Genomic DNA, 115,000 nt, shown 5'->3' with positions numbered 1-115,000 from the left:
CATTGGTAACCCCCACCCCCCATTATGTATACTGGGAGGCACATATAATGGGGGTGAGGGGTAAGCTTGAAGTGGGCTGCGACGCCTCTCTCTGTTCCGACATGTGAACAAGTAGATATGGAGCAAGTCTGTTTATGACTCTTCTTTAGCAGAGATGAAGAAAGATCAAATATGTGCATCGAAGGACCAGCTCACATCTTACACCTGCTCCTAACCAAGCAGATTTAGACTGCAACTAAATTACGATCGAGATTGGACGTTGATGATATGCTGCTCACCCCATGTACGTGCCTCATGTTAATCACCCCACGTACGTGCTTCATGTTGATCACCCCACGTACGTGCCTCATGTTGATCACCCCACATACATGTCTCATGTTGATCACCCCACATACGTGCCTCATGTTGCTCACCCACATTCATACCTCATGTTATGCACAGACCAAGCAACATGTACACACCACAGACTCTCTTCTCTGGCAAGGAAGCTGTGAAATGTTTCTCTCAAACGTTTTATTCCTAAGATCATTTAAATTACGTAGTAATAAGCCTCTAACCTAATAACATAGATACTGGCATTATACTCTACTATTAACAGCTTTGGGGTCAAGGAGTCTTCATGTTTGATCCAGCTAAGTCATCAGAGCTAGCAACTTTGCCTTTAGTCATTGTCTCAGCAGACAACTGACTACACACAGATGTACTGGAGCTCCAAGTTGACTCCGTGTAGAAAAATTTGTTGTCGTACCCGTGTGCACCTCGAAAACCTCAAGTCGTGCTCGGACAATCTCCAGGATCAACTGTGGAAGAGATACCACAAATACCTAACTCTCCTATTCGGACAAGCACCAGAAACTCTCTCTGGTTTGAATAATCTCAGACATATTAGTGAGTGAGGAAGTAAATTATGGCAGAACATTACCGACGGTCCACAACGTAGAAACGTAAATTCATCGTTAAGCCGAATATTTTCTGTGTCTCTTATTTGTGCTCGAACGAATATTAAGGAGAACCAAACTGAAGATACAGTGTTGAGCAACCAAGTGTTGAGCTGCTAAGTGAGGTATCGCCAGTAATTTTCCCTACCATGAACATTAGGCACACACGCACTACCGTTCATTATTGAAACTGGTAAATAAATGTGGAGTTTATCTTTCTCCATAATATCTGTATCACTTTTTTGTTCAACTATGTGTGGAATATAAACAGTTCTGTAACAAAAACTGAGGGAATATTGTAGGAGGAGTCAGTAGAGGTTGTTGAGCGTTCTGTTCACTGATATCTCACATACCAATCTTGAGAACATGAAAGAAAATGCTTGTCCAACATGTCGCAAGAGAGCGTTACTGATACTATGGTCAGAAACAGTGAAGATTTTTGACCATGAACTACCTTGAAAAACAGATAGGAAGGGAAGACGTTTATGAGTAAGTTGTTTATGAGAATATGAGAGAAGAGTAGCAGTAACAGGAGAAGCTTCTTTGTTACAGGTAGAGGCTATTTGGACATGGGGGTTTGGAGCTTTGAACTGAAAACTATTCTAAAAAAACAAATTTCGCTCCAAGGACCCAAAAATGGATGCACCGTAGGTGAAAAAGTTGAAATCATGGTCAAGTTAGAGTGAAGATTCCTCGTGGCCCGGTGAAGGTCCGGGACCGATTCCCGGAGATATTGAAGAATCGGACGTGTTTCCTTACACCTGTTGTCTGTGTTCACCCATCAGCAAAATGGGTACCTGGGTGTTAGTTGACTGGTGTGGGTCACATTCCGAGACAAAACTGACCTAATTTGCCCGAAATGTTCTGCTAACAAGCGGTTTTCTGTATAGTAGTATGTCATTGATGTCAGCTATGGACTGTATACCTTGTACATGTACTTGTAGTAAATAAAGATATTATTACATTATTATTGTACTATTAAGGTCTGACATATCAAACGGATCAGTTGGAACTCCGGCAGTCAGGCAACGAGATGTTCCCCGAGAACAGTACTGGCTTCGTAGAAATTTGTTTAAAACTCTGTGGATATCCCGGGGGTCATTTTGGGATGCCACTGAGAAGTGGTCCAGGAGGAGACAGATAAGTAAAATCAGTGTCCATGATGAAGTTTTCCTTTCCTTTTCATTATCTTTAAAAAACTGAAGGGAATGGAAAGGCTAATGGTAGCTCCAAGGAGAATCAAAATGAGACCATGTATGCAGCTCCGCGTTCAATAGGTCCCTCAACATGGCAGGTGTTGCTGATACTTCATGGTACCCTCTCCCTAAGCTATCCTTAATACCAGTAAACCAACAATCCAAGATAGGACCTTACATACACTGAGCTACCTTAGCAAACAACAGATAGGCTGGCCAGACACCTGCTGAAAGGCTGGTTTCTGGCTGGTTTCTGGCTGGTTTCTGGCTGGTTTCTGGCTGGTTTCTGGCTGGTTTCTGGCTGGTTTCTAGCTGGTTTCTGGCGTGTTTCTGGGTGATTTCATCGAGTCCCGGAAAACAGTATACAAAAATACACATGTCACCCTGAAGAGAACCAAGGCTCCCTTCTGAAGCTTTGATAACAGATCAACACATCCCTTGATGATCCATAGTCTACATCAAACAACACTTCCAACAAGAGCCTCAACGTAATAAGACTGACATGATCCCATATCAATCAAACTAAGAGCAGTAATTTCAAAGGGAAAATCCTCTGATGCCGAATGGATAGGAAAGGAGAGGGAAGAGTAGGAGAGGTGGAAGTAGAGGATAGAGTAGGGGATGAGATGAGGGAAGAGGGGAGGAAAGGGGCGGGGCTACGAGTTTAGGTGGGAAAGAGAGGAATGTTAGGCAGTTAGATTTGGTCTGAGGAGGTAGACTGAAGGTCCAACACCATATATCAAGAGCCTCTTCACCACTTCAAGGAACCATCCTTGAAGAGGAATGTACGAGAACAAAGTGAAATATAGTGTATTATTTAATAAATTAATATTGAAGAAGTTAAAGAGGTAATATTTTATACAAAGCTTTCACAAGAAACTTATTTTACCAGACCAGAGAGACGTGTATGATAGCTACCCATACTCTTAACATGTTTATGATAGCTACCCATACTCTTAACATGTTTATGATAGCTACCCATACTCTTAAGATGTTTATGATAGCTACCCATACTCTTAAGATGTTTATGATAGCTACCTATACTCTTAAGATGTTTATGATAGCTACCCATACTCTTAACATGTTTGTGATAGCAACCCATACTCTTAAGATGTTTATGATAGCTACCCATACTCTTAAGATGTTTATGATAGCTACCCATACTCTTAACATGTTTATGATAGCTACCCATACTCTTAACATGTTTATGATAGCTACCCATACCCTTAAGATGTTTATGATAGCTACCCATACTCTTAACATGTTTATGATAGCAACCCATACTCTTAACATGTTTATGATAGCTACCCATACTCTTAACATGTTTATGATAGCTACCCATACTCTTAAGATGTTTATGATAGCTACCCATACTCTTAACATGTTTATGATAGCTACCCATACTCTTAAGATGTTTATGATAGCTACCCATACTCTTAACATGTTTATGATAGCTACCCATACTCTTAACATGTTTATGATAGCTACCCATACCCTTAAGATGTTTATGATAGCTACCCATACTCTTAACATGTTTATGATAGCAACCCATACTCTTAACATGTTTATGATAGCTACCCATACTCTTAACATGTTTATGATAGCTACCCATACTCTTAACATGTTTATGATAGCTACCCATACTCTTAACATGTTTATGATAGCAACCCATACTCTTAACATGTTTATGATAGCTACCCATACTCTTAACATGTTTATGATAGCTACCCATACTCTTAACATGTTTATGATAGCTACCCATACTCTTAACATGTTTATGATAGCAACCCATACTCTTAACATGTTTATGATAGCTACCCATACTCTTAACATGTTTATGATAGCTACCCATACTCTTAAGATGTTTATGATAGCTACCCATACTCTTAACATGTTTATGATAGCTACCCATACTCTTAAGATGTTTATGATAGCTACCCATACTCTTAACATGTTTATGATAGCTACCCATACTCTTAACATGTTTATGATAGCTACCCATACCCTTAACATGTTTATGATAGCTACCCATACTCTTAACATGTTTATGATAGCAACCCATACTCTTAACATGTTTATGATAGCTACCAATACTCTTAACATGTTTATGATAGCTACCCATACTCTTAACATGTTTATGATAGCTACCCATACTCTTAACATGTTTATGATAGCAACCCATACTCTTAACATGTTTATGATAGCTACCCATACTCTTAACATGTTTATGATAGCTACCCATACTCTTAACATGTTTATGATAGCTACCCATACTCTTAACATGTTTATGATAGCAACCCATACTCTTAACATGTTTATGATAGCTACCCATACTCTTAACATGTTTATGATAGCTACCCATACTCTTAACATGTTTATGATAGCTACCCATACTCTTAACATGTTTATGATAGCTACCCATACTCTTAACATGTTTATGATAGCTACCCATACTCTTAACATGTTTATGATAGCTACCCATACTCTTAACATGTTTATGATAGCTACCCATACACTTAACATGTTTATGATAGCTACCCATACTCTTAACATGTTTATGATAGCTACCCATACTCTTAACATGTTTATGATAGCTACCCATACTCTTAACATGTTTATGATAGCTACCCATACTCTTAACATGTTTATGATAGCTACCCATACTCTTAACATGTTTATGATAGCTACCCATACTCTTAACATGTTTATGATAGCTACCCATACTCTTAACATGTTTATGATAGCTACCCATACTCTTAACATGTTTATGATAGCTACCCATACTCTTAACATGTTTATGATAGCTACCCATACTCTTAACATGTTTATGATAGCTACCCATACTCTTAACATGTTTATGATAGCTACCCATACTCTTAACATGTTTATGATAGCTACCCATACTCTTAACATGTTTATGATAGCTACCCATACTCTTAACATGTTTATGATAGCTACCCATACTCTTAACATGTTTATGATAGCTACCCATACTCTTAACATGTTTATGATAGCTACCCATACTCTTAACATGTTTATGATAGCTACCCATACTCTTAAGATGTTTATGATAGCTACCCATACTCTTAAGATGTTTATGATAGCTACCCATACTCTTAACATGTTTATGATAGCTACCCATACTCTTAACATGTTTATGATAGCTACCCATACTCTTAACATGTTTATGATAGCTACCCATACTCTTAAGATGTTTATGATAGCTACCCATACTCTTAACATGTTTATGATAGCTACCCATACTCTTAACATGTTTATGATAGCTACCCATACTCTTAACATGTTTATGATAGCTACCCATACTCTTAACATGTTTATGATAGCTACCCATACTCTTAACATGTTTATGATAGCTACCCATACTCTTAACATGTTTATGATAGCTACCCATACTCTTAACATGTTTATGATAGCTACCCATACTCTTAACATGTTTATGATAGCTACCCATACTCTTAACATGTTTAAGATAGCTACCCATACTCTTAACATGTTTATGATAGCTACCCATACTCTTAACATGTTTAAGATAGCTACCCATACTCTTAACATGTTTATGATAGCTACCCATACTCTTAACATGTTTATGATAGCTACCCATACTCTTAACATGTTTATGATAGCTACCCATACTCTTAACATGTTTATGATAGCTACCCATACTCTTAACATGTTTATGATAGCTACCCATACTCTTAACATGTTTATGATAGCTACCCATACTCTTAACATGTTTATGATAGCTACCCATACTCTTAACATGTTTATGATAGCTACCCATACTCTTAAGATGTTTATGATAGCTACCCATACTCTTAACATGTTTATGATAGCTACCCATACTCTTAACATGTTTATGATAGCTACCCATACTCTTAACATGTTTATGATAGCTACCCATACTCTTAACATGTTTATGATAGCTACCCATACTCTTAACATGTTTATGATAGCTACCCATACTCTTAACATGTTTATGATAGCTACCCATACTCTTAACATGTTTATGATAGCTACCCATACTCTTAACATGTTTATGATAGCTACCCATACTCTTAACATGTTTATGATAGCTACCCATACTCTTAAGATGTTTATGATAGCTACCCATACTCTTAACATGTTTATGATAGCTACCCATACTCTTAACATGTTTATGATAGCTACCCATACTCTTAACATGTTTATGATAGCTACCCATACTCTTAAGATGTTTATGATAGCTACCCATACTCTTAACATGTTTATGATAGCTACCCATACTCTTAACATGTTTATGATAGCTACCCATACTCTTAAGATGTTTATGATAGCTACCCATACTCTTAAGATGTTTATAGATACTCTTAAGATGCTACCCATACTCTTAACATGTTTATGATAGCTACCCATACTCTTAAGATGTTTATGATAGCTACCCATACTCTTAAGATGTTTATGATAGCTACCCATACTCTTAAGATGTTTATGATAGCTATACTCTTAAGTGTTATGATAGCTACCCATACTCTTAAGATGTTTATGATAGCTACCCATACTCTTAAGATGTTTATGATAGCTACCCATACTCTTAAGATGTTTATGATAGCTACCCATACTCTTAAGATGTTTATGATAGCTACCCATACTCTTAAGATGTTTATGATAGCTACCCATACTCTTAAGATGTTTATGATAGCTACCCATACTCTTAACATGTTTATGATAGCTACCCATACTCTTAAGATGTTTATGATAGCTACCCATACTCTTAAGATGTTTATGATAGCTACCCATACTCTTAAGATGTTTATGATAGCTACCCATACTCTTAACATGTTTATGATAGCTACCCATACTCTTAAGATGTTTATGATAGCTACCCATACTCTTAAGATGTTTATGATAGCTACCCATACTCTTAAGATGTTTATGATAGCTACCCATACTCTTAACATGTTTATGATAGCTACCCATACTCTTAAGATGTTTATGATAGCTACCCATACTCTTAAGATGTTTATGATAGCTACCCATACTCTTAAGATGTTTATGATAGCTACCCATACTCTTAACATGTTTATGATAGCTACCCATACTCTTAAGATGTTTATGATAGCTACCCATACTCTTAAGATGTTTATGATAGCTACCCATACTCTTAAGATGTTTATGATAGCTACCCATACTCTTAAGATGTTTATGATAGCTACCCATACTCTTAACATGTTTATGATAGCTACCCATACCCTTAAGATGTTTATGATAGCTACCCATACTCTTAAGATGTTTATGATAGCTACCCATACTCTTAAGATGTTTATGATAGCTACCCATACTCTTAAGATGTTTATGATAGCTACCCATACTCTTAAGATGTTTATGATAGCTACCCATACTCTTAAGATGTTTATGATAGCTACCCATACTCTTAAGATGTTTATGATAGCTACCCATACTCTTAACATGTTTATGATAGCTACCCATACTCTTAAGATGTTTATGATAGCTACCCATACTCTTAAGATGTTTATGATAGCTACCCATACTCTTAAGATGTTTATGATAGCTACCCATACTCTTAAGATGTTTATGATAGCTACCCATACTCTTAAGATGTTTATGATAGCTACCCATACTCCTTAACATGTTTATGATAGCTACCCATACTCCTTAAGATGTTTATGATAGCTACCCATACTCTTAAGATGTTTATGATAGCTACCCATACTCTTAAGATGTTTATGATAGCTACCCATACTCATGTATGATAGCTATGATGTTTATGATAGCTACCCATACTCTTAAGATGTTTATGATAGCTACCCATACTCTTAAGATGTTTATGATAGCTACCCATACTCTTAAGATGTTTATGATAGCTACCCATACTCTTAAGATGTTTATGATAGCTACCCATACTCTTAAGATGTTTATGATAGCTACCCATACCCTTAACATGTTTATGATAGCTACCCATACCCTTAAGATGTTTATGATAGCTACCCATACTCTTAAGATGTTTATGATAGCTACCCATACTCTTAAGATGTTTATGATAGCTACCCATACTCTTAAGATGTTTATGATAGCTACCCATACTCTTAAGATGTTTATGATAGCAACCCATACTCTTAAGATGTTTATGATAGCTACCCATACCCTTAACATGTTTATGATAGCTACCCATACCCTTAAGATGTTTATGATAGCTACCCATACTCTTAAGATGTTTATGATAGCTACCCATACTCTTAAGATGTTTATGATAGCTACCCATACTCTTAAGATGTTTATGATAGCTACCCATACTCTTAAGATGTTTATGATAGCTACCCATACCCTTAAGATGTTTATGATAGCTACCCATACCCTTAAGATGTTTATGATATCTACCCATACTCTTAAGATGTTTATGATAGCTACCCATACCCTTAAGATGTTTATGATAGCTACCCATAATCTTAAGATGTTTATGATAGCTACCCATACCCTTAAGATGTTTATGATAGCTACCCATACCCTTAAGATGTTTATGATAGCTACCCATACCCTTAAGATGTTTATGATAGCTACCCATACTCTTAACATGTTTATGATAGCTACCCATACCCTTAAGATGTTTATGATAGCTACCAATACCCTTAAGATGTTTATGATAGCTACCCATACCCTTAAGATGTGTATGATAGCTACCCATATTCTTAAGATGTTTATGATAGCTACCCACACCCTTAAGATGTGTATGATAGCTACCCATACTCTTAAGATGTTTATGATAGCTACCCACACCCTTAAGATGTGTATGATAGCTACCCATACCCTTAAGATGTGTATGATAGCTACCCATACCCTTAAGATGTTTATGATAGCAACCCATACCCTTAAGATGTTTATGATAGCTACCCATACCCTTAAGATGTTTATGATAGCAACCCATACCCTTAAGATGTTTATGATAGCTACCCATACCCTTAACATGTTTATGATAGCTACCCATACTCTTAAGATGTTTATGATAGCTACCCATACCCTTCAGATGTTTATGATAGCTACCCATACCCTTAAGATGTTTATGATAGCTACCCATACTCTTAAGATGTTTATGAGAGCTACCCATACTCTTAAGATGTTTATGATAGCTACCCATACTCTTAAGATGTTTATGATAGCTACCCATACTCTTAAGATGTTTATGATAGCTACCCATACTCTTAAGATGTTTATGATAGCTACCCATACCCTTAAGATGTTTATGATAGCTACCCATACTCTTAAGATGTTTATGATAGCTACCCATACCCTTAAGATGTTTATGATAGCTACCAATACCCTTAACATGTTTATGATAGCTACCAATACCCTTAACATGTTTATGATAGCTACCCATACCCTTAAGATGTTTATGATAGCTACCCATACCCTTAAGATGTTTATGATAGCTACCCATACCCTTAAGATGTTTATGATAGCTACCAATACCCTTAACATGTTTATGATAGCTACCCATACCCTTAAGATGTTTATGATAGCTACCCATACCCTTAAGATGTTTATGATAGCTACCAATACCCTTAAGATGTTTATGATAGCTACCCATACTCTTAACATGTTTATGATAGCTACCCATACCCTTAAGATGTTTATGATAGCTACCAATACCCTTAAGATGTTTATGATAGCTACCCATACCCTTAAGATGTTTATGATAGCTACCCATACCCTTAAGATGTTTATGATAGCTACCCATACTCTTAAGATGTTTATGATAGCTACCCATACTCTTAAGATGTTTATGATAGCTACCCATACCCTTAAGATGTTTATGATAGCTACCAATACCCTTAACATGTTTATGATAGCTACCCATACCCTTAAGATGTTTATGATAGCTACCCATACCCTTAAGATGTTTATGATAGCTACCCATACCCTTAAGATGTTTATGATAGCTACCAATACCCTTAACATGTTTATGATAGCTACCCATACCCTTAAGATGTTTATGATAGCTACCCATACCCTTAAGATGTTTATGATAGCTACCAATACCCTTAACATGTTTATGATAGCTACCCATACTCTTAACATGTTTATGATAGCTACCCATACCCTTAAGATGTTTATGATAGCTACCAATACCCTTAAGATGTTTATGATAGCTACCCATACCCTTAAGATGTTTATGATAGCTACCCATACCCTTAAGATGTTTATGATAGCTACCCATACCCTTAAGATGTTTATGATAGCTACCCATACCCTTAAGATGTTTATGATAGCTACCCATACCCTTAAGATGTTTATGATAGCTACCCATACTCTTAAGATGTTTATGATAGCTACCCATACTCTTAAGATGTTTATGATAGCTACCCATACCCTTAAGATGTTTATGATAGCTACCAATACCCTTAACATGTTTATGATAGCTACCAATACCCTTAACATGTTTATGATAGCTACCCATACCCTTAAGATGTTTATGATAGCTACCCATACCCTTAAGATGTTTATGATAGCTACCCATACTCTTAAGATGTTTATGATAGCTACCAATACCCTTAACATGTTTATGATAGCTACCCATACCCTTAAGATGTTTATGATAGCTACCCATACCCTTAAGATGTTTATGATAGCTACCAATACCCTTAAGATGTTTATGATAGCTACCCATACTCTTAACATGTTTATGATAGCTACCCATACCCTTAAGATGTTTATGATAGCTACCAATACCCTTAAGATGTTTATGATAGCTACCCATACCCTTAAGATTTTTATGATAGCTACCCATACCCTTAAGATGTTTATGATAGCTACCCATACCCTTAAGATGTTTATGATAGCTACCCATACCCTTAAGATGTTTATGATAGCTACCAATACCCTTAAGATGTTTATGATAGCTACCCATACTCTTAACATGTTTATGATAGCTACCCATACTCTTAACATGTTTATGATAGCTACCCATACCCTTAAGATGTTTATGATAGCTACCCATACCCTTAAGATGTTTATGATAGCAACCCATACCCTTAAGATGTTTATGATAGCTACCCATACCCTTAAGATGTTTATGATAGCTACCCATACTCTTAAGATGTTTATGATAGCTACCCATACCCTTAAGATGTTTATGATAGCTACCCATACCCTTAAGATGTTTATGATAGCTACCCATACTCTTAAGATGTTTATGATAGCTACCCATACTCTTAAGATGTTTATGATAGCTACCCATACCCTTAAGATGTTTATGATAGCTACCAATACCCTTAACATGTTTATGATAGCTACCAATACCCTAACATGTTTATGATAGCTACCCATACTCTTAAGATGTTTATGATAGCTACCCATACCCTTAAGATGTTTATGATAGCTACCCATACCCTTAAGATGTTTATGATAGCTACCCATACTCTTAAGATGTTTATGATAGCTACCCATACTCTTAAGATGTTTATGATAGCTACCCATACCCTTAAGATGTTTATGATAGCTACCAATACTCTTAACATGTTTATGATAGCTACCAATACCCTTAACATGTTTATGATAGCTACCCATACCCTTAAGATGTTTATGATAGCTACCCATACCCTTAAGATGTTTATGATAGCTACCCATACCCTTAAGATGTTTATGATAGCTACCAATACCCTTAACATGTTTATGATAGCTACCCATACCCTTAAGATGTTTATGATAGCTACCCACACCCTTAAGATGTTTATGATAGCTACCAATACCCTTAAGATGTTTATGATAGCTACCCATACTCTTAACATGTTTATGATAGCTACCCATACCCTTAAGATGTTTATGATAGCTACCAATACCCTTAAGATGTTTATGATAGCTACCCATACCCTTAAGATGTTTATGATAGCTACCCATACCCTTAAGATGTTTATGATAGCTACCCATACCCTTAAGATGTTTATGATAGCTACCCATACCCTTAAGATGTTTATGATAGCTACCAATACCCTTAAGATGTTTATGATAGCTACCCATACTCTTAACATGTTTATGATAGCTACCCATACTCTTAACATGTTTATGATAGCTACCCATACCCTTAAGATGTTTATGATAGCTACCCATACCCTTAAGATGTTTATGATAGCAACCCATACCCTTAAGATGTTTATGATAGCTACCCATACCCTTAAGATGTTTATGATAGCAACCCATACCCTTAAGATGTTTATGATAGCTACCCATACCCTTAAGATGTTTATGATAGCTACCAATACCCTTAAGATGTTTATGATAGCTACCAATACCCTTAAGATGTTTATGATAGCTACCCATACCCTTAAGATGTTTATGATAGCTACCCATACTCTTAAGATGTTTATGATAGCTACCCATACCCTTAAGATGTGTATGATAGCTACCCATACCCTTATTATTATTATTATTATTATTATTATTATTATTATTATTATTATTATTATTATTATTATTATTATTATTATTATTATTATTATTATTATTATTTTTATTTTTATTATTATTATCACTATTGTCATAATTATCATTATAATAATAATAATTTATTATTATTGTTTATGTTATTGTGATGGATATTCTTTGTCTCTTCGTAAGTGTGATCATAACCAACTCCGGCATCGACACCATGCCCAGCCCTTCTAGGGTAGGGTAGGTGCCTGAGCCCTAGCTTGCAGCTCACAAGCCTGTCATTCCCATTAGCTCCCTTGGGGCGGGGATGGCAGACCTGATAGGCCTAGCTTGTGGCTAGGCCTGGGGACAGTTGGTCCCAAAGATGAGGAGGTACTTGTGCCTCCTCCCATGGCAGACTTAGGTCTCAGACACTCCCTAAAGAGGGAGTCAAGGCCGGGCCACCACTTGGAAAAGGCCCGGGCCGGGAGAATACCGGCGAATATTTAATAATAATGATAATAACCAACTCTGGCAGTGTGAATATACTAACATAGTGAATATACTAACATAGTGAATATACTAACATAGTGAATATACTAACATAGTGAATATACTAACATAGTGAATATACTAACATAGTGAATATACTAACATAGTGAACATACTAACATAGTGAATATACTAATATAGTGATTGTTTTTATTGCTTCCCAAAAATTTAAATTAACAATAATTAACCATTAATATTAATACAATTAAATAATAATAATGAAACAATAATAGTAATATTAGTTTTCTGTTACTATGTAATCGTAAAAATTTGCTTTTGAAAATGATCTTGAATTCTGCAGTAATTTTTATCTGAAAATATTCTTACTGAGATAACCATTATTTTTTGTCTCTCATGAAATTAATTTAATAAGTATAGCAGATGATGGTGATTTACCTTATTAAGGAAACCCTTTCAGAATCCCTGGTATCCGTCTTTTGTTTTACAGGATTACTGAATTTTCTTCTCCATATGCCTAACAATTTCCGGAGCTCCTTCACCGATCTTGGGTTTTTCACAGTCTCCACCAAAGTAAGCATTAACTTTGGCTGGAACAAGACTATGAGCACCAGTTGTTGGATCAACCATTTCCTGACACATTTCTTGGAAAACACACTTCACCAATGTCATTAAGTTTTTTCCTTGATACTCTTCCTCGTTATTTCGCTTCTTCTCTAGAAACCTTAAGAATGAATTTTTAAGGCAAAATCCAGCTGGAATCGGTATTTTCCAATAACGGGAGTCCCACCAGCAATATTTAATCTTTATGTCACTGGGCATCCAAGGTTTTGCCTTCATGCAAGAAAGGAGACTCTTGGCAGCGAGAAACACTTTGCGTTCCAGACGATCCAGGTGTTGTAACACCTCCATCTCAGTGGCTGCGAAGCTACATCTCCAGGATCCATCTTCAGTGTTGCTAAGGTAGATCACTGTTGATGTGTCTGGTGTTAGGAAAGGTCTGCTTATCTTCTCGAGCCAAGGCACAGCCACCACTGGCACTAAGTCAATGCCAATAAGCAACAGTGGGTATTCATGTCCCTGCCAAGCCAGTGACAGTGCCACACCCACCTGTGTCCTGGTCAGACCAGGTGGCGCCAGACTTAATCTTTTGTTAACTAAAGTATAACTTTTGAGACAGTCCTTTACACGCTCATAAAACTTGTTTACAAAATTGCTACCCCCGAAATAACTGTGTTTTGGTTCCACTCTTAATTTGTGTCCACTGGCAAAGGCCTCTTCCTCTGTTTGTTCTATAATGTTAAATTCGATTCTTGAAAAATTGTTGAGAACAATATTTACATCGTACTCATCAGGGCAATACAACCTTGTGGAATCTGCAGAACTTCCAAGCAATATGAGATCTCCTTTGTAAGTTTTATCTGGAATATTTTTTATAATATTCTGAAGTTCTTTCATTACTGCATCTTTAACTTCTAGTGCTTCACCTGTGGCATAATCAACAGTCACTTCTTCTACGTCTTCTACTATTTGGTTTAAATCATTTTGTTTCAGAAGATTCATAGTAACTTCCCGTGAGTTATTCTGATGTTCAATTTTAATGTTTGTAGACTGATTGTTTTTCTTGTACATTTTCAGGTACTTAAGGAAAGAACTGCAAACATCTTGTGGTGAAGTACCAGCCCTGCAAGAAGGTTCATTGTCAGTATGATATCTTTCTAAAAGTTTATAAACATTGTCATGGCCGAACATTGCAGACAAGTGGGAAGGTGTTTGATTATATCTGTCAGTCTTCAAGGGTTGGGCGCCAAGGTTTAAAAGAAGAAGAACACAGGTAGACTTTCCATGAGAGGCAGCCTCGTGGAGAGCAGTGGTGTCACTAATATTATCCACTAGTGTGTCTACAGCAAGTCCACCTATCTCTACCAGGAGGTAAATAAGTTGTTGTAGCCCCTTTCTTGAGGCCACCATGAGTGTTTGGTCTCCTATATTTAACACCAGTGTTTCCTCATATTGGGTAAAAGGTTTCGTCTTGTTGAACAGAAGCTCCTGAACCTTCAAAAACTCCAGCACCAGTTGTTTATAACTGGGGGATTTCATCTTCTCCAATAAGTCTTCTAGTTGGTGTCTTTCCTTGAAATAAATGGTCTGAAAAGTGTCAGTTTGTTAAAAATACATTAACATATATACATTTTAATTTAGTAAAACAGAAGAACAATGAATATGTTTATCAATATTTTAAAATATGTATTATAGATTCAACAAGTTTTAAAATTCATGTTTATTTTAAATCATCCGAGAGTTTTATTTCACTATAGTAGATTTGACTCACAAAACTCCTAAAGCAAAAAATAATTTTCTCTTACAATCTTTAAATATTTGTATTAAATTTTAATATTTTATATGTACATATTTTGATATAATGATATTATAGTTAAATCTTTTTACCAAACTAATGTCATTAATGCTGTGCACAACTTAATTATGACCAATCAAGAAAAACTTTATCATCACAGTATTTGTGAAGAATAAAGACTTGTGCAACACTGACCTCCTCAAGTGTCTGGCAGAGCTTTGTATTCATCACACTTGTGGGTAGTTGACCACTGTTGTCCGGGATATACAGAGAACCTCCCATGTCCTTGATTATGTGCTCAGCAAGGTCCCAGTGTCCAGCTTCCAGTGCAGCGTGCACAGGAGTCATGCCACACTTGGTACATAAGGAGGACTGAGCTCCAGCCTGGTAGAGGAAGCTGCATGTCAAGGTACACTTGGCACCAGCAGCCTGAACCATGAGCTCAGTTAGCATCTCCACAGACATACCAGGTGACCAGCAGACCATCCAGGGAGTGTCACCTTGTAAGGTCACTATGAGACCTTTAACACCACCTCTTAAGGTGGATACAATATTATTATCTACACCTTTGCTAGTTGTTGGGAGATTATTAATTTGACCAAGTTCATACTGCAGTACATGAAGGAACACCTGTAAATATTTGTATAAATTAAAGTCACTGGTAATAAGGACTTCTAATATATTTTTTTAATCAACCTATTGATAAACTGCTGATAATCTACACAATGATCAGTGTCGCTCACATGAATGAACAAAATACTGGATTATTGTTCAGTAGTTATTCCGTATTTATGTTTAAAATGAAAAAAAAAAAGGTTGTGATTTATATTATTGCAAAGTATCGCTGTGTAGGAACGTTATCAAATATGATGAGAATCTTCAGAGCAAACCCACACCATAAAAAATGTATTATTAATTATTTTTAAGTCATTTTACCTAACATAGTGTTTATCTAACAACGTTTTCTCACACCAGTGATGAGAAATATTCTCTCACGACTGGTGAGAAACATTCTTACATCACTGATGAGAAACATTCTTACACCACTGATGAGACACATTCTTACACCACTGATGAGACACATTCTTACACCACTGATGAGACACATTCTTACACCACTGATGAGAAACATTCTTACATCACTGATGAGAAACATTCTTACATCACTGATGAGAAACATTCTTACATCACTGATGAGAAACATTCTTACACCACTGATGAGACACATTCTTACTCCACTGATGAGACACATTCTTACACAACTGATGAGAAACATTCTTACACCACTGATGAGAAACATTCTTACATCACTGATGAGAAACATTCTTACATCACTGATGAGAAACATTCTTACACAACTGATGAGAAACATTCTTACACCACTGATGAGACACATTCTTACACCACTGATGAGACACATTCTTACACCACTGATGAGAAACATTCTTACACCACTGATGAGACACATTCTTACACCACTGATGAGACACATTCTTACACCACTGATGAGAAACATTCTTACATCACTGATGAGAAACATTCTTACATCACTGATGAGAAACATTCTTACACCACTGATGAGAAACATTCTTACACCACTGATGAGAAACATTCTTACACCACTGATGAGACACATTCTTACACCACTGATGAGAAACATTCTTACATCACTGATGAGAAACATTCTTACATCACTGATGAGAAACATTCTTACATCACTGATGAGAAACATTCTTACACCACTGATGAGACACATTCTTACACCACTGATGAGACACACTCTTACACCACTGATGAGAAACATTCTTACACCACTGATGAGAAACATTCTTACATCACTGATGAGAAACATTCTTACATCACTGATGAGAAACATTCTTACACCACTGATGAGAAACATTCTTACACCACTGATGAGACACATTCTTACACCACTGATGAGACACATTCTTACACCACTGATGAGACACATTCTTACACCACTGATGAGACACATTCTTACACCACTGATGAGACACATTCTTACACCACTGATGAGAAACATTCTTACATCACTGATGAGAAACATTCTTACATCACTGATGAGAAACATTCTTACACCACTGATGAGAAACATTCTTACACCACTGATGAGAAACATTCTTACACCACTGATGAGACACATTCTTACACCACTGATGAGAAACATTCTTACACCACTGATGAGAAACATTCTTACATCACTGATGAGAAACATTCTTACACCACTGATGAGAAACATTCTTACATCACTGATGAGAAACATTCTTACACCACTGATGAGAAACATTCTCACACCACTAAATACATATTGAAACTCATGAATTAGATATATCAACACGTTGTCATTTAATATGTACAACAATCTTCAGATACTCCAGAAGAAACTGATGAAAATTATAATAGAACAGAATCGTTGAGGAATAAATGTGTTAAATAAGGTAATTAATCATTGGTCTTAAGTTTACGTAAAGAATATTTTATGTTGCGTCAGAAACTGTCCAGACAGGACCTTCAACCCTGTGATATTGTATTAGTTGATTCACAGCAACATGGAACATTGTGGTCACTGTCCAAGGTGTTAACATTATACCCTGTCTCACAAGGTGTTAACATTATACCCAGACTCACAAGGTGTTAACATTATACCCAGACTCACAAGGTGTTAACATTATACCCAGACTCACAAGGTGTTAACATTATACCCAGACTCACAAGGTGTTAACATTATACCCAGACTCACAAGGTGTTAACATTATACCCAGACTCACAAGGTGTTAACATTATACCCAGACTCACAAAGTGTTAGCTTTATACCCAGACTCACAAGGTGTTAACATTATACCCAGACTCACAAGCTGTTAACATTATACCCAGACTCACAAGGTGTTAACATTATACCCAGACTCACAAGGTGTTAACATTATACCCAGTCTCACAAAGTTTTTATTTTTTATTATCACACCGGCCGATTCCCACCAAGGCAGGGTGGCCCGAAAAAGAAAGACTTTCACCATCATTCACTCCATCACTGTCTTGCCAGAAGGGTGCTTTACACTACAGTTTTTAAACTGCAACATTAACACCCCTCCTTCAGAGTGCAGGCACTGTACTTCCCATCTCCAGGACTCAAGTCCGGCCTGCCGGTTTCCCTGAATCCCTTCATAAATGTTACTTTGCTCACACTCCAACAGCACGTCAAGTATTAAAAACCATTTGTCTCCATTCACTCCTATCAAACACGCTCACGCATGCCTGCTGGAAGTCCAAGCCCCTCGCACACAAAACCTCCTTTACCCCCTCCCTCCAACCCTTCCTAGGCCGACCCCTACCCCGCCTTCCTTCCACTACAGACTGATACACTCTTGAAGTCATTCTGTTTCGCTCCATTCTCTCTACATGTCCGAACCACCTCAACAACCCTTCCTCAGCCCTCTGGACAACAGTTTTGGTAATCCCGCACCTCCTCCTAACTTCCAAACTACGAATTCTCTGCATTATATTCACACCACACATTGCCCTCAGACATGACATCTCCACTGCCTCCAGCCTTCTCCTCGCTGCAACATTCATCACCCATGCTTCACACCCATATAAGAGCGTTGGTAAAACTATACTCTCATACATTCCCCTCTTTGCCTCCAAGGACAAAGTTCTTTGTCTCCACAGACTCCTAAGTGCACCACTCACTCTTTTTCCCTCATCAATTCTATGATTCACCTCATCTTTCATAGACCCATCCGCTGACACGTCCACTCCCAAATATCTGAATACGTTCACCTCCTCCATACTCTCTCCCTCCAATCTGATATTCAATCTTTCATCACAATCTTTCTCACAAAGTGTTAACATTATACCCAGGGTCACAAGGTGTTAGCATTATACCCAGTCTCACAAGGTGTTAACATTATACCCAGTCTCACAAAGTGTTAACATTATACCCAGGGTCACAAGGTGTTAGCATTATACCCAGTCTCACAAGGTGTTAACATTATACCCAGTCTCACAAGGTGTTAGCATTATACCCAGTCTCACAAGGTGTTAATCTCAGTAGTAGTAACCAGTTACCAGTAACCAGTGTACCAGTAGTTGACTGCTACCAACCGTCTCTGCCTGAGTCACTGTCTGAACTCATATTGTGCTGACCTAGCACTATTCAAAGACCCCCTCACATATGGGTACTGTGGGCGGCCAGTCAGTTGACGAGAGTGAGCAAGAGAGATAGGTTACGGCTGTAAGGGCGCTCTCCACATTATCTGTAATTATACGTACTACCAGCCTACGTGAGTATTACTTTACCCAATCCACGTGTTCGAACTCCCACATGATAAATGGTGGCAGCGGTGGGATTCGAACCCACGCCTCCGAAGAGACTGGTGATGATGTTGCTTCACATGTCTCTGACATAGATGATTTTGGGGATGAAGTAGAACAAGTCTTTTCTGATGACAATCCACCTTTTTGTTTGCACATAACTTCCAATGCAACCATAGGCCCTATAGTGCAAGCATCTGTTCATAATGCGCCCGTTCATTTGTTCATGGACTCTGGTGTGCAAGTCAATATTATTAGGTCTAGTTTGTTTAAGGATAAGCAGTTACGACATGTCCTTCTCGTAGAACCGACTCATGTGTCCTCCCTTAGTGGAGTAGCTGGTTCTCACCTGCGTGTCCGAGGTCGGACTTCCCTAACCTTTTCTATCCAAGGTAGAGACTTCACTGCTTCCTTCCTTGTTGTCGACCAGATTACTTTCCCTGGTGACCTTCTACTGGGATTTGCTTCCATGCATTGTGCTCGATCCTTATCGATGGCATGCCCAAATTGACGACTTGATCGTTCCATTCTGGGGTTACCAGCTTGGATCAGAAATCTGTTATACTGCTGCAGAGTATGATGTACGGATTAAGTCCTTACATGCTAATGCATTCTCCAGTAGCGTACCCAAGCGGTCAGGCACTGGTAATTCTGTCACTCCCATCAGTGTTCCACCTATACCTTCAGACTTGCAGGATAGTCCGATGCCTCAAGTGTCCGAGGACACTCAGATTGCCTTGAGTGCACAACCTATCCCTGCAATGACTGCTAGTTCGAGTAGTAGTTTCTCCACAGGGGATGCCTTGTCAGAAAACGATTACTTGAAACTAGTAATGCCATCTCTTGTTGATGTCACATGCCGTCTGCAGAAAGACGTCTCTGTTGTGGCTAGTGCTCTCACTAGAGTGTCTGTAGTTGTTCCTAGTGTTCCAGATGGTGATAACGTCCTAGTTGACAGTGATTCCTGCAAAGTAAAAGGTCTATTTGTTGAACCATCCTTACATGTTGTAAGAGATAGTAAGATCCATTTCTTCCTGGCCAACACTTCTGGTCACAGTGTTCGCCTCAGAGCAAATACCAATCTTGTTGACCTTGTTCACTATCCTTACCCTGTTCAGGTAGAGGATGAGTTGTCACCTGACCAGTGGGTCGGTGCTATTTCTGCCGGGGAGACCTCATCCACTTCACTGGATCAATCTGTTCCACCAGTTGAGGAGAAAGACTTAGCTCCCACTGACTTCCCAGATGAAGTCAAGCGTTTGTTGACTCTGTTGAACAAACGTCGTAAAGCCATTGCTTTACCAGGTGAGAAGATGGGTATAACGAACTTATTGTCCCATTGTATTCCACTTGAACCTGGTACTAGACCTATCTACATACCTGCGTACAGAATGCCTCATTCACAAGTTGCTGTCGCAGAAGAATTGATCAATCAAATGCTTGATGATGGAGTTATTGCACCTAGCAATTCACCTTGGAATGCACCCTTGATACTAGTACCTGAGAAGGATGGTACTTGGCGCCCAGTGATTGACTTTAGGAAGTTAAACGCGAAAACCATTCCAGATCGCTTTCCACTCCCTGTACTGGGTGATCTTTTACGTAACATCGGAGATAACAAAGTCTTTTCAACCCTGGATTTGTTACAAGGGTTTTGGCAAGTCCCTCTTCACGAGGACAGCCAAGAGCTAACTGCATTCTCCACTCCTACAGGTCATTATCACTTCCTCCGTATGGCGTTTGGATTACGATCTTCCCCTATCACGTTCTCAAGGCTCATGACTAACATCTTTAGAGGTCTCATAGGTAATGCACTTATGGTGTACTTAGATGACGTAATCGTCATGTCTAAAGACGTGGATACACACTTGAAAAGACTTGATGTAGTACTTGGTAAGCTTGAAGAAGCCAATTTAAAGATCAAACTGTCTAAATGTCAATTTTTCAGATCAGAAATTAAGTTTCTTGGTCACATAGTCACTCCTAGAGGGGTTACGACTGACCAAAGTAAAGTAACTGCAGTACTAAATTTTCCAACTCCCAAAACTGCTGATGCCGTAAGATCCTTTGTGGGCTTAGCAGGTTTTTATAGATCTTTCATTGCCAATTTTTCTTCCATAGCTGCTCCTCTAACTGAGTTGCTTAAGAAAGATGCTCCTTTTGTTTGGACCTTCCGTCAAGAAAGAGCATTCCAAACTCTAAAAGAAAAGCTAACATCTGCTCCAATTTTGAAATTTCCAGATTTTTCTAAGCCCTTCTATCTGACAACTGATGCTAGTTCAATTGGCATAGGTGCCGTACTAGCTCAGAAGACCGATGGCAAGTACAACGCAGTTGCATTTGCTAGCCGAGTCCTTACGAAGGCTGAACGTAATTATACAGTAACTGAGCAAGAAGCTTTAGCAATAGTATGGTCTTTAAAGCACTTCCGAGACATTATTTATCAGTACTCTGTTCATGTCTTGACAGACCATGCTCCACTGATACCCTTATTCCAGAACAAACAACCTACTGGAAGGTTAGCCAGATGGACCTTGACTATCCAAGAGTTCAATCCCACCTTTGAGCATTTACCTGGCAAGTCAAATGTAGTCGCAGATGCCTTATCACGACATGTTAGTATAGTAACTGCAGACCCTCCATTTAGTGCTGAAGATGTAAAGAATGCTCAACGAACAGATCCCATGTGGTTTGGTGTGATTCGATTCCTGCTCCAGGAAGATCTTATTCTGACTGTGAAGCCACCAGCACCCATCAGTGACTTTGTCATGAACCAAGAATTACTGTATCGAACAGCCGAGTTGGGTACTCCTAGCAGAAGAGTATACCAGTTAGTAATTCCACAGTCACTAGTGAATGTAGCCTTACAGCTAGTTCACGATGTACCAGGTGTTGCACACCCTGGTATGGATCGTTCAGTAAAACAAGCCAGATTGAAATACTTTTGGCCTCGTATGGCAACTGATATTTCTGAGTATGTTAAGAAATGTTGTGTCTGCATGCAACATAAAGGTAATGCTAATGGTCCTAATCCAATCCAAGTATATCCAACTACTAGCGAACCGTGGGAAAGAGTTGCGCTAGATTTGTTAACTAATTTCCAATGTTCCCTCCAAGGCAACAAACATCTGTGTGTTATGGTAGACCATTTCACCAGATATTGTGAGTTAGTTCCTATTGCAGATAAGACTGCCGAGACAGTAGCTAAAGCGTTTAAAGAACGCATTATCTGCAGGCATACCACCCCTAAGTCCCTAGTAACAGATAATGGAGGTGAATTCTGTAATGAAATTCTTGAAAATTTGTGCACCTTGTACAAGATCTCTAAATCCACCATTGTTCCTCATCATCCTGCCAGCAATGGGTTAGCGGAACGAACCAATAAGAAAGTACTTGATGTCTTGAGAGCCACTATCAATCCCAACAGTGAAACTTGGGATGAAGTTATACCTGATGTGCAGTGTGCTATAAATTCTGCTTACAATGTTTCTATAGGTGACACTCCACATTATGCATTGTACGGTGTAGATAAACGTTTGCCTTATGAGTTGTTATATTCTAATCCGAAACCAAATTACAACCCTGATGATTTCATAGCAACTCGTACCAGCTTAGCTCAAAGTGTTTTTAGAAGAATCCGTGAAACACTTCATAAATCAACAGCTGAATTTACAAGAGTCGCAAACACTCGAGCAAAGCCATCCAAAATCAAAGTAGGTTCGAGAGTTATGCTGATTAACTTTAACAAAACGTCTGCAGTGCCAAAGCTTGATCAAAAGTTTGTTGGTCCTTATCGAGTAGTTGAACATATCACTGGTAATAAGTATAAGGTTAGAGAGATTAGTACTGGTCAGTATAAAGAATCGCATTTAGATCATATGAAGTTAGTATGTGATGATAATGATGTTCCAACGCAGACTAATGTGACAGACTCTAACAATCCTCCTGATCCTGTACTCTCTTCCTCTGATACTCAGTCAGACGATCAACCTGAATGTCGTTATTCCCTACGTACACGACAGGTATTGAGAAATCCTCAAATATCATTTGTAACATCCAATTCAGATTTGCCTCAAATACAGCATGAGTTAGCCAATGCTACAGAGTTTGATCCTCCCAGAGATGACACCCATTCTGCATATGTCAATCTCACCCTAGCAGAGTTGGGGTTAAATGTAAATAACCTGTATAGATGAATAATTTCAGTATCAACTTATCAGTATTCAAGAATTTTTTTTTGTGTTCATGTTCTCTCCGCATTCTGAGAGTTAACAGTCTAGATTTGAGTGCACCGAATCTGCCTTTCTGTTAAACACTCTTTCTTTGTATATATTCCTCCCTCAGAATCCGTAGATCACATGAATACAGATCGATCGATCAATTTTTTTTTTATCACTTCTATTGTGTAATCTCAATGTTGAGTTTTAAGTTGTGCTATATTATACCTTGTATTGCATTACAGTTTCAGTTACGTAAGCTTCCATTCCAATGTTCTACTTATGTATGTTATATTGTTTAATTGTTGTGTACTTTGACATTGTATAGAATCAGCCCAAGCCGTACACCTGCCATCTCTAGTTTGTATTAGTTGTATGTCGGGACGACATACGTTAGCATCGCCGAGCTCTCAGTAGTAGTAACCAGTTACCAGTAACCAGTGTACCAGTAGTTGACTGCTACCAACTGTCTCTGCCTGAGTCACTGTCTGAACTCATATTGTGCTGACCTAGCACTATTCAAAGACCCCCTCACATATGGGTACTGTGGGCGGCCAGTCAGTTGACGAGAGTGAGCAAGAGAGATAGGTTACGGCTGTAAGGGCGCTCTCCACATTATCTGTAATTATACGTACTACCAGCCTACGTGAGTATTACTTTACCCAATCCACGTGTTCGAACTCCCACATGATATTAACATTATACCCAGTCTCACAAGGTGTTAACATTATACCCAGTCTCACAAGGTGTTATCATTATAACCAGTCTCACAATGTGTTAGCATTATACCCACTCTCACAAGGTGTTAGCATTATACCCAGCCTAACAAGGTGTTAACATTATACCCATCTCACAAGGTGTTAACATATACCCAGGGTCACAAGATGTTAACATTATACCAAGACTCACAAGGTGTTAACATTAGCAGCAAATAGGTACCTGGGTGTTAGTCGACTGGTGTGGGTCGCATCCTGGGGGACAAGATTAAGGACCCCAATGGAAATAAGTTAGACAGTCCTCGATGACGCACTGACTTTCTTGGGTTATCCTGGGTGGCTAACCCTCCGGGGTTAAAAATCCGAACGAAATCTTATCTTATCTTATCTTACCCAGACTCACAAGGTGTTAACATTATACCCAGATTCACAAGGTGTTAACATTATACCCAGTCTCACAAGGTGTTAGCATTATACCCAGTCTCACAAGGTGTTAACATTATCCTCAGACTCACAAGGTGTTAACATTATACCCAGTCTCACAAGGTGTTAACAATATTCCCAGACTCACAAGGTGTTAACATTATACCCAGACTCACAAGGTGTTAACATTATACCCAGACTCACAAGGTGTTAACATTGTACCCAGACTCACAAGGTGTTAACATTATACCCAGTCTCACAAGGTGTTAACATTATACCCAGACTCACAAGGTGTTAACATTATACCCAGTCTCACATGGTGTTAACATTATACCCAGACACACAAGGTGTTAACACTATACCCAGACTCACAAGGTGTTAACATTATACCCAGACTCACAAGGTGTTAACATTATACCCAGACTCACAAGGTGTTAACATTATACCCAGTCTCACAAGGTGTTAACATTATACCCAGTTTCACAAGGTGTTAACATTACACCCAGTCTCACAAAGTGTTAACATTACACCCAGACTCACAAGGTGTTAACATTATACCCAGTCTCACAAAGTGTTAACATTATACCCAGACTCACAAGGTGCTAACATTATACCCAGACTCCCAAGGTGTTAACATTATATCCAGACTCAAAAGGTGTTAACATTATACCCAGCCTCACAAGGTGTTAACATTATACCCAGACTCACAAAGTGTTAACATCATATTCAGACTCACAAGGTGTTAACATTATACACAGTCTCACAAGGTGTTAACATTATACCCAGTCTCACAAGATGCTAACATTATAGCCAGACTCACAAGGTGTTAACAATGTACCCAGTCTCACACCACTGTTAACACCAAGTCTCACAAGGTGTTAACATTATACCCAGACTCACAAGGTGTTAACATTATACCCAGACTCACAAGGTGCTAACATTATACCCAGTCTCACAAGTTGTTAACATTATACCCAGTCTCACATGGTGTTAACATTATACCCAGACTCACAAGGTGTTAACACTATACCCAGACTCACAATGTGTTAAAATTATACCCAGACTCACAAGGTGTTAACATTATACCCAGACTCACAAGGTGTTAACATTATACCCAGTCTCACAATGTGTTAACATTATACCCAGTTTCACAAGGTGTTAACATTATACCCAGTCTCACAAAGTGTTAACATTATACCCACTCACAAGGTGTTAACATTATACCCAGTCTCACAAGGTGTTAACATTATACCCAGCCTCACAAGGTGTTAACATTATACCCAGACTCCCAAAGTGTTAACATTATACCCAGACTCACAAGATGTTAACACTGTACCCAGTTTCACAAGGTGTTAACATTATACCCAGACTCACTAGGTTTTAACATTATACTCAGACTCACAAGGTGTTAACATTATACACAGTCTCACAAGGTGTTAACATTATACCCAGTCTCACAAGATGTTAACATTATAGCCAGACTCACAAGGTGTTAACATTATACCCAGTCTCGCACCACTGTTAACACCCAGTCTCACAAGGTGTTAACATTATACCCAGACTCACAAGGTGTTAACAATATACTCAGACTCACATGGTGTTAACATTATACACAGTCAAACAAGGTGTTAACATTATACCCAGTCTAACAAAGTGTTAACATTATACCCAGACTCCCAAGGTGTTAACATTATTCTCAGACTCACAAGATGTTAACATTATACCCAGACTCACAAGGTGTTAACATTATACCCAGACTCACAAGGTGTTAACATTATACCCAGACTCACAAGGTGTTAACATTATACCCAGTCTCACAAGGTGTTAACATTATACCCAGTTTCACAAGGTGTTAACATTATACCCAGTCTCACAAAGTGTTTACATTATACCCAGACTCACAAGGTGTTAGCATTATACCCAGTCTCACAAGTTGTTAACATTATACGCAGACTCACAAGGTGTTAACATTATACCCAGACTCCCAAGGTGTTAACATTATACCCAGACTCACAAGGTGTTAACATTATACGCAGTCTCACAAGGTGGCAACATTATACCCAGACTCACAAAGTGTTAACATTATACTCAGACTCACAAGGTGTTAGCATTATACACAGTCTCACAAGGTGTTAACACTGTACCCAGTCTCACAAGATGTTAACATTATAGCCAGACTCACAAGGTGCTAACATTAAACCCAATCTCACACCACTGTTAACACCCAGTCTCATAATGTGTTAACATTATACCCACACTCACAAGGTGTTAACAATATACTCAGACTCACAAGGTGTTAACATTATACCCAGTCACACAAGGTGTTAACATTATACCCAGTCTCACAAAGTGTTAACATTATACCAGACTCCCAAGGTGTTAACATTATGTCCAGACTCACAAGTTGTTAACATTATACCCATACTCAAAAGGTGTTAATATTATACCCAGGCACACAAGGTGTTAACATTATACTTAGAAACAAAAGGTGTTGTTAGCACTGTCTGTGTGTTGTGTCGTGGCCACGAGACTCTACATAATATTACTATCTACGGGAAAGTGATCTGATAGTATAACTGAAGACAACGTTGACCATGAAGTTCAAGATAAGAAGTTTTAATAAGGTCAACTAGAAGAACAGGGAATCAAGCTCCAGTTGGCTGGAATCGACTCATTGAAGAAGGAGCGATTTAAGTCGTTAAAGTAGTATCATTACTAAATGGTTATATTTATGACCATAATTTTTAAAGGGGATGACCAGTAAGCCAGCGGAAGACCTCGGTCAGATGGCCAAAAGCTACGACAGCGAGTCATCATCTAAGAACCGCATCAGGAAACACTAGTACTGTTTCCTGACGAACCTTACCTAACCTAAGTGATTTAAGGCGTCTACAATGATCTCCGTCTGGCCGCAGAATGGAAAATATTTTATAGTGTCCTGTAATTATTATGTAAAAATTGAAAGATATAATAATGTTTATGTATTGAAGTGTAAATGTGCAGCATTAATGTGACTTTTAGAAAATGTCAAGTCACAGAAGCACCAACACACCAGTGAGTGTTTAAAAAATGGCATCAAGGGTACATGGAAGGGGCAGTGCAGCCCAGGTGGTCTTCCAGTCAGGTGTTGAGTGTTAACTTTCTCTCTGAAAAATTAAAATTGTTGGCCGAATCTTCTAATGAACTGAAGACCTAATGTGTAATGTGTCTGGAAAGATCCAGATCCGTGAATTAACTGTCAGACTGCTGCTGATAACAATAATTAACTGTCAGACTGCTGCTGATAATAAAAAAGTCGAGGCCGGGCATGGTGTGGAATGAAGAAGTGGCACTATAATGTACGCCTCCCAGTGTATTAATTTTCACTATACATAATGTAACAATTTGTTGGCCAATATTAGTTGCCTACTGACAGGGAGGCATTAGGATATATGAGCAAGATCATAATTTGGTGAGTAATATTTAAATATCCTTCATATTTTCTTTATAATTATGTAATTAGTAAATATATATATATATATATATATATATATATATATATATATATATATATATATATATATATATATATATATATATATAAATATATATATATATATATATATATATATATATATATATATATATATATATATATATATATATATATATATATATATATATATATATATATATATATATATATATATATATATATATATATATATATATATATATATATATATATATATATATATATATATATATATATATATATATATTATTAACACACTGGCCGATTTCCACAAAGGCAGGGTGGCCCGAAAAAGAAAAACTTTCACGATCATTCACTCCATCACTGTCTTGCCAGAAGGGTGCTTTACACTACAGTTTTTAAAATGCAACATTAACACCCCTCTTTCAGAGTGCAGACACTGTACTTCCAATCTCCAGGACTCAAGTCCTGCGAGCCGGTTTCCTTGAATCCCTTCATAAATATTGCTTTGCTCACACTCCAACAGCACGTCAAGTATTAAAAACTACTTGTCTCCATTCACTCCTATCAAACACGCTCACGCATGCCTGTTGGAAGTCCAAGCCCATCGCACACAAAACCTCTTTTACCCCCTCCCTCCAACCTTTCCTAGGCCGACCCCTACCCCGCCTTCCTTCAACTACAGACTGATACACCCTTGAAGTCATTCTGTTTCTTTCCATTCTCTATACATGTCCAAACCACCTCCACAACCCTTCATCAGCTCTCTGGACAACAGTTTTGGCAATCCCACATCTCCTAACTTCCAAACTACGAATTCTCTGCATTACATTCACTCCACACATTGCCCTCAGACATGACAGCTCCACTGCCTCCAGCCTTCTCCTCACTGCAACATTCATCACCCATGCTTCACACCCATATAAGAGCGTTGGTAAAACTATGCTCTCATACATTCCCCTCTTTGCCTCCAAGGACAAAGTTCTTTGTCTCCACAGACTCCTAAGTGCACCACTCACCCTTTTCCCCTCATCAATTCTATGATTCACCTCATCTTTCATAGACCCATCCGCTGACACGTCCACTCCCAAATATCTGAATACATTCACCTCCTCCATACTCTCTCCCTCCAATCTGATATCCAATCTTTCATCACCTAATCTTTTTGTTATCCTCATAACCTTACACTTTCCTGTATCCACTTTCAATTTTCTTCTTTTGCACACCCTACCAAATTCATCCACCAATCTCTGCAACTTCTCTTCAGAATCTCCCAAGAGCACAGTGTCATCAGCAAAGAGCAACTGTGACAACTCCCACTTTATGTGTGATTCTTTATCTTTTAACTCCACGCCTCTTGCCAAGACCCTCGCATTTACTTCTCTTACAACCCCATCTATAAATATATTAAACAACCACGGTGACATCACACATCCTTGTCTAAGGCCTACTTTTACTGGGAAATAATTTCCCTCTTTCCTACATACTCTAACTTGAGCATCACTATCCTCGTAAAAACTCTTCACTGCTTTCAGTAACCTACCTGCTACACCATACACCTGCAACATCTGCCACATTGCTCCCCTATCCACGATGTCATACGCCTTTTCAAAATCCATAAATGCCACAAAAACCTCTTTAGCCTTATCTAAATACTGTTTACTTATATGTTTCACTGTAAACACCTGATCCACACATCCCCTACCTTTCCTAAAGCCTCCTTGTTCATCTGCTATCCTATTCTCCGTCTTACTCTTAATTCTTTCAATAATAACTCTACCATACATTTTACCAGGTATACTCAACAGACTTATCCTCCTATAATTTTTGTACTCTCTTTTGTCCCCTTTGCCTTTATACAAAGAAACTATGCATGCTCTCTGCCAATCCCTAGGTACCTTACCCTCTTCCATACATTTATTAAACAATAGCACCAACCACTCCAAAACTATATCCCCACCTGTTTTTAACATTTCTATCTTTATGCCATCAATCCCGGCTGCCTTACCCCCTCTCATTTTACCTACTGCCTTCCGAACTTCCCCCACACTCACAACTGGCTCTTCCTCACTCCTACAAGATGTTATTCCTCCTTGCCCTATACACGAAATCACAGCATCCCTGTCATCATCATCATTTAACAGTTCCTCAAAATATTCGTTCCATCTTTCCAATACCTCTAACTCTCGATTTAATAACTCTCCTCTCCTAATTTTATCTGACAAATACATTTGTTCTCTAGGCTTCCTTAACTTGTTAATCTCACTCCAAAAGTTTTTCTTATTTTCAACAAAATTTGTTGATAACATCTCACCCACTCTCTCATTTGCTCTCTTTTTACATTGCTTCACCACTCTCTTAACCTCTTTCTTTTTCTCTATATACTCTTCTCTCCTTGCATCACTTCTACTTTGTAAAAACTTTTTTTTTATTATCACACTGGCCGATTCCCACCAAGGCAGGGTGGCCCGAAAAAGAAAAACTTTCACCATCATTCACTCCATCACTGTCTTGCCAGAAGGGTGCTTTACACTACAGTTTTTAAACTGCAACATTAACACCCCTCCTTCAGAGTTCAGGCACTGTACTTCCCATCTCCAGGACTCAAGTCTGGCCTGCCGGTTTCCCTGAACCCCTTCATAAATGTTACTTTGCTCACACTCCAACAGCACGTCAAGTATTAAAAAACATTTGTCTCCATTCACTCCTATTAAACACGCTCACGCATGCCTGCTGGAAGTCCAAGCCCCTCGCACACAAAACCTCTTTTACCCCCTCCCTCCAACCTTTCCTAGGCCGACCCCTACCGCGCCTTCCTTCCACTACAGACTGATACACTCTTGAAGTTATTCTGTTTCGCTCCATTCTCTCCACATGTCCGAACCACCTCAACAACCCTTCCTCAGCCCTCTGGACAACAGTTTTGGTAATCTCGCACCTCCTCCTAACTTCCAAACTACGAATTCTCTGCATTATATTCACACCACACATTGCTCTCAGACATGACATCTCCACTGCCTCCAGCCTTCTCCTCGCTGCAACATTCATCACCCATGCTTCACACCCATATAAGAGCGTTGGTAAAACTATACTCTAATACATTCCCCTCTTTGCCTCCAAGGACAAAGTTCTTTGTCTCCACAGACTCCTAAGTGCACCACTCACCCTTTTCCCCTCATCAATTCTATGATTCACCTCATCTTTCATAGACCCATCCGCTGACACGTCCACTCTAAAATATCTGAATACATTCACCTCCTCCATACTCTCTCCCTCCAATCTGATATCCAATCTTTCATCACCTTGACATCACACATCCTTGTCTAAGGCCTACTTTTACTGGGAAATAATTTCCCTCTTTCCTACATACTCTAACAGGAGCCTCACTATCCTCGTAAAAACTCTTCACTGCTTTCAGTAACCTACCTCCTACACCATACACCTGCAACATCTGCCACATTGCCCCCCTATCCACCCTCATATACTAATTTTTTCTCCCTTACTATTCTCTTTACATAATCATTCCAAAAATAGCTCCTCTTCCCTCCCGCACCCACTTTCCTGTAACCACAAACTTCTGCTGAACACTCTAACACTACATTCTTAAACCTACCCCATACATCTTCGACCCCACTGCCTAAATCTGAGAATCTTTGTAACAAACTAGGTAGAAGGAGCAGCTAGGTGATGAGAATATTTGTAACAAACTAGGTAGAGGGAGCAGCTAGGTGATGACAATCTTTGTAACAAACTAGGTAGAAGGAGCAGCTAGGTGATGAGTATCTTTGTAACAAACTAAGCAGCTAGGTGATGAGAATCTTTGTAACAAACTAGGTAGAAGGAGCAGCTAGGTGATGAGAATCTTTGTAACAAACTAGGTAGAAAGAGCAGCTAGGTGATGAGAATCTTTGTAACAAACTAGGTAGAAGGAGCAGCTAGGTGATGAGAATCTTTGGTAGAAGGAGCAGCTAGGTGATGAGAATCTTTGTAACAAACTAGGTAGAAGGAGCAGCTAGGTGATGAGAATCTTTGTAACAAACTAGGTAGAAGGAGCAGCTAGGTGATGAGAATCTTTGTAACAAACTAGGTAGAAGGAGCAGCTAGGTGATGAGAATCTTTGTAACAAACTAGGTAGAAGGAGCAGCTAGGTGATGAGAATCTTTGTAACAAACTAGGTAGAAGGAGCAGGTGATGAGAATCTTTGTAACAAACTAGGTAGATAGGTGATGAGAATCTTTGTAACAAACTAGGTAGAAGGAGCAGCTAGGTGATGAGAATCTTTAACAAGCTAGGTAGAAGCAGCAAGGTGATGAGAATCTTTGTAACAAACTAGGTAGAAGGAGCAGCTAGGTGATGAGAATCTTTGTAACAAACTAGGTAGAAGGAGCAGCTAGGTGATGAGAATCTTTGTAACAAACTAGGTAGAAGGAGCAGCTAGGTGATGAGAATCTTTGTAACAAACTAGGTAGAAGGAGCAGCTAGGTGATGAGAATCTTTGTAACAAACTAGGTAGAAGGAGCAGCTAGGTGATGAGAATCTTTGTAACAAACTAGGTAGAAGGAGCAGCTAGGTGATGAGAATCTTTGTAACAAACTAGGTAGAAGGAGCAGCTAGATGATGAGAATCTTTGTAACAAACTAGGTAGAAGGAGCAGCTAGGTGATGAGAATCTTTGTAACAAACTAGGTAGAAGGAGCAGCTAGGTGATGAGAATCTTTGTAACAAACTAGGTAGAAGGAGCAGCTAGGTGATGAGAATCTTTGTAACAAACTAGGTAGAAGGAGCAGCTAGGTGATGAGAATCTTTGTAACAAACTAGGTAGAAGGAGCAGCTAGGTGATGAGAATCTTTGTAACAAACTAGGTAGAAGGAGCAGCTAGGTGATGAGAATCTTTGAAACAATCTTGGTAGAAGGAGCAGCTAGGTGATGAGAATCTTTGTAACAAAGTAGGTAGAAGGAGCAGCTAGGTGATGAGAATCTTTGTAACAAACTAGGTAGAAGGAGCAGCTAGGTGATGAGAATCTTTGTAACAAACTAGGTAGAAGGAGCAGCTAGGTGATGAGAATCTTTGTAACAAACTAGGTAGAAGGAGCAGCTAGGTGATGAGAATCTTTGTAACAAACTAGGTAGAAGGAGCAGCTAGGTGATGAGAATCTTTGTAACAAACTAGGTAGAAGGAGCAGCTAGGTGATGAGAATCTTTGTAACAAACTAGGTAGAAGGAGCAGCTAGGTGATGAGAGTCTATGTAACAAACTAGGTAGAAGGAGCAGCTAGGTGATGAGAATCTTTGTAACAAACTAGGTAGAAGGAGCAGCTAGGTGATGAGAATCTTTGTAACAAACTAGGTAGAAGGAGCAGCTAGGTGATGAGAATCTTTGTAACAAACTAGGTAGAAGGAGCAGCTAGGTGATGAAAATCTTTGTAACAAACTAGGTAGAAGGAGCAGCTAGGTGATGAGAATCTTTGTAACAAATTATGTAGAAATAGCAGCTAGGTGATGAGAGTCTTTTTAACAAACTAGGTAGAAGGAGCAGCTAGGAGATGAGAATCTTTGTAACAAACTAGGTAGAAGGAGCAGCTAGGTGATGAGAATCAAACTAGGTAGAAGGAGCAGCTAGGTGATGAGAATCTTTGTAACAAACTAGGTAGAAGGAGCAGCTAGGTGATGAGAATCTTTGTAACAAACTAGGTAGAAGGAGCAGCTAGGTGATGAGAATCTTTGTAACAAACTAGGTAGAAGGAGCAGCTAGGTGATGAGAATCTTTGTAACAAACTAGGTAGAAGGAGCAGCTAGGTGATGAGAATCTTTGTAACAAACTAGGTAGAAGGAGCAGCTAGGTGATGAGAATCTTTGTAACAAACTAGGTAGAAGGAGCAGCTAGGTGATGAGAATCTTTGTAACAAACTAGGTAGAAGGAGCAGCTAGGTGATGAGAATCTTTGTAACAAACTAGGTAGAAGGAGCAGCTAGGTGATGAGAATCTTTGTAACAAACTAGGTAGAAGGAGCAGCTAGGTGATGAGAATCTTTGTAACAAACTAGGTAGAAGGAGCAGCTAGGTGATGAGAATCTTTGTAACAAACTAGGTAGAAGGAGCAGCTAGGTGATGAGAATCTTTGTAACAAACTAGGTAGAAGGAGCAGCTAGGTGATGAGAATCTTTGTAACAAACTAGGTAGAAGGAGCAGCTAGGAGATGAGAATCTTTGTAACAAACTAGGTAGAAAGAGCAGCTAGGTGATGAGAATCTTTGTAACAAACTAGGTAGAAGGAGCAGCTAGGTGATGAGAATCTTTGTAACAAACTAGGTAGAAGGAGCAGCTAGGTGATGAGAATCTTTGTAACAAACTAGGTAGAAGGAGCAGCTAGGTGATGAGAATCTTTGTAACAAACTAGGTAGAAGGAGCAGCTAGGTGATGAGAATCTTTGTAACAAACTAGGTAGAAGGAGCAGCTAGGTGATGAGAATCTTTGTAACAAACTAGGTAGAAGGAGCAGCTAGGTGATGAGAATCTTTGTAACAAACTAGGTAGAAGGAGCAGCTAGGTGATGAGAATCTTTGTAACAAACTAGGTAGAAGGAGCAGCTAGGTGATGAGAATCTTTGTAACAAACTAGGTAGAAGGAGCAGCTAGGTGATGAGAATCTTTGTAACAAACTAGGTAGAAGGAGCAGCTAGGTGATGAGAATCTTTGTAACAAACTAGGTAGAAGGAGCAGCTAGGTGATGAGAATCTTTGTAACAAACTAGGTAGAAGGAGCAGCTAGGTGATGAGAATCTTTGTAGAAGGAGCAGCAAACAAACTAGGTAGAAGGAGCAGCTAGGTGATGAGAATCTTTGTAACAAACTAGGTAGAAGGAGCAGCTAGGTGATGAGAATCTTTGTAACAAACTAGGTAGAAGGAGCAGCTAGGTGATGAGAATCTTTGTAACAAACTAGGTAGAAGGAGCAGCTAGGTGATGAGAATCTTTGTAACAAACTAGGTAGAAGGAGCAGCTAGGTGATGAGAATCTTTGTAACAAACTAGGTAGAAGGAGCAGCTAGGTGATGAGAATCTTTGTAACAAACTAGGTAGAAGGAGCAGCTAGGTGATGAGAATCTTTGTAACAAACTAGGTAGAAGGAGCAGCTAGGTGATGAGAATCTTTGAGAATCTTTGTAACAAACTAGGTAGAAGGAGCAGCTAGGTGATGAGAATCTTTGTAACAAACTAGGTAGAAGGAGCAGCTAGGTGATGAGAATCTTTGTAACAAACTAGGTAGAAGGAGCAGCTAGGTGATGAGAATCTTTGTAACAAACTAGGTAGAAGGAGCAGCTAGGTGATGAGAATCTTTGTAACAAACTAGGTAGAAGGAGCAGCTAGGTGATGAGAATCTTTGTAACAAACTAGGTAGAAGGAGCAGCTAGGTGATGAGAATCTTTGTAACAAACTAGGTAGAAGGAGCAGCTAGGTGATGAGAATCTTTGTAACAAACTAGGTAGAAGGAGCAGCTAGGTGATGAGAATCTTTGTAACAAACTAGGTAGAAGGAGCAGCTAGGTGATGAGAATCTTTGTAACAAACTAGGTAGAAGGAGCAGCTAGGTGATGAGAATCTTTGTAACAAACTAGGTAGAAGGAGCAGCTAGGTGATGAGAATCTTTGTAACAAACTAGGTAGAAGGAGCAGCTAGGTGATGAGAATCTTTGTAACAAACTAGGTAGAAGGAGCAGCTAGGTGATGAGAATCTTTGTAACAAACTAGGTAGAAGGAGCAGCTAGGTGATGAGAATCTTTGTAACAAACTAGGTAGAAGGAGCAGCTAGGTGATGAGAATCTTTGTAACAAACTAGGTAGAAGGAGCAGCTAGGTGATGAGAATCTTTGTAACAAACTAGGTAGAAGGAGCAGCTAGGTGATCTTTGTAACAAACTAGGTAGAAGGAGCAGCTAGGTGATGAGAATCTTTGTAACAAACTAGGTAGAAGGAGCAGCTAGGTGATGAGAATCTTTGTAACAAACTAGGTAGAAGGAGCAGCTAGGTGATGAGAATCTTTGTAACAAACTAAGTAGAAGGAGCAGCTAGGTGATGAGAATCTTTGTAACAAACTAGGTAGAAGGAGCAGCTAGGTGATGAGAATCTTTGTAACAAACTAGGTAGAAGGAGCAGCTAGGTGATGAGAATCTTTGTAACAAACTAGGTAGAAGGAGCAGCTAGGTGATGAGAATCTTTGTAACAAACTAGGTAGAAGGAGCAGCTAGGTGATGAGAATCTTTGTAACAAACTAGGTAGAAGGAGCAGCTAACAAACTAGGTAGAAGGAGCAGCTAGGTGATGAGAATCTTTGTAACAAACTAGGTAGAAGGAGCAGCTAGGTGATGAGAATCTTTGTAACAAACTAGGTAGAAGGAGCAGCTAGGTGATGAGAATCTTTGTAACAAACTAGGTAGAAGGAGCAGCTAGGTGATGAGAATCAGCTAGGTGATGAGAATCTTTGTAACAAACTAGGTAGAAGGAGCAGCTAGGTGATGAGAATCTTTGTAACAAACTAGGTAGAAGGAGCAGCTAGGTGATGAGAATCTTTGTAACAAACTAGGTAGAAGGAGCAGCTAGGTGATGAGAATCTTTGTAACAAACTAGGTAGAAGGAGCAGCTAGGTGATGAGAATCTTTGTAACAAACTAGGTAGAAGGAGCAGCTAGGTGATGAGAATCTTTGTAACAAACTAGGTAGAAGGAGCAGCTAGGTGATGAGAATCTTTGTAACAAACTAGGTAGAAGGAGCAGCTAGGTGATGAGAATCTTTGTAACAAACTAGGTAGAAGGAGCAGCTAGGTGATGAGAATCTTTGTAACAAACTAGGTAGAAGGAGCAGCTAGGTGATGAGAATCTTTGTAACAAACTAGGTAGAAGGAGCAGCAAGTTGATGAGAATCTTTGTAACAAACTAGGTAGAAGGAGCAGCTAGGTGATGAGAATCTTTGTAACAAACTAGGTAGAAGGAGCAGCTAGGTGATGAGAAACAAACTAGGTAGAAGGAGCAGCTAGGTGATGAGAATCTTTGTAACAAACTAGGTAGAAGGAGCAGCTAGGTGATGAGAATCTTTGTAACAAACTAGGTAGAAGGAGCAGCTAGGTGATGAGAATCTTTGTAACAAACTAGGTAGAAGGAGCAGCAGCTAGGTGATGAGAATCTTTGTAACAAACTAGGTAGAAGGAGCAGCTAGGTGATGAGAATCTTTGTAACAAACTAGGTAGAAGGAGCAGCTAGGTGATGAGAATCTTTGTAACAAACTAGGTAGAAGGAGCAGCTAGGTGATGAGAATCTTTGTAACAAACTAGGTAGAAGGAGCAGCTAGGTGATGAGAATCTTTGTAACAAACTAGGTAGAAGGAGCAGCTAGGTGATGAGAATCTTTGTAACAAACTAGGTAGAAGGAGCAGCTAGGTGATGAGAATCTTTGTAACAAACTAGGTAGAAGGAGCAGCTAGGTGATGATGAACAAACTAGGTTAACGGAGCAGCTAGGTGATGAGAATCTTTGTAACAAACTAGGTAGAAGGAGCAGCTAGGTGATGAGAATCTTTGTAACAAACTAGGTAGAAGGAGCAGCTAGGTGATGAGAATCTTTGTAACAAACTAGGTAGAAGGAGCAGCTAGGTGATGAGAATCTTTGTAACAAACTAGGTAGAAGGAGCAGCTAGGTGATGAGAATCTTTGTAACAAACTAGGTAGAAGGAGCAGGTGATGAGAATCTTTGTAACAAACTAGGTAGATAGAGAGAATCTTTGTAACAAACTAGGTAGAAAGAGCAGCTAGGTGATTAGAATCTTTGTTACAAACTAGGTAGAAGGAGCAGCTAGGTGATGAGAATCTTTGTAACAAACTAGGTAGAAGGAGCAGCTAGGTGATGAGAATCTTTGTAACAAACTAGGTAGAAGTAACAAACTAGAGAAGGAGCAGCTAGGTGATGAGAATCTTTGTAACAAACTAGGTAGAAGGAGCAGCTAGGTGATGAGAATCTTTGTAACAAACTAGGTAGAAGGAGCAGCTAGAGTGATGAGAAGGAGCAGCTCTTTGTAACAAACTAGGTAGAAGGAGCAGCTAGGTGATGAGAATCTTTGTAACAAACTAGGTAGAAGGAGCAGCTAGGTGATGAGAATCTTTGTAACAAACTAGGTAGAAGGAGCAGCTAGGTGATGAGAATCTTTGTAACAAACTAGGTAGAAGGAGCAGCTAGGTGATGAGAATCTTTGTAACAAACTAGGTAGAAGGAGCAGCTAGGTGATGAGAATCTTTGTAACAAACTAGGTAGAAGGAGCAGCTAGGTGATGAGAATCTTTGTAACAAACTAGGTAGAAGGAGCAGCTAGGTGATGAGAATCTTTGTAACAAACTAGGTAGAAGGAGCAGCTAGGTGATGAGAATCTTTGTAACAAACTAGGTGATGAGAATCTTTGTAACAAACTAAGGAGCAGCTAGGTGATGAGAATCTTTGTAACAAACTAGGTAGAAGGAGCAGCTAGGTGATGAGAATCTTTGTAACAAACTAGGTAGAAGGAGCAGCTAGGTGATGAGAATCTTTGTAACAAACTAGGTAGAAGGAGCAGCTAGGTGATGAGAATCTTTGTAACAAACTAGGTAGAAGGAGCAGCTAGGTGATGAGAATCAGCTAGGTGATGAGAATCTTTGTAACAAACTAGGTAGAAGGAGCAGCTAGGTGATGAGAATCTTTGTAACAAACTAGGTAGAAGGAGCAGCTAGGTGATGAGAATCTTTGTAACAAACTAGGTAGAAGGAGCAGCTAGGTGATGAGAATCTTTGTAACAAACAGCTAGGTAGAGAATCTTTGTAACAAACTAGCAGCTAGGTGATGAGAATCTTTGTAACAAACTAGGTAGAAGGAGCAGCTAGGTGATGAGAATCTTTGTAACAAACTAGGTAGAAGGAGCAGCTAGGTGATGAGAATCTTTGTAACAAACTAGGTAGAAGGAGCAGCTAGGTGATGAGAATCTTTGTAACAAACTAGGTAGAAGGAGCAGCTAGGTGATGAGAATCTTTGTAACAAACTAGGTAGAAGGAGCAGCTAGGTGATGAGAATGTAACAAACTAGGTAGAATAGGTGATGAGAATCTTTGTAACAAACTAGGTAGAAGGAGCAGCTAGGTGATGAGAATCTTTGTAACAAACTAGGTAGAAGGAGCAGCTAGGTGATGAGAATCTTTGTAACAAACTAGGTAGAAGGAGCAGCTAGGTGATGAGAATCTTTGTAACAAACTAGGTAGAAGGAGCAGCTAGGTGATGAGAATCTTTGTAACAAACTAGGTAGAAGGAGCAGCTAGGTGATGAGAATCTTTGTAACAAACTAGGTAGAAGGAGCAGCTAGGTGATGAGAATCTTTGTAACAAACTAGGTAGAAGGAGCAGCTAGGTGATGAGAATCTTTGTAACAAACTAGGTAGAAGGAGCAGCTAGGTGATGAGAATCTTTGTAACAAACTAGGTAGAAGGAGCAGCTAGGTGATGAGAATCTTTGTAACAAACTAGGTAGAAGGAGCAGCTAGGTGATGAGAATCTTTGTAACAAACTAGGTAGAAGGAGCAGCTAGGTGATGAGAATCTTTGTAACAAACTAGGTAGAAGGAGCAGCTAGGTGATGAGAATCTTTGTAACAAACTAGGTAGAAGGAGCAGCTAGGTGATGAGAATCTTTGTAACAAACTAGGTAGAAGGAGCAGCTAGGTGATGAGAATCTTTGTAACAAACTAGGTAGAAGGAGCAGCTAGGTGATGAGAATCTTTGTAACAAACTAGGTAGAAGGAGCAGCTAGGTGATGAGAATCTTTGTAACAAACTAGGTAGAAGGAGCAGCAAGGTGATGAGAATCTTTGTAACAAACTAGGTAGAAGGAGCAGCTAGGTGATGAGAATCTTTGTAACAAACTAGGTAGAAGGAGCAGCTAGATGATGAGAATCTTTGTAACAAACTAGGTAGAAGGAGCAGCTAGGTGATGAGAATCTTTGTAACAAACTAGGTAGAAGGAGCAGCTAGGTGATGAGAATCTTTGTAACAAACTAGGTAGAAGGAGCAGCTAGGTGATGAGAATCTTTGTAACAAACTAGGTAGAAGGAGCAGCTAGGTGATGAGAATCTTTGTAACAAACTAGGTAGAAGGAGCAGCTAGGTGATGAGAATCTTTGTAACAAACTAGGTAGAAGGAGCAGCTAGGTGATGAGAATCTTTGTAACAAACTAGGTAGAAGGAGCAGCTAGGTGATGAGCAGATAGGTGATGAGAATCTTTGTAACAAACTAGGTAGAAGGAGCAGCTAGGTGATGAGAATCTTTGTAACAAACTAGGTAGAAGGAGCAGCTAGGTGATGAGAATCTTTGTAACAAACTAGGTAGAAGGAGCAGCTAGGTGATGAGAATCTTTGTAACAAACTAGGTAGAAGGAGCAGCTAGGTGATGAGAATCTTTGTAACAAACTAGGTAGAAGGAGCAGCTAGGTGATGAGAATCTTTGTAACAAACTAGGTAGAGGGAGCAGCTAGGTGATGAGAATCTTTGTAACAAACTAGGTAGAAGGAGCAGCTAGGTGATGAGAATCTTTGTAACAAACTAGGTAGAAGGAGCAGCTAGGTGATGAGAATCTTTGTAACAAACTAGGTAGAAGGAGCAGCTAGGTGATGAGAATCTTTGTAACAAACTAGGTAGAAGGAGCTAGGTGATGAGAATCTTTGTAACAAACTAGGTAGATGATGAGAATCTTTGTAACAAACTAGGTAGAAGGAGCAGCTAGGTGATGAGAATCTTTGTAACAAACTAGGTAGAAGGAGCAGCTAGGTGATGAGAATCTTTGTAACAAACTAGGTAGAAGGAGCAGCTAGGTGATGAGAATCTTTGTAACAAACTAGGTAGAAGGAGCAGCTAGGTGATGAGAATCTTTGTAACAAACTAGGTAGAAGGAGCAGCTAGGTGATGAGAATCTTTGTAACAAACTAGGTAGAAGGAGCAGCTAGGTGATGAGAATCTTTGTAACAAACTAGGTAGAAGGAGCAGCTAGGTGATGAGAATCTTTGTAACAAACTAGGTAGAAGGAGCAGCTAGGTGATGAGAATCTTTGTAACAAACTAGGTAGAAGGAGCAGCTAGGTGATGAGAATCTTTGTAACAAACTAGGTAGAAGGAGCAGCTAGGTGATGAGAATCTTTGTAACAAACTAGGTAGAAGGAGCAGCTAGGTGATGAGAATCTTTGTAACAAACTAGGTAGAAGGAGCAGCTAGGTGATGAGAATCTTTGTAACAAACTAGGTAGAAGGAGCAGCTAGGTGATGAGAATCTTTGTAACAAACTAGGTAGAAGGAGCAGCTAGGTGATGAGAATCTTTGTAACAAACTAGGTAGAAGGAGCAGCTAGGTGATGAGAATCTTTGTAACAAACTAGGTAGAAGGAGCAGCTAGGTGATGAGAATCTTTGTAACAAACTAGGTAGAAGGAGCAGCTAGGTGATGAGAATCTTTGTAACAAACTAGGTAGAAGGAGCAGCTAGGTGATGAGAATCTTTGTAACAAACTAGGTAGAAGGAGCAGCTAGGTGATGAGAATCTTTGTAACAAACTAGGTAGAAGGAGCAGCTAGGTGATGAGAATCTTTGTAACAAACTAGGTAGAAGGAGCAGCTAGGTGATGAGAATCTTTGTAACAAACTAGGTAGAAGGAGCAGCTAGGTGATGAGAATCTTTGTAACAAACTAGGTAGAAGGAGCAGCTAGGTGATGAGAATCTTTGTAACAAACTAGGTAGAAGGAGCAGCTAGGTGATGAGAATCTTTGTAACAAACTAGGTAGAAGGAGCAGCTAGGTGATGAGAATCTTTGTAACAAACTAGGTAGAAGGAGCAGCTAGGTGATGAGAATCTTTGTAACAAACTAGGTAGAAGGAGCAGCTAGGTGATGAGAATCTTTGTAACAAACTAGGTAGAAGGAGCAGCTAGGTGATGAGAATCTTTGTAACAAACTAGGTAGAAGGAGCAGCTAGGTGATGAGAATCTTTGTAACAAACTAGGTAGAAGGAGCAGCTAGGTGATGAGAATCTTTGTAACAAACTAGGTAGAAGGAGCAGCTAGGTGATGAGAATCTTTGTAACAAACTAGGTAGAAGGAGCAGCTAGGTGATGAGAATCTTTGTAACAAACTAGGTAGAAGGAGCAGCTAGGTGATGAGAATCTTTGTAACAAACTAGGTAGAAGGAGCAGCTAGGTGATGAGAATCTTTGTAACAAACTAGGTAGAAGGAGCAGCTAGGTGATGAGAATCTTTGTAACAAACTAGGTAGAAGGAGCAGCTAGGTGATGAGAATCTTTGTAACAAACTAGGTAGAAGGAGCAGCTAGGTGATGAGAATCTTTGTAACAAACTAGGTAGAAGGAGCAGCTAGGTGATGAGAATCTTTGTAACAAACTAGGTAGAAGGAGCAGCTAGGTGATGAGAATCTTTGTAACAAACTAGGTAGAAGGAGCAGCTAGGTGATGAGAATCTTTGTAACAAACTAGGTAGAAGGAGCAGCTAGGTGATGAGAATCTTTGTAACAAACTAGGTAGAAGGAGCAGCTAGGTGATGAGAATCTTTGTAACAAACTAGGTAGAAGGAGCAGCTAGGTGATGAGAATCTTTGTAACAAACTAGGTAGAAGGAGCAGCTAGGTGATGAGAATCTTTGTAACAAACTAGGTAGAAGGAGCAGCTAGGTGATGAGAATCTTTGTAACAAACTAGGTAGAAGGAGCAGCTAGGTGATGAGAATCTTTGTAACAAACTAGGTAGAAGGAGCAGCTAGGTGATGAGAATCTTTGTAACAAACTAGGTAGAAGGAGCAGCTAGGTGATGAGAATCTTTGTAACAAACTAGGTAGAAGGAGCAGCTAGGTGATGAGAATCTTTGTAACAAACTAGGTAGAAGGAGCAGCTAGGTGATGAGAATCTTTGTAACAAACTAGGTAGAAGGAGCAGCTAGGTGATGAGAATCTTTGTAACAAACTAGGTAGAAGGAGCAGCTAGGTGATGAGAATCTTTGTAACAAACTAGGTAGAAGGAGCAGCTAGGTGATGAGAATCTTTGTAACAAACTAGGTAGAAGGAGCAGCTAGGTGATGAGAATCTTTGTAACAAACTAGGTAGAAGGAGCAGCTAGGTGATGAGAATCTTTGTAACAAACTAGGTAGAAGGAGCAGCTAGGTGATGAGAATCTTTGTAACAAACTAGGTAGAAGGAGCAGCTAGGTGATGAGAATCTTTGTAACAAACTAGGTAGAAGGAGCAGCTAGGTGATGAGAATCTTTGTAACAAACTAGGTAGAAGGAGCAGCTAGGTGATGAGAATCTTTGTAACAAACTAGGTAGAAGGAGCAGCTAGGTGATGAGAATCTTTGTAACAAACTAGGTAGAAGGAGCAGCTAGGTGATGAGAATCTTTGTAACAAACTAGGTAGAAGGAGCAGCTAGGTGATGAGAATCTTTGTAACAAACTAGGTAGAAGGAGCAGCTAGGTGATGAGAATCTTTGTAACAAACTAGGTAGAAGGAGCAGCTAGGTGATGAGAATCTTTGTAACAAACTAGGTAGAAGGAGCAGCTAGGTGATGAGAATCTTTGTAACAAACTAGGTAGAAGGAGCAGCTAGGTGATGAGAGTCTTTGTAACAAACTAGGTAGAAGGAGCAGCTAGGTGATGAGAATCTTTGTAACAAACTAGGTAGAAGGAGCAGCTAGGTGATGAGAATCTTTGTAACAAACTAGGTAGAAGGAGCAGCTAGAAGGAGCAGCTGAGAGTGATGAGAATAGGTGATGAGAATTTGTAACAAACTAGGTAGAGGGAGCAGCTAGGTGATGAGAATCTTTGTAACAAACTAGGTAGAAGGAGCAGCTAGGTGATGAGAATCTTTGTAACAAACTAGGTAGAAGGAGCAGCTAGGTGATGAGAATCTTTGTAACAAACTAGGTAGAAGGAGCAGCTAGGTGATGAGAATCTTTGTAACAAACTAGGTAGAAGGAGCAGCTAGGTGATGAGAATCTTTGTAACAAACTAGGTAGAAGGAGCAGCTAGGTGATGAGAATCTTTGTAACAAACTAGGTAGAAGGAGCAGCTAGGTGATGAGAATCTTTGTAACAAACTAGGTAGAAGGAGCAGCTAGGTGATGAGAATCTTTGTAACAAACTAGGTAGAAGGAGCAGCTAGGTGATGAGAATCTTTGTAACAAACTAGGTAGAATGAACAGCTTTGTGACAAACTAGGTAGAAGGAGCAGCTAGGTGATGAGAATCTTTGTAACAAACTAGGTAGAAGGAGCAGCTAGGTGATGAGAATCTTTGTAACAAACTAGGTAGAAGGAGCAGCTAGGTGATGAGAATCTTTGTAACAAACTAGGTAGAAGGAGCAGCTAGGTGATGAGAATCTTTGTAACAAACTAGGTAGAAGGAGCAGCTAGGTGATGAGAATCTTTGTAACAAACTAGGTAGAAGGAGCAGCTAGGTGATGAGAATCTTTGTAACAAACTAGGTAGAAGGAGCAGCTAGGTGATGAGAATCTTTGTAACAAACTAGGTAGAAGGAGCAGCTAGGTGATGAGAATCTTTGTAACAAACTAGGTAGAAGGAGCAGCTAGGTGATGAGAATCTTTGTAACAAACTAGGTAGAAGGAGCAGCTAGGTGATGAGAATCTTTGTAACAAATTAGGTAGAAGGAGCAGCTAGGTGATGAGAGTCTTTGTAACAAACTAGGTAGAAGGATCAGCTAGGTGATGAGAATCTTTGTAACAAACTAGGTAGAAGGAGCAGCTAGGTGATGAGAATCTTTGTAACAAACTAGGTAGAAGGAGCAGCTAGGTGATGAGAATCTTTGTAACAAACTAGGTAGAAGGAGCAGCTAGGTGATGAGAATCTTTGTAACAAACTAGGTAGAAGGAGCAGCTAGGTGATGAGAATCTTTGTAACAAACTAGGTAGAAGGAGCAGCTAGGTGATGAGAATCTTTGTAACAAACTAGGTAGAAGGAGCAGCTAGGTGATGAGAATCTTTGTAACAAACTAGGTAGAAGGAGCAGCTAGGTGATGAGAATCTTTGTAACAAACTAGGTAGAAGGAGCAGCTAGGTGATGAGAATCTTTGTAACAAACTAGGTAGAAGGAGCAGCTAGGTGATGAGAATCTTTGTAACAAACTAGGTAGAAGGAGCAGCTAGGTGATGAGAATCTTTGTAACAAACTAGGTAGAAGGAGCAGCTAGGTGATGAGAATCTTTGTAACAAACTAGGTAGAAGGAGCAGCTAGGTGATGAGAATCTTTGTAACAAACTAGGTAGAAGGAGCAGCTAGGTGATGAGAATCTTTGTAACAAACTAGGTAGAAGGAGCAGCTAGGTGATGAGAATCTTTGTAACAAACTAGGTAGAAGGAGCAGCTAGGTGATGAGAATCTTTGTAACAAACTAGGTAGAAGGAGCAGCTAGGTGATGAGAATCTTTGTAGCAAACTAGGTAGAAGGAGCAGCTAGGTGATGAGAATCTTTGTAACAAACTAGGTAGAAGGAGCAGCTAGGTGATGAGAATCAACAAACTAGGTAGAAGGAGCAGCTAGGTGATGAGAATCTTTGTAACAAACTAGGTAGAAGGAGCAGCTAGGTGATGAGAATCTTTGTAACAAACTAGGTAGAAGGAGCAGCTAGGTGATGAGAATCTTTGTAACAAACTAGGTAGAAGGAGCAGCTAGGTGATGAGAATCTTTGTAACAAACTAGGTAGAAGGAGCAGCTAGGTGATGAGAATCTTTGTAACAAACTAGGTAGAAGGAGCAGCTAGGTGATGAGAATCTTTGTAACAAACTAGGTAGAAGGAGCAGCTAGGTGATGAGAATCTTTGTAACAAACTAGGTAGAAGGAGCAGCTAGGTGATGAGAATCTTTGTAACAAACTAGGTAGAAGGAGCAGCTAGGTGAAGAGAATCTTTGTAACAAACTAGGTAGAAGGAGCAGCTAGGTGATGAGAATCTTTGTAACAAACTAGGTAGAAGGAGCAGCTAGGTGATGAGAATCTTTGTAACAAACTAGGTAGAAGGAGCAGCTAGGTGATGAGAATCTTTGTAACAAACTAGGTAGAAGGAGCAGCTAGGTGATGAAAATCTTTGTAACAAACTAGGTAGAAGGAGCAGCTAGGTGATGAGAATCTTTGTAACAAATTAGGTAGAAGGAGCAGCTAGGTGATGAGAATCTTTGTAACAAACTAGGTAGAAGGAGCAGCTAGGTGATGAGAATCTTTGTAACAAACTAGGTAGAAGGAGCAGCTAGGTGATGAGAATCTTTGTAACAAACTAGGTAGAAGGAGCAGCTAGGTGATGAGAATCTTTGTAACAAACTAGGTAGAAGGAGCAGCTAGGTGATGAGAATCTTTGTAACAAACTAGGTAGAAGGAGCAGCTAGGTGATGAGAATCTTTGTAACAAACTAGGTAGAAGGAGCAGCTAGGTGATGAGAATCTTTGTAACAAACTAGGTAGAAGGAGCAGCTAGGTGATGAGAATCTTTGTAACAAACTAGGTAGAAGGAGCAGCTAGGTGATGAGAATCTTTGTAACAAACTAGGTAGAAGGAGCAGCTAGGTGATGAGAATCTTTGTAACAAACTAGGTAGAAGGAGCAGCTAGGTGATGAGAATCTTTGTAACAAACTAGGTAGAAGGAGCAGCTAGGTGATGAGAATCTTTGTAACAAACTAGGTAGAAGGAGCAGCTAGGTGATGAGAATCTTTGTAACAAACTAGGTAGAAGGAGCAGCTAGGTGATGAGAATCTTTGTAACAAACTAGGTAGAAGGAGCAGCTAGGTGATGAGAATCTTTGTAACAAACTAGGTAGAAGGAGCAGCTAGGTGATGAGAATCTTTGTAACAAACTAGGTAGAAGGAGCAGCTAGGTGATGAGAATCTTTGTAACAAACTAGGTAGAAGGAGCAGCTAGGTGATGAGAATCTTTGTAACAAACTAGGTAGAAGGAGCAGCTAGGTGATGAGAATCTTTGTAACAAACTAGGTAGAAGGAGCAGCTAGGTGATGAGAATCTTTGTAACAAACTAGGTAGAAGGAGCAGCTAGGTGATGAGAATCTTTGTAACAAACTAGGTAGAAGGAGGAGCAGCTAGGTGATGAGAATCTTTGTAACAAACTAGGTAGAAGGAGCAGCTAGGTGATGAGAATCTTTGTAACAAACTAGGTAGAAGGAGCAGCTAGGTGATGAGAATCTTTGTAACAAACTAGGTAGAAGGAGCAGCTAGGTGATGAGAATCTTTGTAACAAACTAGGTAGAAGGAGCAGCTAGGTGATGAGAATCTTTGTAACAAACTAGGTAGAAGGAGCAGCTAGGTGATGAGAATCTTTGTAACAAACTAGGTAGAAGGAGCAGCTAGGTGATGAGAATCTTTGTAACAAACTAGGTAGAAGGAGCAGCTAGGTGATGAGAATCTTTGTAACAAACTAGGTAGAAGGAGCAGCTAGGTGATGAGAATCTTTGTAACAAACTAGGTAGAAGGAGCAGCTAGGTGATGAGAATCTTTGTAACAAACTAGGTAGAAGGAGCAGCTAGGTGATGAGAATCTTTGTAACAAACTAGGTAGAAGGAGCAGCTAGGTGATGAGAATCTTTGTAACAAACTAGGTAGAAGGAGCAGCTAGGTGATGAGAATCTTTGTAACAAACTAGGTAGAAGGAGCAGCTAGGTGATGAGAATCTTTGTAACAAACTAGGTAGAAGGAGCAGCTAGGTGATGAGAATCTTTGTAACAAACTAGGTAGATGGAGCAGATAGGTGATGAGAATCTTTGTAACAAACTAGGTAGAAGGAGCAGCTAGGTGATGAGAATCTTTGTAACAAACTAGGTAGAAGGAGCAGCTAGGTGATGAGAATCTTTGTAACAAACTAGGTAGAAGGAGCAGCTAGGTGATGAGAATCTTTGTAACAAACTAGGTAGAAGGAGCAGCTAGGTGATGAGAATCTTTGTAACAAACTAGGTAGAAGGAGCAGCTAGGTGATGAGAATCTTTGTAACAAACTAGGTAGAAGGAGCAGCTAGGTGATGAGAATCTTTGTAACAAACTAGGTAGAAGGAGCAGCTAGGTGATGAGAATCTTTGTAACAAACTAGGTAGAAGGAGCAGCTAGGTGATGAGAATCTTTGTAACAAACTAGGTAGAAGGAGCAGCTAGGTGATGAGAATCTTTGTAACAAACTAGGTAGAAGGAGCAGCTAGGTGATGAGAATCTTTGTAACAAACTAGGTAGAAGGAGCAGCTAGGTGATGAGAATCTTTGTAACAAACTAGGTAGAAGGAGCAGCTAGGTGATGAGAATCTTTGTAACAAACTAGGTAGAAGGAGCAGCTAGGTGATGAGAATCTTTGTAACAAACTAGGTAGAAGGAGCAGCTAGGTGATGAGAATCTTTGTAACAAACTAGGTAGAAGGAGCAGCTAGGTGATGAGAATCTTTGTAACAAACTAGGTAGAAGGAGCAGCTAGGTGATGAGAATCTTTGTAACAAACTAGGTAGAAGGAGCAGCTAGGTGATGAGAATCTTTGTAACAAACTAGGTAGAAGGAGCAGCTAGGTGATGAGAATCTTTGTAACAAACTAGGTAGAAGGAGCAGCTAGGTGATGAGAATCTTTGTAACAAACTAGGTAGAAGGAGCAGCTAGGTGATGAGAATCTTTGTAACAAACTAGGTAGAAGGAGCAGCTAGGTGATGAGAATCTTTGTAACAAACTAGGTAGAAGGAGCAGCTAGGTGATGAGAATCTTTGTAACAAACTAGGTAGAAGGAGCAGCTAGGTGATGAGAATCTTTGTAACAAACTAGGTAGAAGGAGCAGCTAGGTGATGAGAATCTTTGTAACAAACTAGGTAGAAGGAGCAGCTAGGTGATGAGAATCTTTGTAACAAACTAGGTAGAAGGAGCAGCTAGGTGATGAGAATCTTTGTAACAAACTAGGTAGAAGGAGCAGCTAGGTGATGAGAATCTTTGTAACAAACTAGGTAGAAGGAGCAGCTAGGTGATGAGAATCTTTGTAACAAACTAGGTAGAAGGAGCAGCTAGGTGATGAGAATCTTTGTAACAAACTAGGTAGAAGGAGCAGCTAGGTGATGAGAATCTTTGTAACAAACTAGGTAGAAGGAGCAGCTAGGTGATGAGAATCTTTGTAACAAACTAGGTAGAAGGAGCAGCTAGGTGATGAGAATCTTTGTAACAAACTAGGTAGAAGGAGCAGCTAGGTGATGAGAATCTTTGTAACAAACTAGGTAGAAGGAGCAGCTAGGTGATGAGAATCTTTGTAACAAACTAGGTAGAAGGAGCAGCTAGGTGATGAGAATCTTTGTAACAAACTAGGTAGAAGGAGCAGCTAGGTGATGAGAATCTTTGTAACAAACTAGGTAGAAGGAGCAGCTAGGTGATGAGAATCTTTGTAACAAACTAGGTAGAAGGAGCAGCTAGGTGATGAGAATCTTTGTAACAAACTAGGTAGAAGGAGCAGCTAGGTGATGAGAATCTTTGTAACAAACTAGGTAGAAGGAGCAGCTAGGTGATGAGAATCTTTGTAACAAACTAGGTAGAAGGAGCAGCTAGGTGATGAGAATCTTTGTAACAAACTAGGTAGAAGGAGCAGCTAGGTGATGAGAGTCTTTGTAACAAATTAGGTAGAAGGAGCAGCTAGGTGATGAGAATCTTTGTAACAAACTAGGTAGAAGGAGCAGCTAGGTGATGAGAATCTTTGTAACAAACTAGGTAGAAGGAGCAGCTTTGTAACAAACTAGGTAGATGGAGCAGCTAGGTGATGAGAATCTTTGTAACAAACTAGGTAGAAGGAGCAGCTAGGTGATGAGAATCTTTGTAACAAACTAGGTAGAAGGAGCAGCTAGGTGATGAGAATCTTTGTAACAAACTAGGTAGAAGGAGCAGCTAGGTGATGAGAATCTTTGTAACAAACTAGGTAGAAGGAGCAGCTAGGTGATGAGAATCTTTGTAACAAACTAGGTAGAAGGAGCAGCTAGGTGATGAGAATCTTTGTAACAAACTAGGTAGAAGGAGCAGCTAGGTGATGAGAATCTTTGTAACAAACTAGGTAGAAGGAGCAGCTAGGTGATGAGAATCTTTGTAACAAACTAGGTAGAAGGAGCAGCTAGGTGATGAGAATCTTTGTAACAAACTAGGTAGAAGGAGCAGCTAGGTGATGAGAATCTTTGTAACAAACTAGGTAGAAGGAGCAGCTAGGTGATGAGAATCTTTGTAACAAACTAGGTAGAAGGAGCAGCTAGGTGATGAGAATCTTTGTAACAAACTAGGTAGAAGGAGCAGCTAGGTGATGAGAATCTTTGTAACAAACTAGGTAGAAGGAGCAGCTAGGTGATGAGAATCTTTGTAACAAACTAGGTAGAAGGAGCAGCTAGGTGATGAGAATCTTTGTAACAAACTAGGTAGAAGGAGCAGCTAGGTGATGAGAATCTTTGTAACAAACTAGGTAGAAGGAGCAGCTAGGTGATGAGAATCTTTGTAACAAACTAGGTAGAAGGAGCAGCTAGGTGATGAGAATCTTTGTAACAAACTAGGTAGAAGGAGCAGCTAGGTGATGAGAATCTTTGTAACAAACTAGGTAGAAGGAGCAGCTAGGTGATGAGAATCTTTGTAACAAACTAGATAGATGAGAATCTTTGTAACAAACTAGCAGCTAGGTGATGAGAATCTTTGTAACAAACTAGGTAGAAGGAGCAGCTAGGTGATGAGAATCTTTGTAACAAACTAGGTAGAAGGAGCAGCTAGGTGATGAGAATCTTTGTAACAAACTAGGTAGAAGGAGCAGCTAGGTGATGAGAATCTTTGTAACAAACTAGGTAGAAGGAGCAGCTAGGTGATGAGAATCTTTGTAACAAACTAGGTAGAAGGAGCAGCTAGGTGATGAGAATCTTTGTAACAAACTAGGTAGAAGGAGCAGCTAGGTGATGAGAATCTTTGTAACAAACTAGGTAGAAGGAGCAGCTAGGTGATGAGAATCTTTGTAACAAACTAGGTAGAAGGAGCAGCTAGGTGATGAGAATCTTTGTAACAAACTAGGTAGAAGGAGCAGCTAGGTGATGAGAATCTTTGTAACAAACTAGGTAGAAGGAGCAGCTAGGTGATGAGAATCTTTGTAACAAACTAGGTAGAAGGAGCAGCTAGGTGATGAGAATCTTTGTAACAAACTAGGTAGAAGGAGCAGCTAGGTGATGAGAATCTTTGTAACAAACTAGGTAGAAGGAGCAGCTAGGTGATGAGAATCTTTGTAACAAACTAGGTAGAAGGAGCAGCTAGGTGATGAGAATCTTTGTAACAAACTAGGTAGAAGGAGCAGCTAGGTGATGAGAATCTTTGTAACAAACTAGGTAGAAGGAGCAGCTAGGTGATGAGAATCTTTGTAACAAACTAGGTAGAAAGAGCAGCTAGGTGATGAGAATCTTTGTAACAAACTAGGTAGAAAGAGCAGCTAGGTGATTAGAATCTTTGTTACAAACTAGGTAGAAGGAGCAGCTAGGTGATGAGAATCTTTGTAACAAACTAGGTAGAAGGAGCAGCTAGCAACAAACTAGGTAGAAGGAGCAGCTAGGTGATGAGAATCTTTGTAACAAACTAGGTAGAAGGAGCAGCTAGGTGATGAGAATCTTTGTAACAAACTAGGTAGAAGGAGCAGCTAGGTGATGAGAATCTTTGTAACAAACTAGGTAGAAGGAGCAGCTAGGTGATGAGAATCTTTGTAACAAACTAGGTAGAAGGAGCAGCTAGGTGATGAGAATCTTTGTAACAAACTAGGTAGAAGGAGCAGCTAGGTGATGAGAATCTTTGTAACAAACTAGGTAGAAGGAGCAGCTAGGTGATGAGAATCTTTGTAACAAACTAGGTAGAAGGAGCAGCAGCTATGTGATGAGAATCTTTGTAACAAACTAGGTAGAAGGAGCAGCTAGGTGATGAGAATCTTTGTAACAAACTAGGTAGAAGGAGCAGCTAGGTGATGAGAATCTTTGTAACAAACTAGGTAGAAGGAGCAGCTAGGTGATGAGAATCTTTGTAACAAACTAGGTAGAAGGAGCAGCTAGGTGATGAGAATCTTTGTAACAAACTAGGTAGAAGGAGCAGCTAGGTGATGAGAATCTTTGTAACAAACTAGGTAGAAGGAGCAGCTAGGTGATGAGAATCTTTGTAACAAACTAGGTAGAAGGAGCAGCTAGGTGATGAGAATCTTTGTAACAAACTAGGTAGAAGGAGCAGCTAGGTGATGAGAATCTTTGTAACAAACTAGGTAGAAGGAGCAGCTAGGTGATGAGAATCTTTGTAACAAACTAGGTAGAAGGAGCAGCTAGGTGATGAGAATCTTTGTAACAAACTAGGTAGAAGGAGCAGCTAGGTGATGAGAATCTTTGTAACAAACTAGGTAGAAGGAGCAGCTAGGTGATGAGAATCTTTGTAACAAACTAGGTAGAAGGAGCAGCTAGGTGATGAGAATCTTTGAAACAAACTAGGTAGAAGGAGCAGCTCTTTGTAACAAACTAGGTAGAAGGAGCAGCTAGGTGATGAGAATCTTTGTAACAAACTAGGTAGAAGGAGCAGCTAGGTGATGAGAATCTTTGTAACAAACTAGGTAGAAGGAGCAGCTAGGTGATGAGAATCTTTGTAACAAACTAGGTAGAAGGAGCAGCTAGGTGATGAGAATCTTTGTAACAAACTAGGTAGAAGGAGCAGCTAGGTGATGAGAATCTTTGTAACAAACTAGGTAGAAGGAGCAGCTAGGTGATGAGAATCTTTGTAACAAACTAGGTAGAAGGAGCAGCTAGGTGATGAGAATCTTTGTAACAAACTAGGTAGAAGGAGCAGCTAGGTGATGAGAATCTTTGTAACAAACTAGGTAGAAGGAGCAGCTAGGTGATGAGAATCTTTGTAACAAACTAGGTAGAAGGAGCAGCTAGGTGATGAGAATCTTTGTAACAAACTAGGTAGAAGGAGCAGCTAGGTGATGAGAATCTTTGTAACAAACTAGGTAGAAGGAGCAGCTAGGTGATGAGAATCTTTGTAACAAACTAGGTAGAAGGAGCAGCTAGGTGATGAGAATCTTTGTAACAAACTAGGTAGAAGGAGCAGCTAGGTGATGAGAATCTTTGTAACAAACTAGGTAGAAGGAGCAGCTAGGTGATGAGAATCTTTGTAACAAACTAGGTAGATGGAGCAGCTAGGTGATGAGAATCTTTGTAACAAACTAGGTAGAAGGAGCAGCTAGGTGATGAGAATCTTTGTATAAAACTAGGTAGAAGGAGCAGCTAGGTGATGAGAATATTTGTAACAAACTAGGTAGAAGGAGCAGCAAGGTGATGAGAATCTTTGTAACAAACTAGGTAGAAGGAGCAGCTAGGTGATGAGAATCTTTGTAACAAACTAGGTAGAAGGAGCAGCTAGGTGATGAGAATCTTTGTAACAAACTAGGTAGAAGGAGCAGCTAGGTGATGAGAATCTTTGTAACAAACTAGGTAGAAGGAGCAGCTAGGTGATGAGAATCTTTGTAACAAACTAGGTAGAAGGAGCAGCTAGGTGATGAGAATCTTTGTAACAAACTAGGTAGGTAGAAGGAAGGAGCAGCTAGGAGATGAGAATCTTTGTAACAAACTAGGTAGAAGGAGCAGCTAGGTGATGAGAATCTTTGTAACAAACTAGAAGTAGGTGATGAGAATCTTTGTAACAAACTAGGTAGAAGGAGCAGCTAGGTGATGAGAATCTTTGTAACAAACTAGGTAGAAGGAGCAGCTAGGTGATGAGAATCTTTGTAACAAACTAGGTAGAAGGAGCAGCTAGGTGATGAGAATCTTTGTAACAAACTAGGTAGAAGGAGCAGCTAGGTGATGAGAATCTTTGTAACAAACTAGGTAGAAGGAGCAGCTAGGTGATGAGAATCTTTGTAACAAACTAGGTAGAAGGAGCAGCTAGGTGATGAGAATCTTTGTAACAAACTAGGTAGAAGGAGCAGCTAGGTGATGAGAATCTTTGTAACAAACTAGGTAGAAGGAGCAGCTAGGTGATGAGAATCTTTGTAACAAACTAGGTAGAAGGAGCAGCTAGGTGATGAGAATCTTTGTAACAAACTAGGTAGAAGGAGCAGCTAGGTGATGAGAATCTTTGTAACAAACTAGGTAGAAGGAGCAGCTAGGTGATGAGAATCTTTGTAACAAACTAGGTAGAAGGAGCAGCTAGGTGATGAGAATCTTTGTAACAAACTAGGTAGAAGGAGCAGCTAGGTGATGAGAATCTTTGTAACAAACTAGGTAGAAGGAGCAGCTAGGTGATGAGAATCTTTGTAACAAACTAGGTAGAAGGAGCAGCTAGGTGATGAGAATCTTTGTAACAAACTAGGTAGAAGGAGCAGCTAGGTGATGAGAATCTTTGTAACAAACTAGGTAGAAGGAGCAGCTAGGTGATGAGAATCTTTGTAACAAACTAGGTAGAAGGAGCAGCTAGGTGATGAGAATCTTTGTAACAAACTAGGTAGAAGGAGCAGCTAGGTGATGAGAATCTTTGTAACAAACTAGGTAGAAGGAGCAGCTAGGTGATGAGAATCTTTGTAACAAACTAGGTAGAAGGAGCAGCTAGGTGATGAGAATCTTTGTAACAAACTAGGTAGAAGGAGCAGCTAGGTGATGAGAATCTTTGTAACAAACTAGGTAGAAGGAGCAGCTAGGTGATGAGAATCTTTGTAGGTAGAAGGAGCAGCTAGGTGATGAGAATCTTTGTAACAAACTAGGTAGAAGGAGCAGCTAGGTGATGAGAATCTTTGTAACAAACTAGGTAGAAGTAGCAGCTAGGTGATGAGAATCTTTGTAACAAACTAGGTAGAAGGAGCAGCTAGGTGATGAGAATCTTTGTAACAAACTAGGTAGAAGGAGCAGCTAGGTGATGAGAATCTTTGTAACAAACTAGGTAGAAGGAGCAGCTAGGTGATGAGAATCTTTGTAACAAACTAGGTAGAAGGAGCAGCTAGGTGATGAGAATCTTTGTAACAAACTAGGTAGAAGGAGCAGCTAGGTGATGAGAATCTTTGTAACAAACTAGGTAGAAGGAGCAGCTAGGTGATGAGAATCTTTGTAACAAACTAGGTAGAAGGAGCAGCTAGGTGATGAGAATCTTTGTAACAAACTAGGTAGAAGGAGCAGAGCTTTGTAGCTTTGTAGGTAGAAGGAGCAGCTAGGTGATGAGATCTTTGTAACAAACTAGGTAGAAGGAGCAGCTAGGTGATTAGAGTCTCTGTAACAAACTAGGTAGAAGCAGCTAGGTGATGAGAATCTTTGTAACAAACTAGGTAGAAGGAGCAGCTAGGTGATGAGAATCTTTGTAACAAACAGCTAGGTGATGAGAATCTTTGTAACAAACTAGGTAGAAGGAGCAGCTAGGTGATGAGAATCTTTGTAACAAACTAGGTAGAAGGAGCAGCTAGGTGATGAGAATCTTTGTAACAAACTAGGTAGAAGGAGCAGCTAGGTGATGAGAATCTTTGTAACAAACTAGGTAGAAGGAGCAGCTAGGTGATGAGAATCTTTGTAACAAACTAGGTAGAAGGAGCAGCTAGGTGATGAGAATCTTTGTAACAAACTAGGTAGAAGGAGCAGCTAGGTGATGAGAATCTTTGTAACAAACTAAATAGCAGGTAGAAAGGCGCAGCTAGGTGATGAGAATCTTTGTAACAAACTAGGTAGAAGGAGCAGCTAGGTGATGAGAATCTTTGTAACAAACTAGGTAGAAGGAGCAGCTAGGTGATGAGAATCTTTGTAACAAACTAGGTAGAAGGAGCAGCTAGGTGATGAGAATCTTTAACAAACTAGGTAACAAATGAGAATCTTTGTAGGTAGAAGGAGCAGCTAGGTGATGAGAATCTTTGTAACAAACTAGGTAGAAGGAGCAGCTAGGTGATGAGAATCTTTGTAACAAACTAGGTAGAAGGAGCAGCTAGGTGATGAGAATCTTTGTAACAAACTAGGTAGAAGGAGCAGCTAGGTGATGAGAATCTTTGTAACAAACTAGGTAGAAGGAGCAGCTAGGTGATGAGAATCTTTGTAACAAACTAGGTAGAAGGAGCAGCTAGGTGATGAGAATCTTTGTAACAAACTAGGTAGAAGGAGCAGCTAGGTGATGAGAATCTTTGTAACAAACTAGGTAGAAGGAGCAGCTAGGTGATGAGAATCTTTGTAACAAACTAGGTAGAAGGAGCAGCTAGGTGATGAGAATCTTTGTAACAAACTAGGTAGAAGGAGCAGCTAGGTGATGAGAATCTTTGTAACAAACTAGGTAGAAGGAGCAGCTAGGTGATGAGAATCTTTGTAACAAACTAGGTAGAAGGAGCAGCTAGGTGATGAGAATCTTTGTAACAAACTAGGTAGAAGGAGCAGCTAGGTGATGAGAATCTTTGTAACAAACTAGGTAGAAGGAGCAGCTAGGTGATGAGAATCTTTGTAACAAACTAGGTACCAAACTAGGTAGAAGGAGCAGCTAGGTGATGAGAATCTTTGTAACAAACTAGGTAGAAGGAGCAGCTAGGTGATGAGAATCTTTGTAACAAACTAGGTAGAAGGAGCAGCTAGGTGATGAGAATCTTTGTAACAAACTAGGTAGAAGGAGCAGCTAGGTGATGAGAATCTTTGTAACAAACTAGGTAGAAGGAGCAGCTAGGTGATGAGAATCTTTGTAACAAACTAGGTAGAAGGAGCAGCTAGGTGATGAGAATCTTTGTAACAAACTAGGTAGAAGGAGCAGCTAGGTGATGAGAATCTTTGTAACAAACTAGGTAGAAGGAGCAGCTAGGTGATGAGAATCTTTGTAACAAACTAGGTAGAAGGAGCAGCTAGGTGATGAGAATCTTTGTAACAAACTAGGTAGAAGGAGCAGCTAGGTGATGAGAATCTTTGTAACAAACTAGGTAGAAGGAGCAGCTAGGTGATGAGAATCTTTGTAACAAACTAGGTAGAAGGAGCAGCTAGGTGATGAGAATCTTTGTAACAAACTAGGTAGAAGGAGCAGCTAGGTGATGAGAATCTTTGTAACAAACTAGGTAGAAGGAGCAGCTAGGTGATGAGAATCTTTGTAACAAACTAGGTAGAAGGAGCAGCTAGGTGATGAGAATCTTTGTAACAAACTAGGTAGAAGGAGCAGGTGATGAGAATCTAACAAACTAGGTGAAGGAGCAGCTAGAGAATCTTTGTAACAAACTAGGTAGAAGGAGCAGCTAGGTGATGAGAATCTTTGTAACAAACTAGGTAGAAGGAGCAGCTAGGTGATGAGAATCTTTGTAACAAACTAGGTAGAAGGAGCAGCTAGGTGATGAGAATCTTTGTAACAAACTAGGTAGAAGGAGCAGCTAGGTGATGAGAATCTTTGTAACAAACTAGGTAGAAGGAGCAGCTAGGTGATGAGAATCTTTGTAACAAACTAGGTAGAAGGAGCAGCTAGGTGATGAGAATCTTTGTAACAAACTAGGTAGAAGGAGCAGCTAGGTGATGAGAATCTTTGTAACAAACTAGGTAGAAGGAGCAGCTAGGTGATGAGAATCTTTGTAACAAACTAGGTAGAAGGAGCAGCTAGGTGATGAGAATCTTTGTAACAAACTAGGTAGAAGGAGCAGCTAGGTGATGAGAATCTTTGTAACAAACTAGGTAGAAGGAGCAGCTAGGTGATGAGAATCTTTGTAACAAACTAGGTAGAAGGAGCAGCTAGGTGATGAGAATCTTTGTAACAAACTAGGTAGAAGGAGCAGCTAGGTGATGAGAATCTTTGTAACAAACTAGGTAGAAGGAGCAGCTAGGTGATGAGAATCTTTGTAACAAACTAGGTAGAAGGAGCAGCTAGGTGATGAGAATCTTTGTAACAAACTAGGTAGAAGGAGCAGCTAGGTGATGAGAATCTTTGTAACAAACTAGGTAGAAGGAGCAGCTAGGTGATGAGAATCTTTGTAACAAACTAGGTAGAAGGAGCAGCTAGGTGATGAGAATCTTTGTAACAAACTAGGTAGAAGGAGCAGCTAGGTGATGAGAATCTTTGTAACAAACTAGGTAGAAGGAGCAGCTAGGTGATGAGAATCTTTGTAACAAACTAGGTAGAAGGAGCAGCTAGGTGATGAGAATCGTTGTAACAAACTAGGTAGAAGGAGCAGATAGGTGATGAGAATCTTTGTAACAATCTAGGTAGAAGGAGCAGCTAGGTGATGAGAATCTTTGTAACAAAGTAGGTAGAAGGAACAGCTAGGTGACGAGAATCTTTGTAACAAACTAGGTAGAAGGAGCAGCTAGGTGATGAGAATCTTTGTAACAAACTAGGTAGAAGGAGCAGCTAGGTGATGAGAATCTTTGTAACAAACTAGGTAGAAGGAGCAGCTAGGTGATGAGAATCTTTGTAACAAACTAGGTAGAAGGAGCAGCTAGGTGATGAGAATCTTTGTAACAAACTAGGTAGAAGGAGCAGCTAGGTGATGAGAATCTTTGTAACAAACTAGGTAGAAGGAGCAGCTAGGTGATGAGAATCTTTGTAACAAACTAGGTAGAAGGAGCAGCTAGGTGATGAGAATCTTTGTAACAAACTAGGTAGAAGGAGCAGCTAGGTGATGAGAATCTTTGTAACAAACTAGGTAGAAGGAGCAGCTAGGTGATGAGAATCTTTGTAACAAACTAGGTAGAAGGAGCAGCTAGGTGATGAGAATCTTTGTAACAAACTAGGTAGAAGGAGCAGCTAGGTGATGAGAATCTTTGTAACAAACTAGGTAGAAGGAGCAGCTAGGTGATGAGAATCTTTGTAACAAACTAGGTAGAAGGAGCAGCTAGGTGATGAGAATCTTTGTAACAAACTAGGTAGAAGGAGCAGCTAGGTGATGAGAATCTTTGTAACAAACTAGGTAGAAGGAGCAGCTAGGTGATGAGAATCTTTGTAACAAACTAGGTAGAAGGAGCAGCTAGGTGATGAGAATCTTTGTAACAAACTAGGTAGAAGGAGCAGCTAGGTGATGAGAATCTTTGTAACAAACTAGGTAAAAGGAGCAGCTAGGTAGGTGAAGGTAGAAGGAGCAGCTAGGTGATTAGAGGTGATGAGAATCTTTGTAGGTAGAAGGAGCAGCTAGGTGATGAGAATCTTTGTAACAAAGTATGTAGAATGAACTACGAGTAGAGATGGAGCAGCTAGGTGATGAGAATCTTTGTAACAAACTAGGTAGAAGGAGCAGCTAGGTGATGAGAATCTTTGTAACAAACTAGGTAGAAGGAGCAGCTAGGTGATGAGAATCTTTGTAACAAACTAGGTAGAAGGAGCAGCTAGGTGATGAGAATCTTTGTAACAAACTAGGTAGAAGGAGCAGCTAGGTGATGAGAATCTTTGTAACAAACTAGGTAGAAGGAGCAGCTAGGTGATGAGAGAAGGAGCAGCTAGGTGATGAGAATCTTTGTAACAAACTAGGTAGAAGGAGCAGCTAGGTGATGAGAATCTTTGTAACAAACTAGGTAGAAGGAGCAGCTAGGTGATGAGAATCTTTGTAACAAACTAGGTAGAAGGAGCAGCTAGGTGATGAGAATCTTTGTAACAAACTAGGTAGAAGGAGCAGCTAGGTGATGAGAATCTTTGTAACAAACTAGGTAGAAGGAGCAGCTAGGTGATGAGAATCTTTGTAACAAACTAGGTAGAAGGAGCAGCTAGGTGATGAGAATCTTTGTAACAAACTAGGTAGAAGGAGCAGCTAGGTGATGAGAATCTTTGTAACAAACTAGGTAGAAGGAGCAGCTAGGTGATGAGAATCTTTGTAACAAACTAGGTAGAAGGAGCAGCTAGGTGATGAGAATCTTTGTAACAAACTAGGTAGAAGGAGCAGCTAGGTGATGAGAATCTTTGTAACAAACTAGGTAGAAGGAGCAGCTAGGTGATGAGAATCTTTGTAACAAACTAGGTAGAAGGAGCAGCTAGGTGATGAGAATCTTTGTAACAAACTAGGTAGAAGGAGCAGCTAGGTGATGAGAATCTTTGTAACAAACTAGGTAGAAGGAGCAGCTAGGTGATGAGAATCTTTGTAACAAACTAGGTAGAAGGAGCAGCTAGGTGATGAGAATCTTTGTAACAAACTAGGTAGAAGGAGCAGCTAGGTGATGAGAATCTTTGTAACAAACTAGGTAGAAGGAGCAGCTAGGTGATGAGAATCTTTGTAACAAACTAGGTAGAAGGAGCAGCTAGGTGATGAGAATCTTTGTAACAAACTAGGTAGAAGGAGCAGCTAGGTGATGAGAATCTTTGTAACAAACTAGGTAGAAGGAGCAGCTAGGTGATGAGAATCTTTGTAACAAACTAGGTAGAAGGAGCAGCTAGGTGATGAGAATCTTTAACAAACTAGTAGAAGGAACAAACTAACAAACTAGGTAGAAGGAGCAGCTAGGTGATGAGAATCTTTGTAACAAACAGCTATGTGAAGAGAATCTTTGTAACAAACTAGGTAGAAGGAGCAGCTAGGTGATGAGAATCTTTGTAACAAACTAGGTAGAAGGAGCAGCTAGGTGATGAGAATCTTTGTAACAAACTAGGTAGAAGGAGCAGCTAGGTGATGAGAATCTTTGTAACAAACTAGGTAGAAGGAGCAGCTAGGTGATGAGAATCTTTGTAACAAACTAGGTAGAAGGAGCAGCTAGGTGATGAGAATCTTTGTAACAAACTAGGTAGAAGGAGCAGCTAGGTGATGAGAATCTTTGTAACAAACTAGGTAGAAGGAGCAGCTAGGTGATGAGAATCTTTGTAACAAACTAGGTAGAAGGAGCAGCTAGGTGATGAGAATCTTTGTAACAAACTAGGTAGAAGGAGCAGCTAGGTGATGAGAATCTTTGTAACAAACTAGGTAGAAGGAGCAGCTAGGTGATGAGAATCTTTGTAACAAACTAGGTAGAAGGAGCAGCTAGGTGATGAGAATCTTTGTAACAAACTAGGTAGAAGGAGCAGCTAGGTGATGAGAATCTTTGTAACAAACTAGGTAGAAGGAGCAGCTAGGTGATGAGAATCTTTGTAACAAACTAGGTAGAAGGAGCAGCTAGGTGATGAGAATCTTTGTAACAAACTAGGTAGAAGGAGCAGCTAGGTGATGAGAATCTTTGTAACAAACTAGGTAGAAGGAGCAGCTAGGTGATGAGAATCTTTGTAACAAACTAGGTAGAAGGAGCAGCTAGGTGATGAGAATCTTTGTAACAAACTAGGTAGAAGGAGCAGCTAGGTGATGAGAATCTTTGTAACAAACTAGGTAGAAGGAGCAGCTAGGTGATGAGAATCTTTGTAACAAACTAGGTAGAAGGAGCAGCTAGGTGATGAGAATCTTTGTAACAAACTAGGTAGAAGGAGCAGCTAGGTGATGAGAATCTTTGTAACAAACTAGGTAGAAGGAGCAGCTAGGTGATGAGAATCTTTGTAACAAACTAGGTAGAAGGAGCAGCTAGGTGATGAGAATCTTTGTAACAAACTAGGTAGAAGGAGCAGCTAGGTGATGAGAATCTTTGTAACAAACTAGGTAGAAGGAGCAGCTAGGTGATGAGAATCTTTGTAACAAACTAGGTAGAAGGAGCAGCTAGGTGATGAGAATCTTTGTAACAAACTAGGTAGAAGGAGCAGCTAGGTGATGAGAATCTTTGTAACAAACTAGGTAGAAGGAGCAGCTAGGTGATGAGAATCTTTGTAACAAACTAGGTAGAAGGAGCAGCTAGGTGATGAGAATCTTTGTAACAAACTAGGTAGAAGGAGCAGCTAGGTGATGAGAATCTTTGTAACAAACTAGGTAGAAGGAGCAGCTAGGTGATGAGAATCTTTGTAACAAACTAGGTAGAAGGAGCAGCTAGGTGATGAGAATCTTTGTAACAAACTAGGTAGAAGGAGCAGCTAGGTGATGAGAATCTTTGTAACAAACTAGGTAGAAGGAGCAGCTAGGTGATCTTTGTAACAAACTAGGTAGAAGGAGCAGCTAGGTGATGAGAATCTTTGTAACAAACTAGGTAGAAGGAGCAGCTAGGTGATGAGAATCTTTGTAACAAACTAGGTAGAAGGAGCAGCTAGGTGATGAGAATCTTTGTATCAAACTAGGTAGAAGGAGCAGCTAGGTGATGAGAATATTTGTAACAAACTAGGTAGAGGGAGCAGCTAGGTGATGAAAATCTTTGTAACAAACTAGGTAGAAGGAGCAGCTAGGTGATGAGAATCTTTGTAACAAACTAGGTAGAAGGAGCAGCTAGGTGATGAGAATCTTTGTAACAAACTAGGTAGAAGGAGCAGCTAGGTGATGAGAATCTTTGTAACAAACTAGGTAGAAGGAGCAGCTAGGTGATGAGAATCTTTGTAACAAACTAGGTAGAAGGAGCAGCTAGGGGATGAGAATCTTTGTAACAAACTAGGTAGAAGGAGCAGCTAGGTGATGAGAATCTTTGTAACAAACTAGGTAGAAGGAGCAGCTATGTGATGAGATTCTTTGTAACAAACTAGGTAGAAGGAGCAGCTAGGTGATGAGAATCTTTGTAACAAACTAGGTAGATGGAGCAGATAGGTGATGAGAATCTTTGTAACAAACTAGGTAGAAGGAGCAGCTAGGTGATGAGAATCTTTGTAACAAACTAGGTAGAAGGAGCAGCTAGGTGATGAGAATCTTTGTAACAAACTAGTTAGAAGGAGCAGCTAGGTGATGAGAATCTTTGTAACAAACTAGGTAGAAGGAGCAGCTAGGTGATGAGAATCTTTGTAACAAACTAGGTAGAAGGAGCAGCTAGGTGATGAGAATCTTTGTAACAAACTAGGTAGAGGGAGCAGCTAGGTGATGAGAATCTTTGTAACAAACTAGGTAGAAGGAGCAGCTAGGTGATGAGAATCTTTGTAACAAACTAGGTAGAAGGAGCAGCTAGGTGATGAGTCTTTGTAACAAACTAGGTAGAAGGAGCAGCTAGGTGATGAGAATCTTTGTAACAAACTAGGTAGAAGGAGCAGCTAGGTGATGAGAATCTTTGTAACAAACTAGGTAGAAGGAGCAGCTAGGTGAAGAGAATCTTTGTAACAATCTAGGTAGAAGGAGCAGCTAGGTGATGAGAATCTTTGTAACAATCTAGGTAGAAGGAGCAGCTAGGTGATGAGAATCTTTGTAACAAACTAGGTAGAAGGAGCAGCTAGGTGATGAGAATCTTTGTAACAATCTAGGTAGAAGGAGCAGCTAGGTGATGAGAATCTTTGTAACAAAGTAGGTAGAATGAACAGCTTGGTGACGAGAATCTTTGTAACAAACTAGGTAGAAGGAGCAGCTAGGTGATGAGAATCTTTGTAACAAACTAGGTAGAAGGAGCAGCTAGGTGATGAGAATCTTTGTAACAAACTAGGTAGAAGGAGCAGCTAGGTGATGAGAATCTTTGTAACAAACTAGGTAGAAGGAGCAGCTAGGTGATGAGAATCTTTGTAACAAACTAGGTAGAAGGAGCAGCTAGGTGATGAGAATCTTTGTAACAAACTAGGTAGAAGGAGCAGCTAGGTGATGAGAATCTTTGTAACAAACTAGGTAGAAGGAGCAGCTAGGTGATGAGAATCTTTGTGGATCAGAGCCTGATCAACCAGGCTGTTATTGCTGGCTGCACGCAATCCAACGTACGAGCCACAGTCCGGCTGGTCAGGTATCGACTTCAGGTGCTTGTCCAGTGCCAGCTTGAAGACAGCCAGGGGTCTATTGATAATCCCCCTTATATGTACTGGGAGGCATTTGAACAGTCTCGGGCCCCTGACACTTATTGTATGGTCTCTTAACGTGCTAGTGACACCCCTGCTTTTCATTGGGGGGATGTTGCATCGTCTGCCAAGTCTTTTGCTTTCGTAGTGAGTGATTTTCGTGTGCAAGTTCGGTACTAGTCCCTCTAGGATTTTCCAGGTGTATATAATCATGTGTCTCTCGCGCCTGCGTTCCAGGGAATACAGGAACTTCAAGTGTGCATAATATTTTATTCTTTGTGTGTCATTTCATTTTTTTTTTTATAGAATTGCTTTCCCAGTCTATTTTAATTTTGCACAAGATTTATTGATCCCATTTTAACATTTTTGATTGATTTATTATTTATTGTTGAATTTCTGTTCTGAATTGAGAGTAAAGACAACTCACTGTGCCATTAATTTAAAAAAAAGTAAATTTGCTAAAATTTGATCTGAGTAAAGTATAATTTCTCTTGATTTTCAAAGTGTTGCTTATCCAGTTGAGTATTTTTCTTTTTATGTGAATTGTCGTTGCTTTATAGTGTGACTTGTTATTTTTCTTTACTTATGCAGAATAGTTAAGCATTTTCTCCCATTTCAGCTTCTTTGTGCCTTATATTCTCTTTATTATTCTTGCTTTATGTCTTTGAGTAAGTTTTCTGAGAAGATGTCTCAGTCACTTTTGAATGCTCACTTAGTGTATCATGCTAGTCTAAGTAAACATGAATCTGTCCACAGTCCCAATATCCCGTTACTGACTGAAAGACAATACCTAGCTCTTAGACAATGTTTGTTCTCGCAGCTTGTATCTGAGATTTGTTAAAGTGCTGCAGAATGTTAAGTCCAGATTGAGTTCCTATAGATCTGTGAATTACTTATTAACGTAGTCGAGCGGTCAGGCACTAGTAATACTGTCACTCCTGTCTGGACTCCAGCCACAATATCGTGCACGCAGGATAGTGTACAGTTACCTTGGGTTTCAGAGTAACCTCAGACAACCTTGGGTGCTAAAACTACTATCCCTGCGATGGCGACTTGTTCAAGTAGTAGTTCCTTCCCAGGGGACGCTTTGAAAAGAACGTTACTTGCAACGAGTTATGCCATCTCTTGCTGATGCCACAAGCCATTGCAGAAAGACGTTTCTGTGGCTAGTGTGCTCACTTGAGTGTTGTTGTTGTTCCGTGTTCCATATGGTGATACTGTCCTCGTTGACAGTAATCCGTGCATTGTAAAAAGTTGTTTATCGAGTAATCTTCATGTGTTGTTAACGTTTATAAGAGCAGTCTCTTTATAGCTGATACCTCGTGTCACTCTGTGCGACTCAAAATGAATTCCAGTATTGTTGACCGTGTTCATTTTTTCCCCCTGTGCGTGCAGTGAGAGATAGTAGACCCGTTCTCCCTTGCTCATATTTTGTGTTATAGCATTACTTTTCTCAACCAGAGAGAGTCATCCACTCCACCGAGTTTGTTCATTCCTCTAGTAAGAAAGAACAGATCCCATGTGGTCTGGTGTGATTCGATTCCTGCTCCAGGAAGATTTTATTCTGACTGTGAAGCCACCAGCACCCATCAGTGACTTTGTAATGAACGAACCAATAAGAAAGTACTTGATGTCTTGAGAGCCACTATCAATCCCAATAGTGAAACTTGGGATAAAGTTATACAAGATGTTCAATGTGCTATAAATTCTGCTTACAATGTTTCCATAGGTGACACTTCACATTATGCATTTTACGGTGTAGACAAGCGTTTATCTTATGAATTGTTATATTCCACACCGATACCCAATTATAACCCTGATGATTTTATAGCAACTCATACCAGCTTAGCTCAAAGTGTTTTTAAGAGAATCCGTGAGACACTTCGTAAGTCAACAGCAGAATTCACAAGAGTAACTAATAGCCATGCTAAGCCGACCAAAGTTAAAGTGGGTTCGAGAGTAATGCTAACTTCAAGAAAACAATGCCTAAGCTCGATCAAAAGTTTGTTGGTCCTTATCGAGTAGTTGAACTTATAAATGGCAATAAGTATAAGGTTAGAGAAATTAGTACCGGTCAGTATAAAGAATCGCATTTAGATCATATGAAATTAGTATCCGATGTCGAGGATGATATTTCTGCCCAGACTAATGTAAAAGACACTGACAATCCTCCTGACTCTGTACCCTCTACCTCTAATACTAAGTCAAACGATCAACCTGATTGTCATTATTCTTTGCATACATGACAAGTAATGAGAAACCTCCAAGTATCTTCTGTAGATACTTGTTAAGATCTCCCTTAGTCAAGGCATGTGTTAGCCATTTCAAATGAATTCGATCCTTCCAAAGACAATAACCATTCTGCATATGTAAATCTTACCCTTGCAGAGGTGGGTTTAAATATACATAGTCTGTATAATTAGAGGTTCAAGATAAATGAAGTTGTCCACTGTGTGTTTGCTATTAGCTGATCAGTTTTTAGAAAAAAAAAGTTTGTGTTCACGTTCCCTATGAATTCTGAGATTTAGCAGTAATGATCTGTGCGTGCCAGATCTGCCTTTGCTGTTAATTACTTTCACCTTTGTAAATATATATATTCTTCCTCAGAATCCGTAGAGTGCATGAATACAGATAGATCGATCAATTCCATTCTTTATTATACTATGATTTGTACTTATAATTAGTAATGCATTACGTTAACACCCATTACATTAACAACCATTACAATACCATCCATTAGTTGTAAGTTACATATGTCTTTGCAATTGTATAGAATCAGCTCAGAGCTACCTCACTGTTCAGTCTATAGTATAGTATTGTATGTCGAGACGACATACATAACATGACTGTACTGTCAGTATATTAGCTGAATTCCTCTATACTTATACTTGTGTACTTTATTGTAGATCTTATCATCCTTGTATATATTTAGACTTCCTTTCAGTAGGCTCATTGAATAGCTTGTGTGACGTCACGTGATGCAGGATGTGAGCGCTGCGCTCCCGGCCTCCTTCTCAGTTCTCCATGCTTAGGTCTACAGGCAACACAGGCAGGCTGGGCCTTTCCTTCTCACACTCTGCTAATATAAGTGTTGCTATCCAACGACTGTGTTTAACTCCAACCATCACATCACGAATCCTCCCAACAAATGAGTTCCAAGTAATTGAGGCATTTTATCTCCATTATGCACACCGTGAAGGTTCTCTGTACATTTTCTGTTAGCAATTTCACCTGCCTTGAAAGGAGCTGTTAGTGTGCAGCAATATTCAAGCCTAGATAGAATAAGCGACCTGAAGAGTGTCATCAAGGGCTTGGCATCCCTAGTTTTGAAGGTTCTCATTATCCATTCAATCATTTTTCTAGCAGATGCAATTGATACAATGTTATGGTCCTTGAAGGTGAGATCCTCCGACATGATCACTCCCAGGTCTTTGATGTTGGTTTTTCGCTCTATTTTGTGGCTGGAATTTGTTTTACATAAGAACATAAGAAAGGAGGAACACTGCAGGAGGCCTGCTGGCCCATACTAGGCAGGTCCTTTACAATTCATCCCACTAACAAAACATTTGCCCAATTTTCAATGCCACCCAAGAAATAAGCTCTGATGTGAAAGTCCCACTCAAATCCAACCCCTCCCACTCATGTACTTATCCAACCTAGATTTGAAACTACCCAAAGTCCCAGCCTCAATAATCCAACTAGGTAGACTGTTCCACTCATCAACTACCCTATTTCCAAACCAATACTTTCCTATGTCCTTTCTAAATCTAAACTTATCTAATTTAAATCCATTACTGCGGGTTCTCTCTTGGAGAGACATCCTCAAGACCTTATTAATATCCCCTTTATTAATACCTATCTTCCACTTATACACTTCGATCAGGTCTCCCCTCATTCTTCGTCTAACAAGTGAATGTAACTTAAGAGTCTTCAATCTTTCTTCATAAGGAAGATTTCTAATGCTATGTTTTAATGGAGTTTTATGGAGTTTTAATTTCCTCATGTTTACCATATCGGAGTAATTGACATTTCTCATCATTGAACTTCATATTGTTTTCTGCAGCCCATTGAAAGATTTGGTTGTTGTCCACCTGGAGCCTTGAAGTGTCTATAATGGAAGACACTGTCATGCAGATTCAGGTGTCATCTGCAAAAGAAGACACGGTGCTGTGGGTGACATCTTTGTCTATGTCAGAAACGAGGATGAGAAACAAGATGGGAGCGAGTACTGTGCCTTACGGAACAGAGCTTTCCACAGTAGCCGCCTCAGACGTTCTCTGCTGACCATTACTCTTTGTGTTCTGTTTGTGAGGAAATTATAGATAAAGTTTTACAGAAACCAGATAGCTGGGGTAGATAACATAAGAACATAAGAAATAAGGAACACTGCAACAGGCCTACTGACCCATGCAGAGCAGGTCCATGTCCCCCCCTGGATTAGTCCACTGACCCACCCCACAGATTAGTCCAATGACCCACCCAGTCTAGTCACCCCCACTCAAGGAAGGAGCACGGCACCAGACCCAGCAGCACAAGCTAGTCAGGTCCAACTCACACCCACCCACACCCACTCATGTATTTATCTAACCTATTTTTAAAACTACACAACGTTTTAGCCTGAATAACTGTACTCGGGAGTTTGTTCCACTCATCCACAACTCTATTATCAAACCAGTGCTTTCCTATATCCTTCCTGAATCTGAATTTTTCCAACTTGAAACCATTGCTGCGAGTCCTGTCTTGGCTGGAAATTTTCAGCACACTGTTTACATCCCCTTTACTTATTCCTGTTTTCCATTTATACACCTCAATCATATCCCCCCTAATTCTACGCCTTTCGAGAGAGTGCAGATTCAGGGCCTCAGTCTATCCTCATAGGGAAGATTTCTGATACATGGGATCATCCTCGTCATCCTCCTCTGTACGTTTTCCAGAGCATTTATATCCACTCTGTAACACGGTGACCACAACTGAGCAGCATAGTCTAAATGAGGCCTAACCAAGGATATATAGAGTTGAAGAACAACCTGAGGACTTCTATTATTTATACTTCTAGATATGAAGAAAAGAATAAATAACAAAAAGGCACAATACAGTGACTGGAACAATACACAAATAACCCGCACATAAAAGAGAGAAGCTTACGACGACGTTTCGGTCCGACTTGGACCATTGACATTGAGACATTGAGACCATTGGACATTGAGTGTGACTTTGTCAATGGTCCAAGTCGGACCGAAACGTCGTCGTAAGCTTCTCTCTTTTATGTGCGGGTTATTTGTGTATGAAGAAAAGAATTCTGTTAGCTTTATTGTGAACGCTAATGCACTGTTGTCTTGGTTTTAGATTACTGTTAACCAGAACTCCTAAATAATTTTTGCAATCAGTAGTTTTAAGATCTACATTATTTAGTTTATATGTGACAAGGTTATTTAACTGTCCAACATTTAGAACTTTGCATTTGCCAATATTAAACTTCATCTGCCACTTCTCCGATCATTGCATCAGTCTATTCAAATCATCCTGGAGTGCTCTAGTGTCCTCATTAGAATGAATTGGACGGCCTATTTTGGTGTCATCAGCAAATTTGCTTATGTCGCTATTTATTCCCTCATCTATGTCGTTTATGTAAATTGTGAACAACAACGGGCCCAACACTGACCCCTGAGGAACACCATTTGTGACGTGTCCCCATTCTGATTTCTCCCCATTTATGCAAACTCTCTGCTGTCTATTTGTCAGCCATGCCTCTAACCAGGAAAAAATTTCTCCTCCTATTCCGTGTGCCTTAAGTTTCCTCAATAGCCTCTGGTGTGGAACTCTATCGAAAGCCTTTCTGAAGTCCATATACACAATATCATATTCATTACCATGATCTACCTCCTCAGACACCTTAGTGAAAAAAGTTGGTAAATTCGTAAGACAGGAACACCCCTTTGTAAAACCATGTTGAGATTCATTAATCAATCTGTGCCTGTTAAGATGGCTACGAATTGCTCCGCCAATTATTGATTCCATAAATTTTCCCACTATGGAGGTAAGGCTTATTGGTCTATAGTTCGAAACCAAGTACCTGTCACCTGCCTTGTAAATAGGTATTACATTTGCCATTTTCCTCTTGTCAGGCACTATGCCAGTTTGTAGTGATATGTTAAAAAGATTAGCCAAATGTATGCTAAGTTCCTGTTTATTTTCCTTTAACACCCTTGCAAACAGTTCATCAGGACTTGGGGATTTGTTAGGTTTTAGTTTCTCTATTTGTCTGAGGACCATGTCACTAGTTACTGCAATCGTACATAGTTTATTATCCTGTTCTACATAATCAATTATTTCAGAAATATCGCTAGTATTTTCCTGTGTGAAAGCTGAGAGGAAGTAGGTATTTAGAATTTCACAAATATCCTTATTACTGTCAGTGATCTGACCAGAGTTACTCTTAAGTTGGCCAATCTTGTCCATACTCTTACTTCTGTATACCTGAAAGAACCCTTTTGGGTTAGTCTTTGAGTCCCTTGCGACCTTAGCCTCATAATCCCTTTTTGCTTTTCTTATTTCTTTCTTTATTTCTCTCTTTAATTAATTATATTGATTTCTTAACTGCCCATTCCATCTTTTAATACGCATATTTATGCCTCTCTTTTGACCAATGAGATGTTTTAATCTATTGTTCATCCATTTGGGATCATTTTTGTTAGATCTAATTTCCCTACTCAGAACAAGAGTCGTCTGGGCAGCTAGAACTATGCTCTGAAAAACGTCACATTGGCAACCAAGATCACCTACCTGACCCATAGTCAGGACATCCCAATTTAACCCACCCAGGTAATTTTTCAGTCCCATGAAGTCGACCAAGCGAAAATCTGGGACAGAGATTTGATTGCAGTTATCTGAGTAATTCCATGATATATTGAAACTAAGCAATTTGTGATCACTTTCCCCAAGCTCATCATTAACCTCAAGATTATTAATTAGTGAATCTTTGTTAGCAAGAACCAAGTCAAGCAGATTGTTTCCTCTAGTTGGTTCTGTCACAACCTGTTCTAAAAAACAATCCTGAACCGCTTCAAGAAAGTCACTAGACTCAAGATTTCCTGCAATATTGTTCCAATCAATTTGTCTAAAGTTAAAATCTCCCATTACCACAACATTTTCATATCTAGATGGCTTATGAATTTCGTCCCATAACAGCTTACTGCCCTCCCTATCAAGGTTTGGGGGCCTATAAATTACACCCAAAATTAATTTGTCACATCCCTCGAGAAAGTGTAGCCAAACAGATTCTGTGTTCGATGTTTCTAATCTTATATAATGTCTAAGACAACAATTTAAATTTTCTCTGACCTACATCGCCACTCCACAACCCTTCCTGTTGACCCTATCAGTGTGGAATAGTTTATAGCCCTGTATGTTGCATTCAGAAGGCATTTCTCTATCATTCAGGTTCAGCCAGGTCTCTGTTATACCAATAATATCTACATTACCTAAACTTGCAAGTAATCTTAGCTCATCTATCTTATTTCTTAGACTCCTACTGTTTGTATAGTAAACCTTAAGGGAGCTAGTCAGTCATTGCCCTCTACTATCTCTCTTTGTTTGTTGATCAATTGATTTGCCATTACTATCAACTTTATTTTGAATATTGTCTTTTATACATATCCCAGAGGTATCCCGGTAATAACTTCTGTTTTTAACCCTAATGCTGCAGCCTGATTGTTTCCCACAAACACCATACCTCTATAATCTATCATTTTAAATTCCTAGAGAATAGGTCCCAGTTATCAATGATTGGGATTGCAAGTTCCTTGCAGTACCTGTCTAGCCAGCATTTTATACCAATTTCCCTAGACATCCATTCATTGCCCACTCCCTTTCTAGGCAAGATGCTACATATGACTGGGATTCCTCCCTTAGACCTAACTACTTCTATGGCTGACCTGTATTTATCCAGCAGCTCCTCTCTCCTGCCCTTCCCATTGTCATTACCCCCAGCACAAAGACAGATAATGGGCTTGTTCCCATTACCTGCCATAATATTATCCAACCTGCTGACTATGTCACCAACACCAGCTCCAGGAAGACACACTCTCTGTCTGACCTTTCTGTCTCTGTTACAAAATGCACGGTCCATATATCTTACCTGAGAATCGCCTACTATTAAAATATTCTTACCATGATTAGCAGGGAAATCAGTGGTACCTTCAACCTCACTAACCACTGAAGTACACTTGTCTTGGAAAACAGAGAATCGATTTCCTACCTTCACATCTTCTCTATTAACTCTCCTCATCTTCCTTCTTCCTGAACTGTGAACCACTTGCCACTTAAAGCGGCTGCCACTATCACTGCTGGTGACCATTCCTTCCTTACCAGCTAAATCCTTCTCACACTCACTTCCAAACTCATCTATGGGAAGCTTCAGCCTCCTATTTTCCCCCTGAAGAAGTAGAATCTCCTTCTTCAAGACTTGAACCTGAGATTCTAAAACACTACAACAAGCCATGGTGTTTGGTAACACCCCGCGCTAACTCTCAAGAGCTTAGGCAGGTATGACCACTGACCTCAGCGTAATGGACCACTGACCTCAGCATACTGACCACTGACCTCAGCGTACTGGGGTAATTAAGTTATAATAGGGTAATCCCTTTTTGCAGAAACCAAGAAGCTGTTACACAGAAACCAATTAGCCGGGGTAGGTAAGTAATACAGAAGCCAGACAGTTGGGGTAGGTAAGTTATACAGAAACCAGGCGGCTGAGGTAGGTAAGTAATACAGAAGCCAGACAGTTGGGGTAGGTAAGTTATACAGAAACCAGGCGGCTGAGGTAGGTAAGTTATACAGAAACCAGATAGTTGAGGTAGGAAAGTTATCAAGAAACCAGGTAGTTGAGGTAGGTAAGTTATACAGAAACTAGATAGTTGGGGTTGGTAAGTTATACAGAAACCAGATAGTTGAGGTAGGTAAGTTATGCAGAAACTAGATACTTGGGGTTGGTAAGTTATACAGAAACCAGATAGCTGGGGTAATTAAGTTATACAGAAACCAAGTATCTGGGGAAGGTAAGCTATACAGAAACCAGGTAGCTGGGGTAGGTAAGTTATACAGAAACCAGATAGCTGTGGTAATTAAGTTATACAGAAACCAAGTATCCGGGGAAGATAAGTTATACAGAAACCAGATATCTCGGGGTAGGTCAGTTATACATAAACCAGATAGTAGGGGTAGGTAAGTTATACATAAACCAGATAGCTGGGGTAGGTAAGTTATACAGAAACCAGTTGGCTGGGGTAGATAAGTTATACAGAAACCAAACCGTTGGGGTAGGTAAGTTTTTCAGAAACCAGATAGCTGGGAGTGGTGATAAAGGAACTAGATATTTGGGGTTAGTAAGTAATAAAAAAGCCGGATAGCTTAGGTGAATAAGTGATAAAGATATCAGTTATGTGGGGGGACAGGTGATAGCAAAAACATTATTCGGGCGGGTAAGAAGAAAAGAAACCACTTAGTTATGATTTGTAAGTAATAAAAACCAGTTACTTGGAGTCGGAAAGTGCCGAAAACAACAAGTTTTCTGGTGTAGACAGGAAGTGATGAATCCTGTTAACTAGGATGGCGATGTAATGAGGAAAACAGTTTATTTTGTTTTATTAACACATCGGTCGAGTCCCACCAAGGCAGGGTGGCCCGATAAAGAAAAATTTTCACCATCATTCATTCCATCACTGTCTTGCCAGAAGGGTGCTTTACACTACACTTATAAAACTTCGACATTAACACCCCTCCTTCAGAGTGTAGACACTGCACTTCCCATCTCCAGGACTCAAGTCCATCCTGCCGGTTTCCCTGAATCCCTTCATAAATGTTATTTTGCTCACACTCCAACAGCACGTCAAGTATTAAACACTATTTGTCTCCATTCACTCTTATCAAACACGCTCACGCTGGAAGTACAAGCCCCTCGCACACAAACCCTCTTTTACCCCCTCCCTCCAACCCATCCTAAGCCGACCCCTACCCCGCCTCCCCTACACTACAGATTTATACACTCTCGAAGTCATTCTGTTTTGTTCCATTCTCTCTACATGCCCAAACCACATCAACAACCCCTCCTCAGCCCTCTGGATAATAGTTTAGGTAATCCCAAACCTTCTCCTAATTTCCAAACAACGAATTCTCTGCATTATATTCACACCACACATTGCCCTTAGACACGTAACTACACTGCCTCCAGCCTTCTCCTCGCTGCAACATTCATCACCCATGCTTCACACCCATACAAATGTATTGGCACAACTATACACTCATACATTCCCCTCTTTGCTTCCACGGAATCCTAAGTGCACCACTCACCCTTTTCACCTCATCCTTCATAGACCCATCTGCTGACACGTCCACTCCTAAATATCTGAACACATTCACCTCCTCCATACTCTCTCCCTCCAATCTGATGTCCAATCTTTCGTCAACTAATCTTTTTGTTATCCTCATAACCTTACTCTTTTCTATATTCACTTTTAATTTTCTTTTTATACAAACCCTACCAAATTCATCCACCAACCTCTGCAACTTCTCTTCAGAATCTCCAGAAAATACAGTGTCATCAGCAAAGAGCAACTGTGATAACTCCCGCTGTGTTTGATTCTTTATCTTTTAACTCCACACCTCTTGCCAAGACCCTCGCATTCAACCCTTACAACACCATCTATAAATATACTGAGCAACCATGTTGACGTCACACATTCTTGTCTAAGGCCTACTTTTACTGAGAAATTAACTCCCCCTCTCCTACATACTCTAACTTGAGCCTCACTATCCTCGTAAAACTCTTCACTGCTTTCAGTAGCCTACCTCCTATACCATACACCTGCAACATTTGCCGCATTGCCCCCTTATCCACCCTGTCATACGCCTTTTCCAAATCCAAGAATGCCTCAAAAAGTCTTTACCCTTATCTAAATACTGTTCACCTGCATGTTTCACTGTAAACACTTGGTCTACATACCCCCTACCTTTCCTGAAGCCTCCTTGTTCATCTGCTATCCTTACTCTCCGTCTTACTCTAACTCTACCATACGCTCTACCAGGTATACTCAACCACCTGGGGCCAGAAGATGATAAAAACAGTTAACTGAGGCAATTATGTGATACAATGTCTGTCAGCTGATAAAAGTAAGACTTAATACAAATGAGAAGACGATATAACTAAGAAACAGTAAACTGAAGGGAATGAGTGACATGGAAACAGGAGTGGCATGGAATGAGTGACATGGAAACAGGAGTGACATGGAATGAGTGACATGGAAACAGGAGTGGCATGGAATGAGTGGCATGGAAACAGGAGTGACATGGAATGAGTGACATGGAAACAGGAGTGACATGGAATGAGTGACATGGAAACAGGAGTGACATGGAATGAGTGACATGGAAACAGTTAGAAAGGGATAATTTTATGAAAAAAGTTTTAGCCAGGTCAAAAATGTGATGAAGAAGTCGGTTAACAGGTCAAGAATTGTGGTGAAGAAACTAGAGACCAAGGTCAAAAATGTGGCTAAGAAACCAGATAGCAGAGTAAAAAATCTGGTAATGAAACCAGACAGCCAGATCAAAAGTGTAATGGAGAAACTAGATAGTGAGGCCAAAAATAAAATTAAGAAACCAGACATCCAAGTCAAGAATATAATGAAGAAACTAAATATCAGGTCAAAAAAATAATGAAGAAACCAGACAGCCAGGTTAAAAATGTGATTAAGAATTCATTTAGCTTGTCGACTGTAAGATGATTAAACTAGTTAACTAGGTAAGAAACTTTAAGAAATGTGATAACTTAAGGTGTTAACAGAGAAGAAAAAGTAATGAGCACATGACTGAGCCAGTTACTGGCAAGTTATAAGTCAAGGCAGGTCAGTAGTGAGGAAGCAAGTTGTACAAGAACGGTATACAATACCGACAAGATGAAATTGAGACACATGTGCAACATCTGGGAATCTTTATTGTAGACGTTTCGATATCCAGTGGCTTTATCAATACAAATTCCAGGACATAACTTGAAGACAGGAGAACTATGTACATAAGATGAGGTAATCAGTCCCTCAACCTAGCAGTAGGTGCGAAGAGCACCGTAGTCGTGAAGATTCGCACCTACTGCTAGGTTGAGGGACTGATTACCTCATCTTCTGTACATAGTTCTCCTGTCTTCAATTTATGTCCTGGAATTTGTATTGATAAAGCCACTGGATGGCGAAACGTCTACAATAAAGATACCCAGATGTTGCACATGTGTCTCAATTTCAGGAAGCAAGTTATAAGTCAAGGCAGGTCAGTGGTAAGGAAGCAAGTTATAAGTCAAGGCAGGTCAGTGGTGAGGAAGCAAGTTATAAGTCAAGGCAGGTCAGTAGTGAGGAACCAAGCTAACCTAAGCAAAACCACTTAAGATGGTGACTGAAATATTCGCTTTTCTGTTGATGACCTAAATGTTCACTTGTGATTACCTAAACACTCACTCTTGTGATGACCTAAACACCTCACTCTTGTGATGACCTAAACACTCACTCTTGTGATGACCTAAACACTCACCCTTGTGATGACCTAAACACTCACCCTTGTGATGACCTAAACACTCACCCTTGTGATGGCAACCTGGACAGGAATAGTGACGTCTGGGGTGAGCCAGGCCAGAGTCAGCAGGTTGACGCCATGGATGGTGGTGGTGAGCGGCGCTCCAGCTGCCACCAGTAGGTTGATGATCTTGAGACGGTTGCTGGTAATGGCCAGGGAGAGTGGGTAGACGGACCACTGTCCCACTGGCTCCATGGGTGCCCCTGACCTGAGTAAGCGGGTCGCCTCACTGACATCATCACTCTTGCTGATGACATTAAGCAGCTTCTCGTACAGTTCTATTTCTTTCTCATAACTCTGCAAAATTAAATAATGATGTGCTGCTGTACCATAACTTCTGTGCTTGAGATTCTAAATTTTTTTGTTTAATTACTGAAGATACTAAACTGTATGTTGACTTGAAAACTGAAAGTTAAAATGTTCATCCAGTTCACTGGTTCAGATAACTAGCTGTTTCCAATAGTATCATAATAACTGTCTAATAGAACAGCACGAGGAAGATGGTCGAGTTATAAGTTGGTGAAGAAAAAGACAGGTCGAGGAGAGAACATGTGAAGGAGAATATAAGTCCAACACAAAGTAAGTCAATGAGAAAGTTATTTGAGGAAAAATAGAGCAAAGAGAAATTAAGTAGAGGAAAGAAGTCAGAGAAAGTAAAGTCAATGGCAAGAAAAGTAGAGTAGAAAAGAAGGCATAAAGATTATATATGGTTGAATAAATAGGTCATTTATAAAGTAAGAAGATCAAATTGAAAGTAGGTAAAAGATATATTATCTTGCCTTGTACATGATAAGGAAAGTAGATAAAAAGGTAGATAATGGAGAAAGTAGGTTGAAGAGAAAGTAAATTAAGGAGGAGAAATTTCATTAATTTAATTGTGCGTAAAAGAGAAAGATGATGGAGGAATTAAATAGGATAATTTAGGTGGTAAAGAAAGTAGATCAGAGGAAAAGAAGTAACAGGAAAAGTTAGTGAATATGCATATAATTAACACCTGCTGCAACTTAAGTTAATTTACTGTTATTTATTAAAAAATAATTAAATTGTTTTATACAGTAGAGGAACCAGAGGAACGTGTTCTGACAGACTGTTGCTGGTGACCTCGTGTCATTACCCAATTTTCATTAATCAACACATCATTTTAAGGCGCTTGTTGACATTACTTGGAAGAGAGATAATTTATGTGAGAGTTTCATGGTCAGTTGGAGCATAAATTTAGTTAACTTTAATATCTCACAATTAAGAGTGTTATCTATAATTCTCTTATTTTCTACAGAATTTAAAGATTTTGAAAAAGTTATCATCCGCTAGAAAAAAGTTGTATAAATTCCGCAGTACTAACGACCAGCAGTGTAGTAGAAATACAAAAAAAGTTTAATTGGTTGTTTAGTTCATCAGTTGAGATCTACAACAACTGCTGACTTAAATATATTGTGAGGAAGTGATCCAGAAGTAAATTATTAACAGTCTACTTTATGTAAAAGTAATGTGAGGTAGTACATAACTCTGTAGAGACAGATAATGTCTTGAACTGTAGTAATGTGAGGTAGTACATAACTCTGTAGAGACAGATAATGTGTTGAACTGTAGTAATGTGAGGTAGTACATAACTCTGTAGAGACAGATAATGTCTTGAACTGTAGTAATGTGAGGTAGTACATAACTCTGTAGAGACAGATAATGTCTTGAACTGTAGTAATGTGAGGTAGTACATAACTCTGTAGTGACAGATAATGTGTTGAACTGTAGTAATGTGAGGTAGTACATAACTCTGTAGTGACAGATAATGTCTTGAACTGTAGTAATGTGAGGTAGTACATAACTCTGTAGAGACAGATAAGATCTTGAACTGTAGTAATGTGAGGTAGTACATAACTCTGTAGTGACAGATAATGTGTTGAACTGTAGTAATGTGAGGTAGTACATAACTCTGTAGTGACAGATAATGTCTTGAACTGTAGTAATGTGAGGTAGTACATTCTGAACTGATAATGTAATGTGAGGTAGTACATAACTCTGTAGTGACAGATAATGTCTTGAACTGTAGTAATGTGAGGTAGTACATAACTCTGTAGAGACAGATAATGTCTTGAACTGTAGTAATGTGAGGTAGTACATAACTCTGTAGAGACAGATAATGTGTTGAACTGTAGTAATGTGAGGTAGTACATAACTCTGTAGTGACAGATAATGTCTTGAACTGTAGTAATGTGAGGTAGTACATAACTCTGTAGAGACAGATAAGATCTTGAACTGTAGTAATGTGAGGTAGTACATAACTCTGTAGAGACAGATAATGTCTTGAACTGTAGTAATGTGAGGTAGTACATAACTCTGTAGAGACAGATAATGTCTTGAACTGTAGTAATGTGAGGTAGTACATAACTCTGTAGTGACAGATAATGTGTTGAACTGTAGTAATGTGAGGTAGTACATAACTCTGTAGAGACAGATAATGTCTTGAACTGTAGTAATGTGAGGTAGTACATAACTCTGTAGAGACAGATAATGTCTTGAACTGTAGTAATGTGAGGTAGTACATAACTCTGTAGAGACAGATAATGTCTTGAACTGTAGTAATGTGAGGTAGTACATAACTCTGTAGAGACAGATAATGTCTTGAACTGTAGTAATGTGAGGTAGTACATAACTCTGTAGAGACAGATAATGTCTTGAACTGTAGTAATGTGAGGTAGTACATAACTCTGTAGAGACAGATAATGTCTTGAACTGTAGTAATGTGAGGTAGTACATAACTCTGTAGAGACAGATAATGTCTTGAACTGTAGTAATGTGAGGTAGTACATAACTCTGTAGAGACAGATAATGTCTTGAACTGTAGTAATGTGAGGTAGTACATAACTCTGTAGAGACAGATAATGTCTTGAACTGTAGTAATGTGAGGTAGTACATAACTCTGTAGTGACAGATAATGTCTTGAACTGTAGTAATGTGAGGTAGTACATAACTCTGTAGAGACAGATAATGTCTTGAACTGTAGTAATGTGAGGTAGTACATAACTCTGTAGAGACAGATAATGTGAGGTAGTACATTCTGTAACTAATGTAGTAGTAATGTGAGGTAGTACATAACTCTGTAGAGACAGATAATGTAGTAATGTGAGGTAGTACATTGAACTGTAGTAATGTGAGGTAGTACATAACTCTGTAGAGACAGATAAGATCTTGAACTGTAGTAATGTGAGGTAGTACATAACTCTGTAGTGACAGATAATGTCTTGAACTGTAGTAATGTGAGGTAGTACATAACTCTGTAGAGACAGATAAGATCTTGAACTGTAGTAATGTGAGGTAGTACATAACTCTGTAGAGACAGATAATGTCTTGAACTGTAGTAATGTGAGGTAGTACATAACTCTGTAGAGACAGATAATGTCTTGAACTATAGTAATGTGAAGTAGAACATAACTCTGTAGTGACAGATAATGTCTTGAACTGTAGTAATGTGAGGTAGTACATAACTCTGTAGAGACAGATAATGTCTTGAACTGTAGTAATGTGAGGTAGTACATAACTCTGTAGAGACAGATAATGTCTTGAACTGTAGTAATGTGAGGTAGTACATAACTCTGTAGAGACAGATAATGTCTTGAACTGTAGTAATGTGAGGTAGTACATAACTCTGTAGTGACAGATAATGTCTTGAACTGTAGTAATGTGAGGTAGTACATAACTCTGTAGAGACAGATAATGTCTTGAACTGTAGTAATGTGAGGTAGTACATAACTCTGTAGAGACAGATAATGTCTTGAACTGTAGTAATGTGAGGTAGTACATAACTCTGTAGAGACAGATAATGTCTTGAACTGTAGTAATGTGAGGTAGTACATAACTCTGTAGTGACAGATAATGTCTTGAACTGTAGTAATGTGAGGTAGTACATAACTCTGTAGAGACAGATAAGATCTTGAACTGTAGTAATGTGAGGTAGTACATAACTCTGTAGTGACAGATAATGTCTTGAACTGTAGTAATGTGAGGTAGTACATAACTCTGTAGAGACAGATAAGATCTTGAACTGTAGTAATGTGAGGTAGTACATAACTCTGTAGTGACAGATAATGTCTTGAACTGTAGTAATGTGAGGTAGTACATAACTCTGTAGAGACAGATAAGATCTTGAACTGTAGTAATGTGAGGTAGTACATAACTCTGTAGTGACAGATAATGTCTTGAACTGTAGTAATGTGAGGTAGTACATAACTCTGTAGTGACAGATAATGTCTTGAACTGTAGTAATGTGAGGTAGTACATAACTCTGTAGAGACAGATAAGATCTTGAACTGTAGTAATGTGAGGTAGTACATAACTCTGTAGTAATACATAACTCTGTAGAGACAGATAATGTCTTGAACTGTAGTAATGTGAGGTAGTACATAACTCTGTAGAGACAGATAATGTCTTGAACTGTAGTAATGTGAGGTAGTACATAACTCTGTAGTGACAGATAATGTCTTGAACTGTAGTAATGTGAGGTAGTACATAACTCTGTAGAGACAGATAATGTCTTGAACTGTAGTAATGTGAGGTAGTACATAACTCTGTAGAGACAGATAATGTCTTGAACTGTAGTAATGTGAGGTAGTACATAACTCTGTAGTGACAGATAATGTCTTGAACTGTAGTAATGTGAGGTAGTACATAACTCTGTAGAGACAGATAAGATCTTGAACTGTAGTAATGTGAGGTAGTACATAACTCTGTAGTGACAGATAATGTGTTGAACTGTAGTAATGTGAGGTAGTACATAACTCTGTAGTGACAGATAATGTCTTGAACTATAGTAATGTGAGGTAGTACATAACTCTGTAGTGACTGATAATGTGTTGAACTGTAGTAATGTGAGGTAGTACATAACTCTGTAGTGACAGATAATGTCTTGAACTGTAGTAATGTGAGGTAGTACATAACTCTGTAGAGACAGATAATGTCTTGAACTGTAGTAATGTGAGGTAGTACATAACTCTGTAGAGACAGATAATGTCTTGAACTGTAGTAATGTGAGGTAGTACATAACTCTGTAGTGACAGATAATGTCTTGAACTGTAGTAATGTGAGGTAGTACATAACTCTGTAGAGACAGATAATGTCTTGAACTGTAGTAATGTGAGGTAGTACATAACTCTGTAGAGACAGATAATGTCTTGAACTGTAGTAATGTGAGGTAGTACATAACTCTGTAGAGACAGATAATGTCTTGAACTGTAGTAATGTGAGGTAGTACATAACTCTGTAGAGACAGATAAGATCTTGAACTGTAGTAATGTGAGGTAGTACATAACTCTGTAGTGACAGATAATGTCTTGAACTGTAGTAATGTGAGGTAGTACATAACTCTGTAGTGACAGATAATGTCTTGAACTGTAGTAATGTGAGGTAGTACATAACTCTGTAGAGACAGATAATGTCTTGAACTGTAGTAATGTGAGGTAGTACATAACTCTGTAGAGACAGATAATGTCTTGAACTGTAGTAATGTGAGGTAGTACATAACTCTGTAGAGACAGATAATGTCTTGAACTGTAGTAATGTGAGGTAGTACATAACTCTGTAGAGACAGATAATGTCTTGAACTGTAGTAATGTGAGGTAGTACATAACTCTGTAGAGACAGATAATGTCTTGAACTGTAGTAATGTGAGGTAGTACATAACTCTGTAGAGACAGATAATGTCTTGAACTGTAGTAATGTGAGGTAGTACATAACTCTGTAGAGACAGATAATGTCTTGAACTGTAGTAATGTGAGGTAGTACATAACTCTGTAGTGACAGATAATGTCTTGAACTGTAGTAATGTGAGGTAGTACATAACTCTGTAGTGACAGATAATGTCTTGAACTGTAGTAATGTGAGGTAGTACATAACTCTGTAGTGACAGATAATGTCTTGAACTGTAGTAATGTGAGGTAGTACATAACTCTGTAGAGACAGATAATGTCTTGAACTGTAGTAATGTGAGGTAGTACATAACTCTGTAGAGACAGATAATGTCTTGAACTGTAGTAATGTGAGGTAGTACATAACTCTGTAGAGACAGATAATGTCTTGAACTGTAGTAATGTGAGGTAGTACATAACTCTGTAGAGACAGATAATGTCTTGAACTGTAGTAATGTGAGGTAGTACATAACTCTGTAGAGACAGATAATGTCTTGAACTGTAGTAATGTGAGGTAGTACATAACTCTGTAGAGACAGATAATGTGTCTTGAACTGTAGTAATGTGAGGTAGTACATAACTCTGTAGTGACAGATAATGTCTTGAACTGTAGTAATGTGAGGTAGTACATAACTCTGTAGAGACAGATAATGTCTTGAACTGTAGTAATGTGAGGTAGTACATAACTCTGTAGAGACAGATAATGTCTTGAACTGTAGTAATGTGAGGTAGTACATAACTCTGTAGAGACAGATAATGTCTTGAACTGTAGTAATGTGAGGTAGTACATAACTCTGTAGTGACAGATAATGTCTTGAACTGTAGTAATGTGAGGTAGTACATAACTCTGTAGTAATGTGAGGTAGTACATAACTCTGTAGAGACAGATAATGTCTTGAACAGTAGTAATGTGAGGTAGTACATAACTCTGTAGAGACAGATAATGTCTTGAACTGTAGTAATGTGAGGTAGTACATAACTCTGTAGTGACAGATAATGTCTTGAACTGTAGTAATGTGAGGTAGTACATAACTCTGTAGAGACAGATAATGTCTTGAACTGTAGTAATGTGAGGTAGTACATAACTCTGTAGAGACAGATAATGTCTTGAACTGTAGTAATGTGAGGTAGTACATAACTCTGTAGAGACAGATAATGTCTTGAACTGTAGTAATGTGAGGTAGTACATAACTCTGTAGTGACAGATAATGTCTTGAACTGTAGTAATGTGAGGTAGTACATAACTCTGTAGAGACAGATAATGTCTTGAACTGTAGTAATGTGAGGTAGTACATAACTCTGTAGAGACAGATAATGTCTTGAACTGTAGTAATGTGAGGTAGTACATAACTCTGTAGAGACAGATAATGTCTTGAACTGTAGTAATGTGAGGTAGTACATAACTCTGTAGTGACAGATAATGTCTTGAACTGTAGTAATGTGAGGTAGTACATAACTCTGTAGAGACAGATAAGATCTTGAACTGTAGTAATGTGAGGTAGTACATAACTCTGTAGTGACAGATAATGTGTTGAACTGTAGTAATGTGAGGTAGTACATAACTCTGTAGAGACAGATAATGTCTTGAACTGTAGTAATGTGAGGTAGTACATAACTCTGTAGAGACAGATAATGTCTTGAACTGTAGTAATGTGAGGTAGTACATAACTCTGTAGAGACAGATAATGTCTTGAACTGTAGTAATGTGAGGTAGTACATAACTCTGTAGAGACAGATAATGTCTTGAACTGTAGTAATGTGAGGTAGTACATAACTCTGTAGAGACAGATAATGTCTTGAACTGTAGTAATGTGAGGTAGTACATAACTCTGTAGAGACAGATAATGTCTTGAACTGTAGTAATGTGAGGTAGTACATAACTCTGTAGAGACAGATAATGTCTTGAACTGTAGTAATGTGAGGTAGTACATAACTCTGTAGAGACAGATAATGTCTTGAACTGTAGTAATGTGAGGTAGTACATAACTCTGTAGTGACAGATAATGTCTTGAACTGTAGTAATGTGAGGTAGTACATAACTCTGTAGAGACAGATAATGTCTTGAACTGTAGTAATGTGAGGTAGTACATAACTCTGTAGAGACAGATAATGTCTTGAACTGTAGTAATGTGAGGTAGTACATAACTCTGTAGAGACAGATAATGTCTTGAACTGTAGTAATGTGAGGTAGTACATAACTCTGTAGAGACAGATAATGTCTTGAACTGTAGTAATGTGAGGTAGTACATAACTCTGTAGAGACAGATAATGTCTTGAACTGTAGTAATGTGAGGTAGTACATAACTCTGTAGAGACAGATAATGTGTTGAACTGTAGTAATGTGAGGTAGTACATAACTCTGTAGTGACAGATAATGTCTTGAACTGTAGTAATGTGAGGTAGTACATAACTCTGTAGAGACAGATAAGATCTTGAACTGTAGTAATGTGAGGTAGTACATAACTCTGTAGTGACAGATAATGTCTTGAACTGTAGTAATGTGAGGTAGTACATAACTCTGTAGAGACAGATAAGATCTTGAACTGTAGTAATGTGAGGTAGTACATAACTCTGTAGTGACAGATAATGTCTTGAACTATAGTAATGTGAGGTAGTACATAACTCTGTAGTGACTGATAATGTGTTGAACTGTAGTAATGTGAGGTAGTACATAACTCTGTAGAGACAGATAATGTCTTGAACTGTAGTAATGTGAGGTAGTACATAACTCTGTACAGACAGATAATGTCTTGAACTGTAGTAATGTGAGGTAGTACATAACTCTGTACAGACAGATAATGTGTTGAACTGTAGTAATGTGAGGTAGTACATAACTCTGTAGTGACAGATAATGTCAGATAATGTCTTGAACTAATGTGTTGAACTAGTAATGTGAGGTAGTACATAACTCTGTAGTGACAGATAATGTCTTGAACTGTAGTAATGTGAGGTAGTACATAACTCTGTAGTGACAGATAATGTCTTGAACTGTAGTAATGTGAGGTAGTACATAACTCTGTAGAGACAGATAATGTCTTGAACTGTAGTAATGTGAGGTAGTACATAACTCTGTAGAGACAGATAATGTCTTGAACTGTAGTAATGTGAGGTAGTACATAACTCTGTAGAGACAGATAATGTCTTGAACTGTAGTAATGTGAGGTAGTACATAACTCTGTAGAGACAGATAATGTCTTGAACTGTAGTAATGTGAGGTAGTACATAACTCTGTAGAGACAGATAATGTCTTGAACTGTAGTAATGTGAGGTAGTACATAACTCTGTAGTGACAGATAATGTCTTGAACTGTAGTAATGTGAGGTAGTACATAACTCTGTAGAGACAGATAATGTCTTGAACTGTAGTAATGTGAGGTAGTACATAACTCTGTAGAGACAGATAATGTCTTGAACTGTAGTAATGTGAGGTAGTACATAACTCTGTAGAGACAGATAATGTCTTGAACTGTAGTAATGTGAGGTAGTACATAACTCTGTAGAGACAGATAATGTCTTGAACTGTAGTAATGTGAGGTAGTACATAACTCTGTAGAGACAGATAATGTCTTGAACTGTAGTAATGTGAGGTAGTACATAACTCTGTAGTGACAGATAATGTCTTGAACTGTAGTAATGTGAGGTAGTACATAACTCTGTAGAGACAGATAATGTCTTGAACTGTAGTAATGTGAGGTAGTACATAACTCTGTAGAGACAGATAATGTCTTGAACTGTAGTAATGTGAGGTAGTACATAACTCTGTAGAGACTGATAATGTGTTGAACTGTAGTAATGAGAGGTAGTACATAAGTCTGTAGTGACTGATAATGTCTTGAACTATAGTAATGTGAGGTAGTACATAACTCTGTAGTGACAGATAATGTCTTGAACTGTAGTAATGTGAGGTAGTACATAACTCTGTAGTGACTGATAATGTGTTGAACTGTAGTAATGTGAGGTAGTACATAACTCTGTAGTGACAGATAATGTCTTGAACTGTAGTAATGTGAGGTAGTACATAACTCTGTAGAGACAGATAAGATCTTGAACTGTAGTAATGTGAGGTAGTACATAACTCTGTAGTGACAGATAATGTCTTGAACTGTAGTAATGTGAGGTAGTACATAACTCTGTAGAGACAGATAAGATCTTGAACTGTAGTAATGTGAGGTAGTACATAACTCTGTAGACTAATGTAGTAATGTGAGGTAGTACATAACTCTGTAGAGACAGATAAGATCTTGAACTGTAGTAATGTGAGGTAGTACATAACTCTGTAGAGACAGATAAGATCTTGAACTGTAGTAATGTGAGGTAGTACATAACTCTGTAGTGACAGATAATGTCTTGAACTGTAGTAATGTGAGGTAGTACATAACTCTGTAGTGACAGATAATGTCTTGAACTGTAGTAATGTGAGGTAGTACATAACTCTGTAGTGACAGATAATGTCTTGAACTGTAGTAATGTGAGGTAGTACATAACTCTGTAGAGACAGATAATGTCTTGAACTGTAGTAATGTGAGGTAGTACATAACTCTGTAGAGACAGATAATGTGTTGAACTGTAGTAATGTGAGGTAGTACATAACTCTGTAGAGACAGATAAGATCTTGAACTGTAGTAATGTGAGGTAGTACATAACTCTGTAGTGACAGATAATGTCTTGAACTGTAGTAATGTGAGGTAGTACATAACTCTGTAGAGACAGATAATGTAATGTGAGGTAGTACATTCTGTAGTGACTAATGTAGTAAATGTGAGGTAGTACATAACTCTGTAGAGACAGATAATGTCTTGAACTGTAGTAATGTGAGGTAGTACATAACTCTGTAGTGACAGATGTAGTAGTAATGTGAGGTAGTACATAACTCTGTAGAGACAGATAAGATCTTGAACTGTAGTAATGTGAGGTAGTACATAACTCTGTAGTGACAGATAATGTCTTGAACTGTAGTAATGTGAGGTAGTACATAACTCTGTAGTGACAGATAATGTCTTGAACTGTAGTAATGTGAGGTAGTACATAACTCTGTAGAGACAGATAATGTCAACTGTAATAATGTGAGGTAGTACATAAATCTGTAACTGTAATGTCTTGTAAATGTGAGGTAGTACATAACTCTGTAGAGACAGATAATGTCTTGAACTGTAGTAATGTGAGGTAGTACACAACTCTGTAGTGACAGATAATGTCTTGAACTCTTGAGTGACTAATGTAGTAATGTGAGGTAGTACATAACTCTGTAGAGACTAATGTCTTGAACTGTAGTAATGTGAGGTAGTACATAACTCTGTAGTCTTGAACTGTAGTAATGTGAGGTAGTACATAACTCTGTAGTGACAGATGTTGAACTGTAGTAATGTGAGGTAGTACATAACTCTGTAGAGACAGATAATGTGTTGAACTGTAGTAATGTGAGGTAGTACATAACTCTGTAGAGACAGATAATGTCTTGAACTGTAGTAATGTGAGGTAGTACATAACTCTGTAGTAATGACTGTAGATAATGTAACTTGAACTGTAGTAATGTGAGGTAGTACATAACTCTGTAGAGACAGATAATGTCTTGAACTGTAGTAATGTGAGGTAGTACATAACTCTGTAGAGACAGATAATGTCTTGAACTGTAGTAATGTGAGGTAGTACATAACTCTGTAGTGACAGATAATGTCTTGAACTGTAGTAATGTGAGGTAGTACATAACTCTGTAGAGACAGATAATGTCTTGAACTGTAGTAATGTGAGGTAGTACATAACTCTGTAGAGACAGATAATGTCTTGAACTATAGTAATGTGAGGTAGTACATAACTCTGTAGAGACAGATAATGTCTTGAACTGTAGTAATGTGAGGTAGTACAAAACTCTGTAGAGACAGATAATATCTTGAACTGTAGTAATGTGAGGTAGTACATAACTCTGTAGAGTCAGATAATGTCTTGAACTGTAGTAATGTGAGGTAGTACATAAATCTGTAGAGACAGATAATGTCTTGAACTGTAGTAATGTGAGGTAGTACATAACTCTGTAGAGACAGATAATGTCTTGAACTGTAGTAATGTGAGGTAGTACATAACTCTGTAGAGACAGATAATGTCTTGAACTGTAGTAATGTGAGGTAGTACATAACTCTGTAGAGACAGATAATGTCTTGAACTGTAGTAATGTGAGGTAGTACATAACTCTGTAGAGACAGATAATGTCTTGAACTGTAGTAATGTGAGGTAGTACATAACTCTGTAGAGACAGATAATGTCTTGAACTGTAGTAATGTGAGGTAGTACATAACTCTGTAGTGACAGATAATGTCTTGAACTGTAGTAATGTGAGGTAGTACATAACTCTGTAGAGACAGATAATGTCTTGAACTGTAGTAATGTGAGGTAGTACATAACTCTGTAGAGACAGATAATGTCTTGAACTGTAGTAATGTGAGGTAGTACATAACTCTGTAGAGACAGATAATGTCTTGAACTGTAGTAATGTGAGGTAGTACATAACTCTGTAGAGACAGATAATGTCTTGAACTGTAGTAATGTGAGGTAGTACATAACTCTGTAGAGACAGATAATGTCTTGAACTGTAGTAATGTGAGGTAGTACATAACTCTGTAGAGACAGATAATGTGTCTTGAACTGTAGTAATGTGAGGTAGTACATAACTCTGTAGAGACAGATAATGTCTTGAACTGTAGTAATGTGAGGTAGTACATAACTCTGTAGAGACAGATAATGTCTTGAACTGTAGTAATGTGAGGTAGTACATAACTCTGTAGAGACAGATAATGTCTTGAACTGTAGTAATGTGAGGTAGTACATAACTCTGTAGTGACAGATAATGTCTTGAACTGTAGTAATGTGAGGTAGTACATAACTCTGTAGAGACAGATAATGTCTTGAACTGTAGTAATGTGAGGTAGTACATAACTCTGTAGAGACAGATAATGTCTTGAACTGTAGTAATGTGAGGTAGTACATAACTGAGTGACTGTAGTAACTGTAGTAATGTGAGGTAGTACATAACTCTGTAGTGACAGATAATGTCTTGAACTGTAGTAATGTGAGGTAGTACATAACTCTGTAGTGACAGATAATGTCTTGAACTGTAGTAATGTGAGGTAGTACATAACTCTGTAGTGACAGATAATGTCTTGAACTGTAGTAATGTGAGGTAGTACATAACTCTGTAGAGACAGATAAGATCTTGAACTGTAGTAATGTGAGGTAGTACATAACTCTGTAGTGACAGATGTGAGGTAGTACATAACTCTTGAACTGTAGTAATGTGAGGTAGTACATAACTCTGTAGAGACAGATAAGATCTTGAACTGTAGTAATGTGAGGTAGTACATAACTCTGTAGAGACAGATAAGATCTTGAACTGTAGTAATGTGAGGTAGTACATAACTCTGTAGTGACAGATAATGTGTAGTAATGTGAGGTAGTACTTGAACTGTAGTAATGTGAGGTAGTACATAACTCTGTAGAGACAGATAATGTCTTGAACTGTAGTAATGTGAGGTAGTACATAACTCTGTAGAGACAGATAATGTCTTGAACTGTAGTAATGTGAGGTAGTACATAACTCTGTAGAGACAGATAATGTCTTGAACTGTAGTAATGTGAGGTAGTACATAACTCTGTAGAGACAGATAATGTCTTGAACTGTAGTAATGTGAGGTAGTACATAACTCTGTAGTGACTGATAATGTGTTGAACTGTAGTAATGTGAGGTAGTACATAACTCTGTAGAGACAGATAAGATCTTGAACTGTAGTAATGTGAGGTAGTACATAACTCTGTAGTGACAGATAATGTCTTGAACTGTAGTAATGTGAGGTAGTACATAACTCTGTAGTGACAGATAATGTCTTGAACTGTAGTAATGTGAGGTAGTACATAACTCTGTAGAGACAGATAATGTCTTGAACTGTAGTAATGTGAGGTATCCTTCCACTGACAGTTCCACCTGAGCCATAAGACCAGTGATGCCAGAACAGAGACTCCTTCCACTGACAGTTCCACCTGAGCCATAAGACCAGTGATGCCAGAACAGAGACTCCTTCCACTGACAGTTCCACATGAGCCACAAGACCAGTGATGCCAGACCAGAGTCTCCTTCCACTGACAGTTCCACCTGAGCCATAAGACCAGTGATGCCAGACCAGAGTCTCCTTCCACTGACAGTTCCACCTGAGCCATAAGACCAGTGATGCCAGAACAGAGACTCCTTCCACTGACAGTTCCACCTGAGCCATAAGACCAGTGATGCCAGACCAGAGACTCCTTCCACTGACAGTTCCACCTGAGCCATAAGACCAGTGATGCCAGACCAGAGACTCCTTCCACTGACAGTTCCACCTGAGCCATAAGACCAGTGATGCCAGACCAGAGTCTCCTTCCACTGACAGTTCCACCTGAGCCATAAGACCAGTGATGCCAGACCAGAGACTCCTTCCACTGACAGTTCCACCTGAGCCATAAGACCGGTGATGCCAGACCAGAGACTCCTTCCACTGACAGTTCCACCTGAGCCATAAGACCAGTGATGCCAGACCAGAGACTCCTTCCACTGACAGTTCCACCTGAGCCATAAGACCAGTGATGCCAGACCAGAGACTCCTTCCACTGACAGTTCCACCTGAGCCATAAGACCAGTGATGGCAGACCAGAGTCTCCTTCCACTGACAGTTCCACCTGAGCCATAAGACCAGTGATGCCAGACCAGAGACTCCTTCCACTGACAGTTCCACCTGAGCCATAAGACCAGTGATGCCAGACCAGAGACTCCTTCCACTGACAGTTCCACCTGAGCCATAAGACCGGTGATGCCAGACCAGAGACTCCTTCCACTGACAGTTCCACCTGAGCCATAAGACCAGTGATGCCAGAACAGAGACTCCTTCCACTGACAGTTCCACCTGAGCCATAAGACCAGTGATGCCAGACCAGAGACTCCTTCCACTGACAGTTCCACATGAGCCACAAGACCAGTGATGCCAGACCAGAGACTCCTTCCACTGACAGTTCCACATGAGCCATAAGACCAGTGATGCCAGAACAGAGACTCCTTCCACTGACAGTTCCACCTGAGCCATAAGACCAGTGATGCCAGACCAGAGACTCCTTCCACTGACAGTTCCACCTGAGCCATAAGACCAGTGATGCCAGACCAGAGACTCCTTCCACTGACAGTTCCACCTGAGCCATAAGACCAGTGATGCCAGACCAGAGACTCCTTCCACTGACAGTTCCACCTGAGCCATAAGACCAGTGATGCCAGACCAGAGACTCCTTCCACTGACAGTTCCACCTGAGCCATAAGACCAGTGATGCCAGAACAGAGACTCCTTCCACTGACAGTTCCACCTGAGCCATAAGACCAGTGATGCCAGACCAGAGACTCCTTCCACTGACAGTTCCACCTGAGCCATAAGACCAGTGATGCCAGACCAGAGACTCCTTCCACTGACAGTTCCACCTGAGCCATAAGACCAGTGATGCCAGACCAGAGACTCCTTCCACTGACAGTTCCACCTGAGCCATAAGACCAGTGATGCCAGAACAGAGACTCCTTCCACTGACAGTTCCACCTGAGCCATAAGACCAGTGATGCCAGAACAGAGACTCCTTCCACTGACAGTTCCACCTGAGCCATAAGACCAGTGATGCCAGACCAGAGTCTCCTTCCACTGACAGTTCCACCTGAGCCATAAGACCAGTGATGCCAGAACAGAGACTCCTTCCACTGACAGTTCCACCTGGTCCACAAGACCAGTGATGCCGGACCAGAGTCTCCTTTCACTGACAGTTCCACCTGAGCCACAAGAACAGTGATGCCAGACCAGAGTCTCATTCCACTGACAGTTCCACCTGAGCCATAAGACCAGTGATGCTAGACCAGAGACTCCTTCCACTGACAGTTCCACCTGAGCCATAAGACCAGTGATGCCAGACCAGAGTCTCCTTCCACTGACAGTTCCACCTGGTCCACAAGACCAGTGATGCCAGACCAGAGTCTCCTTCCACTGACAGTTCCACCTGGTCCACAAGACAAGTGATGCCAGACCAGAGTCTCCATCCACTGCCAGACCAGGGTATCCTTCCACTGACAGTTCCACCTGATCCACAAGACAAGTGATGGCAGACAAGAGTCTCCTTCCACTGACAGTTCCAGCTGGTCCACAAGACCAGTGATGCCGGACCAGAGTCTCCTTCCACTGACTGTTCCACCTGGTCCACAAGACCAGTGATGGCAGACCAGAGTCTCCTTCCACTGACAGTTCCACTTGGTGCACAACACCAGTGATGCCGGACCAGAGTCTCCTTCCACTGACAGTTTCACCTGGTCCACAAGACCAGTGATGCCAGACCAGTCTCCTTCCACTGACAGAATAACCTGGGCCAAAAACCCAGTGATGCCAAACCAGAGTCGCCTTCCACTGACAGTTCCATCAGGTTCACAAGACCAGTGATACCAGACCAGTCTCCTTCCACTGACAGAATAACCTGGGCCAAAAACCCAGTGATGCCAAACCAGAGTCGCCTTCCACTGACAGTTCCGCCTGGTCCACAAGACCAGTGATGCCAGACCAGTGTCTACTTCAATGACAGCTCCACCTGGTCCACAAGACCAGTGATGCGAGACACGAGTCTCCTTCCACTGACAGTTCCACTTGGTCCACAAGACCAGTGATACCAGACCAGAGTCTCCTTCCACTGACAGAAAAACCTGGGCAAAAAACCCAGTGATGCCAAACCAGAGTCTACTTCCACTGACAGTTCCACCTGGTCCACAAGACAAGTGATGCCAGACCAGAGTCTACTTCCACTGACAGTTCCACCTGGTCCACAAGACCAGTGATGCCAGACCAGAGTCTACTTCCACTGACAGTTCCACCTGGTCCACAAGACCAGTGATGCCAGACCAGAGTCTACTTCCACTGACAGTTCCACCTGGTCCACAAGACCAGTGATGCCAGACCAGAGTCTACTTCCACTGACAGTTCCACCTGGTCCACAAGACCAGTGATGCCATGCCAGAGTCTCCTTCCACTGAGAGTTTCACCTGGTCCACAAGACAAGTGATGCCAGACCAGAGTCTCCATCCACTGCCAGACCAGGGTCTACTTCAACTGACAGTTCCATCTGGTCCACAATACCAGTGATGCCAGACCAGAGTCTCCTTCCACTGACAGTTAAGCTTTGGCCACAAGACCAGTAATACCAGACCAGAGTCTCCTTCCACTGACAGTTCCACCTGGTCCACAAGACCAGTGATGCCAGACCAGAGTCTCCTTCCACTGACAGTTCCACCTGGTTCACAAGACCAGTGATGCCAGACCAGAGTCTCCTTCCACTGACAGTTCCACCTGGTCCACAAGACCAGTGATGCCAGACCAGAGTCTCCTTCCACTGACACTTCTTCCTGGTCCCAAAGGCCAGTGATGCCAGACTAGAGTCTCCTTCCACTGACAGTTCCACTAGGTTCACAAGACCAGTGGTACCAGACCAGAGTCTCCTTCCACTGACAGTAAAACTTGGGCCACAAACCCAGTGATGCCAGAACAGAGTCGTCTTCCACTGACAGTTCCGCCTGGTTCACAAGACCAGTGATGTCAGACCAGAGTCTTGACCAGCTCTTCTTCTAAATTATTATTAATTTTATTAACACAGTGGCAGATTCCCACCAAGGCAGGGTGGCCCGAAAAAGAAAAACTTTCACCATCATTCACTCCATCACTGTCTTGCCAGAAGGGTGCTTTACACTACAGTTTTTAAACTGCAACATTAACACCCCTCCTTCAGAGTGCAGGCACTGTACTTCCCATCTCCAGGACTCAAGTCCGGCCTGCCGGTTTCCCTGAACCCCTTCATAAATGTTACTTTGCTCACACTCCAACAGCACGTCAAGTATTAAAAACCATTTGTCTCCATTCACTCCTATCAAACACACTCACGCATGCCTGCTGGAAGTCCAAGCCCCTCGCACACAAAACCTCCTTTACCCCCTCCCTCCAACCTATCCTAGGCCAGACCCTGCCTTCCTTCCACTACGGACTGATACACTCTTGAAGTCATTCTGTTTCGCTCCATTCTCTCTACATGTCCGAACCACCTCAACATCCCTTCCTCAGCTCTCCGGACAACAGTTTTGGTAATCCCACACCTGCTCCTAACTTCCAAACTACGAATTCTCTGCATTATATTCACACCACACATTGCCCTCAGACATGACATCTCCATTGTCTCCAGCCTTCTCCTCGCTGCAACATTCATCACCCATGCTTCACACCCATATAAGAGCGTTGGTAAAACTATACTCTCATACATTCCCCTCTTTGCCTCCAAGGACAAAGCTCTTTGTCTCTACAGACTCCTAAGTGCACCGCTCACCCTTTTCCCCTCATCAATTCTATGATTCACCTCTTCTTTCGTAGACCCATCCGTTGACACGTCCACTCCCAAATATCTGTATACATTCACCTCCTCCATATTCTCTCCCTCCAATCTCATATCCCATCTTTCATCACCTAATCTTTTAGTTATCCTCATAACCTTACTCTTTCCTATATTCACTTTTAATTTTCTTCTGTTGCATACCTTACCAAATTCATCCACCAACCTCTACAACTTCTCTTCAAAATCTCTCAAGAGCACAGTGTCATCAGCAAAGAGCAACTGTGACAACTCCCACTTTATGTGCGATTCTTTATCTTTTAACTCCACGCCTCTTGCCAAGACCCTCGCATTTACTTCTCTTACAACCCCATCTATAAATATATTAAACAACCACGGTGACATCACACATCCTTGTCTAAGGCCTACTTTTACTAGGAAACAATCTCCCTCTTTCCTACATACTCCAAATTGAGCCTCACTAACCTCGTAAAAACTCTTAACTGCTTTCAGTAACCTACCTCCTACACCATACACCTGCAACATCTGCCACCTTGCCCCCCTATCCACCCTGTCATACGCCTTTTTCAAATCCATAAATGCCACACAAACCTCTTTAGCCCTATCTAAATACTGTTCACTTATATGTTTCACTGTAAACACCTGGTCCACACACCCCCTACTTTTCCTAAAGCCTCCTTGTTCATCTGCTATCCTATTCTCCGTCTTACTCTTAATTCTTTCAATAATAACTCTACCATACACTTTTCCTGGTATACTCAACAGACTTATCTCCCTATAATTTTTGCGCTCTCTCTTGTCCCCTTTGTCTTTATACAAAGGAACTATGCATGCTCTCTGCCAGTCCCTAGGTACCTTACCCTCTTCCATACATTCATTAAATAATTGCACCAACCACTCCAAAACTATATCCCCACCTGCTTTTAACATTTCTATCTTTATCCCATCAATCCCGCCTGCCTTACACACTTTCATTTTACCTACTGCCTCACGAACTTCCCCCACACTCACAACTGGCTCTTCCTCACTCCTACAAGATGTTATTCCTCCTTGCCTTATACACGAAATCACAGCATCCCTATCTTCATCAACATTTAACAATTCCTCAAAATATTCCTTCCATCTTCCCAATACCTCTAACTCTCCATTTAATAACTCTCCTCTCCTATTTTTAACAGACAAATCCAACTGTTCTCTAGGCTTTCTTAACTTGTTAATCTCACTCCAAAACTTTTTCTTATTTTCAACAAAATTTGTTGATAACATCTCACCCACTCTCTCATTTGCTCTCTTTTTACATTGCTTCACCACTCTCTTAACCTCTCTCTTTTTCTCCATATACTCTTCCCTCCTTGCATCACTTCTACTTTGTAAAAACTTCTCATATGCTAACTTTTTCTCCCTTACTACTCTCTTTACATCATCCTTCCACCAATCGCTCCTCTTCCCTCCTGCACCCACTTTCCTGTAACCACAAACTTCTGCTGAACACTCTAACACTACATTTTTAAACCTACCCCATACCTCTTCGACCCCATTGCCTATGCTCTCATTAGCCCATCTATCCTCCAATAGCTGTTTATATCTTACCCTAACTGCCTCCTCTTTTAGTTTATAAACCTTCACCTCTCTCTTCCCTGATGCTTCTATTCTCCTTGTATCCCATCTACCTTTTACTCTCAGTGTAGCTACAACTAGAAAGTGATCTGATATATCTGTGGCCCCTCTATAAACATGTACATCCTGAAGTCTACTCAACAGTCTTTTATCTACCAATACATAATTCAACAAACTACTGTCATTTCGCCCTATATCATATCTTGTATACTTATTTATCCTCTTTTTCTTAAAATATGTATTACCTATAAATTAAACCCCTTTCTATACAAAGTTCAATCAAAGGGCTCCCATTATCATTTACACCTGGCACCCCAAACTTACCTACCTCACCCTCTCTAAAAGTTTCTCATACTTTAGCATTCAGGTCCCCTACCACAATTACTTTCTCACTTGGTTCAAAGGTTCCTATACATTCACTTAACATCTCCCAAAATCTCTCACTCTCCTCTACATTCCTCTCTTCTCCAGGTGTATACACGCTTATTATGACCCACTTTTCGCATTTAACCTTTACTTTAATCCACATAATCCTTGAATTTACACATTCATATTCTCTTTTCTCCTTCCATAACTGATCCTTCAACATTACTGCTACCCCTTCCTTAGCTCTAACTCTGTCAGATACTCCAGATTTATTCCCATTTATTTCCCCCCACCGAAACTCCCCTACCCCCTTGAGCTTTGTCTCACTTAGGGCCAGGACATCCAATTTCTTTTCATTCATAACATCAGCAATCATCTGTTTCTTGTCATCCGCACTACATCCACGCACATTTAAGCATCCCAGTTTTATAAAGTTTTTCTTCCTCTATTTTTTAGTAAGTGTCTACAGGAGAAGGGGTTACTAGCCCATTGCTCCCGGCATTTTAGTCGCCTCATATGGCACGCATGGCTTACGGAGGAAAGATTCTTTTCCACTTCCCTATGGACAATAGAAGAAATAAAGAACAAGAGCTATTTAGAAAAAGGAGAAAAACCTAGATGTATGTATATATATATGCATGTGCGTGTCTGTGAAGCGTGACCAAAGTGTAAGTAGGAGTAGCAAGATATCCCTGTTATCTAGCGTGTTTATGAGACAGAAAAAGAGACCAGCAATCCTACCATCATGCAAAACAGTTACGGGTTTCTGTTTCACAGTCATCTGGCAGGACGGTAGTACTTCCCTGGGTGGTTGCTGTCTACCAACCTACTACCTTCTATATTAATGTTGCAATAAACAGAGTGTTAGTCTTGACCAGCTCTTTTTCTATATTGATGTTGCAATAATCAGAGTGTTAGTCTTGACCAGCTCTTCTTCTATATTGATGTTGCAACAAGAGAGTGTTAGTCTTGACCAGCTCTTCTTCTATATTGATGTTGCAATAAAGAGAGTGTTAGTCTTGACCTGCTCTTCTTCTATATTTGTGTTGCAAAGTCAGTTCAAGAATTTTTTTCAGTTTTCTCAAAATAATTTGTATAACATTTTTAACTAGGAATCTTATAAATACAGTCTACAGCATTGTGAGGGAATTCTTAATAAAAAAGCCATTAAATCTTGTGTTGTGTTGCTCTTACACATTACCTACAATATTTCTCCACTGACACTGAACTGTCTGTCCACTTTCATCACTATAAATACTACATTATAATCAAGAAGATAAAACATGAAGATGATTGTGGTCAGAGCAACAAGGAAGACAAGATGAAAACAATGACTGACAAACCAACAACACTTCTCACTTTAGGAAAAATGATGCAATTAGAAGACAGTTATTTCTAAGTGTTATTTACATGGTGTGTTGTAGTTAATATTGTACCAGAATGAATTATTTGATTTGAAAACTGTATAAAATACCACAAGTTGATGATTAAGACACATGTTGATTAGTTGGTTATCTTAATTGTTGAAATGTTTCAGGTACTCAGAAGGCTTCTTCAGTCAAGTACTGTGACAGCAGTTGTATTAGTGAGACGAAGATGATGTAATCAGTCCATCAATCTTGGAGAAATAGTTAATGAGTTGATCAGTTCAAATTACTGGGTTAACCATGTATCTGTTTCTACGACTGAAGACACTCCTCTCCCCCGCTATTTTTCACCTGTCCTCACTTACCAGCTCACTTAACATGAAAGTTTGTATCCTACATCCAGGTTAGTTGTTTAGTGTGTGTGTGTGTGTGTGTGTGTGTGTGTGTGTGTGTGTGTGTGTGTGTGTACTCACCTAGTTGTACTCACCTAGTTGAGGTTGCGGGGGTCGAGTCCGAGCTCCTGGCCCCGCCTCTTCACTGATCGCTACTAGGTCACTCTCCCTGAGCCGTGAGCTTTATCATACCTCTGTGTGTGTGTGTGTGTGTGTGTGTGTGTGTGTGTGTATGTGTGTGTGTGTGTGTGTGTGTGTGTGTGTGTGTGTGTGTGTGTGTGTGTGTGTGTGTGTGTGTGTGTGTGTGTGTATGTGCGTATGTGTGTGTGTGTGTGTGTGTGCGTGTGTGTGTGTACTCACCTAATTGTGGATGCAGGGGCCGAGACTCAGCTCCTGGCCCCGCCTCTTCACCGACCGCTACTAGGTCCTCTCTCCCCCTGCCCCATGAGCTTTATCATACCTCGTCTTAAAACTATGTATAGTTCCTGCCTCCACTACATCACTTGCCAGACTATTCCACTTCCTAACTACTCTATGACTGAAGAAATACTTCCTAACATCACTTTGACTCATCTGAGTCTTCAGCTTCCAATTGTGACCCCTTGCTTCTGTGTCCCATCTCTGGAACATCCTGTCTCTGTCCACCTTGTCTATTCCACGCAGTATTTTGTATGTCGTTACCATGTTTCCCCTGACCCTTCTGTCCTCCAGTGTCGTCAGACCGATTTCCCTTAACCTTTCTTCATAGGACATTCCCTTGAGCTCTGGAACTAGCCTTGTTGCAAACCTTTTCACTTTCTCTAATTTCTTGACGTGTTTGACCAGGTGTGGGTTCCAAACCGGTGCTGTGTTTTCCAGTATGGGCCTGACGTACACAGTGTATAAAGTCTTGAACGATTCCTTACTGAGGTACCGGAACGCTATTCTCAGGTTTGCCAAGCGCCCATATGCCGCAGCAGTTATCTGGTTAATGTGTGCTTCTGGCGATGTACTCTGTATTATACTCACTCCTAGGTCTTTCTCCTTGAGTGAGGTTTGCAGCCTCTGGCCTCCTAGCCTATACTCTGTCTGCAGTCTTCTTTGCCCTCCTCCGATCTTCAGGACTTTGCATTTGGAGGGGTTAAATTCTAGGAGCCAGTTTCTGGACCACACATCCAGCCTGTCCAGGTCTCTTTGTAGACCTGTCTGGTCTACGTATGATTTAATTCTCCTCATTAAATTCACGTCATCTGCAAACAGGGACACTTCTGAGTCTATCCCTTCCGTCATGTCGTTCACATATGTGTGTGTGTGTGTGTGTGTGTGTGTGTGTGTGTGTGTGTGTGTGCGTGTGTGTGTGTGTGTGTGTGTGTGTGTGTGTGTGTGTGTGTGTGTGTGTGTGCGTGTCTGCGTGTGTATGTGCGTAGGTGTGTGTGTGAGTGTGTGTGTGTGTGTGTGTGTGTGTGTGTGTGTGTGTGTGTGTGTGTGTGTGTGTGTGTGTGTGTGTGTGTGTGTGTATGTGTGTGTGTACTCACCTAGTTGTGCTCACCTAGTTGAGGTTGTAGGGGTCGAGTCCGAGCTCCTGGCACCGCCTCTTCACTGATCGCTACTAGGTCACTCACCCTGAACCGTGAGCTTTATCATACCTCTGCTTAAAGCTATGTATGGATTCTGCCTCCACTACATCGCTTCCCAAACTATTCCACTTACTGACTACTCTGTGGCTGAAGAAATACTTCCTAACATCCCTGTGATTCATCTGTGTCTTCAACTTCCAACTGTGTGTCCTTGTTACTGTGTCCAATCTCTGGAGCATCCTGTCTTTGTCGATCTTGTCAATTCCTCTCATTATTTTGTATGTCGTTATCATGTCCCTCCTATCTCTCCTGTCCTCCAGTGTCGTCAGGTTGATTTCCCTTAACCTCTCCTCGTAGGACATACCTCTTAGCTCTGGGACTAGTCATGTTGCAAACCTTTGCACTTTCTCTAGTTTCTTTACGTGCTTGGATAGGTGTGGGTTCCAAAGTGGTGCAACATACTCCAATATGGGCCTAACGTACACGGTGTACAGGGTCCTGAACGATTCCTTATTAAGATGTCGGAATGGTGTTCTGAGGTTTGCTAGGCGGCGATATGCTGCAGCCGTTATTTGATTGATATGCTCTTCAGGAGATGTGCATGGTGTTATACTCACCGCAAGATCTTTTTCCTTAAGTGAGGTTTGTAGTCTCTGGCTCCCTAGACTGAACTCCGTCTGCGGTCTTCTTTGCCCTTCCCCTATCTTCATGACTTTGCACTTGATGGAATTGAACTCCAGGAGCCAATTGCTGGACCAGGTCTGCAGCCTGTCTAGATCCCTTTGTAGTTCTGCCTGGTCTTCAGTCGAGTGAATTCTTCTCATCAACTTCACGTCATCTGCAAACAGGGACACCTCAGAGTCTATTCCTTCCGCCATGTCGTTCGCAAATACCAGAAACAGCACTGGTCCTAGGACTGACCCCTGTGGGAACCCGCTGGTCACAGGCGCCCACTCTGACACCTCGCCAGTTACCATGACTCGCTGCTGTCTTCCTGACAAGTATTCCATGATCCATTGTAGTGCCTTCCCTGTTATCCCTGCCTAGTTCTCCAGTTTTTGCAATAATCTCTTGTGTGGAACTGTGTCAAACGCCTTCTTGCAGTCCAAGAAAATGCAATCCACCCACCCCTCTCTCTCTTGTCTTTGACCAGGTGTGGGTTCTAAACTGCTCCTGCATACTCCAGTATGGGCCTGACATACATGGCGTATAAAGTCTTGAACGATTCCTTACTGAGGTACCGGAATGCTATTCTCAGGTTTGCCAATCGCCCATATGCCGCAACAGTTTTCTGGTTAATTTGTGCTTCAGGCGATGTACTCGGTATTATACTCACTGCTAGGTCTTTCTCCTTGAGTGAGGTTTGCAGCCTTTGTGCTCCTAGCCTATACTCTGTCTGCAGTCTTCTTTGCCTCCTCCGATCTTCATGACTTTGCATTTGGCAGAGTTAAATTCTAAGAGCCAGTTTCTGGACCACGCATCCCGCCTGTCCAGGTATCTTCGTACACCTGTCAGATCTGCATCTGATTTAATTTTCCTCATTAACTTCACATTATCTGCAAAAAGGGACACTTCTGAGTCTATCCCTTCCATCATGTCGTTCACATATGCGAAAAATAGCACTGGTCCCAGGACTGACCCCTGTGGGACCCCGCTCGTCACCGGCGCCCACTGTGATACCTCATCACAGACCATGACTCGCTGTTGCCTCCCTGTTAGGTATTCTCTGATCCACTGCAGTGCCCTTCCTGTTATACGTGTCCGTTCCTCTAGCTTCTGTACTAATCTCTTGTGAGGAACTGTGTCGAAAGCCTTCTTGCAGTCCAAGAAAGTGCAATCAATTTTGCATACTATACATGTCAGTGACACTGGTCTATAATTTAGTGCTTCATTTCCGTCTCGTTTCTTAAAGATGGGGACTACATTTGCCTTCTTGCATATTTCAGGTAGTTGCCCAGTTTCAAGGGAAGTGTTGAAGATTTTGGTTAGTGGCACACGAAGTGTCCCTGCTCCCTCTCCTAGGACCCAAGGAGAGATGTTGTCCAGTCCCACCGCCTTTGAGGTATCCAGGTCACTTAGGAGCTTCTCCACTTCATCCTCAGTTGTGTGTAATTCATCCAACACTTGTTGGTATATCCCTTGTTGATGTACCCCACTGTTTTGTCTTCTCAGTGTCCCTTCATCCTCCACTGTAAATACTTCCTGAAATCTCATGTTGAGCTCCTCACATACTTCCTAGTCATTTCTTTTGAGCTCCTCAACTTCTTTCCTCAGCCTGATTAGCTGGTCCTTGACTGTTGTCTTCCTCCTGATGTGGCTGTAGAGAAGTTTTGGGTCAGACTTGACTTTCGATGCTATGTCATTTTCATACTACCGCTGTTCCTCCCTCCTTATCTGTGCATACTCGTTTCTGGCTCGTCGACTACTCTCTTTTTTTTTCTGCGTTCTTTGCCTTCTGTACTTTTTCCATTCTCTAGAGCACTTAATTTTTGCCTCCCTACACCTTCGGGTAAACGAAGGGTTCGTTCTGTCCTTCCCATTATTTCTGTTACCCTTGGGAACAAACCTTTCCTCTGCCTCTTTGCATTTAGTTGTTGCAAAGTCGATCATTTTGTTTACTGATTTTCCTATAAACTTCAGTTCCCACTGAACCTCCTGCAGGAAGGTCCTCATTCCTGTGTAGTCCCCCCTTTTATAGTTTAGATTTTACATTTCTACTCCTCTTACCCTCTCCACTTTTAGCTCCACGATGTCTTCAAAGCTCATAACAACATGGTCACTAGCTCCAAGGGACCTTTCATATGTGATGTGCTCAATGTCTGAGCTACTCAGGGTAAACACAAGGCCCAGTCTTGCTGGTTCATCCTCTCCTCTCTCTCTGGTAGTATCTCTAACATGTTGGTGCATGAGATTTGCCAGCACCACATCTATCATCTTGGCTCTCCATGTTTCAGGACCCCCATGTGGCTCCAGCTTTTCCCAATCAATCTCTCTGTGATTGAAGTCACCCATGACCAGCAACTTCGCTCTACTCGAGTGAGCCCTTCTTGCCACCTCAGCTAGTGTGGAAACCATTGCTCTGTTGCACTCATCATATTCCTCTCTTGGCCTCCTGCAGTTCTGTGGTGGGTTACACATCATTGCAATGACTACCTTGTGTTCCCCTGACTGAACTGTACCTATTATGTAATCCCTTTTTCCAATCTTGTCCATTCCTTCCATTTCTTGATAACCCCACAGGTTTTTTATTAGTAGTGCAACCCCTCCCCCCCTCTGCTCCTTCTATCCTTTCTCAGGATCTGATATCCGGGTGGGAAGATTGCATCTGTTACTATTGCAGTGAGTTTTGTTTTTACTAAGCTTTGTATCTTAGCTTCAGCTGCTGTGATTTGTAATTCCCATTTCGTGCTCTCCTCAGCTATTTTCGCTTCCATTTTCTTGCTGAGCTTTTCCAGCCTCCTCCCCCGCTCCTCCTCTCTTTGCATGAGTTCTGCCTCCCAGTTCTCTCTCCCAGGTCCACCACTCGCTTCAACCACCATTCCTCTGGTTCTCCGTCTGGGATTTTGGTGTCCCTTGTTTCTTTTCCACAGAAGGAAGAGCTTATGCCAAGAGTGCTGTGGAGGGGGGTGTTTGTTGTGGGGGGGAGGGGGGCATTTGTTGTGGGGAGGGTGGGGGGTATTGGTTGTGGGGAGAAGGGAGGAGGAGACAGGGAGGGGAAAAGGATAGTGAGTTGGAAGGGGGACAGCAGCAGAGGGAAGAAAGATGAGGGGAAAACTAAGGGAGACAGGGGAAGAGCAATGGGGGGCAAGGGGAGTAGAAGGAGTAGGGAGGATGAGAAGGAAGATGAAGAGGGAAGGAAAGTGGGATAAAGAAAGGGAGAGAGAGAGTGTGATTGAGTGTGAGTTAGAGAGGGAGGGGGGAAGGGAGGGAAGGTGAGGGGGAATATGGAGGAGGTATAGGAGGAGGAGGAGGAGCAGGAGGAAGGGATAATGGAATAGGAGAGAGGGAGAGAAAGTGGAAAGGAGAGAGGGAGGGAGGGAAAGAGAGAGGGAGGGAGGGAAAGAGAGAGATAGGGGAGGTGCAAGGAGAGTGTAAACTGTGGGTGTTGGAGTGGGTATGTGATGTGGAGAAATTTTCTCCAGGAGGGGGGTATCAGCCCCCTTCAGCCCCTTTCAGCCCCCTTCAGCCCCCTTCAGCCCTTTCAGCCCTGAGGGGCCACTAGAAGGGGCGAGCGTCTTGTTTACTGCTAGAGTGAGTAATTGATCACAGATGCTATGTGTGGTCAAATGACCTCTGCTCCTTGCAGAGGTGTTGCAAAGTGTATTTTTATAAGAGACAGTACATCTCTTACTTAGCAGGACAATTAAGGAAAATCCTGCTCCCACTTTATTACCATAGTAAAGATAGTGTACATTGTTGTTTATGATTAAGACAGCAAGAAACAAACATTCTGCTTTGCTTCATCGAGGAGGTGACAAGGATGCAAGGTACTAGGTCAGCGTTTTTTTTTTGTGCTGGGGCCAGTGACGGGATGGAGCCCTGTAGCGTCTGGCAGACTAACTTTGACTCTACTACGAGACACTGACGCCAGGATAACCAGCAAAGGACACTGATCTGTGCGTTAGTGTGAATAAAGTGTCTCACACAACACAATAAACACTTAGAGAAGTGTGATCAGCTTCTCTTGTGATACATTGTGAACAATAAAAACAAATCTTGTTGAACATAGTGTACCAGTGTGAGTTTCCTAGACAATGGAAGACGTGGACCCAAGGACACTTCAGCTTCTATCAAGTCACCGATATCTGTCGAAGGTGTTGAGAACACCATAGCTCACGTTACAAAGAGCAAGGTATGTTACGAATTTCTTGTAGATCGGGGGATTGCGCAATTCTTGAGTCACAAGGAGTTTGTAATCAACCTATAATCGGCAGTAAGGTGTGGACTTTTGAGTCCAAACAAGTAAGTATTCGTCAGCCATCATCGAATGAAATATGCTGACATAACACCCCCTAGGGGTAATATACTTACAAATTGTATCTCTTCACAGCCCACTGTTGTGATGGTTTCGACAGCATCTAGACCTCGTCTGCAGGGGCGGCTGTGTAGACGATTTGCTGTTATTTATCAGCTAAGTGTTCATTATATAATTATATCTTAGCTGGTAAGGCCAAAAAATCTCAAAAGAGCTTTGGTCGTGCTCGAACCGGATAAAGACCACACTGTGGTCCAAACATGTTGTACTACAGTGTACAAATAACCTATGAGCCAAGGTCCTTCGAAAAAAGCTGTAAAACTAGCGTTTTACAATATAAATCAGTATAAATGAGTCCCTCCAGACTCAATCACAGAGAATGGGCAGCCAAAAGAAAACGGGCGCTCACCCAGCGTTCACCCAAAGGAAAACGGGCGCTCACCCAGCGGACACCCAAAGAAAACGGGAGCTGGGTGACTCACCCACATCCTGCACCCACTGCTCCAATCTCGAGAAATTGCTGACTAAATACAACAACAACCCAAGTGATGATGTTGTCTGAGTGTATATATACACAGTGTTTATAATGTTTATAGACAGAAATTAAGAGACAAGATTGTGTTAAAGTTTGTTTCTTATAGATCTACCTGTTATATTAAAGGAACTTATATATAAAGTGTAAGCTTTCAAATATATATTAACAGTGAAATTTATATATGTGTAAGTAATATTCACGTGTGATTACAGTTATACAGTGACATTTATAGTGTATAGTGAATGAAGGGTATAACATCGTTATTTACGATTAATCATCATGGTCAGGCTGACACAGCAAACAAGTCATAAACACCAGACACATGTACCCTGAACCCTTCATGGTCATTGACCCTGAGGTTAAGCTTAGTGGGTCAGTAGTGTCTGGCTCGATTATTGCTGACTTAAGCATAACAAAAACTCAGCTGTTTATAGCAGTACAGTGTTTTTTAAACACTCTAAGTGTGGTGCTAGAATTTTCAGTATACCATTAAAATGGCTTGTTTGAAAACTCAGTTTCAGTCTTTACAGACTAAGATTACACAATTAGAAAATCTAATTTCAGTCTGTCTAGGATTAACTCAAGATACAAACATAGATTTTGATGATCTTGAGGTCAAGTTTGAATTATTCACACAACGTATGAAAATAATTAATTCAGACTATACACATTATGAAAATAAATTTCTTGAATCAGATCCATCTGAAGATGAAATTAAAAATGTTTTGGAAAATTTTAGTGATCAACAATTAAGGTGGACAGGAGTACAGGCTATCTGCCGTAAAACTCTGTCACAGAGACCTACTACTAGTGGTCAAACAACTGTTACACCTGTAACAACAAGTGTCCCATTACCAAGCTTACCTACATTGTCATTACCTATTTTCCAAGGTCATAATTATGAAGAATTCATTAGTGGTTTTCAATCCATAGTAAATTCACGAACTGACATAGATGAGATTGCTAAGTTTAATTATCTTAAATGTCTTGTGAAGGGAGAACCCTATGAACTGATTAAGTCATTTCCGGTGGTTAAAGATAATTATCAAATAGCCTTACGTGTCTTAGCAGACAATTACTTCGATGCTGACAAGGCTAGAGTTAGACATGCAGTCTTAATATCAAGCTTGAAGCCACCCAAACATTGTTTTTCAGACTTACAGGCATTTAGAATCACATTAGACAATAGTCTCAGATCTCTAGGTGCTAAATATGACTTAAGACAATGTGATTGGTTTATCAGTGGTATTGTACAAGATAAGTTGTCACCACAAACTATTGAACGATTAAACATTATGTTCAATAAACGCTATTTCACTTGTGAGGAAATTAGCAATGGTTTACAAACAATAGTTTCATGCATGCAAGCAACGAGACAAGATGAAAAATCCACAAATCCAGTGGATAATAAACCTTCAACTCAGTATAAAAAGAGTATAACTACTCCCACTAAACCACATAATGGGAAATCCCATATAGGCATTTATCAAGCTGTGAATACAATAGACAGTAAACAGACTGTCATACATAAACGTACTCCAAAATGTGTACTTTGTGACGGAACACATTGGGCACAGTATTGTAGTCAATACACATCAATGGAGGCACGTAAACAACGTGTTCATCAGCTGAAAAGATGCATCAAGTGTTTAGGTGAACACAAGGGAGGAAAATGCTCACTGAAGAAGTGTTTTAAATGCAAGGGTATGCATCATACAGCATTATGCCCAAATACTTTTGCTGAACAGCAGCAGACTTCCACAGAATCAGGAAGTCAACAAGCAACAGCATTAAATGTGAGAGATAAGTTTAAAGCAACTGCTCTCCCGATAGCTCGAGTTGAGTTATCTAATAAATTACACAAAACCAATGTGCTAACACTATTTGATCAAGGCTCACAAAGGTCCTTCATAAGAAGATCAGTGTTGCAGAAACTGAATAAACAACCCTATGCCAAAATACAGTTAGATATAGCTGTTTTTTTCCACAATTCTGGTAAACAGACATATGACCTAGCCAGAATCACTGTTGGTCTAGGAAACAGGAAAAAGACAGTAGAAGCTGTGGTAGTAGATGATTTGCCTAAGTCTGTGCAGATCCAGGGATTAAAAGAAACAGTTGCAGCACTGAAAGCAGCTAAGGTCAAGTTAGCCTGTCCTGACATACAGACGGACACAATTAGTCCAATTGATTTAATCATTGGAAGTGATTATTATCACTGTTTTGTGCAAAATATAGTAAGTAAACATGATGTTCACTTGCTGAAAACAGCAGGAGGCCACATGATATGTGGTCCCATTCCCTCTCAAAGTGGGAAAGAAGCTGATATTGATTCAGTGGAAAATGTACTAGTTACGAGAATAACCGCTGATCATGTACCACAGCAAAAATTATCATTACTGGAAGAAATGAATGAACCAGTTGATAAGTTGTGGGATTTAGATGCGATAGGTATTGATGTAAATAAACCAAGCCCACAAGAGTCTCAGAGTTATAACCAATATTTGGACACTGTCAAATATAAAGATGGACAGTATTGGGTTAGGTTACCATGGAAATTAAATCCACCACATCTACCTAGCAATTATCGCATGGCTTTCGGACAGATGAAAGCACAAATACATGAGCTCAGGAAGAATCCAGAGCTACTGACTGTCTATGATAATATCATACAAGAACAGTTGGACAATAAATTCATTGAGGAAATAGTCGAAGATAAGTTGAAGACAAACGCTCATTATCTCCCGCACCATGGAGTCAGAAAAGATTCTGAAACCACTCCACTACGTGTTGTATATAATTGCAGCGCACGTGCAAATAAAGATGTAGCAAGTCTTAATGACTGTCTGATGACCGGACCCTCACTAACTGAGAAGCTTGGAGACGTGCTTATGAAATTTCGCACAAACCCATATGCCTACACGGCTGATATTTCCAAGGCTTTCTTAAGAGTAGGACTACAAGAAATAGATAGAGATTATACTCGATTCTTGTGGCCTGAAAATCCACATGATCCTCAAAGTCCTGTGAAAACTTATCGTTTCAAATCAGTATTATTTGGTGCAACATCCTCTCCATTCTTACTAGAAGCTACTCTAAATACACATTTGAAGAAATCTGAAAGTCCCTTCAAAGAAATCTTAAAGAAAAGTTTCTATGTGGACAATCTTCAAGGTACTGTGAATAAAGAGGAGGATTTGAAATCCTTATACAGAGAAGCTAACAAGGAGATGAAAGAAGCAAATATGCCTCTAAGGATGTGGAATACAAATTCAAAGCAATTAAGGGAACTTATCAAAGAAGATTTCCCTGAAACTGAAATTCCTGATTGCAACAATATGCTGGGACTTAATTGGAACACACAGGAAGATACTTTGAGTCTCAAAAGGATAAACAATAAATCATGCAGTACACTCACTAAACGTAGTTTACTGTCAGAGGTATCACAATGTTTTGATCCTCTAGGACTCGTCTCACCAATTACCATAAAGGGTAAAATGCTTATGCAAGATGCATGGAAACTCAAAATTGGATGGGATGAGAACTTGCCTCTAGAAATGAGTCAAGCATGGGATGAAATATCCAGGGAGTTTAAGCAACTTCATCAAATTAAATTTCCCAGACAAATAGGTCAAGAGGGAAACAATTACACATTACATGTGTTTTGTGATGCGTCAACCAGAGGTTATGGCGCTGTAGCTTACATGAGTAATACTGAAGGAAGTACACTAATTACTTCAAAGGCCAGGGTAGCACCCTTGAAGGTCAGAACAGTACCACAATTGGAACTGACAGCACTCTATGTAGGTACAAAATTAGCTGTCTATATCAACAAAGTACTTGATCATCTCACTATTGAAAAAACCGTGATCTGGAGTGATAATGAGGCAGTTCTCCAGTGGTTAAGAAATAATAAGAGTAAGTTGGTCTATGTACAGAACAGAGTAGCAGAAATAAAAGAGATGCAGAGAGATTATCTCTTTCTTCACGTCTCTACCCAAGAGAATCCAGCTGACATGTTGTCACGTGGTGTCCCACTCAAGAAATTTGTGGATAATAAATTATGGCTCCACGGACCGAACTGGCTCTCTAATGAAAATAACTGGCCTCAGCAAAAAGCTCACATTATGCCAGAAGAAACAGTCTGCTTGAACACAGCAAAAATAAGTTGTGTAAATACTGCAGACACAACAGAAATAGTCATTGATGGATCTAAATACTCATCTTTGGGTAAACTCTTAAGAGTTACAGCTCTTGTCTTTAAATTCATTAAAGGAATTAAACCTGATTATGAATGTCTTGAACCCATTAAATACTGGGTGAAACTAATACAGAAAGATGTTTTCTCTACAGAATATAAATGTCTAGAAACACAAGATAAATCCCAAAAGAAACCTGTTATGATTAATTCTTTAGGACTTTATCTCGACTCAGAAAAGATTATAAGATGTCGAGGAAGAATTCATAATTCTTCACTACCTAAAGAAGCCATACATCCAATATTGATCCCCAAGAATCATTGGCTAACAAAACTGATTGTGCAAAACGCCCACAGTAACGTGTTACATGGTGGGGTAGCTGACACACTTTGTCATATACGACAATCCTACTGGATACCTCAAGGTCGACAAAGTGTGAAAAAACAAATAAAGGACTGTATTACTTGTCGTCACTACGATATGCGAGTATGTCAGTATCCAGGTCCTCTGAAAGAGTTTGTCATATCACTCCATTTGAGGTGACAGGTGTAGATTACACTGGACCAATAATTTTAACCAAAACAGTTGACAAAGTTCCCATCAAGGTGTACATCTGTTTGTTCACTTGTGCTACGACTAGAGCAGTACATCTAGAAGTAGCCACTGACATGTCTGCTGAAACTTTTATCAAATTATTCAGAAGGTTTGCAGCCAGAAGGGCATGTCCCAGACTGATGATTTCAGATAATGCAACGATCTTTGTTGCTGGTGCTGCTTATATAAGCAAGATCTTTGATCAACCAGAAGTACAACAGATGCTGAATCAACGCAGATGTCGTTGGAGATACATTCCTCCTAAATCTCCATGGCACGGCGGATTTTATGAAAGAATGATCGGCATTGTAAAGCGTTGTTTAAGGAAGACTCTTCATCGTCAGAGAATAGACTTAGAAGAATTCCGTACAGTTGTGACTGAAATAGAAAATAGAGTCAACAACAGACCTCTAACTTATGTTACCGATGATCTGGACAATTTAGAAGTGTTAAGTCCATCTCATTTACTCCATGGCAGAAGGCTCGAACCTGTTCCTCCCATGAATGATAAAGAAATCATAGAGGATCCTACTTATTTCGAACCTGAGCAACTCAGACGTAAATTCAAACACCTTAATAAAGTGATTGAACATTGGGAGAAAATTTGGCGAGAAGACTATCTCACCTCATTGAGAGAACACTTCTATGGAGCTGGTGTTCCTGAAAATCATAAGTCCTTAAGACCTGGTGACATAGTGATTATCGACAATGATGGTCCGAGGTCCCAATGGCCACTTGGAAAAATTGTGACCATATATCCTGATGCAAATGGAATCATCAGGACAGTTGATGTTTTGAGCAAACGTGTAGTGAATAAGCGGACAATAAATAAACTAGTGCCGTTAGAATTACACAGTGTTGAAAACAAAATTAGTGATTCTCCAGAAACCACACAGACTAAAGCTGTTCAGAAAAGACAAGCAGCAGTGGTGGCGAGTGAGAAAATCAAATTAATGTTAAGTGATGAATAGTTCACCTGCAGCGAACCTCCGCCGCCCCCCAGTGTGGAGAAATTTTCTCCAGGAGGGGGGTATCAGCCCCCTTCAGCCCCTTTCAGCCCCCTTCAGCCCCCTTCAGCCCTTTCAGCCCTGAGGGGCCACTAGAAGGGGCGAGCGTCTTGTTTACTGCTAGAGTGAGTAATTGATCACAGATGCTATGCATGGTCAAATGACCTCTGCTCCTTGCAGAGGTGTTGCAAAGTGTATTTTTATAAGAGACAGTACATCTCTTACTTAGCAGGACAATTAAGGAAAATCCTGCTCCCACTTTATTACCATAGTAAAGATAGTGTACATTGTTGTTTATGATTAAGACAGCAAGAAACAAACATTCTGCTTTGCTTCATCGAGGAGGTGACAAGGATGCAAGGTACTAGGTCAGCTTTTTTTTTTTTGTGCTGGGGCCAGTGACGGGATGGAGCCCTGTAGTGTCTGGCAGACTAACTTTGACTCTACTACGAGACACTGACGCCAGGATAACCAGCAAAGGACACTGATCTGTGCGTTAGTGTGAATAAAGTGTCTCACACAACACAATAAACACTTAGAGAAGCGTGATCAGCTTCTCTTGTGATACATTGTGAACAATAAAAACAAATCTTGTTGAACATAGTGTACCAGTGTGCGTTTCCTAGACAATGGAAGACGTGGACCCAAGGACACTTCAGCTTCTATCAAGTCACCGATATCTGTCGAAGGTGTTGAGAACACCATAGCTCACGTTACAAAGAGCAAGGTATGTTCCGAATTTCTTGTAGATCGGGGGATTGCGCAATTCTTGAGTCACAAGGAGTTTGTAATCAACCTATAATCGGCAGTAAGGTGTGGACTTTTGAGTCCAAACAAGTAAGTATTCGTCAGCCATCATCGAATGAAATATGCTGACATAACACCCCCTAGGGGTAATATACTTACAAATTGTATCTCTTCACAGCCCACTGTTGTGATGGTTTCGACAGCATCTAGACCTCGTCTGCAGGGGCGGCTGTGTAGACGATTTGCTGTCATTTATCAGCTAAGTGTTCATTATATAATTATATCTTAGCTGGTAAGGCCAAAAAATCTCAACATGTGAGATGTGTCTGTTAGGGTAGGGTGTGTGTGAGTGTGCGTTACTATCTTGACACTCGAGTCAAGCGAGGGGAGAGGGAGGGATAATCTCGCTGCCAGGCTTTTGGGCCTATCAGTTATCTCTCCACATGCATGCTGCCCTGTACTGAGAGTACGGTGCCTATGCCTTTGCAGCTACTCAAGCATGCCTGGATCTATACTTACTTCCTGAGTAAACATCTGTGCACCTACTCATGTATACCTGGAGCTATGTGTGGAGAAATTGTCTCCAGGAGGGGGGTATCAGTCCCCTTCAGCCCCTTTCAGCCCCTTTCAGCCCTGAGGGGCCCAGCCCTCTCAGAATGGGCAAACATCTTGTTGAGTGCTACAGCAACTAATTGATCCCAGATGCAATACAAGTTTGTGATGTGGTCAAGCAACTGTTGCTCCTTGCAAGAGTCCAGTGTTGCAAAGTGTAGTTTAATAAGAGACAGTCCATCTCGTACCTTAGCAGGACAATTAAGGAAAATCCTGCTTCCACTTTATTACCATGGTAAAGATAGTGTACATTGTTGTGTATGCTTAAGACAGCAAGAATCAAACATTCTGCTTTGCTTCATGGAGGAAGTTTGGCAAGGAAGCAAAAAGTACTAAGTCAGCTTTTCCTTTATGTTGTAGGGGCACTGCAGTGGCATAGGAGGCCGTGAGGTCAGATTACTTTTGATTCTACTGAGAGATACATTGACGTGCCGGGATAACCAACAAAGAACACTGTTCTGTGCATTTTGCACTAAGGAATCTCAATAAACACTTACAGAGAAGTATGATCAGCTTCTTTACTGACATTATGGTGTGAACAATTATTGATGAACAGTGTAACAACGAGTGTTGCAATCCAACAGAGTGTAGTGTGACATTCTTCAAAGATCACTATTCTTCAATCAAGGCATCGGATATTCGGGCGAAACTACCGGTCAGATTCATATACCCGGGTAAGTGTACTAACTCGTGATGTACTACTATTGACTGTGCAGTTGAATATAAAGTTGTGAGTTAGTCACTTATCATAAACTCCTGTGATAAGTGGACCTTTGATTCCACAGAAGTAAGTGTTGTCAGCAATCAGTGTCTGATATATCCTGACATAACACCCAGTAGGGGTGAAAATAAATGGTATAAAATACCGACAATATGGAAACATAAACACATATGCAGTTTAATGTGATCCTTTATTGACAACGTTTCACCCACAACAATGTGAGTCACACAGTTACCAGAACAACAAACTGGGAACTACACACAACAACGTCAGTCACAGTTACCAGAACAACAAACTGGGAACTACACACAACAATGTTGGTCACACAGTTACCAGAACAACAAACTGGGAACTACACACAACAATGTTAGTCACACAGTTACCAGGACAACAAACTGGGAACTACACACAACAATGTTGGTCACACAGTTACCAGAACAACAAACTGGGAACTACACACAACAATGTCAGTCACAGTTACCAGAACAACAAACTGGGAACTACACACAACAATGTTGGTCACACAGTTACCAGAACAACAAACTGGGAACTACACACAACAATGTTCACAGTGGGCTTTTTCAAGTCACAAACAGATCTACCTGGGGTGGAAGGTACGGGACCTCTGACATAGTTTCGAAAAACCTAAGCTTGTCAATGGACCAGTACAAAACCTATTTTGATTCCAAAAGTCAGAGGAGAAGTTTTAAAGTAGGTGATGAAGTTCTTGTACTTTTGCCGATTAAGTCAAATAAATTATTAGTAGCATGGAAAGGTCCATATAAAGTATTAAAAATTTGTGGGAAAGTTGACTACCTCATAGAAGTCAAGGGGAAACCTAAGCTTTATCCTATCAACATCCTTAAGAAATATTGCCGAAGAAATTCGGTTAACTGCCTTAATAACTTTGACTTAGTTTTTCCACACGAACTTGATAAGACAACTGAAGAATGTAAAGTGTGCGTAATTGACACCTCTAACTTAGACTATGATGAAGAACTACATGACTTGGTGACTCTTGACCACTCGGACGCAACCACCATTAATATTAATGAATCTTTGGATGACCATAAGAGACATGAACTACTTCAATGTGTGAGTAACTTTTCAGACGTCTTTACTGATATTCCAGGTGTTACCTCCACGGAAGTCCATAAGATTGACTTAGTGACGGACAATCCTATCAAACGAAAATTATACCCAGTTCCAGTTCACCTTAGGGATGCATTTGACCGAGAGGTAGACAAATTATTAAAACTAAAGATCATTGAACCTTCAGTATCTTCATATTGTTCACCAGTAGTCATGGTTAAGAAGGAGGATAATTC

The 115,000-nt window shown here is 40.1% G+C and overlaps 1 protein-coding gene and 1 long non-coding RNA gene across 2 annotated transcripts; one reads left to right on the top strand and one right to left on the bottom strand.

Annotated features, from left to right (window-relative positions):
- Positions 1-13,328: 13,328 nt before the first annotated feature.
- On the bottom strand, positions 13,329-77,243 carry LOC128703855 (ankyrin-3-like). The gene is made up of 3 exons (XM_053798693.2): positions 76,894-77,243; positions 15,615-16,049; positions 13,329-15,211 (listed from the first exon to the last, which is right to left on the bottom strand). The coding sequence occupies exons 1-3, from the start codon at positions 77,080-77,082 to the stop codon at positions 13,556-13,558; spliced, it is 2,280 nt and encodes a 759-aa protein (XP_053654668.2). The 5' UTR covers positions 77,083-77,243; the 3' UTR covers positions 13,329-13,555.
- A 1,911-nt stretch (positions 77,244-79,154) lies between these two features.
- Positions 79,155-84,240, top strand: LOC138855457 (uncharacterized). The gene is made up of 3 exons (XR_011394696.1): positions 79,155-79,314; positions 81,596-81,648; positions 84,064-84,240. It is a non-coding gene; the product is annotated as an uncharacterized lncRNA (long non-coding RNA).
- Positions 84,241-115,000: the final 30,760 nt, after the last annotated feature.

The sequence above is a fragment of the Cherax quadricarinatus genome, chromosome 95, assembly GCF_038502225.1.
Source record: "Cherax quadricarinatus isolate ZL_2023a chromosome 95, ASM3850222v1, whole genome shotgun sequence".
NCBI classification, from domain to species: Eukaryota; Metazoa; Arthropoda; class Malacostraca; order Decapoda; family Parastacidae; genus Cherax; species Cherax quadricarinatus.
The sequence above is the reverse complement of the archived record's forward strand: the minus strand, read 5'-3'. Positions and strand labels throughout refer to the sequence as shown.

What these genes read in the sequence shown, in the direction of transcription:
- LOC128703855 (XM_053798693.2), bottom strand. Translation starts at nt 77,082, where the DNA reads ATGGAGCCAGTGGGACAGTGGTCCGTCTACCCACTCTCCCTGGCCATT. An exon ending in TCCAGGTTGCCATCACAAGG is followed by an intron (nt 16,050 to 76,893) that starts GTGAGTGTTTAG and finishes AAATATTTACAG; the next exon opens with GTGTTCCTTCATGTACTGCA. An exon ending in TCTGCCAGACACTTGAGGAG is followed by an intron (nt 15,212 to 15,614) that starts GTCAGTGTTGCA and finishes GACACTTTTCAG; the next exon opens with ACCATTTATTTCAAGGAAAG.